The 107,597-nt window shown below is 46.3% G+C and overlaps 1 protein-coding gene across 1 annotated transcript; it reads right to left on the reverse strand.

Moving 5' to 3' along the window:
* Positions 1–4,388: 4,388 nt before the first annotated feature.
* On the reverse strand, positions 4,389–101,792 carry AOAH (acyloxyacyl hydrolase). The gene is made up of 22 exons (XM_074150457.1): positions 101,668–101,792; positions 101,095–101,249; positions 83,512–83,607; positions 78,295–78,355; positions 77,093–77,192; positions 66,975–67,034; positions 60,161–60,231; positions 57,852–57,912; positions 57,267–57,337; positions 54,988–55,036; positions 54,504–54,552; positions 53,076–53,170; positions 42,688–42,779; positions 40,204–40,286; positions 32,974–33,010; positions 31,875–31,949; positions 23,960–24,132; positions 19,695–19,753; positions 19,552–19,611; positions 17,874–17,970; positions 14,178–14,254; positions 4,389–4,783 (listed from the first exon to the last, which is right to left on the reverse strand). Exons 1-22 carry the CDS (start codon positions 101,790–101,792, stop codon positions 4,655–4,657), a joined length of 1,875 nt encoding a protein of 624 aa, XP_074006558.1. The 3' UTR covers positions 4,389–4,654.
* Positions 101,793–107,597: the final 5,805 nt, after the last annotated feature.

The raw sequence follows: 107,597 nt of genomic DNA on the forward strand, positions 1-107,597 counted from the left end.
GAGGTGTCCCTGCCCATGGCAGGGGGGTTGAAACTCGATGATCTTTAAGGTCCCTCCCAACCCAAACCATTCTATGATTCTCCTGCCCTTTTAAGGGTGAGCTGTGGAAAATTTTTCAAAATTGTTGGCAAACTTAGTTTTTCATGTTTCTCGTCGATCCTTTATTGAAGAGGCCGGACTGCGTGGATTCAGATAGCTTCAGGGTAGCTGTAGTTGTTCTGTGCCTCAAAAATAGTTCCTACTGCCCAATTTCAAGCAAGGCTTGAAGTTTGGTGAAAACAGTTTATGAACAGAACGACATCAAAAAAACCCCTTCCTGTTTCCTAGTTGGAGCCGGCCCATGATGTCATCCACCCCATATTCACGTGCTCTAACCCGCTCCCCAAAAAGACCTTGACCAGACCATTCCTTTCAGAAATCTGTGCTGCTGTAAAGTTTGGATTTCATGGAACTACACTTGGCTTTCCAAGAGAAACTCTTTTTATTTTTTCCTGTTTATTTCTCTCTTTCCCCATCCATTTGCCACCTTCAACCAAGTTAAACACCGGGAGACAGTTAAACTAAGGGAATGGACTCGGATTCATAGCTCGGTACTGCTTTAGAATAAGTAAGCTTTTTCAGAAGCGTTTCTTTAAATAGAGGGCATTTATTTTTGGGGTGGTCCCGGGAAGTGATTGATGGTTGGGGGGGTGGCTCTTCAGCTGTTTTTTTTTTTTTTTTTTTTTGCATTCTTTGGAAAGAACGGGGAGATGCAGTGGTTGTAAAAGCTGACAGCTTAACAGGCTCCGAATTCATCTGGATTTGCCGGTGGTTACTGCGGTAGTTACAAACCCTGTCTCTGCGTGCAGCCGGCTGCTGATTCCCAAGGGCAGAGCTCGCCTCCGAGGTGGGAGGACGTGGGGTCTGGTCGGTCCTCCTTCCGCCCATCGCGTGAAGTCCATCAGAGTGGACTTCGTCGCAGGGGGTCCCTCGGAGACCCCCCCATTCTATGATTTTATGAGCGTGGAGCAATTCTTCCTGGGCACATCCCAGAGCTTTGCTTTGGGACTCGGCTACGGGGGTTGGGGGTCGCCTTTGATTGAGAAGATGCTGTTCTAATTTTATTTTAATTTTTTTTTTTTCCCCTCGTGTTGTTCAGAAATCCAAGATGTTCACTAATAAGAAAGTCTATAAATGGAAAATGCTTTGCTCTGGGCAACGAAGCTTATTTTAGCTGAGGAGATCTCAGTTTTACCAGCTTGTAAAACTCCTAATTGGTGTTATTAAATTCCAACCTCAAATGAAATACAATAATTTGCAATGAGATCGCTTGAAACTGCGGGTTCCAAACACATACTTTTCCCTTCCCCCTTTTAATTGCTACGTTTCCCTATTTTGGTGTAGAGGAAATGATCTGATTTTCCATAATTATTGTCTGTGCTGTGCTTGGTCGATAGTAAAACCACGCGGGTGGGTTTGTTTCTGTCCCTCTGTGTTTTTAATGAAAGACGGGAAACCTGAACAGGGAATAAAAAACCCAGTTAGGTGGTGTTCTACCCGGCCGGGGGGCATGGGATGTTACGCTGCTCGGGGGAGAGAATTTGCAGAGGAAGCAGGTGGGTTTCCTCCTCCTTCTAGTGCTAAATAGTCTTCCTCAGGCACCTCTCCCGGGAGTTGAATCTGTTTCTTGGGAGACCGGGTATTTTGGTACCATCTAAACGCCTTGAATGAATTGGGGCCTTATTAGTAAGCATCGTTCAATTAAGGAACGTATTCCCTTTGCTTTCCTAAAGTAGGGGACTTGAATGTTTACTTAGATGTTAGCAGTTATCCCAAAGGAATTTCTGTATTAATAAAAGATGCGGCATTGAAAGAAAAAAAAAAAAAAAAAAGGAAGAGGCTCCATGGTGGCGATAACACCTGCTTCGGATAAATCGGTGTCAGCCAAGTGTTGTTGTTTCGGTCAAATTTAGCAGAAGCAGAATGACAGATGGCCCTCCCCCCCCCCCCCCCCCCCCCCCCCCCAAAAAAGAGAGGAGGGAAAGAGATAAGGAGTTTCATAGATTCATAGATTGGTCCAGGCCGGAAGGGACCTCCAAAGGTCACCTAGTCTGACCTCCCCGCAGTCAGCAGGGACACCCCCAACTAGACCAGGTTGCCCAGGGCCTCGTCGAGCTTCACCTTGAATATCTCAAGGGAAGGGGCCTCAACCACCTCCCTGGGCAACCCCTTCCAGTGTTCCACCACCCTCATGGTAAAGAACTTTTTCAGAAGTTTAGAATGAACTAAACTACTTTAATGAAGAATTAATATTAAAATAAAGAAGAAAATAATGAAATAGAGACAATATATACAAAACCGTGTCAAGCTCCCAGGATGACAGTCACGTCACCGGCAGGCACTGGGGAAGTCCCAGACTGGACTCAGTGACGGATGGGAGCTGGATTCCAGCTCTGGAGTCAGGAACACATGGATCGGGATCAAAGGCAGATGAACAGACAGAGTCCTCTCTGGACGTCGGCCATCGCAGGAAGGGGCTGACCCTTTGATCCCTCAGCTTTTATACTGAGCATGGGGCAGATGGGATGGAACACCCCAGTTGGTCAGGTTTGGGTCACCTCTCCTGTCCACTCCTCCCCACCGATGTGACCCCTCTACGTTTTTTCCGTTTCCGACCCTCTAAGGGGGCAAATAACGAAATGGGCTGCCCTTGGTTGTTACAGCAATAAGGATAAGCAAGGGCCTCCCTGCTCACCATCCCTTGGCATGGAGCACAAACATTGGGCTGATCATTCCGAGAAGGAGCCATTTTCTCCACAACCTGCTGTTAGTTCCAGAGTTAGCAGAGGCCGGGCTGAGATGGAAAATTATTCAACAGAGAGTTGGTTCGGTTTTACTTCAAACCGGGCCACCGAGTCATTCTCTGCCCATTCAAAACGTGGAGCAGAAGCATCTCCTGCAGCCGTGGCTGGTGCCCTGAGGTCCACGCGTGGCCAGGCCCTCTCCTTTAGTTCAGCCCACAGCCCAGGAGCTGGCGCCTGGTGGCAGCCTCAGGCGAGGGCTGTGTTCCCAGCAACGAGCAGAGCGAGGCTTTGGGTGGGTTTCAATCACGTCACCTTAACGCTTTCTATTTCCCAGACAATTTTTCCCCCCCCCCAACCTGTAATTAATGTTATTTTATGGCGTCTGAGCCCTTCATCACCGGCGAGGGGGTGAGTAGGGTAAAGCTGTCTCTAACTTTGTGGCATTTATTTATTTATTTTGCGAAGAGCGTTAGGTAAGCTGCTGAAAAAACTGCTAATAATAGAGCAGAGCAGAGAAGGGCTTGCCCAATTCCTTCAGGGATTCGTTCCCTGGGCCGTGCCTGTAAAAGATACGGGGCTGGGTGCATCCTATTCGTTGGGAAGCAAAAGAGTAAAGACGTGTGAAAGCTTGAGAAAAAAACCCACCTGTTTTAAACACATGGAGGGCTGTCGAGTTCCTGTCTTGTTAAGGGGGGGGAGAGACCCTGTGCTGAGTCAGCCCCCACTGATCATAGAATCACAGAATGGTTAGAGTTGGAAGGGACCTTCAAGATCATCCAGTTCCAACCCCCCTGCCATGGGCAGGGACACCTCCCACCAGACCAGGTTGCTCAAAGCCCCATCCAGCCTGGCCTTGAACCCCTCCAGGGATGGGGCAGCCACAGCTTCTCTGGGCAACCTGGACCAGTGTCTCACCACCCTCACAGGAAAGAATTTCCTCCTAATATCTAATCTAAATCTCCCCTCTTCCAATTTAAAACCATTACCCCTTGTCCTGTCACTACACTCCCTGACAAAGAGTCCCTCTCCGGCTCTCCCGTAGCTCCCTTCAGATACTGGAAGGCTGCTGTAAGGTCTCCCCGGAGCCTTCTCTTCTCCAGGCTGAACAACCCCAACTCTCTCAGCCTGTCCTCATAGGAGAGGTGCTCCAGCCCTCTGAGCATCTCCGTGACCCTCCGCTGGACCCGTTCCAACAGGTCCATGTCCTTCCTGTGCTGAGGGCTCCAAAGCTGGATGCAGTACTCCAGGTGGGGTCTCACCAGAGGAGAGCAGAGGGGTAATGCTGCCAGGCAAATCAAAATTCCAGCGGCGCCTTCTTCCTGGCACATTATAATAATCAAATCGCAGCTAAATGACATATTGATGGTCAGGGCGATTACATACACACAAGTTACAGGAAGACAATGAGTTTGGGGGTTCTTCCCCCCCCCCCACCTTATTCGTTGGGATTAGTTTAACAGCTGATGCGGTACAAACGGAAAACCCAGAAATAATGTTCGGGGGCAGGGGGGGAGGGGAGCGGGAAATATGAAATCGGGGTAGGGAAAAAAAATAGGGGAAAAAAAAAAAAAGTACAGTTTTGCAAACCAGTACAATAAACGGTCTAGCTGGCAGATATCCTTTGATTTTTATTTCAGTTGCTCCACAGAAAAAGCATAGCCTACTTGTGCAGGTGAGATACAAACTGAAAAGGATGCTGTTGAGTTATTTCCACTGCTACTGGCTCGGATAACTTGCCCCCCCCCCCCCCCCTTTTGTTTTTTTTTTTTTGAGTGCGTGTGTGTGTGTGCGTGTCTTTAATCATCTTGTTCCATGGAACGCACTGGGAAGCGTCACCGTAAACCATGCCAGGGCTCCGGCAGTTTGGGAAGTCAGTGTCCACCTTGATCTTTGAATATGGCTTCAATCTGGTGGTTGAACGGATTCTCCTTCCCGAGCACTTGAGGCCATTCCTGCAGCGCCTTCTCCCAGGTGATGCTTGTTCCGAGGGCTGCCGCGATCTGCAAACGCCACAAACGCCATCAATTTCTTGTGCCTCTCTAAGGAAGCTGTTTCATGCCAGCGCTTGGGACCCCGCCAGAAAGACACCCCCCACACCCCCCCCGTAAAGCCACGTGATGGACTGTCACCTCCAACCAGCGAAAATGCAGCTGCTTAAACAGGGGGAAAAAAATCCTTCTGAACAGTAAAAATAAAGTGAGGACCACGTATCTGCAACTTGAGGACCACGTATCTGCAACTCCCTGATCAGTCTCTCAGTCTAATAATAGTCTCCAACCACGCCTACGATGTTTGGCCCGTAAACTTCTATTCAAAAGCCTTAGAGTCTGACTTTTAAAATTTTTTTCCCCAAAAAACCCATTTTCGAGGTGTTTCAAAAGCCCTGCTTGGATATAATGCATAAAACTCTTGCAAACCCAAAGGAATTGAGAGAGTTGGGCAGAGAGGAACCTGATGAAATTCAACCAGGGCAAGTGTAGGGTGCTGCACCTGGGGAGGAATAACCCCCTGCACCAGGACAGGTTGGGGGTGACCTGCTGGAGAGCAGCTCTGAGGAGGAAGACCTGGGAGTCCTGGTGGACAACAGGATGACCATGAGCCAGCAATGGGCCCTTGTGGCCAAGAAGGCCAATGGCATCCTGGGGGGCATCAGGAAGAGTGTGACCAGCAGGTGGAGGGAGGTCATCTTCCCCCTCTGCTCTGCCCTGGGGAGGCCCCATCTGGAGCACTGGGTCCAGTTCTGGGCTCCCCAGTTCAAGAAGGACAGGGAACTGCTGGAGAGGGGACAGCACAGGGCTACAAAGATGATTAGGGGCCTGGAGCCTCTTAGGAGGAAAGGCTGAGGGACTTGGGGCTTTTTAGTCTGGAGAAGAGAAGACTGAGGGGGGATCTGATCAGTGCCTGATGGGGCCAGTCTTTTTTCAGTGGTGCCCAGGGACAGGACAAGAGGGAACGGGCACAAACTTGAACATAAGAAGTTCCATCTGAACATGAGGAGGAACTTCTTCACTTTGAGGGTGGCAGAGCCCTGGAAGAGGCTGCCCAGAGAGGTGGTGGAGTCTCCGTCTCTGGAGACATTCTCAAACCCTGCCTGGACACATTGCTGTGCGACCTGCTCTGGGTGGACCTGCTTTGGCAGGGGGTTGGACTAGATGATCTCCAGAAGTCCCTTCCAACCCCATAGAATTCTGTGATTCTTTTAATTCATGCTTCTAAATGCCTCTGACACAATCAATATTCTCTCTGCTATACTGTAAGGAAACTGTGGGTGTTGAGGGACAAGAGGTCCAATCATATCTAGGTTCAAAACTGCCCATCAGAATACTCTAAGGCCGTGCCTGCTGCTGGTTGTCTTCAGAGCTTTTTTTTTCCATGAGGCCTGCAGAAGTGATAAAGTAGCTTCTCTCCTCGATAGCAAAACTGCTCCAGCTTTCATAGGGGTTTCTGCCCCACAAGTTAGACACCAAAGAGAAATTGTATCATCTGCTGTATCGCCTGGGTGAAGAAGACGGAGGGTAGCAGGAAGGGGAAGAGAGGACAGTCCGGTTCCCCTTTAACCAAGTTTTCTCACCCTGCTAATGCATTTTTATTTTAACTTATGACCTACAACAATATTTTGCTTATGTGGTAACTTTACTTTCAATCCTAAAACGCACTCTGACGTTGGTTGGAATTACGAGGCTAACAAAGCCTTTTTTTTTAAGGGCCAAGATGGATTTATGGAATCTATGAACGCTGTTGTTTTGGGGTTTGGGAACAGACTGGAGCCTTTGGGGAATTTGATTCACTTCCTTCTAAATCCTGTCCTTTTGAAAGCAGTCGTAATGATGAGCCAGGAGACAAAAAAAAAAAACCAACCCACACCTTTCTTTTATTCAGAGTTTGTGAGAGAGAGAGACGTGTTTGTGGGGTGGGAGCTCTTAGACTCTGGTCGCTCGAGGTCTCATTAAGCTAATGGAGCAATTTGGGGAGGGGAGAGGGATGGGGGGACTGTGCAATAGGGTGTTTTCTCCTGGTCAAAACTTCTAATGTGACCAAACATGGTTCTCCTGGGACACCCTATGGCTGCCAGAGGGTGGAGACCCATCTCTTGTCAGAGTGGTCCATTCTGGCATGGTCATCATCAGACCTTCACAAGTCCGTAAGCCTTCCATATGTTTTTTTAGCAGAGTGAGTTTGTTTAAAAACCCTACTGTCTTTGCACGGTGTGCTGGCTGCAAAAGCATCAGTGTTTAAGGCCAGGCTGGATGGGGCTTTGAGCAACCTGGTCTGGTGGGAGGTGTCCGGGCCCATGGCGGGGGGGTTGGAACTCGATGATCTTTAAGGTCCCCTCCAACCCAAACCATTCTATGATTCTATGATTCCATGATCACCACTATCTACCAGTGCTCAGACTACTGTTGACTGAAATTTAAGGCATATGTACTTTGACTTACCTAGGTCCTGCTCAGAAATCCTTTTATGTGGTCCTAATGGTATTGGGAATTTGCTCTGGACGAGCAGCGTGGCACAGAGAAGGGTTCAGAATTCCAGCCATCACTTTTCTTGTAGGTCTTTTCTAAATCCCAAAGCTCTTGCGCCTTGAGACCTGCTACAATTCGTACCCTTTTTTTTTTTTTGCAATTAATTTTTTTTTGAGGGTACAGCTACCCCTAAGCAATATTTTCACTGAATTTTTTTTTTTTCACTGAATATTTTTTTTTAGAGTTGGAAGGGACCTCTAGAGACCATCCAGTCCAACTCCCCTGCTGAAGCAGGGTTGCCCAGAGCACATCACTCAGGGCTGCATCCAGGCGGGTCTTGAAGATCTCCAGAGAAGGGGACTCCACACCCTCCCTGGGCAGCCTCTTCCAGGGCTCTGCCACCCTCACCGGAAAGAAGTTTCTCCTCAGATTCGAATGGAACTTCCCATGTTCCAGCTTGTGCCCGTTGCCCCCCATCCTGTCACTGGGAACCGCTGAAAAGAGTCCGGCTCCATCCTCCTTCAACCCACCCTTTAGATAACCCTTTAGATTTTAATTGCAATATTACCTAGTCCTCACAGAGCCCTGGGTGGCTGGGAGGTGGCTGTGACATTTCAGCAGCTCTTGGCTCTCGCCCTCTCCTCCTCCTGCACCAAACTGGCGATGGGCTTGCCTCTCTGCAAAGTGTAAATACCCAACTCATCTGCTGTGCGGCACTTCAGCTTTTTGTCTTCCTTTTTTTTTTTTTTTTTTTTTTTCCGCCTGGAATGTGCTTTGCTACGTCTTAAGGAACGAGAAAATGGAGAATCTAATCGTGCTCAAGCTGTGCTTTCCTGGCTGTACATAACCATTAAGAATCTTCCAAGCGGCTCCGTTTCCAGTTTGTGACGCTCGGGGCTTTCGCGTTCTCCCCGGTAACTTCATAAAAGCGAGAAACGGAATCCGTTTGTGGGGGGGGGGATCACGTTGAAATGCATGGCCCTGTCATCCCAACAAAGCAATCAGCTGTTCCAGAGAGAAGCAATGTCCTTGAAGCCATCTGGCGCTCCGAGCAGTTTGCAGCGAGATTTCACAGGAAGGGAGAGAGGCTGGGAAAAAAAGTCCCTGGGCTTCCGCTGTATAGTCAACGGGAAGAGAAAAGTCAGATTTCTTCCAAGGATAACCGAGCCAGGCTTTGGGACAGGGTGTCCCAGAGACAGCTCTAGAGGCAACTGAGGAGGACTGAGAGATGCATTTTTCTTCCAGGTATCAAAAGTAAACGGTGTGAATTTCCTCCACCTACGGGCTGCGCTGGGTGTTTTGGGAAAAAAAAACCAACTCGTCAAATCCTATGAAGAGCGGTTGAAGGAGCTGGGACTGTTTAGTCTGAGGAAGAGGAGGCTGAGGGGAGACCTCATCACTCTCTACAACTACTTGAAAGGACACTGTAGAGAGGTTGGTGCTGGTCTCTTCGCACAGGTAATTAATGACAGAACGAGAGGGAACGGCTTCAAGCTCCAACAGGGTAGGTTTAGACTGAACATTAGGAAAGAATTTTTCACAGAAAGAGTGGTCGGGCATTGGAACAGGCTGCCCAGGGAGGTGGTTGAGTCACCATCCCTGGATGTGTTTAAGAGTCGCTTAGATGTGGTGTTGGGGGATATGATATAGGGGAGAATTTTGTAGAGTACGGTAGATGGTTGGACTCGATGATCCCAAGGGTCTCTTCCAACCTGGATGATTCTATGATTCTATGATTCTCATGGAGCCCAATTTTAGCGTTGAAACTTCAGAGGAATGCACTTATGCTAACGAGTGTCCTGCCTGCAGCCTTCTGGTTTGCAGCTTAATAAAAGCAAGCAGGGACCCCCCCACACACACACCCACCCCTGAAGAAATTTGCGGTGAGGGTTCTGGGCATCACTAAACCAATGAGTTTAGGGTGTTTAGGTGTTTATCCCTTCTTTCAAGGATTTTAAAATATAAAATAAAATACTGCCTGGAGCGGGGACTATGGGAACTCGTTTTTCCTGCCTGGATGTCCTAAGCTGGCCTTTTTCCAATGCAGGAAAACCCTGAATAGCTCTAATGGGATAGGGGGAATGTTGCCTTTTTTTCTGTTTCTTTCTTTCCCTTCTCCTTGTGATGCTAAGTGCACAGCTCCCAGTTAGGGAGGTTCAATTCCCTTCCGCATCCTTCCTGCAGAGCTGGACTGCCGGACCACTGGATATTCATGCTGACACCTGCTTCTGCCATGTTTATACCAGCAAGTCATTTTTTTTTAATTAAAGAGACAGCAGATAAGTAGCATGTGAAATCCAGGGGCAGACATCAAATACCAGCTTATCCTGCCCACTGCTATATCATAATCATAGAATCATAGAATGGTTAGAGTTGGAAGGGACCTTAAAGATCATCCAGTTCCAACCCCCCTGCCATGGGCAGGGACACCTCCCACCAGACCAGGTTGCTCAAAGCCCCATCCAGCCTGGCCTTGAACCCCTCCAGGGATGGGGCAGCCACAGCTTCTCTGGGCAACCTGGGCCAGGCTCTCACCACCCTCACAGCAAAGAATTTCTTTCTGTTATCTCATCTAAATCTCCCCTCTTTCAGTTTGAAACCATTACCCCTTGTCCTACTGCTACACTCCCTGATAAAGAGTCCCTCCCCATCTCTCCTGTAGCCCCTTCAGATATTGGAAGGCTGCTATGAGGTCTCCCCGGAGCCTTCTCTTCTCCAGGCTGAACAACCCCAACTCTCTCAGCCTGTCCTCATAGGAGAGATGCTCCAGCCCTCTGAGCATCTTCGTGGCCCTCCTCTGGACCCGTTCCAAGGTCCATGTCCTTCCTGTGCTGGGGACTCCAACGCTGGACACAGTACTCCAGGTGGGGTCTCACCAGAGCAGAGTAGAGGGGCAGAATCACTTTCCTTGACCTGCTGGCCACACTTCTCTTGATGCAGCCCAGGATGCGGTTGGCTTTCTGGGCTGCCAGCATGCACTGCCAGGTGATGTTGATCTTCTTATCCACGAGCACTTCCCAGTCCTTCTCCTCAGGGCTGCTCTCCAGCCATTCTCTGCCCAACCTGTATTTGTGCCTGGGATTGCCACGTCCCAGGAGCAGGACCCTGCACTTGGCTTAGTTGAACTTCATGCGATTTGCCTGAGCCCACCTCTCCATCCTGTCCAGGTCCCTCTGGATGGCATCCCTTCCCTCCAGCCTGTCGACCGCACCACCGAGCTTGGTGTCATTGGCAAACTTGCTGAGGGTGCTCTCAATCCCACTGTCTGTGTCTCCAACAAAGATGTTGAACAGCACTGGTCCCAGTACCGACCCCTGAGGAACACCACTTGTCACTGGCTTCCACTTGGACATCGAGATGTTGACCAAGTGGCATAATGACTAGGGATTGCCATACCCTTCCAGGGAGAGGCACTGCAGGCCTTGTATCCCAAACTCCAAATGTTCTCTGCATCTGAAGGCAAGAGCTAAAATGTTTATGCTTTCCTTGGAGTGCTGCTCAATTCAAAAATTTGTGAATGTTTGTCAAGTGCTTTGAGATCTTCAAAGAGAAAATTCAGTAGAAGTGCCCAGGCCGGGTCTTATCCGTCGTGTTTATTAGTCAAGCCGTATGCGAGGCGTGGGGAATAGCTGCAGAGATTGAAGTAAGAGCCCCCGTTCATTTGACGGGCTGCACAGCATCAATCCTCTCCCGCCAGGCAGCTCTGTATGGTATAAAAGCCGTACCTGGCCAGAGGCATTCACGTCGGTAGAAAGTAAAACTTTAAATAAAACTCGTATGAGGAGCGAGTGAATTGTTTATCACCTCTCTCAAGTGTCCTCTGAAACAGCACTCTCTGCTCAGACATCCCCTTCTTTTTATTGAGAGCCACTCTTTCAGAGCAGAGTGCTGCGTCTCAGTCCAAATAGTGGCGTGTTGATAACGGATTCTGTACACTAGCAGGAAAAGAAAGATGGATTTAAAGCAGTGGACGTTTGGATAAGACTAATTAATAAATCCTCGAAGGGCAATAACTCACTTGAAGTGAGGCATATCTACAGCTGGCACCTTGACTGTAAGGGAAAATGTACCTATAAAAGCATTAACGTCATCCCAACAGCAGGAGGGGGAGACGGTAACTGCTGCAGGATGCTGTGTCCCCAGGGAGGGAAACACGGCAGCGCTCTGCCGGATCCCGCAGCTCAGCACTCTGGGGGCTGCGTGAAGGTTTGCAGCCGCCCTTCAACGCCCTTTTGTCATGTTCTTCTGGCTTAAGCAGGATCCCTTCAAGACAAATACTTGCTGCCTTTCAGCTGCTGGGGGGATGTGGGATGCGGGCAGGAGCCCGGATGAAGAGCTGTGATCTGGCGAGCCTGGCTCCCTTGGCGGCCTGATGCTGGGGGTTATGAGAAGCCTCGGGGTAAGGCGTAGAAATAACGCAAAGACCTTCTCTTCTTCACTTCAGGCTCTTCATATTGCCCAGCCTCCCCAGACGGCAGGGTTGGGAACAGGGTTCATTTCATCACTGTTTTCACTCTTGTTCCGTTTGCCAAGTTTTCTCTAATTGCTTCCTTGCGGAAGGCCTGCAGCAAAAAAAATCCAGACGTGCTTTTCTCCACGTCCCCAGGCTGCGAGCTCCTGCTTTCATGCCGCTGTCTCCTGGTACCGCATGGCAGCCAGGTAGGAATTTCTGCTCTGAAGGAGTTCCCTCTTCAAACAGGAGCCTCTTTTGACTTGACAAGTCCCCATATTGCTTCAGCTGACCAGCACGGATGTAAAAGATAGGAACTATCTTGGCTTTGGACTTCCCCCCCCCATTCCCCACTGGCTGAACTGGCAGCAGTCGATGGGGAAGCTGCTGAAATGTTGGGATCCATCAATGCTTGGAACATGCTCCTGTTGAAGTGCTTCTCCACGGACCGCTCTTTCCCCGCATGCAAGAAAGTATCGCATCGGGTTATTTGGTTGGGGGGATGAATATATACAGGGTGGTAGCTCATGTCATAAAACTGGTCCAGAAATTCAGCTCATGCTTTTGAACAGTGCCAAGCGGCACTTCTGGCTGGGTGACACGTTTTGCTCACAAGGCTTGGTCATGCCGGGGTGGAAGAGGGTATGCAGCCAGGAACGTGGTGCCCTGGACAACAGCTTTCTCCAAACTCCTCTTGTCGTGGCACATGGCATCATGCACCAGAAAAACATCACCAAGGATCGTCACTTCTCCTCCCAGCCACCACCCACACCTGTGCCCCTAGGCAGGGCAGGGACGTTGGGAGTGGAGCTGGCCACTTTGAGGGCACATTTCTCTCACGGCAATGGATAGCAAGAAACTTCTGGACCCATTGCTAAGCATAGGGGATGGAGAGCAGCTGCTGCTGCTGCCGGGCGAAGCCCTCTGGCAGAAAGGGGAAAATCAGGTCTGCTCTTGCTGTCCATCTCGCCCACCTCCCGCAATTTGTCCCTTAGTAATTTAGCCCAGCTTAGTTCTTCATGTGAAGAGCCAAGATTGCAAAGCATGGGAAAACAGAGTGGCCTTTATTTTTGGGACCTGCCCACTGGCCTGTGACTTAGTGGCTGGGGGTGGCCATGCTGTGGCCACCAGGAGAGTCCCAGCCAGGCTGTGCCCTGTGGTTCCTGCATGTAGGAGTTGAGCTCATGCACAGTTTTTCTCATGGTGGTATGGGGAAGACTGCTTTCCTTTGCAAACATATTTGAAACCTGAAGCTAGTGCGTAGAAAACCAGCTGGCTTTGTAGCTGACTGCAGAACATGCTCTCTCCATGTGCTTTACAGAGTCAGAAGTAACTACTTTGAAGGGAATATGGTGGGAACCAGGTGACCTCACTCTGGGTTATTGAACCTAAGCAAGGAGGTACAGTGGAGCAGCTCCTTCTCCTTCCCTTTCATTTATTTCTGGCTGTAAAACTTCCCCTGCCACCCATCCTTGGATGTCAAGCAAGGGGGAGAAAACTTCTTCATAATGTGTGATTTAGTGATGGTTTTTTGTCAGTGTTAGGTTGATGGTTGGACTCGATGATCTGAAAAGGTCTCTTCCAACCTGGACAATTCTATGATTCTACGTACCTGCAGAGCATAAAGCAATTTAAATGTATAGCTTCAAAAGAAAAGCTTTGCTCCAGGCTGTGACAGGGAAACCCATGGCTTTAGGGGCTGCAGGGCAGGGACAGAGCTGGAGGTCCCTCGGGATTTCCCAGTGCTGCATTGCTGCCCTGATCCCACAAAACTCCCGCAGATGTTTGAGCAGGCCAGTGGCCAGCCTACATGGCAAGGGTATGGTTTTGTGGTGTAAGACCTGGTCAACGAGAGAAAAAATGCAGCAGAAGACTTTGAAGGAATTAGAACAGAGTGCAGCCGGCTGAAAGGGGGACTTCTTCGCTGGGGCTAAAGCCATCACCTCTTTTAAAAGAGAAATCTCCCACGTAGAATCACAGAATGGTTAGAGTTAGAAGGGACCTTGAAGATCATCCAGTTCCAACCCCCCCTGCCATGGGCAGGGACACCTCCCACCAGACCAGGTTGCTCAAAGCCCCATCCAGCCTCGCCTTGAACCCCTCCAGGGATGGGGCAGCCACAGCTTCTCTGGGCAACCTGGGCCAGGGTCTCACCACCCTCACAGCAAAGAATTTCTTTCTGGTATCTCATCTAAATCTCCCCTCTTTCAGTTTAAAACCATTACCCCTTGTCCTACTGCTACACTCCCTGATAAAGAGTCCCTCCCCATCTCTCCTGTAGCCCCTTCAGATATTGGAAGGCTGCTGTAAGGTCTCCCTGGAGCCTTCTCTTCTCCAGGCTGAACAATCCCAGCTCTCTCAGCCTGTCCTCATAGGAGAGGTGCTCCAGCCCTCTGAGCATCTTCGTGGCCCTCCGCTGGACCATCCCTGTGGTGGTCCAACTAGGTGCATCCCACCCGTCTCCCGGGGCTGGGCTTTTACCTGGCTGGGGTGGAAACCATCGACCGGTTCGATCAGCTGCCAGGGCTCGCCCCCCATCTTGCGCCACTCCTCGGCCGCTGCCAAGAAGAACATAAGCGGAGGGGTTATCACAGGGGAGCACGTAGGCACCCACCCAGAGATGTACCCCCCCCTCTTCCTCACAGCGCCGCCGGTATTTTTAAGCACGCGGCGGCTCCGCATGAAGATTATGATAATTCATATAAAGTTGTCAGAGCCAATATTGTGTACAATCCCCTCTCCTCGGGGCAGTATTTAAGCCTTTACTCTTAATTTTTTTTTCTCTGCGATACTTATGCAAGGAAGCGCTTTGAACATAAATGATCGTAAAACAATGCACTTTCCCTCCCAACTAAGATGGATGCTGTAGCAAGTAAGGCTGTAAATTATTTAATACTGATCTAATACTTTTGCAATTCCCATTTTAGTTGCGTCTTCAGCAGCCCAAAAAAATAGAAAGGAAAAAAAAAAAAAAGAGATAAAGAAAACTAGTACTTTCTAGAGAAAAAGATGGTAAAACAATATTCGCATGGGCTAATGTCTGCAGGACTAGACTGTCATTTTCAGTTACTTCTCTTCTGAGTGGTATTTTTCAACCCCAACAAAATAACCTTTTGAATTACATAAGCATGACATTCAGTGCAAATGATGCTGTGCTGCAAGCCCCAGAGCCATTAGAGAAGTAAAAAGCTTTCTCTCTTCAAAAGGGCTGCGGAGTGATCAAACATGGGACCAGTGGATACGGCATTAACAGACTGTAAATTCAATAATTTCTTTTATAATGACAGCTTACGAATTCTTAATAGCCTTATGCAAGCATCCTATCAGGAGGAAAATGTTATCCATTCAGGCACCACGGTTTCGATCTAGACTCACTGCTGTTTGTTGGACCCTGGCTTTTGTGTCAAAACAGCGATGTCTGGGTCCTCAAACTAACTCTGAATTCGCAGAAGGGCAATATTCCCGCTTCGACTGTAGAAACCTACTTGAGGTGCTTCAGTCAACACCTGAAGGAACCTGTTTCAAGATGCTGGAGCTTTCTTTCAGATTTGCAATATGTTGGGCACAACACATATTCCCCATAGATTACACCACGAGCGCGCCTATAGAGTGACCTTGCCTAACTCCTTATATATGATGTTATCCATTGACGGCGTGTCGTGTTTTACTTTGTAGAGGGACTACTCCTCCACTGTCAGAAACAGCAGAGGAGTAAGTAAAATAAGTAAGGTTTGTATGTAACTATTCTTTGTATGTATAAAGTTTGAGTAAAATAGGTGAATTTAGACCATTATGCTTGACCTCCAAAAATCCTAGAGGAGTTGAACAAATACCCATCAACTGAGTATGTCCAGAGTTTGTCTTAAAAGTGCCTACTGCCCTGCCTAGACTAGACTCCTCTCCACACCAAGGAAAAGCCAAAACGATCAATCCCTATCCCTCTATTCATTGCACTGCTTCTCACAGGAACCACTAAGTTCTTCAGCCAAAGGCAACATCCGAGCTCGAATGGCCATCTAAATCTAGGATAAATGTTGGCATACCCAAATTTTACTCCAAGAGAGCTGGGAGTAAACGTACATATATGTGCCCAGGCCAGCCTGGAATCAACGTACTCATCACAGCGTGCAATCACAGCTAAATATTTGATGTCTGGAGAGTTTAGGGGAGGATTTTCGCTTGCTTCAGAAAGGGGCCAGAAAAAGTAGGTCAGCAGCCTTGGCTGGCTTTCGAGCACACTCACGAACTGACAGCTTTCCCGACGGCAAGCTCGAGTCGTTGGCTCCAGGGCCGCAGGAAACTTTGCAAAGTGTCTTTCAGAGCCGATGTTTTGTGTGTGCATGCATGATTTTGTTTACCTCATTTATTTAATGCGCTGTAATCAAGAACAGCAAATTATATTAAGATGTTTCTTCTGGTGAAAGCAAATAAATTACCTAAAGTTAGTCATTTAACTTATTAAAGTAATTTGCCTACCCAGTAGGTAGTTTGTTCCAAATCCAAATGACTTGTTAAATATTAAATAGCTGAGGCAAAGGCCATAAAGAGACATGGACATCCTGAACCTCTGTGCCACAAGGCTGAACTTGGCAGTGGAGCCCACCTCTCTGAGATAGTTTTGGCCAGAAAGGCTCCTTTTCCCATCTTTCCTTCTTTACCTCCTCCATATGGTCTGCGTGAGACCCAGAACCAGCTTCCTGAATGGGGTCAGGGAGGATAAAATAAGTTTGTGGTTTTTTGATAGGATTTGGCTGCAAAATGAGGTGGTTCTTTTGCAATAATCTTAGGTGCCTCAGCAGCTTCGTGCTTCCAAGGACGAAGGCACTGATGGGGAGAGGTGCTAGAGATGCACACTTTGAAGTATTGCCAGGGTGCTTCTGTCCCTCCATGGTTCTCGGATTTAAAATATAGTCCCCAGGCAAAATTTTCGAGGAAGGACCGACATGGAACTATCTCTCTATGCGAATATAAAAACACAGAAATGCAGATCAGTGGGTTTTTTTCCAATTATATACTATTTTTGGAATAGAAAAATTCATGCTATCGGGGAGGGTCCCCAGGTGGCCAGGGCTGGAGCTCCTGCCCCAAGAATGGAAGCTGAGGGACAGGAATGGTCCACCCTGGGGAATAGCCTACAGGAAGATGATGAGGAGGGGGCCAGCCTCTTCACAGCAGTTCATAGCGGGAGGGGGAGAGACAGGGGCATAAGTCGAAACGTGGGAGGGTCAGGCCGGATACAGTGAAAAAGCTGTATTCCTACTTCCCCATCACTATCTAACTACTTGAATATGTTGCCCACAATCCTTCACCTCATGCTGACCTTTTTTTTTAAAAAGGAAGAGCCGAGTGTGTTTCTCTTTGCGAAGGAGCTAGGCTTACCTAATGTCACTTAAGATCACAGAAGGATGAGTTCTGTAAGCTTTTCAAGTCAAGAGTTACAGTAGTATGTAGGTGCTTAAGGAAGCATAGGAAAGAAGCCCGTTCTTCCTGGGAGAGGCGCTTCTGCTTTTGAAAACTGTGAGTTAGGAGAGGGTGGCTGTGTTATTCAGGCAGGAAAACTAGCTGAGAAAAGTTCTCCTTCCTGAGGCACTGCTCATCCCAGAGGCGGCAACAGGAAGCCCGGTCAGTGATGTAGTACGCTACAGCTCATGAAGACCACCTTCACCATTGCAGACAGGCCATCTCCAGCCTAGATGACCAGCTATAAAAGCAATAATCAAAAATAAACCCGAATCTTATGGACCGAGGTAAGTTTGAGATTTCTCTTTTTCCTCATCAGCCCGAGAAGCTGCCGTGCACAAGCAGGGGGCATTTTTAGCAGATGCTTGTCTGCTGTCCCTCTTGCCTTGCCAGCAACACCCCCTGCCATTTAAGCGCAAACGGCCAGTGTGCTGCACACATGGGTTGTGGGAAGCCAGGAGCAGCAGGGGGGTGGTGGCCACCAGGCTGGTTGGTGGTGGGACTTGTCTCAGCAGAAGTTCATGGTTACCCAAACCAGGGAAGCCAGGAGATGGCATTAAGGGTCCTCCCCTTGGCCCCAGCCCTGCCAGCAGGGTCACCTGGGCTGGCTGCCTACGCTGCCCTTCTCCCGGTACAGAGCTAAAATAGGAGGAGCATATTATCAGCCCGGCACTTGACTAAATGCTTTGTGAGAAAGACAGGAAAAAAACAACTTACTTTGTCTCAGTGGGAAATCCATGTAGAAAATATCAAAGTTGGCAAATTTCTCAGATGAGGCTATCTCTTTCAGCACGTTGGAAAGTTGTAAAGCCCTCTGCAAAAATTAAGCGATTTAATGACAATGCATTGCTACTCATGCCGCTTTGCGGGATTCAGCTTCTGTCACTGCTGCGCGGTCAGGAATTTGAAAGCTAATGCTGCCCTTTTAACTGGGGGAAAGGAGGCGAAATGGGATTCTTCATCACACGTAGACCTGCGTGAGCACCACCAGCCCTTGGGCTCCCCAGCTCACCATGCAATAAATACATCATTGCAGGTTCTACTGAGGCTTCAAATGATGTACTAACTTTAATACAGCATATAGTTATTTTACTGGAGACCTCTTTTAGCAGTGTCTCTAGGCCTATGCAAATATTCTGAATTTCTCCGTTTTGGAGGCCTCTTGATGAGTGGCAGCCTGCTCATTTCCATTCCTCTTAAAGAAAACTCAAACTTTTAGTACAGGACAAATGTTCTCTTTTCCCGTTAGCCTTCCCACTACGTGTTGTGAGTGCTAATGCTTATCTAGCCAGACCAAATTCTGCTCTTACTTTCAGCAGAGTAAATTACCTCCATCGAGCATCTACCTAACCGATACATCCAGTGCGATTTCCACAGCCGGGACAGAGATCAGGAGCTCCTAAATATTTAAACTGCACGGTTTGGATAATAACATAGACAATTAGTTTCAGACAGGGGCTCAGAAAGAAGATGAATTCGTACCCTGCAGATATATGAATTGTTCATGGACAGAAGTTACACGTACTCTATGCTCTGTATTGTTGGTACAAATATATAAGCTGCAAAGATTTAAGGATGTGCTTAATTGCCTTCTCTGAAGTCAAGCAGGACAGGGCATAAAATGAAACACGTATGTAAGCCTTGGTGAAATTAAGGCCATATTTTGTGTTTAGTGAATGCAAACAATAATTCAACTAAACACAGAGATGAAACCTTTGATGATATTTGGCTATGGGCTCTTTTACATGGCTGCGGGGGGGGGGATTAAAAATCGCCTTGTAAGTGGCTGATATTACGTGATATTCACTTCTGCAGCCAGATTTTTAGGGTGAGTTTTAAGACATCTCTGTTCTGTCTGTTCCAATTCCTGCGCTGAGCCTGGATGCTCCTCGCTCACACCATCTGGTGATTAAGTCCACGGAAATGTGTCTGAGGAAGATTAGCACAAATCCCAAATGAAGACAGGGTAAGGCTCTTGCTCTCGGGGCCCTGCTCCCGCTGCCAGCGAAATCCATGCAGTTGGCTTTTCATGCTCAGAGCTACTTGATCCACAAGCCATCTCCTTTTCTCGGGTATATTTTCCCCTTAAAGAACGGGAACCTGAACAGTTTTGTCTCGGGCAGATCGCACCCCTTGAGAATAAGTTTGGGCAGCTGAGAGATTGGAAAGAGAATACATTAACAAATGCCTTAACTTAACCATGCTGCCTCCCAGAGCCTGAGAGGAATTTAAAGGATGGATACAGATGTTTCCACATCTTCTCCCCACCTTTGGAAGAAAAAAAGTGTGCTGACGTCTTGCCTTTGAGGTATTAGGCTTATATCCTCAGGGACAGGGCAAACTGGAAGAGGGTCTATGCAAGAGGAGGGTCTCACGCAGCCTCGTGGAGACTCACCTCCGAGGTCAAATTCCTGAGGGTCTCGTTGGGAGTCAGCCAGCCGCTGCAAGGGCTCACCTGGGCAGGAACAGGGAGCAGAGCGTTAGCAGCGGGCCGAGAGGAAAGGGGGGGGGCTCCTAAGCTACAGCCAGAGACCTTACCTGGAGGCAGTCGAGGAAAGAATAAAGTTGACTGTACGTGACGTCCCTGTTCAGCTGCCCTGCAACGCACAGAGAGGGAACCTTCATGTGCCTGGTGACCAAATGTACCTTCATTCTGCAGGTCTGCGAGTTCCTGTTCATTAGACCCCTCGGTGGGGAGAGGCACCCCAGGAGACCCAACCCACCCCCAGGTTATCCTCCCACCACCAGAGCCGGGGTGCACCGGAGGTGGCACCGATGCATCCTTCCTTCTAAGGTGCCTATGTCCCCACAGCCCGCAGAGCCGCTTTTAATTCTCTCCAGCCTTTCGTGGGTGATTTGTATTCTTGCACGCGGGGTTAGTCATCGCAGCCTGCACCGACGTCCCGAGTGCGTGACTAATATTTTATCCATTAACGTCTCTCTCACCCACCAAACAAATGCAGGGATCGCAAAGCTGAAGGGAAGATTGAAGGTGCCTGTATTTACTCCGACTCTCGCATTTATCTCGGAGAGGTTAGCCTTAAGAGGGAGGACCAATTTTGCTGTCACGGAGGGAAGTGGGTATTGCTTGTGGGGGAGAGCAAATTCAAGCACCGAGTCAAACACTCAGCTGACGTTCCTTAAAATTCACTGTGCTACGCAATAGCCTGGCTTGCTGAGAAAATTACCCATTTTCTCGACTTTTTTGCTTCTTCGGTAGCTATAATCAAGTTGGAAATTAAATGGCCACTCAGTTCTCTGAGTTTGTAGCGCACTGATCATCCCATCAGGCTTCGTTATGTTTTCAGCAGTGAAATAAGCAATTTTTGTTGTTGCCGCCTCAGAAACTGCAAAATATAATCTCTCCCAAGTGAAACGGGCTCCTCAGGTTGCTTTGCAGCAGCTCTGGGATATGGATGCAATTCCTGCCGACCTCATGGCTGCCCATCACTCAGCAGCAGGATCAGCTGCCCGAGGAGCGAAAGATGGGGAGCTCAAAGATCTAGCATCACTCTTGGATATTGGGGATGTCTGTCCTGGTTTGAGCGACACAGGACTGATTTCTCTTCTACTGCTGGGGAAAACCGCACTTTTAGAAGACTCTAGTGTCTGAATTCCTGAAAATATTTGCTTTATAGCCAGCTTTGGTATCTGGGATTCAAGGTCTCAATGTTTCTGAGCCTTGCCAGATGCAGGGATGAGGAGGAGTGAGACTCGGGTAGTTGACCCAGGCTGGCCAGCAGGATTATTTCATACCGTGAACGTCATATTGAATATAAATTAGAAAGTTTGCTGCATGGTGCTCTCTCTCCCTTGATGGCTGCCATCCTAAGAATTCCTTGCCCTGGTGCTGGACCCCTGAGCCCTTCCCTTCCTCCCGAAGCTGTAGTGCTCCCAGTGTCCCACATTTGCCGTCCCTGCAGGGAGCGCACAGCTTCCTGCTGACAGAATGGGCTGAGTATCATTCCTGTATATTTTATAATGGTATTGGGATCAATATTGGTTCTTTAGTATTATCCTATTAAATCTGTTTATATTTCAACCTTCACGTTTCCTTGTTTTCCCCGATTTCCCTTTTCGAGTGGGGAGGGGTCATCAGATGATAGAATAATTGTCTGAACGCCAATAAATTGTTAGGGGTTCCTCAAACCATAACAAGGTCCCAGACCCATGTAGCCTGGGAACATCAGGCCCTGGGATGTGCTGTCAGGGGGACCAGGGATTCGGCAGAAAGCCAGACCAACATCTGGTCACACCTGACCGCCAGCCAAGCGGGGAAACCTGCTCACAACCCATAGGAGGATCTGACAGAAGGGATCTCTTGCTGCAAAATGTGTCGCTTAGGATTAATTGGGTCCCTCCAAGGCAAATGTGACCCTCTAAAAAATTTCCAACTGGTCCTATAGCTAATCCCCCCTGGCTCGTGCCAAAAAATGCCACGTGTTGCCTCTGATAATTAGATATCCAGTAGAGGAACCGTGCCCTCTACTACACACACTCAAGGAAATAAATGTGTTTATGTATGTGACTAAAAAATAATTATCACAGGCTGCCCCTGCCCTTAAAGGGACAAGATTTTTCTTTTCTTTTTTTTTTCCTGTTTTCATCATTAGTAGTATAGTGCTTATTAGAGAAAAAGGGAACAAGCTACCAGGAACAGAACTGGAGACCTCGGCCTTCCTGAGAAGAGGCAAGTACTTTTAAGGGACAAAATAACCCGTAGTAGATAACACAGAAGCTGTGGGGCCACTAGAAAAGATTGGAGAACCTTGGGGAAAACCACAGCACAGAGTCTGCTGAAAGCTCTGCTACCCAGTGGTTGCCAAAATCATCTGAAGATGTAATCTGCTGCTTTAATGATGTGATTTAGCTTCTCTCTCTCTCTTTACCCAAATACAAATGGAACATGCTTTCAGTCTAAAATTTGGCAGCAGAATGTCCACAATGGTTCCTCGTACACGCTCTTAGGTGGAGAACAAGGGAGTGACTTTAGCTGTTTGCATAAAAACTTTCTTTGCTACTTGCATAAAGTATTTCACATTTTTTACCCACTGCAGGGTGGTATGAACTTGTAGAGAGGGGGTTCTGCAAGCAACTTCCAAGCTTCCTCACCCCACAACTTCCCACATCCCCAAAGAAATCATAGAATCATAGGTTAGAGTTGGAAGGGACCTTAAAGATCATCCAGTTCCAACCCCCCTGCCATGGGCAGGGACACCTCCCACCAGACCAGGTTGCTCAAAGCCCCATCCAGCCTGGCCTTGAACCCCTCCAGGGATGGGGCAGCCACAGCTTCTCTGGGCAACCTGGGCCAGGGTCTCACCACCCTCAAGGTAAAGAATTTCTTTCTGGTATCTAATCTAAATCTCCCCTCTTTCAGTTTAAAACCATTACCCCTCGTCCTATGGCTCCACTCCCTGACAAAGAGTCCCTCCCCATCTCTCCTGTAGCCCCTTCAGGTACTGGAAGGCTGGTATAAGGCCTCCCTGGAGCCTTCTCTTCCCCAGGCTCAACAACCCCAGCTCTCTCAGCCTCTCTTCATAGGAGAGGTGCTCCAGCCCTCTGATCATTCTCCTGGCCCTCTGCTGGACCCGTTCCAACAGGTCCATGTCCTTCCTGTGCTGAGGACTCCAAAGGTGGACACAGTACTCCAGGTGAGGTCCCACCAGACCAGAGTAGAGGGGCAGAATCACTCCCTCGCCCTGCTGGCCACGCTTCTCTTGATGCAGCCCAGGATGCGGTTGCAATATTTCCACACTGACTCCAGAGGCAAAGCTGTCAGCCAAACCAAGGATGGATGTCACATGTCATTGAATATGAATGCAGCCTGCTGTGATGACCTTCCTCCTTGCTGTTTGGCGCAGGATGAAGTCCTGTGGTCAGAGGTACAGTTTCATGCACGCTCTGAGATGACAGGTTCCCAAAGACAGCCTCCAAATCTCTGAAAACACTGTCCCAAAGCACCTTACGGCAACTGCACTCTGAGGAAATGCCCCAAAACGTGCCTGCACATGGTGTGAGGTTTCCACCATCACACCTGTAGGTAGGGTAGGAGGTGGCAGGCACCCAGCACTTGTGAAAAATTTATTTCTCTAATATCTAAACCAGTCTTTCACAACCCCCTGACTTAATCTTCTGTCCTGGCCCACATCCAGTTTTACCAAGACGTCCACTAGTCAGTGAGTGGAGATGTTCACCAAATGTCCAGCTCCACCTTTAAAAAGAGCCAGGATGAAGTGCAGGCAGGCCAGCCACAATTTTGGGCCAAGGCTGAGGCAGAATGGCTTGTTTCCAGGTCCACAGCATGTATTGAGCCTGATTTGGAGCTGAGGGGGTCTGACTTGGGGCAGGACCAGGCAGGTTAAGGGTCTGCTCTCTAGCTGCCTTGTCCTGCACTGGGGATGGTAAGCTGGCTCTCCTCCTTGTACTGCACAGCCAATATGAGCCATCTAAACATGAGGAGGAACTTCACTTTGAGGGTGGCAGAGTCCTGGAAGAGGGTGCCTAGAGAGATGGTGGAGTCTCCTTCTCTTGGAGACATTCCAAACCCGCCTGGACACGTTCCTGTGCAACCTACTCTGGGTGGACCTGCTTTGGCAGGGGGTTGGACTAGATGATCTCCAGAGGTCCCTTCCAACCCCATAGCATTCTGTGATTCTGTAACATCTGCCTCATATTCCTCAAATCTCCTTCGCTCTGTCACGTTTGCTTGAAATTGTCATTGGATTCATACATTATTCAGGGAGACAAGGTAAGATGAGCAGGCAGATAACCAGGAGGACCCCACAACGTCTCATATTTACCTAGAGGATGGTATCTGTCATGCAGGTTATCCCAGAGAAAGCGGCCATCTACCAAGCCTGTTAAAATCACGTGGCTGCCGTTTGGGAGACGGGTGTCCAGGTATCGCAGAGCTTGCACCACGTTGGAGAGCATTTGTTTGGGTGTAGTCATGTGAGCCAGCGTGTCACGGTTCCTGCAGAAGAAGAGGACGCCAACAGGACATTGTGTCAGGTAATACCGTGCCCCCCAAAAAGCACCTGAAACAGCAGAATTTTCTTCTTTGCCATTCTTCCACATTAAGTTAGCTAAGTAAAACCTTATAAAAATGATGTTATGTGTTTTAGTCTGTCATTGTTGTGCCAAAATCAGAACAGATGCAGAAACCTCCCTTGGTGTAACCCTCCTCCCTGCTAAAAACAGACGGACAGACAGATGCACCCCTTTTTTATAGGGTGGCCTCCTGTTGTGGGTTAACAGCTACGCATCACACAGCCTCTCGCTCGCTTCCTCCTGTTCCCAGTGAGACAGGAAGAGTAAAAGCAAGAAAACTTGGGGGTCAAGATAAAAAAACCAACCAAACAACAAACTATTGTTCAATAAGAGAAGGAGGAGTAGAAGAGAGAAGGCAAGGAAAAGAAGTGATGCAAGGGCAGTCACTCATCACCTCCCACGGGCAGACAGATGCCCAGCCAGCTCCTGAGATGGCTAACCCCTAAAATCCCCTTCTCTCCCTTTTTACTGCTGAGCTTGGACTATCCCTTTGATCAGTTTGGATCATCTGCCCAGATGTGTCCCCTCCCAACCTCTTGCCCACCCCGAATCTATTCACTCGGGGGCAGAGTGACAAACAGAGAAGGTCCCAGTGCTGTGCAAACACTGCTCAGCAACAGCTGAAGAAGTGTGTTAGCAGCATTATTTTGGTCAAAAATCTAAAACAGAGCACCACAAGAGCTGCCACGAAGAAATTTAATTCCATCCTACCCAGGCCCAGCACACCTCCATTAAAAAAGAAAAAGCCTTGGCTCCCCTGTTGGTTTTGTTCCATGGGCTGCAAATGAGTTAGTCTTTATTTACAGAGCAGAGAGGCGAATCAGAACCATGAAGCAGTCTGTGACCACATTGGGTTCCTGTGTTGTTAAAAATTCATGTAAATCTACTCCGGTAACCCTGGGACCTGGCTCTTTGTAGCTGTTGAAGAGCATCTCAAACCATTTGATGTAAACCCAGGAACTTGCTGAGTTGTAGTCCTTATAAGTCTGTGCTGCTTTTGGGTGACTACAAAGTCACTGCCCCTGGTCTCCAGTCTGCAACCGGCATTGGACTGATCTAATGCCTACCTCAAGTTTCAGCAGGAAAAGAATCCCTTGCCCTAAAGGGATGTAGCTTATCTTCAACACGCTCTTTGATTACGCCAGACAGAAATATCTAAGGTAGCTTTGTCTCTCACGTGTGGTACTGCTCTTACCACAGTTCTGCATGAGGGCAGGAGAGTAGTGAGGGGTCTGGACAAATGTAGGGGACTGGAAAGAGGAGGAGGAGGCTGGAGGGAGGAGGTGTTTAAGATCAAATAGTCCTCAAAAATGTCCATTAGGATACGGGAGCTATGTTAGTTTCCCACATGGATCAAACACGCATGTTTTGTGGCTCACTAGCAGGCCTGAACCTCTGCAAGGCTTGGCAATCCCAAGCACAAATATAGGTTGGGAGAAGAATGGCTGGAGAGCAGCCCTGAGGAGGACTTGGGAGTGCTCATGGATGAGAAGCTCAACATGAGCCAGCAATGTGTGCTGGTAGCTCAGAAAGCCAACTGCATCCTGGGCTGCATCAAGAGAAGTGTGGTCAGCAGGGCTAGGGACCTTCTGCCCCTCTGCTCTGGTGAGACCCCACCTGGAGTACTGTGTCCACCTTTGGAGTCCTCAGCACAGGAAGGACATGGACCTGTTGGAACGGGTCCAGCGGAGGGCCAGGAAAATGATCAGAGGGCTGGAGCACCTCTCCTATGAGGACAGGCTGAGAGAGCTGGGGTTGTTCAGCCTGGGGAAGAGAAGGCTCCAGGGAGACCTTATATTGGCCTTCTAGTACCTGAAGGGGCTACAGGAGAGATGGGGAGGGACTTTTTATCAGGGAGTGGTGCCATAGGACGAGGGGTAATGGTTTTAAACTGAAAGAGGGGAGATTTAGATGAGATAACAGAAAGAAATCCTTTGCAGTGAGGGAGGTGAGACCCTGGCCCAGGTTGCCCAGAGAAGCTGTGGCTGCCCCATCCCTGGAGGGGTTCAAGGCCAGGCTGGATGGGGCTTTGAGCAACCTGGTCTGGTGGGAGGTGTCCCTGCCCATGGCAGGGGGGTTGGAACTGGATGATCTTGAAGGTCACTTCCAACCCAAACCATTCTATGATTCCGTGATTCAAGCCAGAGCCAGGTTCAGGTTTATCCTTCCCCTCTTGCACTTAGCTATAAATGCCTCAGGGCAGGGAAAATTAAAATCCTGAAGTTGAAATAAATTTCAACTTATATAAGGAAAACAAACAAGCAATACCACCCCAGGCTGCCTGCAGAACACCGCTTTAGTTATGTTATTAAAACAGCCACTTTATTCCAGAGAAAGCGTTCACCCGCTCTCCCCCCGAGAGCTATTGCTGCTCTCTCGTGACGCACGTGTCTGTAACAGGGGCTATGAGCAAGTGGGTGAATGCTGCCCCGAGGATGCTGTCCCCGCCTAGCAAGAGAGGATCCACAGGTCTCTGGCATGGGGGAGACCCCAGCTCTGCAGGGCCCTGCTCTGGCAGCACCTGGGAGACAGAGCAGAATCAGCTCTGGGGAAAAGCCTCCCGTTGTCCCGAGATGTCCCATTGCCCTCTCTCAGAGCAAAGAGTCAGTGGGATGGAAAGAAGGACGACATCGCAAGCTTCCACAAACACCGGGCGGCTCCAGGGTGGCCTGGACCCCCTTGGAGCACATGGAGCAGAGTGTGTAAAACCAGAAGTTGCCTTTTTTGAATTGAAAAAGACAATAAAGACATGGGTTTGCAACATAAGCTCTTAAAAGAGCCCCCAGAAATAGCAGCAAGGGCACCATAGACAGAATTTGGAGCACATCAACATGTGTGGCCATGCACGGCATGAACTATGCACCTTAGGAAACAGGTTGTCGTGACAGTTTTTGTCCTGCCTTGGTGGTGCAGCTCAGCTGGACCAAGGCTTTCAGAGAGAAAGCCTCAACACCCGCTGAGGACCTGATCCCGTTGCTCAAGAAGAACGACAGGGGGCGTCCTTCCAAGTAGAGCAGAAGGTTGCACTGATGTCCATCCTTACTGTGTTAGCGGTTCCCACATTTTCTCCCCGTGGGCTTGTAGGGAAGCAATCAGCTTGGCAAGCCAGGAGGCTCCATCCAGGTCCTTTCCCTGGGAAGGTCCTTTAATCTCTTTAGTGCCTTCCCAGGGGTAAGAGAAGGGTGAACTTGATGCCTCGCAGTGCCGAGTGAGCTGCTGGGGAATCAGACAGGATTTCCCGTCAGCGAACACCATAGAAGCAGGAGCTTCCAAAAGCGTTGTTGTTCTGTTTTGAGGCATTAGAAATATTTCTGCTTGGGGGGGAGGAGGAGGCCGGTGCTGAGTCCCATGTGTGAGAACCGTGTTCACTAGCGAGGATTTGGAATTCTTCAGCGGGCTGCGTTTTGCATACAAAATAATAATTAGACAAGTTCCCTGGGCCCAGAAATTTATCTTAACACAGTATGTGCTGCTGAAGCATTTGAGACTTTCTGGTTAGGGAGAACCAGAAAAAATAGCATTAAGATTCAGGCTTATCCTTGTGACAGCCACCCAAGCAAGGTACTTTTGAGATAAGACTGTGGTTTTGCTCTTAAATTACTTCATTTCGCCTACAGGGGTTGCAGCACTTGATTTCAAAATACCGCTCTGATGTAAGGCCTCTACCGCAAGTAAACACATCAGTATGAGCTGAAATTAATAGGACATTCATAACTCCGCTTTCTCTTGTCATCCTCTGCTGAAGTCATGCAGCTATTTCAGCGCATTTCTTCACATTTCCTTTCTGTGCCAGGCTATGAAATTAAAACCAACCTAGAAGCAAGCCATCTCGTAGGCACATTCCTTTTGGGTTCTGCCATAAGGACTTAAAGGTGCCTGGGTGAGCCCCGGGGATGTTGTGGTACCCTCACAAGGTCCCCTTGGGAGGCAGCAGCCAGTGAGAGCCCCTGCCCACCTGGGATGTCTGGAAGCTGATGTTGGCCGCAGACCAAAACAAGTGGATGTTAATGTTAGGATTCTTGCTGCATCGGATCTGGGTATTTTAGGGAGCACTCCCTGCCCCCCTGTAATACACAAATACACAGTAATATCCTTGGATGTGCACACAGATCTTGTGTCCTCAGGATGTCCTGACACCACGGGTACCATAGCAGTGCACACACATAACACAGAGGGACCAGACAGCATCATGCAATCTGTGCAAAGCTTTTCCAGATCTCCTCCGCCACAGAGACCTCCTCCAGTCCCTTACAGCAGGGGCTGGCACAGTCCAAACACAGCTCACCATCATTCTTCTGCAGAGGGTTGGTGGGTCTGGCCTGCCACCTCCTGCAGGGCAGCGCTTCACCCCTCCTCATGACCCTAATCCAAATAAATATTCCCCCAGCCCATGTTTCAGATATACATCTCTTTTCCAGCCACATGCTGTTCCATGCCCAAGGTTTGGGCCATGCGTGTTGCATGGTGTCGCATGCTCACATACTGGTTTTAGGGATGAAGAGGTGCAGTAGCACTTTGGTGACAGTAGCTTGACTATAAGGGAGTGTTATGCTCTCGCTGGTGCTCGTGACAGCTGGTGCTTGTGCTTTACACAAGTTCCCGTCCCAGCTTTGCTGCTGTCACCTTTCTGTTTGTTGCAGATGCCATAACTGCAAAGCTGGGAAAGAGAGGCTGGAGAAATGTTGTCTTACCCCAAACGCAACTAATACGTGCAATTAATTGTACAGCATTTGAGACTGCTGGTGCTCATTATTTTCTTGTCTGGTTTTTTTTTTTTTTCCTTTTTGTTCCAGGTCTGTGTGTCCCACATTGTGTCCCACATTTACACCTCAGTGGGCTGAGAGATACTATTGCCATCTGTCTTTATTTTTCTAACTCCCCTGTTTGGACATTGCAGTGTGGAGACTACTGGGAACGTGTAACACAAGCTGCCAATTCCATTATCCTTCTCCTCTACAAACATCCGCATTACTCATTGCCCTGCTCTTCACACGGGGTGAAATACTGGCATTTTAACAACGTTTTGGCGAAGAGCTGTGTCTCCGGTGTGCTCAGCACACTGCTCTCTTTTGAAGGTAAAACACGGGGTAAGGCCAGAAAGGCTCTACTACTGCAGTTTAAAGCTGTCCTTGAAGAGGTCTTCATTTGTCAAGCCCTGGGTTTGAAGTCAAGCCCATTGGATGCTTCACATCCTCTGTAACCTCTGTGGGTACATCAGAGCCCGGGCAGCTACACACAGTGACCGGACACCGAAAAAACCCTCTCTTGGCTGTACATCCCACTCGATGGAAACAGCGTGTTGCTACAGAAGCTGCAGCATCTTTCCTTGCTGGAGTCACGGGGATCACTACAGCCTGATAGCCTCTTTTGATGCTGCAAATATTTTGGAAGAAAACAGACAGCAGAGAGAATTTGAGCAGACAAAAGTGCCTCTGCGAGGTAATCGATGCTGGGATAAAAAGACAGCCGAGTTTCAAGTAATAAATACTGGTTTGGAACACACAAATGGCTGAGGCAAGGGCAAAATGGTTTAAATTTGTGGGCAATTTCTTTTTACTTCAGGCAAGAATAGAAAGCGGTGTTAGAGACAGGGGAAGTGAAAGGAATAACGTGCAGAATGAGAAATAAAACAAAGGAAAAAGTGGTGCTTTCAGCAAAGCCAGTGGAACAGCAGAATTGAAACATGTACACAACAGAGCCTGTGCCAAGCCTGGGAGAAGACACCTCGAAAGTCTCGGCAGCAGGAGCCACAGACTTCAGCGAAGGCACTATTTGGGAGGGGCTCATCATCCTGGGGGTGGTTGTAATGATACCTACATAAACTGCTGGAGAGGGTCCAGCAGAGGGCTACAAAGATGATGAGGGGCCTGGAGCATCTCTCTTAGGAGGAAAGGCTGAGGGACTTGGGGCTTTTTAGTCTGGAGAAGAGAAGGCTGAGGGGGGAGCTGACCAACGCCTATAAATACTTAAAGGGTGGGTGTCAGGAGGATGGGGCCAGTCTTTTTTCAGTGGTGCCCAGGGACAGGACAAGAGGGAACGGGCACAAACTTGAACATAAGAAGTTCCACCTGAACATGAGGAACTTCTTCACTTTGAGGGTGGCAGAGCCCTGGAAGAGGCTGCTTAGAGAGGTGGTGGAGTCTCCATCTCTGGAGACATTCCAAACCCACCTGGACACGTTCCTGTGCAACCTGCTCTGGGTGGACCTACTTTGGCAGGGAGGTTGGACTAGATGATCTCCAGAGGTCCCTTCCAACCCCATAGCATTCTGTGATTCTCAATAAACAGATGCCCAGGACAGTCTTGTCAGCAAGTAGCGGGAGGTCTGTCACTGCTTTTCCCACTCAGTTGAAGGGTGGTGGGATTACTTTTGAGGATTTGTGCATCCTTCCCATAGCAGGAGGGTGGTGCTGAGAGCAGGGATGGCAGTTCTGGGCAGGGGTGCAGAGAGAGAGAGTACGAGCACCAGAGGGAGATGCCAAAGGTGAAGGTTTCATGGGAGGCTATTTCTGTGTGCTGCCAGGGAAGGACCTACAAGGTGCCCCCTGTGGTCCCACTTCTGCCCTGGCTGAGGGCTTCCAGGCGCTGCAGTGGCAGGAAAAGCCCTGCCTGGCCTTTGGCTGTCCCCGTCCGCAGCACAACACTTGACGTGCAAAGCTTCAACCCAAGCACTTGCTGTTAAGGCAAGGGTTAGGATACCAAAACTAAGATGTTTTAATGGCAAAGTCTGACAGCCTGCAAAATAGCTCCCGCTTCATTATACAACCCGCAGATGAGACTTCTCAAAAGCTTCAGAAGGGGACTTAGCTGAGCGTGTGTCATTTGTTAAAACGACTGCTTTGAAAGTCTCAGCGTAAGTCAAATTTCTTTCTTCCCTCCACTTAAAAGAAAATTTGAGGAGTCACCATGGTAAAAATAATGTTACTCTAACAACAGCACTTGGATCACGGGCAAAACCAAAACTGTGGTGTGTACGTGCAAGGTATTTTCTGCCTTCCCACTACCAGGAGGAGGGGAAGCATCCAACTAGTGACCTCTTGGCGTCCCTGCAAGCATTGCTAATGGATAGTGCCAGGACTATTAGTTTTGAAAGCTTCAGTTCATTCTCCTGCTGGGTTTATGACGCGAGTAAAGCCAGAAAGACAAAACTCCTCATCAGGAGAGCACAGCAAAGACTGCAGGCAGTGTGCAGCAGAGGCAGGGTGAAAATAAACCTCAACAGGGGACTACGTTGTCATTCTTCAGAAAAGGTAAACCAGTCACGCTTCTCCTCCTGACAGGAGGTGACACACTGGGTAAGACGGATATACATGTTTTTAAACTCTTTTTTTCTCCTCCTGTTGTTGTTATACCTCATTTCACCTGCTAAGTTAGAAATATTTTACTTCAGACATGCCGTTGGTGACTCCATCACCAGCTTGTAATAAAAAGAAAGAAAGACAAGCTCCGAATGAGGACTGGCTATGATAAATACAGGTAAGACTGTATTTGAAAATATCAGTATTTTCAGAAGAAAAATAATAATGAAGGACAGACCAATAGCAAAGAAAAATGCCATCATGGGGAAAAGCAACAAGACATAAAGGTCCAAGCAGCCAGCAGTAGTCTAAAGAAGTTAAATTTATGATAATGTTATATGATATGTTAATTCGGTTTACACCTTACCCATTGCAGACATCATTCCCAATTGTAGCGTAGATGACTATGGCTGGATAGTCCAACAGCTGGTTTCTGGCCAAGCTAAAAGATAAATAAGCAGCTATATTAATGGGGAGATACGTTCCCAGTGTCTGAATCACCCACCGCGCTTGTGTGAGATCGCATTTGGAATTAGCTCGTTTAGATTGGGCCAATGGTCAAACGACTACGCTTCTATGTTTGGGAGAGTTGGTGGGGGTTTTTTCTTGGCGGGGAGGAGGGGGTATCTCTATAGTTTTATATTTTATTAAAATTTCTTAAATAGAGTTTTTTTCACTTCTCCCTTTTGCCCCTCCCTGGACTTGTCTTTTTCACTGTTTTTCCTGCTGGCTTTCTGTTTCCTTTGTATTATTCGGAAGCCAAATCAGGTAGTTTCATTTCAGGGCAAAGACATAAATCAAGATGGGAAGTTTTTAATCAGAGATGTGAGAAGGCGGCTATGGCTGACAACTAACTTTATGTGTAGGACTGGGCTCATGATCAAGTCAGGATGTGGTTTGAAGTTCAGTGCTAGAGGGCAAGGATTCATTGCTACTTTTTCTGGAGGAAAGAAAAATAAATCCCTCAGGATGTGAACTACGTCAGCATCGAGCAAACTAAATCAAACCCAATTGCCCCACAGCCCACCCAAATTCATCTGAAAAGGAGAGTTGCTACCTCTCACTGTCCAGGAGTTACTCAATCATATCCACATGGAGATAACACTGTGGATCTGCCCATGTCTATCTACATTGCTACACATCAGGAGTAATACAGTTAGAGGGACACAGCTTTAGAGAAAGACTTAGTCTTTTCTCTAAAATCACTGGAAATGCTCCTTTGGCTTAACTGGGCCAAGGTCACGACAGCCACACTTCAAAACAATTTTTCTTCTGTTGGTAAATGTTTATACCAGAGCAGAAACAGCCAGCACTTCAGAGCACAGTGGCCAAGGGAAGCGGTGCTTTTTAGGACACTGGTGGATGCTACACTCCTTACAGTGCTTTACTTGTCTCTTTTGAAGAAGTAGGACTCCAGCAACACTTCTGTACCCTCAATCGGTGTTCGAATCCTATTAAAGACTCACCTTTTTATTAAATAGAGGAGGTTTCCTGAAGAACCACCTGATCACATGCAGCGGGAATAAAAGAAACAGTACAACATCATTACAGTGACAGATGAAATGAAGTGCAAAACCCAACTTCATTGCATATTTCAAAGAATGCAGGAGCATTAAAAATAAAAAATGGAACAGTAACTCATCTCTGTAACCTTTTTGGGCGCCGGCATTAAGAAGTAAAGCTAAATCCAGGGACCTGCTGCCTCTTGCCTGAGTCCCACACTTCAGACTGTAGAAAATCAAATACTTTTAAGTGCTAGGTTGTTTGGATCTGGCTTTTTATCCGGATCTGGCAGCTTCTTCCCATCTGTTGAACATAGTAGTCTCTTGTAAACCAGCCAACCTGACTTGTCAACAGTTGGTCTACTTTTAACTTTCCCTATAAATTGCAAAGGGAACTGTTCTCACTCTTCTGAGAGAGTAAGCGTCTCACAGCTACACCACATTGGGACTGATTCAGGTCCTAAACATAGGCACCAAGTGCCATTTTTGACATCCCAGGGTATGCAAGACACCTGCAGCGGGGCTGGCAGATACAACACAGGATGCCTGCGAGATTGTGCACTTCTGGAGAGGCAGCTGGAGGTGGGAAAGATACCCATAAAAACCAGTAAAACATCTTGAATAGCACCAGTCACCGGCGTTCGGGTGTCTGCATTGATCTCCCCACGAGCGGCAGACTTACGAAAAATACTATTAGGCCAGATGCAGCCCTCCCGAGCAGCTCTGCATTTCAATGGCAACTCACCCAAATGGTTAGATGCAAATCTTTCCTCCTGCAGGAAAAGAGCCAGCTAAGCCTAAGTATCTCTGAACATCTCTAATCTTTCATTTATGTCTTGAATGAGAAAAGCATTCCCAACTAGGAAAGCTTTTAGGCAGTTCTCTCTTCTCTCTCCTCTTTTCTGCATCGTGCCTCTGAAACTTGCTTTGAGGAGCAAATCCTGTCCTCCCCGCAGCTCGTGGGGGGAAACTTGTGGACAGAACATTATTAAATCCTTGCTGGATTGGTACAGGGGACAGATCTAAGAGATAAACCCCTAAGGTAGCAATAATACACTTTGCATTTTAATAGTGGTGCCTTTGTTATTATCACTCAGAGTGATGCCAACTGCATATATCAAGGAATCCTTTATGTTTTAAATAATCCAGTTTTTTTCCGAGCTAAAAATGAATGTATCTGTTTGCTGCTTCCCTCCTGAGGGTCACGAGTCCATTCAAAATCCAGCCCTTATGTCGAGAAGCTCTTTTCAGCAGAATAAGAGCCCCACAAAATCCTTAGAAAATATGGCTTGGAAAACTACTGCCAACTGATTTTTTTTTTTTTTTTTCTGTTTAATAGCCCTTCTTTCAGCTTGAGTTCAGAACCCCTCTGTTAAGCCATTCTGCCACACGGCTCCCTGGACCAGGGCTGCAGTTCCAGCACAAATAAACTACTGGGATGGCTAGAAATTAAAACTGTATTTACAAAAAAGCAAGAAGCTGTTCTTGAGTATTTAGTACCTCCACAAGTGTAGGCAGGTAGTTATAAGCAGCTCTGTGGAAAGCATCAGCACAGTTAAAAATCAAGTAAAAACATCAAGAAAATGAAGGGGGTTTTTAGAGAACCGTTTTCACGGATAAATAGAGTCTTCAAGGAATTTTTTACGATACAGGATGCAATCTGTGATTAAAACATTCGAGAGAGAAAAAGAGATGAGACAGAACTGTTCCCCTTACATTGTTGAATGTCCTGGCAGCTGTTCCTGGATCCCCCCCCCCCCCCCCTTCTCTGTTGCTTCCCAAATATTTTCAGACCAGTGGGGGGGGTGGGTGGGTGGGTTTAGTTTTGGTTGAGGAGTCAGTGTTGGGTCTGCTTCTGCTTGTGAGCAACCCCAGAGTTCATAAACCTTGGAATACCTGAGCCGCACTTCTTGATTTTCTTGCTGTTAGACCTCATGTGGCTGACAAGGAGCAGCACCAACGGGCACTGAAAGAGCCTGGGTCCAGAGAGCACCGAAGGTGCAGGGTGGACAAGAATGGTTTATTGACTTCTAATCTTTTGCTCCCTTATAGAATCATAGAATTGTCCAGGTTGGAAGGGACCTTTCAGATCATCGAGTCCAACCATCAACCTAACTCTGATCAAAACCATCACTAAACCATGTCTCTAAGCACTATGTCAACCTGGCTTTTAAATACCTCCAGGGATGGGGCCTCAACCATTGCCCTGGGCAGCCCAGTCCAATGTGCAATAACCCTTTCCGTGGAAACATTTCTCCTAATATCCAATCTGAACCTCCCCTGGTGCAACTTGAGGCCATTTCCTCTTGTCCCATGGCCTGTTCCTTGGGAGCAGAGACCGACCCCCCCTGGCTACTCCCTCCTTTCCGGGAGTTGGAGAGAGCGGGAAGGTCTCCCCTCAGCCTCCTTGTCTCCAGGCTGAAAAATGTATGCTGTAAAATGCAATTGGAAATGTAACAGTGCAAAGAAAAAAGTCTCTGGTTTTCCCCAAATGAACTCCAGGTGGACTAGAACTTCTAAGACAGATGAAGAAAAAAAAAAAAAATTATTATTTCTTAACTGGCTTTGAAGCTTATGTGAGATACCTGATGCTTGATGGCCCAGGGAGCCACAGGGTCTGTTAATAAGACCTAATTTTTCTGGTCAGAAGCAAGATTCCCAAAGAGACAGATCAGACTACAAATGGCAAAGGAATATACAATACCTGTGTTTTGAAATAGCAGACATTATCCAAGTATCTCATGCAAAACACGGATGACAATCACAAGATTGTTCTGTAATTAGGGTATTCACTTTTCCTGTGTTTATCTAATGATTTTTTGGAATATTTTAGCAACTGATTTTACTATCAGGATGCTTTTATCAAAACTAAGGATCTCTAACAAGTGCTGAAGAATATTTAAAAGAACTTTCTGACGCCACACCTGAGCATTCTTGCCCAGCCGTCACAGCTGAAGATCTCACTCAGCCAGCGAAAAATCACAAAAAACACATGACCTACAAACCTGTGTGAAGCTGCTGGAGGGAAAGACACCAAAACCACACTGAAAACAATGAAACGATAATAACTATCTGTTGAAAACTGCTCAGCAATCCATTTTGATGGAAAACATTGATTAGGACTGTGAGCTGCTTGTTGAGCAACCACAAGCTGAAGGCAGTAGTAGTGGCAGAGAACAGATTTGTTACGAATTATTAACCTATATCTGGATGTGGGGGGTTGGACTAGATGATCTCCAGAGGTCCCTTCCAACCCCATAGCATTCTGTGATTCTGTGATATACCAAGCCTCTTGTGCGGTGCCCAAAGTGAGCAAAGTGACCCAAAATGAACATCACCAGTTCTGATGTGACTCTCTCCCGGGACCCTGCCTGCGTAACCTGCCCTGCAGGAGGGAAAGATCCACTATCTCCAGGGGATAATGGGAATTTTGAAGAAAGGGAAGGCAGAAATCCCACCAGCATGGCTCTCGGTCTGCGGCTTGGCTTGCCATCCCTGGGCCGTGGCTCTCGGCTGCACGCCTCCCCTATCAGATCCGCATCTTTAGCATCTCTTCTTCTCATTGTATATATGTGGGGCTGTGAAGCATCATTTTCAGAAGCAGCAGCTGTCTCAGGTGGGACTAGGTCAGGTTGGTGGCCAGCTTTGTGCTTTACTGACAAAGTGGCCATTTAAATCCTCCCATTCAGGGAAAGTATTACGCCAAACGAGGCAATAAAAGCAAACCTTTACAACGTGGTGTCAGCGCGATGATTAAGAGAAGACACTGAGGGAAGATATCCTGGGATTTTTCTACCACTTGTAATTTTTCCTTTTTTTAAATTCCCCTCTCAATTTTCTTCAGAGTCATTTGCCCTGACACAGGCTCACCTCCTTTGATATCCTGCAGGTGTCTGTAGCGTAAGTGGAAAGGAGATACACGAAGGGGAGAGAAAAAGGAACGATGAAGACAGAGAGAGATTTTTTAACAAAAAAAAGTCTATGAGGGACTTGGGAAAAAGGAAGAGCGGAAGGTAAGCCTCCATTAACATAAAGAAAGCAGAACAAGGTACCGAGATGAACTGGATATAAATGAGAAGAACCACTGACACCTAGTCATCCATTGACCATCTAGTTCGGCCTCTGTTTTATTCTTTCACCAGAAAGCACGTTTGGGGGACTGCAATAACAGGAGTCACCAACTCTAGTGCCCTGTGGCTTACAGACAAAAAAGTCAGAAGCTCCCGACCCATGGCACCAAACACATCGTAAAACACCTGTGTAAAATACCTGAAACCTCAGGAGTACCACATGTGCAATAGGAAGAAGGAAGGCGTATGAGAGGCATTACCAGTGGCATCCTTGCTGGCACCAGAAAGCAATTTTTAGGTGAAAATGCCCACCTGAGCGTGGAAGTGATCCTTGCATCACCCTACCTCTTCATGCCACCTCTTCTGCATGGTAAGATCTCCGTCTGTCGGAGGTGAGGGGCTGGGGCAGACCCTTCCTGATCCTAAATCTTGCAGGAAATCCCAAGCATTTAAAAAATTTCTAAGTGGCACTAGGGGCAGCAGCGCTCCTCACTTGCAGCCGGCATGACTCATCTGCTGGAGAGGGAGTAGGCATCCCATAAAGCCAAATTATCTACCCGAGGAGAATAAATTTTCCCAAGCTTGTGCAGCCAGTTTTCTGAAGCAGGAAAATTAATTAAATACAATAGAAACACAATGTGATAATCACAGAATAATCAAGCATCTTTTAAACCTGCTGTTGGGGACATCACCTAATCCAACACACAAAAGCTAACATCGTAAACATTAATTGCTAAGGGAGATTACTGTCATCCCTTCACACAACCCCTTTGACAAATAGAATCAAACTCTGTCTTGAAACAACTCAGGGTTTCTTTTTTTGCCCCCACTCCTCTGTTTTTAGGGTTATTCTAGGTTTTCACTCCTTGATAGTAACCTTTTCTTTTTTTTTTAATTTCCCCTCCAAACAGAAGTAGGATTAATGAAAACCCATGTTCTTGTACTGGAACTATCCTTCAGTTTAAACCTTTCTCCCCACTCTGTGGTGTTTATGCCTCAGAAGGATTCAAAACCGTAATCCTTTTTAATTTTTGCTTTGCTCAGTTGCCAAGGTGTCTTAACATCCAGAACAACAGAAGACTCCATTGCCCTGATCTTCCCCAAAGCCCTTCTCTGTATCTATTCTCACCAAAGCGGGTCCTCCCTAGGCAAAAGGGACCAAATTCTACACAAGCTGGAACATGGGAAGTTCCATTCAAATCTGAGGAAGAACTTCTTTCCGGTGAGGGTGGCAGAGCCCTGGAAGAGGCTGCCCAGGGAGGTCATGGAGTCCCCTTCTCTGGAGATCTTCAAGACCCACCTGGATGCAGTCCTGAGTGATGTGCTCTGGGCAACCCTGCTTTAGCAGGGGAGTTGGACTGGATGGTCTCTAGAGGTCCCTTCCAACTCTGACAATCCCGTGATTCCGTGATTCCCAGTGGCTTATATGAGGTAGGACTGTCTCCCTGACTCTAGAGCAAATGCTGTGCGTGATGCATCTTGCAACCTCCTTAGTCTCTTTACAGCTCTATCCTGCACTCCCGGCTGTTCCTTGAAATTCCCCTTTGCACCCCGATGCCTCTCTCCGACCACCACCTCCAGCCGACGAGCCACTAGTTTACAGACAAGGGTCTTATCATTAGCATGCCTTATTCAGTTGTACAAACATTTCCTGTAGAGGTACCTTGCAAGACACTTTCCTTAATTCTAGTTAGATTAGATCTCCTGCAAATACCTTTGGGAACACAGAATGTTATTTCATAGAAAGAAGATATTAAGCCAGCCTCACAAAATTAATTTATTAATTAAAACTTAACAGAGTTAAGTTTTGTCCCAATTTTGGTTTACCTGTGTATGTCCTTGATTCCTCCTTTAAGAGTTCCAAGAGCACGTTGAGATGCTTGCACCATTGACCTCCCCAGTTTTGCAAGAGAGTTTCTATTTGCTGGTCTCCAGCTCCAAAGGATGTCACAGGACATCACGGACACCCTTGCTGTGAGACTGACGACTGGCTTGTGCCCGCTCTGCAGCCCCGTGAGCCCCCTGTGCTTCTGTGGGGTGCAGCATCCCTCATGGGAGTGCAGAGCTAGGGTCTGCAAGTGGGGGACCATGCCCCAGCCTCCAGAGGAGATGGAGGGCAGACCTCTTAGCTCCATCACTACTCGTGACATCCCTCTAAATCCCCACTTTTGGCCATGGCCAAAAAAACCCACCATGTCCTGGGTTGAGAGACACAGGACTAACTTTTCTTCTAATGCTGGGGAAAATGGCACTTTTAGAAGACTCTAGTGTCTGAATTTGTGAAAATATTTACTTTATAGCCAGCCAGGCTCTGTGGGATTCAAGGTTCGTGTTTTCGAGCCTTGCCAGGGGCAGGGACAAGGAGGAGCAAGGCCTGGGCATTTGACCCGGGCTGGCCAACAGGATTATTTCATACCATGAACATCACATCCAATATAAATTAGAAAAGTTTGCTGCGTAGGGGGCTCTCTCCCTTGATGGCGGCGGGTCCAGACAACTCCTTGCCCCGGTGCCGGAGCCCTGAGCCCTTCCCTTCCTCCTGAAGCCATTGCGCTCCCAGTGTCCGCCATTTGCTGTCCCTGCTGGGAGTGCACAGCTTCCTACTGATATAGATGGCTGAGTATCATCTCTGTATATCTTATATCAGTATTGGGATTAATACTGGTTCTTTAGTATTATTGTTAATTATTTAGTCTTAGTCTATTAAATCTATTTATATTTCAACCCTTGTGTTTCTTCGTGTTCCCCGATTCCCCTTTCCGGGTGGGGAGGGGGTCATCGGGTGATAGAATAATTGTCTAATGACAACAGATTGTTAGGGGTTCTCTCAAACCATAACAAAACCCCATAAAATTACAGTGGGGTACACAGTTTTTTAGCCCAGTGGAAGTTCTTAGTCAGTGCATGGATAAAAGCGATCAAGCCACACAGCTGCCTGCTCGGAACCAGAAGAAAAGACAATGAACTAAATAAGTGCTGTTCTCTATTTTCCCATGCGTGCAATTAGGAAGGGGTTTCTCTCTCTTTCTTTTTTTTTTTTCTGTAATAGGTTTATTAATACAGCAACAAGTATCAGACTTGTAAGATTTTTAAAAAAAAAAAAAAGTGAAAAAGCTCAACGTACCATTTTGGGAAATGTTCTGTAAGTCTCTGTGATTACAGCGATTTCTCCGGCGCAAACGTAGATATAGAGAATCTGTCCAGCCTCTGAAACAAATTGAGAAAATGCAAGCTCTAAACTCATAAGATACCGACAAAAGCAGAGCTGATATTAAAAATGAAATATGTTCTCGCCTCTGAACAACTCTGTGCCTCAGTTAGGTATATACTTTTATTTCACCAACTCTTTTTTGTGGTCATAAATCTTTTTCACCTTGAACGGGGTGCCCTAAAACGGAAGCCAAGATATCCTCCCAGAAACGATAAATTGATGGAGACTTTCTTTGAAATTGCTGCATCCAGGATGCTTTTATCCCAGCTTTTCACATAAGGTGTTTAAAAACCTTTTTGTTAAACATCATTTATCAAAACAATGCTGTTGATTGCTCACTAATTGACTCTTCAATTGGTTGTTACGGAACAGTAAATAAAAGAGAAGAAATATTGGCAGGGCATTCATTTCCCAATGCCATAAATCTTGGATAGATTGATCTGAAAACAGGTTACGCTTGATTGCGATTAGTTCTCTCCCTTACTTTGCAGTGTTGAGAAAAAAAGAAAATGCAAATGAAAAGGATAACAGCCCAGAGGGAAGCTGATGAGAAGGTCCCGCTCCCGGCCACAGGTACATGGTCATCTTTATAGGGGCTGCTGATTTTGTGTTTGAACTTAGACACCGAAGGAATCAGGTGACTTAAATACCAGGGCTTAAGAACAGCAAACTCGGGTGAATGCAGAGAAAGAAAAGACAACGATTCGTTTTGAAACCAGCAATAAAAAGTAACTATCCACATGATAACATCAACCAGGCACCGTGCAATGAGCTACACAAGAAACGCCCGGGCTCTTTGGTTTTCAGCACAGCAGGTGGGAGGACCAGAAACGGCAAACAGACCTTCATGGTTAGAGGGTATCAGTTAATCAGCGGTGTCCCTGCTCACCCATCAGGGCAAAGGAAAGATGGGCATGGACTGCATCACTTTGTGTCTCTATTTCTGCAGGCTCAGAGTAAATGGGAGCTTCCCACTGCACATCGCCTGCCAGTCTCCACCACTCTTAGTCATCGTGGTGGGAGATTCGGAGCTACTTCTCTTAAAAAATGCTTTGAAGTCCCACAGTCCTTCTTTTTTATTCCTTCCAGATGTGGAAGAGATTAAAAAACAGAACCAAGGCCTATCACTGACAACTTCAAGGTCAATACTAAGCTTTGATCACTTGTGAACTTGAGATTCTTTGGAGCTCAGTTAAATACTGTGCATTGAGTAGTTGGACACTCTAATAGATTTTTAAAGGTCAGTTTTGTTGCCGACTCTGAAAGAGGAGGCTGAATAGATCTTCTCCATTGACTTGTCAAGCAGTTATACCTCCTTAAAGCACACACTGTGTGAATGTAGCTGAGGCTGGGAGCCTGGTTTTTGCCCAGGGAGGAAAAAGAAAAGCAAAAAGTCCAAGTGTATGGTGCAACAGATATTTTTCCTGGAAAGGAATATATTCTGCCAACTTTTTAATTCTGTGGGTAGAGAGCCTCTTTAGGCTTTGCTCACGCTTAATTTGGCATTTCACTGTATTCATGACCTATCTTAGACGTATAAAATACAAATTATCTGAAACTCAGGCCAGACCAGGCACTGTTGATAACTGTATCTTTCAGTTCTGGCAGGAGCCAAGGGCCTCTTAGTGCTGGCCAGAAAGATGATTAACAAAATTATGATTTTTTTTGTTTTTTAACTTCACATTTAAAACTGCAGGCATTCCAAGGTGGGGTTTTTTTTGTGTTTGGACTTTTATTTTCCTTCCCTTCTGGCAGAGAGTTCTTTTTTCCATCTATCCCTGCATCCTTCCCAATGAGCCAATGTAAAACACAAAATTAGCTCACGGGAGTTTCCAAATTCTTCTTTTGCTACTTCCCTCTAAATGTGAAAAAAAAAAAGAGGAGGGAAGAAAGGTTGCCGCAAAAAAAAGGGCACACCATGAAATAACCCTGGGGTTACCATTTATTCCATTGTTTCAGCAGCAAAAAGGAAACAGAAGGAAGAGGGAAAGAGGAAAAAAAAAATAAGAAAAGGAAAACGCTGATTTTTGTTAGTTTAAGCAATGTTCCCCTTCTCCCTGCCCCAGAATTTTGAAAAAAAAAAAAAAGTGAGTTTGTTTTCTTATTTCATTTCTTTGGGTTTTTTTTCTCCTTTTAAATTACAATTTGACCAGCTCTAAAACCTACGCTGAATTGCAGGATGACTGGGCTAGAGTATTGGGCATTGTCTATATATTTAAAAGATTTTTAAAAATCCCTATACCCAGCGTCGGTCTGGATTTTAAAAAGAATAGCAGAGCTGACTATCATTTTTAGCTTTCCTTTCAAATATTGGTTTTTGGGTTTGTTTTTTTTCTTGCTGTGTTTTGAGGAACCTTGCGACTTGCTACGACTTGGCCACCCCTCCTGTTGGCTTACCCAATGGTGGAGTTCAGAAACCCAGTGATCTCTGAGAACTGGGGCCAATCAAGTTCGTCCGTGAAAGCCATTGGGAGATTAGCAAATGATTTCTGAAAGAGAAATTTTTCAATCAGCATGATTTCACCCTCACAGACAAAAAAAACCAACCACCTTTTCAGCAAACTCAAGCACTTCTTAACTGGAGCATTACTGGGACAACAGCAATTGTAATTATAGCTGTAATAGTAATAATTTATGCATATACGTTAAAAGCCAACTCTTGTAAAATAGGCATATCAACGGATGGAGGAAAGAAAAGCAGAAGAGATATTGCATCTCTTGGCACCTTTTAATTTTGAAAGACCATCCGTCCTGTCCAAAGGTGGACCTCCTTGGGCACACGGAGAGACGACAATGTATTGTCCCCAGTACATACAGCAGAGGGATAGTATCAAATTCACTCAAAGCTCCCTTGCCTTCTCCAGCAGGATGAACCGCGAGCATCCGAGCCCCTAAAAACCTCAGCCTGGTCCTCACTACAAATTTTGAGGATGGCTCCAAAGCAACAGTCAGAAAGGCCCCTGAGGACAGCAGGGACCACAGAGAAAAACACATGGTCTGCCACAATCTTCCCACGCAAACAGATGCAACCTTTACCCTTCTCTGCTTTTGCCGGTATTAGTCCCTAACGTTTTTTTTAAGCAACTGCCTCTGTGAAAGCCTCTATGCAGATGCAAGCCAAGTCGCAGTTTCAAAACACAGTGCCCTGTTTGTTTCCACGTTGATTTGTGAAGGTGTCAAAAATCATAAAAGGCGAGAAAAATGGCCTCAAGACATTGCGCCACCTCAGAAGGACGACAACACGGAGTAAATTTTCAGTTTCTTGGACGCTCGCAAAGACAAATGCATAAATCCGGTGTGCTCCTACTGAAAAACTGGTGATGAGAAAGGGTTTTTTTTTTTAATGTTTTGACCAAAAGAAGGTCAAAACATAAAATCAGAGAACTTACAGGATGGTTTAATCCATGTGATTTACTAACTTCATTTTCTTTTCAAGCAATTGTAGGGTTTCCTTTAACCCTTGCTGCTATAAACAGCAAGCAGGTGGATAATTCTCCAGGAGGGTCAGAGGTAACCGAGGAGCTACAGAAGAGCTAAATCCTCACCTGGTCCCCACCAAGTCCTCATTCCCAGAAAATTATCATTCGGGTGAATGGGAGCTACGCTCGAGTATATGCCTATGGGGTTTGACTGTAAGAGGATGAGGGGAGACACAGTGAAAGGGGAGGAAAGAGGAGAAAAGGAGGGCTGTTGGGGGGAAAGAAATCCTGAAGCCGAGCTCTGAGCAGCCTAATGCAGAGTAGATGTCAGTTTAAAGCATGTAACAGCGTATTTGACCTACTTACATCTGCATCGGTTATCAAAGTGAAAATGCGTTTGGCTTAATTATCTCTCAGTTGGTCCTCTCTTTCTCTCACATATATATATATATGTGTGTCCTTGTGTATATCTGTATGTACATATATATATAAAAAAAATATTTTTTTAGGACTGCAGCGAACTTCCAAATCTGTCTTCTTCATAGAATCACAGAATGGTTAGAGTTGGAAGGGACCTTCAAGATCATCAAGTTCCAACCCCCTTGCCATGGGCAGGGACACCTCCCACCAGACCAGGTTGCTCAAAGCCCCATCCAGCCTGGCCTTGAACCCCTCCAGGAATGGGGCATCCATATCTGGGCAACCTATTCCAGAGCTTCACCACCCTCACAGCAAAGGATTTCTTTCTAGTATCTCATCTAAATCTCCCCTCTTTCAGTTTAAAACCATTACCCCTCATCCTATGGCTCCACTCCCTGATAAAAAGTCCCTCCCCATCTCTCCTGTAGCCCCTTCAGGTACTAGAAGGCCAATATAAGGTCTCCCTGGAGCCTTCTCTTCCCCAGGCTGAACAACCCCAGCTCTCTCAGCCTGTCCTCATAGGAGAGGTGCTCCAGCCCTCTGAGCATCTTCGTGGCCTCCTCTGGACCCGTTCCAACAGGTCCATGTCCTTCCTGTGTTGAGGACTCCAGAGCTGGACACAGTACCCCAGGTGGGGTCTCACCAGAGCAGAGTAGAGGAGTACTTCAAATCTGATAATTTTGTCTGCAAACAAGGACTTAATCCAAGGGCACAGCTATGAGCAGAACTGGAGGGGTATGATATGGCTTGGCCATTTACAATATTTGCCTCCTTGTAGCTTTGCATTAAAGGTGACAGAAACATATAGCAAACTATAGATATGATCTCTGATAAGTCACCGAATGGAAGAATATAAAAAGAGCCCCAAAATGATTAAACATTTTTAAAACAAATCTTTCTATGACCAATTCTCTCATTATTTCCCACTGGCACTCCAAAACAATATTTTCATTGGACAAGTCCCAATAATTTTAACTAGGTTTGGTTTTTTTTTTTCCCCTCAAACTTAGCTTAAATATGAATTAGCCAGAACCTAATTGAGTTGCAAATTGGTTTGGAAAGGAACATTTGAGCCCAGAATTATAGCTGCATTTAAAAAACTGTATATACGTTTAGCATTGACACTGTTCCAGCAAAGCACTTAAAGCAAGAATTTTGAAGATATTTCAGGACCAAAGGGTGAAGTTGAGTAGTTAATGGAAATTTCAGAAGAATGTTAGACCTTGAACTCTGCAGTGAGGTAGTTTGGAAAGCAAGGTCTAACAGACTGCGTTTCGCTTAGTCTCAGATGCAAATATGTCCCACTCGAGGTGGGTCTATGTTGACTTTTAGCTTAAAACTCTTCTGAGCACAGCCTTGTTTAAATACCATTCTCTAGACTATTTTGGCTGAGAAACCATGCTTCAGCCTACGTGCCAGATTTTAGCAGAGAATGATTAGGAAGTTATTCCAGCCTAGCTTCAAATGCCATATTTTAGCCTCAAATGCTCTGGAGAGGTCTCATTTTGAAGGTCGGTCTCTTCTCCCAAGTCCCAGGCGATGGGACAAGAGGAAACGGCCTCAAGTTGCACCAGGGGAGGTTCAGGTTGGATATTAGGAGAAATGTTTCCACGGAAAGGGTTATTGCACATTGGACTGGGCTGCCCAGGGCAGTGGTTGAGACCCCATCCCTGGAGGTATTTAAAAGCCGGGTTGACATAGTGCTTAGAGACATGGTTTAGTGATGGTTTTGATCAGAGTTCGGTTGATGGTTGGACTAGATGATCTGAAAGGTCCCTTCCAACCTGGACGGTTCTATGACTCTATGGTTCTATGTGTCCTACCTTGAAATATAGGGCAGCGAAAGCCATGGCTGATGTTAAACGCACACATGCCAAGCTATGCTTAAAGGGAAGAAGGTTCAGGGTTGCTATGGCAAGAGATTTTCAAAATCAGAACACAAAAGAGCATCGGAAACCTAACATTCATATGAGCCTCTAAGAAATTCCAGTCCCAGAAATCCTGAAAATTGGGCTCCCCAATTCAAGAAGGACAGGGAACTACTGGAAAGAGTCCAGTGAAGGGCAACGAGGATGATTCAAGGATTGGAGCATCTCCCTTATGAAGAAAGGCTGAGAGAGCTGGGACTCTTTAGCCTGGAGAAGAGAAGGCTGAGGGGAGACCTTATCAATGCTTATAAGTATCTAAAGGGTGGGTTGAAGGAGGATGGAGCCGGACTCTTTTTAGTGGTTGCCAGTGACAGGACGAGGGGCAACGGGCACAAGCTGGAACATGGGAAGTTCCATTCAAATATGAGAAGAAACTTCTTTCCGGTGAGGGTGGCAGAGCCCTGGAAGAGGCTGCCCAGGGAGGGTGTGGAGTCCCCTTCTCTGGAGATCTTCAGGACCCGCCTGGATGCAGCCCTGAGTGATGTGCTCTGACATGCTCTGGGCAATCCTGCTTCGGCAGGGGAGTTGGACTAGATGATCTTTATGGTCCCTTCCAACTCTAAAAATTCAGTGAAATTCAGTGAAAGCATTGAAGTATCCCTTCATTTGAAGAGGAATTGGATATTTGTTTTTATACTGACTTCAGCGCTGTTCAAATCCTCGTGATGGATTAAGTACCACAGACACCTTTCTTATTCTTTCTTATTCTAAGTATACAAACAAGCAAGCCTTAGAGCTCTTGAAGAAAGCGCAGTCTATCTTTTCAAAAAGCATGTCCAGCATTTCTACTCTGTAAAGCTGCAAGGGACATCACAGGTTTGAAATTAGCAAAATTATCACCTTATTTCCCCCAAAATGTAGCCCCTTAGTCACCACAATACTAGCTGGGAGAAACCTGTATGCGATTCACTGGATTTAGAGGGAAGCTAGAGAACGTTTTTAATAAGATTTTCACAGGTCAAACTCCTCTTTTTTGTGGATGCAAAAAAGTGGGGTGCAAAAAAAAAGAAGAGATGGGGATAAGTATTCTGGACATTCTGAACCTGCACTTAAAGAAATACTAAATATATTACTATATAAATATATATATTACATATATAAATATATGTATATATATTATTATATTATATTATTATATATATTTATATATAAAAATATATATTACATATATAAATATATATAAATAAACATATAGTATGAAAGTTACTTTCATGAAACCTGAGAACCCCTTGAATTTGTGGGTAAATAGATATTTTCTGGATTACAGATGGGATTTATCTTTTCTCTTTATTCAGCCTGAAATAGAGATCCAAGAGTTTTAAAATGTATCTTCCTGGAAAGGGTATTATTTCCAGCACATTTATAAATACAGGGCTTTTATCTCCAGATAAAATTGTCTCTAAAATGAGATTTAAAAGTAAGCTTCTATCCCAGACATATAACAGAAAAATGCTGCATTTAGTAGCTATTTGGAAGTCAATTGTAAGCAGATGGACAGAGCAGCAGGAGCACAATATCCATCGTGAGACACACCAGTGTTTTCAACATTAGCTTGCTGCAAAAACCATCCACCTCAAAAAAAAAAAAAAAAAACCAAAAAAACCCCGTAAAACCCAGTATTTCTTTGGCTTTGCTAAACCTCCCAAAGCGCACGCCTTCATTTGTGGCGTCCAACTTTTCAGGTCAAGGGAATGAGAGTTCGGCTCAGTTCTTGCTGAACCTTTTAAAAGTAGAAAAGCCTGGCAAACCCCAAACCCATTGACAAGCAGAAAGTCAAACTAAAGTTGACTCATCCCCTTTTTACAGCTGCATGTTTCTCTTCCTGTAATCGCCCTCTGGCTGGGTGGGGGTTTACTGGAGTGATGGCAGGTTAAGCACAGAGCCACGTGCTCAGCTGCCTCTGCGGGGACATGGAGGCAGGTATCCTCAGTAATGGTCCCGACATCATTCCCTCTGTGTTTCTGTACCTCAGCTAGATCCCCGTAGGGTAGACTTTGGGACTCACTCAGAAGTATCAGAATGGTCAAAAACTTCAAAATCAACGTACCTGCGACTTCCCCTAGCGCTACATGGGGTGGGTTGCTTTTTTTTGTTGTTGTTTTGGGGATTTTTTAACTGGAGAAATAACATGCCTGAGCTATAGCTTTTAGCTATAGCTGTAGTGACTTCTTTTTTTTTTGCACCGCTGGAAAAAAGAGGAGTTTGACCTGTGAAAAGCTTTCAAAGATGTGTCCACCTTGTGATGGACATTTTCCACACCAAGCAGTGCCTCTGTATGCTCTCTGTGGAAAGGACATACTCTAAGAGGGATGATAATTGCATTTGTGACCGGCTCCTAGGCAAAGGCTTTGGAAATAGCACTCGAAAACATGAGTCCCCACTCTAATGTCATGCACATCTCAAGCTCAGGGCCAGACAAAATGGGCAGGGAGTGCCTGCAGCTGCATCAGCGTGGGCAGGCTGGTACTCAGGTGCTTGCAAGTTCACCACCATCAACAACAACCCCCCACCCCCACCCCAAAACCAGCCTCCTTGACAAACGCATGAACGTGATTCAGGTCTCTGCGTTTGGTTCTTTAAGAAAACAGGCAGTCCAGGAAGGCGCTATGGGACTCAATATAGGACAAGTGATTGATGCCACTGGATGTATTCCTTGACATGGGATGCAAGGCAGGAGCATGTCCCCGTGCAGAGAGCATTATTACACAGGGAGGGGAGGGATATCACCCTGTGAGGGGCCAATGCTAAGAGGGCAGTAAGTTCCCAATTAGACTGGGAAATCCAAAATCTAGTATATAACAGCTTCCCAACAGCGGTCTTCGAGACAATGGCACGGGCTTCTGAATTCCAAAGCTGTTCAGCCCAAATACCCATCTGGTCACCCCTGTGCTAATCGTCGGTCACCCAAACGACATCCTGAGCCTGCTTCAGGGAGGAAATTTCTCCTTCGCATCATCGTTACAGCTCCTTTGCGTGGTTGGCTATGTGCAGCATAATCAGGGAAAACAACCATTCTGCAGAGCCTCTTAACTAAATTCTCAGCACCTCTCCTAAAAAATTATTTCCCCACCTAATTAGCTTTCAAACAGGAATTAACAGCTGCCACTGATGTGGTGCTGATTAACAGAAGGGCCCGCAGCATTGTTATCAATTCTACTTTACACTTGCATATGTAAACACTTGTATATGTGAACATGTGCAAGAAATTTATTAAATATATCAAGTATATAAAATAGATATGTAAAAATACAGAAAAACATTAATATAATAAAATAATACGTTTAATAAACCTGAATTAACAGGCACACGACTATTTCTTGTACACGTGATAAAAATCCTGGACAAGGGGAGTGGGGAGCCTATTTGGAATTCCATGTAAAGTGTTGAGAGTCCATTGAAATGGAAATTAAAGCTTTGAACTGTCTCTAGTATTGACTGCAGAATAAACCATTTGATAAGCTAATTTTTCTCTGTGTACTATTAAAGAAATTTTGGCAAAATCAAAGCCGAGTGCCTTGAGTTTGACAGCACAATGGAACAGTAGGTACACAAGGCTAATGCCTTATCCTTCCCCTCTCAGAGCCCTAACTTCAAATTCTTGCTGTGGTCCCTCAAATTAAGGATGTATTCTGTGAGATTAGGACATAGACTCTCTGCATTCTCTCCCTGGAGAAAACCATCCCTGGATGTGCTTAGAAATTCTCCTCGAGGAAGGCCTTGCACTGAAAAAGTATTGAAGCCAGTTAATTTGTTCATTAAACCTAAAGATGAAGGATATTTGCCAGTGGCATTTAATACTACGCATCAAGAGACAAAAGTATTGCACCTTCACAACCCCGAGGCAGCTAAGTTGCTGCTATTGCAGTAGAAAGCAAGACGTCCAGGATGAGCAAGAGGAAGAGGCAGTCACAAAGTCTGAATTAGCTCCAAATTTTTTTTGGTAGCACTTTTGCGCTCAGGTGATAAAGGCTGAGGGACTTGGGTCTTTTTAGTCTGGAGAAGAGAAGGCTGAGGGGGGAGCTGATCAACGCCTATAAATACTTAAAGGGTGGGTGTCAGGAGGATGGGGCCAGTCTTTTTTCAGTGGTGCCCAGGGACAGGACAAGGGGGAACGGGCACAAACTGGAACATAAGAAGTTCCATCTAAACATGAGGAGGAACTTCTTCACTTTGAGGGTGGCAGAGCCCTGGAAGAGGCTGCCCAGAGAGGTGGTGGAGTCTCCTTCTCTGGAGACATTCAAACCCACCTGGACACGTTCCTGTGCAACCTGCTCTGGGTGGACCTGCTTTGGCAGGGGGGGTTGGACTAGATGATCTCCAAAGGTCCCTTCCAACCCCATAGCATTCTGTGATTCTGTGATAACTTTCTTACTTAAGGTGAGCTGCAAATTAAACAACTTTTTACTGTTGCTATAGTTTAAACTCAGATACTAGTTTTATTATATGGCTGAACTCTCTGTATCTTTGCATTAATATTTAACTGCTACATTTTTGCCAGGTTGGTAGGAAAGTTTGCAGATAGTCCTGGAAAAGAATCTGTTCTTTCCTATCCCAAATCTCACGTAACCCAGACACCCGGGTGGCTGTGCAGTGCACTACTGTAGACCTCAGCTACCTGCAGGAGGGCTGCGTGTCCTGCAAAGTAATTAGCCCAGCCCTGCTCTGGCCTGGGTAGCTATAACTGACTTTTCCAAGTTCCTCTACATGACCAACATACCATGCTATACCCGTCTCAGAGGTCTGTCTGATGCTGCCCAACTTGGGGTGCCCAGCATCTGAAGGGACATAAGGTTATCTATATCTATATCTATATCTATATCTATATCTATATCTATATATCTCTTTTAACATCTTCTACTAGTTCCAATAAGCAGTATTTTAAGCAATACCTTAATGCATCTCTTTCTTACTGAACAGATGCCAGCCCTGGTGCCTTGTACTGGTGCAGGAGAGACGTCTCTCCCAAGACTGCCTTTGAGGCAGCTCTGAATCTGCGTGGGGAGTCCAGGCTTCATATATTGTATTCACTTTCTCCAATTCCAGTGATGTCTTAACTCCTTTTAGTTTCTATACCGTGAGTGGAGTGAGTACAAAAGGCCAGAGAGTGAACCCATCTCTCTTTGCCTTCCTTGCACCACTGCAGGTGCAAGGAACTAGCAGGTTATCAGCTGTAACCTGGGGTCACCCTTTCTGCAAAGGAAAGAAGCTCACTTCTCCTTTTCTAACCAGTCCTTGATCTTCCCCACGTGCTGGCCAGATGGCGTTGACCACTGAGAGCATGCATTTGTTGGGTCATACACAAAGAGCACCGGTTCCTTTTCCGTGCAAGTTGCTCTGTACCCATCAGACACTAACAAAGTGCCATCGAAACTCACGTTATAATCTGCACTCCGGCTCCTGACCTTGAAGCTTCTGCCTCTGCATTGCCATTACTAGCCCTTGATCCATCCAACTAGTGGACCAGCAAGCTTCAAGCAAGAGAAATTCTTCCTAAACCTTCATTACAGTGATAATAAAATGCTGACATAGTCTAAAACTATTCTTGCCTACATGGCTCTGCTACCAGCGTTGCTGCCAGAATCATCATCACCATCAGCATTATTACCATCTTTATTAGACAAGATAATCTCAGTTATCATTAGTGCTAATTTATTATGCTCATCATCAGCTCTGTCATCAGTGTCATTGGTCTAATCGTTGCTCATAAACGTTTAACAAAGAAAAACAACTGCTAATCTGCAACATTTAAATCAGCTCAGCTCTGGGGGCAAAAGTGGGAAAATACACAAAACTCTCAGACCTCCAACAGCACTGCAACTACTGACATTTTGGAATAAGTATTGTTCTCCAGAAAATGTCCATATCCTTTTTCCACAAAGGCCAGTGAACGAGCAGCATGTTTTCACCAGAGAAAGTGGGCAATGCCGATCTGTCCGCTCCCTGCTGTGCCGAGAAGGACAACGCACAGTCCTCCCGGGCTATGGAATGACACCATCTCGGGATAGGAGACAACAGCAAAGAACAGGAGCGTACCTGAGCATTTACCTCCACCCACCCCCAGCTGCAGTTTGCTGGAATGATCTTTTTCCCCTCAATTATTTCATTCCACACCAGTGAACTGCAACAGCTGAGGCTCAGCATAATTCACAGTCAGGCGCGTTTTGTTGTTGTATGAAAATGGGAAACGCTGGGATGCTGCCCAAAGACAGACATCCATGTGTTGGGGGTATTTTATGGTCGCTACAGAAACTCATCCCTTTAGGACAAGTCCGTTATAAACCTTTGGATGACCCCCAAACACCTGCAGATGTATTTGTGCAATGAGCCTCAAAGCCTGAACACTGGAGTTACTAGACCTACTTCGCATATGCCATAGATGAGGGAAAACAAAGAGGTTGCCCAGGGAAGCTCTGGATGCCTCATCTCCCAATGCGTTCAAGGTCGGGTTGGACGGGGCTTTGAGCAACCTGGTCTAATGGGAGATATCCCTGCCCATGGAACTCGATGATTTTTAAGGTCCCTTCCAACCCAAACCATTCTATGATTCTATGACTCTATCACTTGTAATTTTCAAAGCCAGATGCCTAAATCAGAAGTTCCTGGACTTCTGCAGTGTCGCTTCTGCCACACCAGCACACCAAGGAGCCATACCAACAGGCCCGCTAATGACAGGACAGATCCCACAGGCAGCATGGGTCTCCTTGAACCGCAGGCACGTGTGCTGCCAGCCAGATGTCCTGGTTTGTGTCTCTGGCACAGCGCTGGGCCACCGAAGCCAAACTTTTCCCTGACCCAATTGCACAGATGTCGGGGGAGCAGCAGTAGCGCAGGGCTGTGCCTTTTTATCTTCAGAAGAGCAGCTGCGGGAGGGCACTGGCACACGTGAGACCACGGCTATAAATTCCAGTGCAATGAGGCATTCTGCACTTGTTCCCCTTCAGTAGCCCGCGGCACATGGGAGAATGCAAACGGCAACCCCCGGCGGAGCGGTTTTGGCCACCCGAGCACGGTTTCTCACCGCTGACATCTCCGTGACGGTCATCCACTCGGGAGGGATGTGGAAGTGAGCGCCGGCTGAGTCTCCCAACAGCACGACCCCTTGTGAGTCCGCACCTAATTGAGGCATTTTATTAGTCACGTGAGCAGAAAGAGCAAACCGAAACAGAAGGTGGAGAGCAACCCTGACAGGGCAACAGCAACGGCAGCTGATGGAGTCACGGGGTGACTGGCTACACCACCCGTCACGTGGCTGAAGTGTTCAGACCCTGTGATGGGATTTTCGCTCCATCTGCAGCAAAAACTGCCTAACAGGCATGTGCCAACAAGCCTGGAGAAACAGCTGGGGACTGGGCATGAAAAAGAGGGAGAGGTCTTGCTAGTCAGAAAAAATCCTGGTTGTATGCAAGGATGGATGCGTTATTTCAGCAGAGTCTCTGCTGTGCAGGCAACATTTATTTTTTACTACCCACAGAATATGCATTAAAAAGTACTTAAACATTTAGGGAAAACAGATTACTCAGGAAATTGCTCAAAGCTCCTTAGAACAGAACTAGGTGGTGGATGTGCTACTCATATAAGTACTTCTGCTGGAACAATCTGGCTGGTTTATAATTAATGTTACTTAGCATTTGTAGATCGCCTTTCATCTGTAAACGTTGAAATGTCTTGCCAGGTAATCCCCAGGTTCATCCCCAGGCTGCTGATTTAAATGTAAGGCAAGTTGAGCAGCAACTGTAGTCTCGGCTGTTTAGTGAGGGTGTTATTTGTCCATGTGTCCATACACAGGCACCCACATCGCTGTCAGGGAGACCAGCGGATGCCATCGCTTCACCTCTTTAAGGCCTTCTCCGGAAAAGTATCAGCATGATTGCAGTTATTTACAGCAGTGGGACAAACTGGACAAATGCAGGTGTTAAATTGCTCTCCTGAATCCCAAGGCCACCCCTCTGGGTTGGGCTTCAGGCACCACAGAAGACGCAGAGGTGACAGCTCTGTTTGCTGCTGTCCCTGATCTATGTATTTAAACTTAATAACCGAGCTGGCTTTTAACATGAAATTACCAGCAGCGTGTGTTTTTCAACTTCATCTTTGCCCATCCTCAAGGTAAAAGAAGAATAAAATTGTTTTGCTGTTTTGCATTTCTCATGAAGTTCAAGTTCCCTGGGCTGCCCAGGGCAGTGGTTGAGGCCCCATCCCTGGAGGTATTCAAAAGCCGGGTTGACATAGTGCTTAGAGACATGGTTTAGTGATGGTTTTGATCAGAGTTCAGTTGATGGTTGGACTAGATGATCTGAAAGGTCCCTTCCAGCCTGGACAATTCTATGATTCTATGATTCTGAAGCCTGTTGTCTTTCCCCTACGTTGGAAATGACTGTGAAAATACTAAAATATTTATGAAATAAATAGGAAAGACACACTGTTTCTTGTATTGACTGTAAATAGTTACCTTTGCAGAACTTCTCCTCGTAGGGAATTCCATCTTTTGGATCCACGCCCTGTTGGAGGAGAGAAGGGGCAGATGACAGTATCTGTGTAGTGCCTGAGGAATGGCAGTGCAAAAAAAAGGCTGAGAATTCAGTTCTTCTTGAATGTTTCCCTGCAGGAAGCACTGCATCATGATAATGATGTTTTCCATTACATTAATAAGTATATGTACATTTAAATTAATTATAATAGCTATAATTTAAATAATCATAAGCATCAATAAACAAACTTCACTCATAACTGTTTCCCCTATGTTTGCTTACTTTTTAATAAATACAGGTTTATTACTTGGGATATCAAAGGCAGTAAATAAATAGGAGGAATCCAAATCAGTTAATAAACCAGAATAAGTACAAAAGAAACATTTGGAGACTAATTTAAAAGGAGGAAAAACAAGAGAAGAAGCAATCTGGAAGGAAGTATAAGATGTAACATCATTTACTTACCCATATGCCATTGCAGTTAGAGTCACTTTTCACATCCCAGTTATCAGGACTAAAACAGAGTTACAAAAGAATATATAGTATTACAGAAAAAGAAAGCAAAATGAGTTTTTGAGGAAATCGGATCCTTTCTGCTACTTTTCATTAAGAATATAAAATAATTAGGAATTCCTTTCTGCACATAACAGAGGGCTGCTCCCCCTTTGAATCTAGGAAAGGCAATTTTGCCTAGCAAAATGCAATATTAATTTAAAGTTAATACTGGAAGCTGATGAATGAAGCTTACTTTTTAGTCTTCGTGTTCACTTCTAGGAAGTGAATGGGCACGATTTTTGGAGAACACAGATCCTTTTTCCCCACCCTTTTCCTTGTTTTTAAGTGTTCACTGAAATCCAGCAAGCCCCTCACTCCAAATTCAGTGCGAGGTAACGAGGATTTCCTCTGGTCCATAACACAGTGTAATTAGCTCAAGTCTCTTTTCCAGGGAGACTCCGTCTGTTCAGTCTGGCACTCTGGAAACCCATTTCTCCTAATGCAGGTGTCCTGCCCGGGCTGGTGGCCCATAATTCTCCCAAGTAAACTAATTCTCCCACATCCTTAAACTCAGCTTAGCTAGTCACAAGATGGTTAATGCCTAGGCTTTAAAAGCAGTCCCAGTCAGTAACTTCTTAACAAACTCATGGTAAAGGGGAGCTCTATTTTCAAAAGAGTAAAATAGGAAGAGCAGGGAACATGTTCAAGGCCACGCTGTTACGACTGGCTGTGCTCTCTGTTTCAGACGTGCGTGGAAGTCCCCGCTCAGGCAGCTGAGAAGTATTCACCTAAATGATATTCACTTAGAAGGGCACATATTTAGCTCTACATTTCCACCAACAGATGGAGGATTGCATGCTGGAGCTCAGCAGCCAACCACTGTTTTGCCCTCTCACCCTGCTGCTCCCTAAAGCAGGCACAGCCCACAGAAACAAAGAATCACAGAATGCTACGGGGTTGGAAGGGACCTCTGGAGATCATCTAGTCCAACCCCCTGCCAAAGCAGGTCCACCCAGAGCAGGTCGCACAGGAATGTGTCCAGGTGGGTTTGGAATGTCTCCAGAGAAGGAGACTCCACCACCTCTCTGGGCAGCCTCTTCCAGGGCTCTGCCACCCTCACAGCAAAGAAGTTCCTCCTCATGTTTAGATGGAACTTCTTGTGTTCAAGTTTGTGCCTGTCACTGGGCACCACTGAAAAAAGACTGGCCCCATCCTCCTGACACCCACCCTTTAAGTATTTATAGGCATTGATCAGATCCCCCCCTCAGTCTTCTCTTCTCCAGACTAAAAAGACCCAAGTCCCTCAGCCTTTCCTCTTAAGGGAGATGCTCCAGGCCCCTCATCATCTTTGTAGCCCCCTGCTGTACCCTGTCCAGCAGTTCCCTGTTCTTCTTGAACTGGGGAGCCCAAAACTGGACACAGTGCTCCAGATGGGGCCTCCCCAGGGCACAGTAGAGGGGCAGGATGACCTCCCTCCACCTGCTGGTCACACTCTTCCTGATGCACCTCAGGATGCCATTGGCTTTCTTGGCCACAAGGGCCCATTGCTGGCTCATGGTCATCCTGTTGTCCACCAGGACTCCCAGGTCTTTTTCCACAGAGCTGCTCTGCAGCAGGTCAGCCCCCAGCCTGTCCTGGTGCAGGGGGTTATTCCTCCCCAGGTGCAGCACCCTACACTTGCTCTTGTTGAATTTCATCAGGTTCCTCTCTGCCCAACTCTCCAGCCTGTCCAGGTCTCAGTGTGTGGTGGCACAGCCTTTTGGTGTGTCAGCCACCCCTCCCAGTGTTGTGTCATCAGCAAACCTGCTGAGAGTACACTCCATCCCTTCATCCAGGTCATTGATGAATATATTGAAGAGGACTGGACCCAGTACTGACTCCTGGGGAACACCACTAGTTACGGATCTCCAACTAGATTCTGTGCCACTAATCATGACCCTCTGAGCTCTGCCCCTATTTAGCTCAAGTGGCATAAGGCTTGTAGCCTCAGTGGCTTGTTTTCCCTCCCCACCTTTGGTCTCTCTGACCAAATTTGGGTGCAGACACCTCAGAGAAAGGAGAGAAACCTCTGGACCACCCCTCATGCTAATGTGCCCCATCCCTGGTCTCAATCATCCCCTCTCATCTCCATCACAGTGAAATCAAGCAACGAGCAGTGACTCTGAGAGTACGGCCAAAACCAAATGTGGAGTTCGTTCTTCAAGAAGCCACAATTACTAGGAAGACTTTAAAATAATTAAAACCTTTACCGTCTGCCAGGGTACACGGTGGTATTTTTGTCGTTGCAGTCTCTGCCTCGCCAGTGATAGCCCCTCAATGTCTGAAAGCCAGGAGAAGCACACAGCATGTTCATTGTTACTCTTGCACTTTTAATTTAAAATATCTAAAATGAGAATCTAACTCAAGGTGTAAGAATAAAACCCAGTAAATGGGTTGTATTCCAGAGTCCCTTTGCTAAGCTTTAATAAATGACACCTTGCACACATTGGTGCAGAAACAAGACAAGCTGGCAATTTAATTTGTTTGGTTTTTTTTTTTTTTTATATGACTTTACTTCACCTCTTATTAATTCAGGAAACAGACCACTCCGCAGCAGAGCAATTTGCTTCTGCAGGGAGCACAGCTTTATGTGTGCATCCCCTCAGGTGGCAGAAATGAATGATTGTTTTTTCGTCCAGCAAAAAACCCTACCTTTGATGACAAAAAAAATATCTTCCATTCCCTCCTATACCTGCTTTCACATGAATGACTAAGGCTTTGCAGAAAGTAAGAGGAATCCCATAGACTTTCTCGTTATCAAGGGATTACTGTAGCAAAGGAAAGGCTCTGCTTACCGGGAAAGTACTAAATTTATCTCCATCAAAATCTTCAAAAGGCAGTTTATTTCTTATAACACTGTAAAAAACAAACCCAACAAAGTCAGTGTTAATGTATGGAAGGAAACCTATTCAGAAAGAAAAAAAACCACAGTGAAGCATGCAGAATAGATAACAGCTGGCATGTCGTTTGCAGCTCCATATTCAGTTCAAATCTGTTATAATAATTCTGTTCAAAGGAGCAAATTCTGGTTTCTTTCATTCTCTGATGACAGAGCTCTGGAGATGAGGCCGATGGACTCGTGTATGGCTGTGATGTCGAACCTTCAGTCTCTAAAACAAACCAGGACATTAAATCTGTGGTAAAAGTAACTATCATTTTTGGAAATAAATACTACACTCAGCCTGGCAGAAGTCCTTCTACCTGGGAAAGAGCTGCAGAACGGGGCCTCATGCTGATGGAGACTAACCTCCCTCTTCTGTTAAAAACAAATGGCTAATACCCTTTCTGAAATCCATCCCTCAAGTCTTACACTGTCTCCCTCCTGGTGTGGCCAGTCTAGAATACTTGCAGTTTGTGTATCAGTCTGCAGCTACTCACATACACCCCAAAAAATGCTTATTTTATAGGGTAAAAGTGGATTTAATATGGAGAAGGGTCATACGCGCTGAATTCACAGGTGGCCTTATGCTTTAACTGAGATTCAGAGTTTCACCTTGCAATTTCCGTGTCTAGCCATGCCCAAACATTTGAGAAAAGTATTTTACCTTGATTTGAGCAACGGAGACCCGAGCGCTCGGAGATCCTCTACAGTGCTTAATTACATTAACATTTGAAAATTACACCTTATTTTTCCATTGTGACTTTTCTTTCCGGCAACCAGTACCTTAAGCAGGTGTTAAGATGATGATGTCAGCTCTGTGCCCTTTCCTTTTCAGCTTGGACCTGGGCTAGCTTTCACACGGTGCTGCCCAAACTTTGCACCTCTCTGGCTACCAGGCAGAGCTTAGCTCACTCGCATTGAGCAGCCTGTTCTATTTGTCCCAGCGGGCAGCACTCTTTGAATGATATGCTAACCAGCCTTTCCATGGAAAGTTTTCTTTCTGAGTTTTCCCAACCTCTTGAACTCATAAGAGATGTTGAACCTGGCTGAGAGAGCAAATGGGTGCAATGAGGGTGGATTCCTCAGACCGCATGAGCATCAGGATAAGAGAAAATACGGCAAAGACAGGTGACATGCACTCCTGGTGAGGCTTGTAACACTTATTCTGTCTGTAATCAATAATTTTCACTTGCTGCTTTGGGCTACTTCTGCTCTGCAGTGAGGTTCAGTTGCAACGAACTGGCACAGACCCAGACCAGCTAAAAAAGTCCAGCTGCCAAACATGTTTTTTGTAGCTACAGAAAGAAGAAAGGAAAAAAACCCAAAGAGAGTGAGAGACAAGAGTGCATGAGAGAGAGAGAGATCAGAAGAGTCGAACACATTTGATCCAACATATGATACACAATTTGATTCCTGCTTCCACTGCCTGAACTCACGGGGCTCAAACTCAAGATTATTTGTCCTGACTTACATTTCAAAGGCACTTAAGAGATGTTTCATGTTAATCAATCCATTCCCAATAAACTCCCGATACTTGCAGTTTCAATTAAATGAGCAGAAATAGGAGAGCAAGTTAGTTTTGGCAGGTGAATAATACTGATTTATTCTTAGATTTGCTTGACTCCTCCTCCAACTCATTGGAGTATGTTGGCAAATACGCTTTAGGAGTAATAGCCCAGCTAATGTCCTCAGCCTTTCTCAGAAAGTCAGCACTGCCATAAGCTGCTTCTCCTGTCCACCATCCTCCCAGCTTTCTTAAATATCTTGAGATTCTCCTACACTTTGCAACTGCCACTCAATTCATGTTCCTCACAGAGTTATATAGGTGCTGGTGGCCTTCCTGCACTGAGCCCATGGGCACCACAACTGGGTGAATAAATGAAATGGAGAAGTCTCTTGGGCTCAGGAAATCTCAGGAGAACATTGGCTCCCTCTTGGAGGTGTCATATCTTTGAGTGTGTCATATCTTTGAGTATGTCATATATTTGACCTTTGGGACCTGCTAAAATTACGCAAATATTTTAAGTATTATACAAGCACCGAGATCCCTCTGAGAAATCTTGCTTACCTTGCAATGTCCCTCTATGCTACCTGGACAGTGGTTTTATGAAGGAAACCAACAGAATTAGAGTATAGGAAGCTTTGTTAACTGAGGATGACTTTTGAAAGAAACAAATGTACCATATTCTGTTTGTGGTTAAGGACTGAAAGCTTTATACATACTATTTAATCTTCTCACACAGGTTAGCCAGAAGAGGAAATGCACATACACTTGAGAACCCCGTGAAGATCTTCTGGAGAGGAAGAAAATAAAAGAAGACAGATGCATTAGTTCATAGAGTTGGCGTGGCTTGGGATATTCAATGTCAGTAAAGTCTGGACCTAAATAATGTATTTTCTGCCTAAAAAAAATAAACTGAAAACTCCAACGACTCCATTAAAGATGCTGCATGCCAGAGGATATAGACCTGACACACCAGTCAACTCAAGGATTTTGACTGAACATTTTACAAACCACCTGCTCTTGCTTTCAAAGAGCTGTAAAATTAGAAAGGAAGGAAGAAGTTCCTGTGAAACTGTCTCCTCTCACGTCCCCAAGTTACTTTTTACATTCTTTGTAAAAATTACTGCTCTCCTATTTGATAAACACGATGGCGTCTGGCACTTAGTGTGAAACTAGTGAAAACAATACATTGTGGGCCATGAGGCTTGTTTCTGCACGCTCAGGGAGGGGTGGATAAGCCAAAGGTGAGGAACACCCTGTCCTGGGTTGAGAGACACAGGACTAACTTTTCTTCTAATGCTGGGGAAAATTACACTTTTAGAAGACTCTAGTGTCTGAATTTGTGAAAATATTTACTTTATAGCCAGCCAGGCTCTGTGGGATTCAAGGTTCGTGTTTTCGAGCCTTGCCAGGGGCAGGGACAAGGAGGAGCAAGGCCTGGGCATTTGACCCGGGCTGGCCAACAGGAGTATTTCATACCATGAACATCACATCCAATATAAATTAGAAAAGTTTGCTGCGTAGGGGGCTCTCTCCCTTGATGGCGGCGGGTCCAGACAACTCCTTGCCCCGGTGCCGGAGCCCTGAGCCCTTCCCTTCCTCCTGAAGCCATTGCGCTCCCAGTGTCCGATACTTGCTATCCACTGCTGGGAGTGCACAGCTTCCTGCTGATATAGATGGCTGAGTATAATTTCTGTATATCTTCTATCAGTATTGGTACTTTAGTATTATTGGTTCTTTAGTATTATTGTTAATTATTTAGTCTTAGTCTATTAAATCTATTTATACTTCAACCCTTGTGTTTCTTTGTGTTCCCCGATTCCCCTTTCCGGGTGGGGAGGGGTCATCGGGTGATAGAATAATTGTCTAACGACAACAGATTGTTATGGGTTCTCTCAAACCATAACACACCCCCAAAGAAAGAAGAAATGGGAGGATCTGGCATGTGCATAGAAATGCCCTTGATTTTTTAATTAGATTTTTACCTGGAAATCTCATAACTAGATTTTATCTTGGCCAGACCTGTAAGATGTAAAAGACCGCTGCTGCTGGATAAACTCTTTCAACATTAGTAGACCATAGCCATGGGGCAATCCAGTTGAGGTTCCAGGTAGCCAGGAGGCTTCAGAAGCTAAACCAGACCTTCCTCATGAATGCTCAAGCTGCGCTGCATCAACCATCAAGCCCACAAATATGCTGCTCGTGCAGCTGCACTGTAAGTTGGGGTGGTCATTAGATGCTGAGGGCATTCAAGTGGTCTATAAATACAGAGGGCTAGTCGGCACGCACGCTAATTAACTGTATTCACTAAGGCTGCATTCAGCATGTAAATATGGACCAGAGGAGCCGATGGGCTTACTCATAATTTTATGCAAAGAGGGCTAATTATTTATATGGTGAGAGCACTTAGGAGCTCTGTCCTCGGACCAACTTCCTTTTGTTACACGCTTTATGTACACCAAGAAAAAAAAGATGGTTCTTGCCCTAATGAGATTATATCCCAAATCTAACATAAAATGGAAGACAAAGGTTGGATACAGCTCAGGAGAGGACAACAAAAGGTTATTAATCATCATGAAGGGCAGTAACCCCAGTGTATAAAGCTCTGAGTGACAAAGGAGGACTTTGAGGCAGCACTGCAGGGCAGTGAAGCAGTGGGGCCACAATGCACAGGCCAGTGCCCTGCAGCTCCAGGGAAGGCAGGAAGGAGCTTGCTTGGACAGCTAACAAGGAGTGATGGAGACGAGGGTCTCCCACTGCCCAGTGCAGGAGGTCAACCACAGATCTCAATGTGGAGAGGAGGGCTGGGGTGGTGAAGAGAGGATAGAGCCCCAAGTACAAAGATGGTAGCCAACATGTGCCCTGGTGGCTGAAGTGACCGAGCAGCAAGGTGGAGATGAAAAAGAGTGGTACCTTGTGGGGGAGACCTGCAGTGGAGGTAACAGTGCACTTTCTGAAGGATGCAATAGAGAAATCAAAGGAGAGGAACAAGGAGGAAAGTAGGGGAAGCAAGAGATGAGACAGCAGCAAAAACCCCACCAATTAACTCTCTTCAGCTCTATCCAACTCATTCAAATGACAAGGCTGGAGTCACACCATCTTGGAGGAGGCTATGAGGTGGAGGGGGTGTCTGTGGAATCAAAGGAGAAACCAGAATACAACCACAGAAGTGGATAGAAATGGCCAAAAGCAGCCAGGTAGTGGGGCTTTTCCTTGAGCCGAAAGACCAACCTGCTCCCACTCCTCTGGCTCCTGCTGCCCTGTGCTCTTCCCCATCCCTCCGTACCTCTGAATTTAAGCTCTCTGCCAGCCCGGCTGCTGCGGGGCTCCGTCCTGCAGCACGGCAGGGACACAGACCTCCTCTTTGCTCCCTGTGTGTGCTCATACATGCTCTCACGCATGTATGGCCAGGTAGGTAGAGAGCACCAGAGGTGCGCAAGCAGGATGCCAGCTTTTCTCGGAGAGCTTTGCAAACCTATGTACGCCTCTCCTGAAAAGAGGAAAGAAACCACTTCCCCCACCTCCTCCACGTAGGACTAATCCCAGTGCTGCCTGCAAAAGCGCTAGAGGCTCTTAAAGCTTTCCATCCAGCTAAGATTTGCAGTGTCTCCGTTTGAGCTGTCGGCTTTTCACTTCAGCCTAAGTCACAGCGTGCAAAGCTTTTGAAGTTAAGGCATCTGGAGCTGAAGTTGCACCAGGAAGACAAACTACAGGACTTGCAATAAATGAAAAAAATAAATGAAAGCTCCTTTCATTCTGCTCACAGGCTGCATTTAAAGTCTACTTACAGTTTCCTGTCTTTTTTCTCAGCTTGCAATTGGAAAATTGTTGCTGACTGGATCTCCATTAGTTTCAAAGGAAGACTATCCTGCAGCCCAAGAGACAGCCTAACTTTGCGGGGAACGGTTGGCACAATGGCACCCTGGAAGCGGTATGGGCCATGTCGACTTGGGCTTTGAGGACCAGCTGCAGCAGCATCCCGGAGCACAGAAGCCTCTGGCTACCCAGCCTAGGCGCCCCCACGGCACATGGGACAGTGACGTCCAGACGTAATGCTCCAGCTTTGCTTGGGGATGTGCGGGAGAGCAGCTCATCTGCTCTTTGAGGGTGTCTCGGGCTACTCTTAAAAGTCAGCAAGGATCACGGGGTTAAAAAAGGGGATAATTTTTACAAGTGCATGTGTAAGCAAGAGAGTGGGAGAGCACAGGTGAGAGCAGGTACCACAGGGCCCTTCCCAGCAGAGCCAGGCTACAAGGGCAGTATGTGGCTTTAGGAGGAGATGGGTTACTTGCCCCTGCATAACATGACCTGGGTGGGCAGGAGACTGCTTTATACACCCTTCCCACTTTTCCTGCTGCTGGGCTGTGAGCTGCAGGCACCACGTAGTCACGACAGGATTGCACGTGTGGTGCTTGCTCTCATTAAATGCTACAGTCATGACTCTATTTGTCATTCTTTTACTGCTACTGCTCAAAGATGCCTCTTAGTATCTTTTCCACCCATGAGAAAAGTTAGCACTAGAGGTGCTCACAGTGATTGATCACAGCAATATTTTATTCATTGCCTGTTAACATTCTCTAATGACGTTTCCGTAATTATTTTAATTGGCTTTACAAAAAAGAATAATAATGAGCCCCTAATGCTTGTTGGTGTTTGGTTTAAGCCAGTCGCTCACAGATGGCTCAGTACTTTTAATGAACGGAGACATTTATTAGATTTTTTTGCATTGTAGCCACTTTCACTGCATCTCTACATCTGGAAAACACCTTTTCTTTTTCCCATATCCACAATGATCCTAAGAAATGCCCAGTAAATACAACCCCCCTGGAAGCCAGACAGACCTCCCTTTCTCATTACCAACAGCCATAATCACGTCTCTCTTTTACGCAGTCACACACAGCTGCCAAGCAAAGATGGGGACAGCTAACTTGCAAGAACCTCTTCAGAAGGCTTTCAGGTTGGTCTCTTCTCCCAAGTCCCAGGCGATAGGACAAGAGGAAATGGCCTCAAGTTGCGCCAGGGGAGGTTCAGGTTGGATATTAGGAGAAATGTTTCCACGGAAAGGGTTATTGCACATTGGACTGGGCTGCCCAGGGCAGTGGTTGAGGCACCATCCCTGGAGGTATTTCAAAGACGGGTTGACATAGTGCTTAGAGACATGGTTTAGTGATGGTTTTGATCAGAGTTAGGTTGATGGTTGGACTAGATGATCTTAAAGGTCCCTTCCAACCTGGACAATTCTATGATTCTATGCAGCAGGGCAAAGGCAACCAAAATTGCAGAAATGGGAAGAATGAGCAGATATAATTTGACATTTCTGTCCAGCATGAGCCAGAGCATAAAAGAGGCCAGGTGAATGCTTTTCTCTCTCCATCAGTGTGGACGCAGAGATGTCCAGCCACAGCCAGGGCATTTCTGGATCCTCACCCACACCTTCGGCCAGACAACCCTCTCCCTGAGCGGTGAGAGCACCTCAGCTGCTTTGGCCCTTGCTTGTGTATGTGCCTGAGCGGGTGAACCATGATTTGGTAGCGTTCAGTTTGTGCAGGTGGTTTTCATACCATTTCATCACATGCTGCCACTCCAGGATATGGGGATTATGTGGGTGTGATACACACTGTGCTCACTGCTGGAGATCTTTTCTTGTGTTTCTTACTACGCTGTTTTTCTGGATTTGAAGTTAAATTAACCACAACTCAGCTTAAGGGGAAGTTGCGAGAAACCATAATGCTTCTAGAAATGTTGTTATTTTTAATTTTCTGGTTTTAAAATTACTTTCAACAAGGATCATTAAAGGGACATGCTAGCAATAACTGCAGGAGAGGGCCAACCAACTACATGATACTTGTTTTAATTTAAACTGACCTTATGTTATGGGTTTGGAAAGACATTGACTGGAGAAACCCAACTATAACCAAGGCTTCTAGCTGAGGTACAGTCTGCTCATCCCTCCTGCTCCTAAATAGGCAAGTAGGAGCAGAAAGAGGCCAAGGGCATTGCGGTACAGAGCAAGGGAGATAGAGGCGCACCAGGGCATCGAGCAGCTTTGAGGATACAGGAGAGTAGAGGCAAGCGGGAAGGAGACCCCGTTGATGCCAACTGTGCCACCCTACCCAGGAGAGACCGAAGGATGTGGCATGCATGGCCGCAGAGACCAGATGGGGAGGGATGCAGCCCGATGTGCCAAGGGTAGAATCACGAATGAAGAGAGCCCTGTGTCCTGGGAGGCAGCACCAACATCTCTTCATCCCTGCACCTGGGCTCAGGCTAACAGAGAGGACCTCCTTGAACTCAGAGCATCTCGCTGCAGGTGTTAACATTGGGACTTGCACCCGGGGAAAGAGGATTAGAAATTTCATGTAATTTGAGCGGAAATCTCAGGCCATCAGTAGCACAGCCCTGAAGAGGAAGGAAAATGAATAAGATCCTGCTGGTTGCTGTTCTGCTGGAGCTGAAAGCCGTCTCTCCAGCGCATTGTTTATTTCCCTGGCTTGGCAATTTGGCAATTGCCCAAAGGCTAATTAGGCACCTCAATTTTCACTTTTGTGACTAGCATCACAGTGAGGATTCAGGAAGAAGCAATATCAATAATTTCTTCCCAAACAGCAAAAACATTTGCTCTGCATTAAGTGCCTGAAGACAACTGGAGCAAACTCTATGGATGAGCTGACTCATACAAGTGAACCCAGCAGAATAAAAGCTACCCTTCCCTTCTCTGCTACCCTTTAGACATCCTCCATGAATCTTAAAACTGGAGGAGGTGGAAAGATTTCAGATCCCAGTTTTCAAGTTTAGAGGGAAAAGCAACCTCTCAAAAATAAAGGAAAAAATACACAGAGCTTGCATTCAGGCCACTGCTTGAGTTTCAGACAACCCCAAAGTGCAGTAAGTCACCACGCTCCGAGGCAGTGGCTCGGTTCAAGTGGCTCCCACTTACACATGGCTACAAGGGCAAGGCAGGGATGACAAAGGACAAGGGAGAAGCATGAAACAAGGAGGAGCAATAATAAACGCTGCAAGAAGTTGGAAGGCAGGAAGGAAGCTTCTCTGGATGGAAAAGTACTGAGTGGGAAATTCCCGCTTCTCGTAAAACACTCTAAATAAAATCTATGTCTGCTTGTATTTTGTTTTAAGGCTGGCTGCCTGAAAGGTGAGTTGGGGTAGTACAAGCAAGTGTCTCAACATGGAGCTGTACTACGGAGCTCACGGATTATATCCTCAGCTGCTGCATGAATTTCAGACACAAATTTATGTCTTGGATGGATACAGATGGTTATCGCTACTCTACAAGCAGTCTGCATTTTTCATGAGGCTTTTTCTGCTCTCCCCACACTCTCATATTTCCTCTCTGTTATCTCCCTCTCCTTCTTCCCAGTGTCACCTGACAGAGCAGATCCTATACCGGGTAGGAGTGAGTCAGCATTCAATTCAATGATGATTAGGCGGGTTTACAATTAGGCAAAATAAACGAGGACTCGCTCCTGATAAAATGCAGGTACAGTGTAAAACACCCTAACGCCACTGATTTCTTACCAGATCCTTGGAACTCTTCATCATTCTTTTTGCTTTCCTTATTGCAGTACTCAGCCCCACCTAGGAGAACGAGAACAAAACAAAACAAAAAAAATAAACAGAACAGATCAGCCTCACAGTAATCTACCAATTTTTCTCCCTATTTTCTACCTTTTTTTTTTAATATATCAGTCCCAGCACAAAAATGATGTATGAGTCCACAAACTCTTCATCAGTTACTTTTTATTGGATCAATTATCTGATCACCCCCTATGAAACTCCAATTGTGAGGGTTCATTTATTTTGCTTCAGGGCATCATTTATTTCCTAAGGAAAAGTCCAGATTGCTGAAAAAACTGAGATTCATCTCCTGCCTGCACCGCACGAGCTGCAGAGGACGGACTTCTTCAGTGACTCCTAACAAAGAACTCGTCCATTAGATGGTCAAAAGAGGGTTATGCGCGCGATGCTGGTCTGACTTGCTGCAGAAGGGCATAGAGGGAACATCTGGTCTTGCATGCATAAAGGGTGATTCTCAGCTAAGGTTCCCCTCAGCAGGGGAACAGCTGGTGCGTGAGAAGGTACAAAGCAGGGAATAGAGTTTGGAAGGCAAACCTTCTGCTGAGGATCTAGAAAGGTTCATAGAATCACAGAATCATAGAATGGTTAGAGTTGGAAGGGACCTTAAAGATCATCCAGTTCCAACCCCCCCTGCCATGGGCAGGGACACCTCCCACCAGACCAGGTTGCTCAAAGCCCCATCCAGCCTGGCCTTGAACACCTCCAGGGATGGGACAGCCACAGCTTCTCTGGGCAACCTGTTCCAGTGCTTCACCACCCTCACAGGAAAGAATTTCCTCCTAATATCTAACCTAAATCTCCCCTCTTCCAATTTAAAACCATTACCCCTTGTCCTGTCACTACACTTCCTGACAAAGAGTCCCTCTCCGGCTCTCCTGTAGGCTCCCTTCAGATACTGGAAGGCTGCTATGAGGTCTCCCTGGAGCCTTCCCTTCTCCAGGCTGAACAACCCCAGCTCTCTCAGCCTGTCTTCATAGGAGAGGTGCTCCAGCCCTCTGATCATCTTTGTGGCCCTCCACTGGACCCGTTCCAACAGGTCCGTGTCCTTCCTGTGCTGGGGACTCCAAAGCTGGACACAGTACTCCAGGTGGGGTCTCACCAGACCAGAGTAGAGGGGTAGAATCACCTCCCGTGACCTGCTGGCCACGCTTCTCTTGCTGCAGCCCAGGATGCGGTTGGCTTTCTGGGCTGCCAGCACACACTGCCGGCTCATGTTGAGCTTAGCTTAGCAATGTTGAGGTTAGGTTTTTATTCTGGAAATACCTGCCCTGGAGGGCAAGTTCTCACAGACAGGGGCAAGATCGTTTTTCTATTGGGTTCATGCAAATTTGTGTTGAAAAAGCATTTTGAGATTCTTCCAAAGTGAGATATACCTATACTTAATTAGAAAGGAAGAGTAGGAGAACCACTGCAAGAAAAGACCTTGGAAAGGCATCTTTATCAAAGGGAAACAGGTTGTCCACTGTAAGGCCATCGGTTACAACCGGTAACACCCTAAGAATTCCCCAAATGCCTTCCCCTTTACATGCATGCTCCTCAAAGGAGGAGAGGAAATTTTGTGCAAGGGGCACCAGCTGTGAATGTGAGTGACAGCCAGGGACCAGCGCTGCTGGCAGCAGGACAGACGTGCCATGCGTGGTGCAGCAGGGCTGTGGTCAAACGCACAGCGACCGCTGCTTACCACGACCAAGAACTGCTAAGGACTGCTGAGGTCCTGCTCTCAGCCCTGCCTTTAGGCTCTGCCATTGCAAAAACCTCAACGGGTACATTTTACAGGTCCACAGCCCTGGGTTCTGCCTGGCTGAATGCTGAGGCAGGGGGAAAAAGCAGGGACTGTATCTACACCCTGCTGTTAAGCGTTTATTCTGGCCTTAAGAAACGTGGCCCGGACCACAGCATAGAAGGACCACACTGATTTTCCTCCTACAAGGACTCTACCCAGTCATGGAGGTGAGGAGATGTCCCAGATATGCTCATGCAATCCAAAATGTTTAACAACCCTGATGAACGGCACTTTCTAAATTCAGCCACATCTTCCCGTAGGAAAAGAAGATCCCACAATGTCAATGAAAAAAAAAAAAAAAGCTAGTCACAGGAGTCTGGGAGGGTGGTTTAAGTTTTTTTTAAGGTTTAAGGTGCTATGGGATGGGTGCCCTGCTCACGAGACAGCCAGTTCTGAGTGCCCCTGAGACGAGATCAGCTTGCAGACTTGGGTGCAAACTTCAGGCAAGAGTATTTGGTTTTGACAGCTTAACACCAGCGTCCTCCCTTCTGCTGCTCCATTTTCGCTTTTGGAGGATATTTTTCCATTTCAGTGATGAAGATTCCCCTATGGTATCCTGCTTTTGTTAGGCTACCTTTGCAAACATCTGGGAGGCAGTATGTGTGTGATGGCCTCTCCTTCCCCTCAACATTCAGCATGAAGAAGGCTGACAATACTGCCCATTTCAGAAGGAATAACTACTTTTGTTCTGTAGGCTTTGAGGATTTTTTAAAAAAAAATAAATAAAAAAAAAGGAGATAAAAATCAATTATTTTATAAAATGTTTCAAATGGAAAGAAAATTCTGGTCAGCACTTTGTTTCTGATCAAAAATGGTTCGCAAGGACAAACTGTTCTGTCTGACGATGACCTTCCATCAGTCTCTCCTACAGCCCAGCCTAAGGACAGAACTCCTAGCTTCACACAAACTGGGTCCGAGGGCTCCGAGGTAAAGTTCAGCACAAGTTTATATTTATCTGGCAGGAACTACAGGAATTCAACACGGGGAAAAAAAAAGTATGCTTCGCCAAGTGGTAGTATTAAAGCATTTGGAAAAAATATCCCTCAAGTGATGGCACCTTACTGAACAGCGGGCACGCCAGCTTGGAATATTAAAGCAGCACATATTTGCATTTAAAGCAACCATTACCACCATTTTTTAATCGGAGATAAAATTTAGCATGTCATTGTAATTGATTTAGGCAGTGATCAAAGCAAATTAATTAACTGTGATATTCAAGGGTCAGAAATTTATAAGCAACAACATAAAGGGATAAGGAAGAATAAGAATAAGCAGCAAGGAACACAGACTTCTAAGTTATTATTATTATTGTTAATATATGTGTCACATTAATATATGTGTTTAATATATGTTTAATTCACTGTGTCAATAGTCTTATAAAAATCTGGATATATCTCGCAAATAGATGCGAGATGCTGGGAAGGAGCCAAGACGCTGTTTCCTATTTTCTTCCCCCTGGGCAACTGCTGTCCCCGAAACCAAACACGCATCTTGCATTTGCCACAGTTATGTTGTACCTTACCAGCTGCTGTCCTTTCTGCTATAAAATAAGTCAAGACTCAGATGAGGAAAATGGGTTAAAATGGAGTATGACGCATGAAAAATTCCCAGAGAGGTAAGATTCATCCATCTCCCTTTCTGCTGGGCAGGAGAGGAGAAAACCTTTCTCCCTCTCGGCAGCGGTGCGGGAGATGCACACACTTCAGACAGCTACAGCAACAGCACACCCAGAAAGCAGAAAAGAAGGGAGGAAAGGCTGAATTGCCCCTGTGTGTTGCAAATGCTCTCTCTGAAATGCAAAGGATGAGATCTCCTCCCATTGCAGAAGTTACTTCAGCCAGGCCTCCAGGGCGGGTTGTGGAGGACCGGCAGCTGGAACGCCCATCCGGGAGAGAAAAAACTCTTGGTTTTGTGGGTCACCTGTAATCCCTGGTTGATACCAGCACGTCAAGCCCGCTGCCAAAGGCCATACAGACCATACGACCCCTTTTGCTCTATCTTGGCCAGCAGGCAGCCTCTTCTCTTTCCCATGGAATGAAAGCCCCACATGGAAGGGGCTCCCTAGGCTCCATCAGCAGATGGACAGATGGAGATCTTGGGGAGCAGCCAGCCCCATTCGCCTGAATCCATGCAGCCCTGCTCTCCGGCAGTACACAAGATATCCATGCCATGGATGGGGTCGGGGCGGGGGGGTCACTGGGATTTCATTCACTGCCACCTTTCAATGCTCTCCACAGAGCCCATGTGTTCCCAGTAATGAATTTTTCACAAACAGATCTATTTCTCATCATAAAAAAAAATGCACAAACCAACTTTAATTGTCTCTCATTTATCATCCTTGTTAGCCAGCGCTTTCCCAGGAGAGCAGATATTTAGAAAACACTTTAACAGCTTTCCTTCTACCTCATTTTCGTCATCCTTTTACCAGGAGTATGCATACCAAGGTACCGAAACGATGCAGAGCTTGTTACACAGCACTGACAAAACTGGGATCTGTTCTACAACTCCCACCTTTCATCCTATCGAGGCTGTAAGGGGAATCTTTACGATTGCATGGGACTGCCAAACCAAACGTTATGAGCTCTGGGTCCAAAACAGGGACCTTCCTTGCAAGCCCAGATCTGAAATACACAAGGCCTGACTCAGTCCTTTCTCCTCCCAGGGCAATTACTCCGACTTCTTCTTGTTTTATGCTACTTGTTTCTTTTGGACTTGGACTCTGTGCTTTGGATGAAACGTTTTGATTCACTTTTTCTAGCTTGCCTCTGCAAAACACAGTCAGCATCCCCGACAAGTCCTCAGGCTTTTGTCTGCCAGCCTCCCACCCCAAATGCCGCTGTGTCCCTGGGTGGCCCCAGACTTGTTCTCAGAAGTCCTGCCTGGGGCATGTTCTGCATCAGTAGGACACCCTGCGAACCTTTCCACACTACTCTGTTTTCTTTGGGTTTATTTGGTGGGAGCTTGGGGTTGTGTGCTTTGGTTTTTTGGTAGGGGTTTTTTTTTTGCCTTTTATTTTCTGCCAATGAAAAGGAGAAGGGAAAATTGTGAGAAACAGGTGAAAGAGGAAGAACTAGTGCTAAAACTGTCCCTTCTGCTATCGCTCATCTACAGGTTGTTTCTCCAGTTCTGACTGCGGCAGGAACAGCTCTTATTTCAGTAGATTTTACCTATTTCCAAAAAGAAAGGCTAAAAGGAGGGCATCTTGCTCCCCAGGACCTAGCCTGCCTCCCAGATGTTTGCTTTACGGTCTGTGGTCTCAAAAGAAGGAAACGAGTCCCAGCCAGAAGGTCTACCTTTGGCTGGCAGCCTGCTCTCACTGCAGAAGTACTCCCGCCCCAGAGTTTGGTTCTGCCTCACCTCCCCGGGAAGAAGTTCACATTCTCACTGAAAAAGAGAGAGGAAAGGGAGAAAATAACGGGAGTACTTTTATTTTATGAAACCCCAAAAGGTTGCTTTTTTCCCAGCCAGAATTGGTTGGCTCCTACTTTGTCAAAGAGCAGGCTGGCAGCAGGAATGTCCATGAGGGATTTGGCTTTTGCTTTTTACAAAGTCAGTGAAAAGACTTGATAGAGGGGCCAGGAACCAGCATGACTGCTTGTGGCAGTGAAGCTTATTTTGGCAAGATAAAATGACATTAGCATAAATACGTATATTTTTGCTGACGTAAAATGCCTCCCAGCAAAATCCTACTACTGGAGATTAAGCTAAAGTCTGCAGCCACAAGGTCTCTAATAATCTGGAGCAGAAGAGTGATGGGGAGCAGAAGAGGCACTCTGAAAGGCAGAAAGAAGAGGACAAGCTCTTTCCAACACAGACCATTTAAGGTTGCCGGCAGCAGGACTCCAGCGCTGAAGTCGAGCTCTTATTCTGGCCCCAACAAAATCAATTAAAGTGTTGCCATTTAACTGAAGAGGCCAGCTGGCTTAAACAACCTAGAGACAAGCAGAGAAGAGTCTCCTGCAAACCTGCTTGCTCCTGGGCCCAGAAGGGGAGCTTGGTGGGCAGTGCCTAAACCCCCTCACCTTAGCCCTCCTCGCTTGCTGGGGGAATGTCCCTGTATCACAGAGCCTGGTGCAGAAAGCTCTCTGCCATGTGAGCTGCTGATGATCTTTTTTTGGCTAAAAAATATTCAGTCATTCTAAACCAGCTACCTTGGATACTTGTACCCACTGCCAGCATTTTGGAGCGGCTCTGCAGGCAACGTTGGAGTATCTGCTGTTGACGTAGGTTAAACCATGAAGCATATCACAGCAGGTCTAGATACTGCCGAGTTTATAGCTACCTGTGGTAAGCCTACACTTCTCACATGTCATATTATTTTCTTTCCTGATTGAAGGCAGTGTTGCTACCCTCATACTAAGGGTAGAGGAGAACCTCTTGTTGGGCAAGAAACATGTGGCGGGAGAGCCTACACATGCCCATCTACCTGCACTTCCAGTCCTGACCCCAGCTCTGCTCTGCGGGCCACTGGTGGCAATTAGGGGCTCCCAGGACCCCATCATGAGTGACAGCTGCTCACACAGCCGTGCCAATGATCCCAGGAGCAGCGAGTGCCCCTTCCACGCTTCCCCACCAACATCAGAGGTCCGTTCCTGAAACTGCCCACCAGCAGGACAGCCCAAGCCCCCACCACGGAGCCGCCCTCACCCGGGTTAGATGCTCTCCCCCTCCAGCTCCGTGCTGACAGCACTGCACTCCGTACGCACGCAGCAATATTTTTTATTCATAATAAGAGCCAAGTCCCCTATAATAATCACAGAGCACTAATGGCTCCAGGCAGGTTGGCGAAAAAAATTAATTTGGGCTAATTTGTCAGAGACCAGGGAAGTATGTGATAGAACACACGTATCGTTTACTCAGCTTGCAGCGTCTCCGTTATACAGATAGTTTGCAAGGTGTCTGGAGCAGGGGCTCTTTCTTCCTCGAGACACACAATCTCACTAGAGAGACGTCACAGAAACAGAACAAAATAAACTATTGACTAAAAAAGCGGCTACGTGTTGGTATCTGCCACCTTAAAGGCAATTAAAACGTGAACATTATACTGCCTTATAAGGGCAAGTAACTCTATATTTATTTTACTCCCTTCGCCAGTACCAATATGATACTAATTCTGAGAAAATGGGCATCCAAAAGTCTAAACGAATAAACAAAGTACCTGAAAATCAATAAAGTTGAACAAAACACTCATTAGTATTGAAGTCTTGTTCAAACACTTGGCAGGGGACTGAGCCAACATTTGCAGACTCATATAACTCAAGTGATCAATCAAATTACAAACCAAAGAAGCAAATGTGAGGTAAACTGCATTCTATGCATCTGTGTCTCTGACTGTATATTATTCTTTTTCACCCATAATTCATCTTCACTCGGTCTGACTTGTCACAGAGTTACCGTGGGCAATTTATCAACCACTTGAGCATGAAGTCTAAGTGCTGCTCTTCTCCCATCTCCCCCAGCCTCCTCACGCTGTCTCAGGGCACAAGACAAGCTAAAAAGGAGGGCACAGTTAGGGTAGAAAAACTGTTTTCTTGGCAGAGTTCCTTTATTCCCGGTAAGAAATAAATACACCTCGACAGAAAGGGATTTAACTACCACTTAGAAGGGAGAGGATTTGCTTGAGCTACTCACTCAGAGGGACAGTCTCCAGGCCATGTAAATGAGAGTCCAAATTTTGTTTAAAAAACAAAACCAAAAAAGCCCCATCTTCAGTTGTTTTCCTGGCAGAAAGTGCAGTCATTGGAACTGACGCTGGAGGCAGGAGTCAACAGCTTAGTCCCACACCTCCTCTGAGAGATGGGAAGAGCTAACCAAAGATTTAACCGCAACCCCATGAGTGGCAGCCTGTCCTCTCTAGTTGATAGGCCAAGCGTTTCACCACAGATCTAATTTCTGCAGGGAAGCCACCTCAGTTTAAATAGTCCCTCTCTCCAGACTCGTTAGCCTCACTCACTGTGCAGCCACGGAGAGTCCATCCCGCTCTTCAAGTGTAGGTCGCTGCCTGCATCCTCTTTCACTCCAAGAGGCACCTTGCACTTCTGCCACCAGCAGAAGTCAGGGTGCAGGGTGGTTTCTACTTCTTTTTATTCCCCCACAAAAGGAAGTAAGTCCATATGAAAATCTAACTCTCAGGCTGGCAGCGCGGTGGATGTGCAGCCACCATTGCTACAGCTCCTGCTGTCCTCCTGGGTGACCTGCTGCACTGGGGGATGGTGGAGCCTGACAGCCTTTGCTGTACTCTCACCTTTGCCTTCAGGACTCCTAACTTAGGAAAAAAAAAAGAAAAAATTAAAAAGAAAGGCCCCAAAGTCACTGACAGGGTCTCTGCCGCTCTTAAAAGTGCAGAGGAGGGAAAAAAACCATTCAATTTCCAGGGCAGAATGTCCTAGAGACTCACAAATGTTTGTGGGGTGAGTAAAGACCTGGCAATCATTAAGCGAGCTTGCAGTAGGGTAGCTCTGATGTACCTCGGGGAAGGATGGAAGGACCCATGGACTGTTTTACCAGACGGTTTTTTATCAGAGTTAGGTTGATGGTTGGACTAGATGATCTTAAAGGTCCCTTCCAACCTAGACGATTCTATGATTCTATGATTCAGATGCAGAATTTCTGAAGAAACTTGTTTGATGTTTAGGCAAAATCCTGGTTGAGTTGAGTTAGAGTGGGCCCTCTCTGCTGCCTGCCCTCATTCTCTTTCACCCCTGCCTGGCTGCACGCCCACGTATCTCTATGTTGGCATAGCATGGAACATAGTAGTCATAGGGGACACACACCTGCCATTAAACAAATGTTACTGCCACCTGTGGAAGGCAAGTGTTTCTCTGGGTCTTAGTATTGGCAGAACTAAATCCATCTTGGAGATGGGCTCGGCAAAGCCCATAAAAGGGCTCCAACTGATTTCAACGGCTGTTGGATGAGGCCCTATGTAAAACATCTTTTGCAAACCTTTAGAAATCAACCGTGTCTTTATCCATCTAGTGCAGGGAAAAAGATTTCCAAAACCATATGCCTGAGCAAATCACTTGCTTTTCAACACTGCCAACCAACCACCATCGCTCACAGGTTTTAGTGTGACTCGGGGATGAACGATGACGGCCAAAAAAACCCCAAATAACTGTACATCACAAAAGCAGTGGTAACTAAATATGTTTCCAGCCTGTGGCAAAAGATACTTGTATTAGAAATAGCGTGACCAGCAGAAGCAGGGAGGTGATTGTGCCCCTGTGCTCAGCACTGGTGAGGACACACCTGGAGTATTGTGTCCAGTTTTGGGCACCTCAATCCAAGAGAGATATCGAGGTGCTGGAGCGGGTACAGAGGAGGGCAACGAAGCTGGTGAAGGGCCTGGAGAATAAATCCTATGAAGAGCGGTTGAAGGAGCTGGGACTGTTTAGTCTGAGGAAGAGGAGGCTGAGGGGAGACCTCATCACTCTCTACAACTACTTGAAGGGACATTGTAGAGAGGTTGGTGCTGGTCTCTTCGCACAGGTAACTAATGACAGAACGAGAGGGAATGGCTTCAAGCTCCAACAGGGTAGGTTTAGACTGGACATTAGGAAAGAATTTTTCACAGAAAGAGTGGTCGGGCATTGGAACAGGCTGCCCAGGGAGGGGGTTGAGTCACCATCCCTGGATGTGTTTAAGAGCCGTTTAGATGTGGTGTTGGGGGATATGGTGTAGGGAAGAACTTTGTAGTGTAGGGTAGATGGTTGGACTCGATGATCCCAAGGGTCTCTTCCAACCTGGATGATTCTATGATTCTATGATTCTATGATTATGCATGTTAGCTTAAAACCTCTTGCACTGCAGACTAATCCAAGTCAAATAGCCCTGCAGTTGCAGCGGGTAACTAGCGCCAAACAGGCTGCCGCAGCAGACGAGGCAACGTGGGGATAACTTGTCATGCCATGGTAACGAGGTGGTGTAGGTGAACCTCAGCTGAGTATCCACTTCGGGGTTACGGTACCGCTTAACAATAAAGTCTGGGGACAGATTTTATTTTCCCTGCTCTTCTTCTCTGAGCCAGACTGGTACAAGAGGATTTGGCCCTGTAATTCCCACTCTCCCACAACCGTCTTGTTGGTGCTCCACTCAGCTAAGGCATGCCATGTACCTTTCATTCAAACAGACATTTTCTAGAAGTGCCCATGCACAAAATGTTGAAGTTTATTTCCCAGATAATGCGTGTACACTGGAAGCGTCTGTACTGTTCAGTTCCAGCTTAAAGGACCTTCCACAATCTGTAGCTTTGAAAAAAAATGGAAAACCAACTCACCTTTGGAGGAGGGTAGAGATGACAAAGTGGTTGTCCTGGATCCTGTTTACACAGCTTCAAGGAATGGCAGACCACATCGGCATTCATTTCTCTGTCTATGCTGAAGGAAATGGTGCGAAAACAAAGACTATCACGTTCTTCTGGGTGCTTGAAAGTGGAACCTATTTCCATGAGAAGCTAAATCTCCCCAACGCCAAACAATAGCCTCAGCTCGCTTCACTGTGGTCCGCAATTGCTGCTCAGTACAGTGTTGGGTCCTAACGATTTTCTGCCACGGCATCCTATTCAGCACTTAAAATTGCATCCCAGGATGATGAAAAAGCACCATGCTTTCTATGCAGCACCTGAATCAAATACATTATGACTGTTCTGTTTTTTAATCAGTCATAAGGCTGACAAAGATTTAAAGGTTAAAGTTAATGCATATGCAATTTGGCAGATATGAATGTTCAATCATTAACTCTAGAAAATAACCAGAAATCCTTCAAAGATCCTTAACCTTTAATCACCAAGCACAAGTGCTAGGATTGCTTTTTTCTTTTTTGGGACACACCTCTGAGCTAATCAGGAATTAAATTAAAATGTTTGATTATAGCACTTCTTAGTCCTGTAAGCACTTTGCAGTCCCTTGGCTAGTTTTAAAAATAAAAATAAAGACCCCGGGGAGGAAGAAGGTCTAGCAAAATCTCTGTTAATTAAACAAAGATCTTTCAAAGAGGAATAAAATGACCTACATTTTATTTTATTAATCACTTACATTACTTGGTAGGCTTCCCCAAGAGTCTGTATTAAGGTTGGGGCTGAGAGCATGTAGGGGCTGACAATTAAAAAGCCTGATTAAAGGTAGAAGGGAAAGCAAGAGCCAAGTATTACAGCAGCGTGACTCTGTAGAACCTGTCTCGCACACACGGGTTATTCAAATTCCTCCCTCAGCCAAACGAGCTGAATTTCAAAAGGTAATTACATCAGGTGGGCCTGATCTGAGATTCAAATGGAGTATGAAAATGGTTACCAGTGGCAGCCTGTATTTATTCACTCAAGAATAGCTATGCCAAATGCCAAACTAGAATCACTCTCAAGCATCTCCGCTTTAATAACAACATGATTTTAAGAATGAAACCCCTGCACTTCAACCTGACAGCACATTCAGACGCGTAAAGAACAAACTAAGCAAAGTGGTGAGAGGACACAGCAATACTTACAGCTCAGCTATGTGTGGTCCGTAAAGTTCAGCAAGTACATAACAGAAACCTTGCAGCTTTTCTAGAAAACATACAATTTTTTAAAGTAACTGAGCACAGTAAAACTGGTTTTGCAACAGTCAAAACACAGCAGGAGTTTGTTCATTAAGGTGAACGCTGATTTATCTTAGGGGAAGGCATGTGAATCTATCACCTCGCTATAGCTCCAGAGAAGGGGAAACCCCAAATTTCTAACCTTGCCTAAAGCCCTTCCCTGGCTTTAGGCAAGCCATGTGATAAGGACTAAAAAGGATAACTAGCATTTGTTAAACGTTCTGAGTAAGGCATCATGGAAAAGTCGAAAGAAATCATACACGCCGCAGCATTTTCTAAGCCCTTTGAGCAAACAGCTCAGTAGGTTTGCAAGGAGGAAGAAAACAAATACATAAATCAAAGCGCAGAAAGTGATGTAGGACTTGACGCTACTGCTAGAGCTGCCTCGGAGCTTCTGGGGGGTTTGTATGAGTTAAGAGAATCTGTTTTGTGCAGAGCAGGAGTTGCGCAGGAGTAATTGCATTCCAACAAGTATTTGACACTTTTTGTTTGGCTTCCTTTCACAATCTACAGCCGTGTGCCTTTTCAGGATGCTGGCTCAGGTGGCTTTCTTTACTCTGGGTGAAATACACTGTCCGTGTCCTCTGGAAGACAGCCCATCAGAGGTTCCTTTAAGGTACTGTTATAAAAAACAAAGTGGTCCCCACACCATTTCGTAACCACCAAGCTAAGACACTTGTGGGGTTGGAATACAGGTAGGGCATGATGGTAGCGCTGGTCTGATAGTTCCCATGGAGGAAAGTTGACTGTTTCTTGGCCTGAACACGTGAGAGCTCATTAATCCCACACGTATCCTGCAAAGGAGGTGTTAGACCTTGTTTCGGCAGGGATGGTGTTGTGAAAAGTCCCGAAGAGGCAGGTTCACACAAGTGCAGCGACGACAAACTTGCAGCTCCTGAAATTCCTGAGAGATGTCCTTTTCTCTTGCACTTCCATTCCCCAGACAGATAACTATCTGTCCTTGGGGAAGAAAACATAGAGAACCCTCATGTTTACCAAAGAAGAGCCTTAGAAACTCCCAAAGCATCCGCTTCCCTCCAACTCTGGGCTGAATATTCAATTTTAAGCAGCATCAGGCTGGACACGCAAAGGGCAGAGGATCTGCTGCATCCAGGGCAGGTAGTTTTGCCCTGGGGAGGGTACAAATCACCGCAGCACGGACTCCATCTGCAGCCATGGGTGTGCTCTCCCTTCCCCAGCTGCTCTCCTGCCAGGGCTGCAGACACCCTGGCTGGTACCCTGTGCCCAAGAAAGGAGGACTGGCAGCAGAGAGGCACAGCAGTGAATGGAAAGATAATTTCTCCAACACCCTCCTACTCGTATGGTGTTGCAGGCAGCTTCTGTAACCACGACAGCTGATTTTTCTTATCCCATGCCAGGTGTTTTATTTCAATCAAGTTATTAGCTTCATTTCTTTGCCTCCTTTGCCACATAACTCCTCTCTACTGGCTCTTTAGAAGTAATCTGCAAGTTAAAAATTGGTCTCTTGGCTAGAATTAGATTTTATTCTTGTTCTCCTAAAAGGAAAGACATTGCAGACATCAATAACCCTATGTTTGGTATCATCGCTGATTAAAACACCCTCTGATGATGCTTGCCCGTGGGGCATCTGGCTCCCTATAGTAGCCCACAGGAGAAGGTGGCTGGCTTCCCCAACGCCGCCCTGGTGCATCACAGGCGATGGTCTCCTTATGAGTTTCCCAAACCAGCTAGTTTCCATAATGTTTCTGGCCCTGGAGGAGCCAGCTGGCTGCTGTAACCTGTTCTGGTGGCTGCAGGGAAGGGAGGGTTTGGCTGGCCGGCAGCTCTGGGGACCTGATGTTGGGGGTCTGCTGATTCACACTGGTTTCTAGGTGCTGATTTCCTTATGCATATAGGAAGACTGACAGGTAATTACTCTATGGCATAAGAAATGATGGGTGGTAAAAAGAACAGCAATAACATAAAGTTATCATTTGAGCACATAGAATCCTCTTGGAAGATACAGACGCCATCCAGGCTTTGGCTTCCAGCAAAACAGACCCAAGCCATGGGCAGTGTTTACAGGACTTGCCCTCTGAGCCAGCCTGCACTCGTGCTTTCAGAAATCTCTGACATCTTCTCACACAAGGAGAAGATATTGCAGAGAGAAAGCTCTGTTGGAAGAAGCTGCATGAGTTGGAAAGGAGGGGGAGAGACAGAGAGAGAAAATTACGATTAACTTTGAGTGTTCAGGGGCAAGAGAAGAAGAATTAAACCAAACTAAACGCTGGGAAATTTATAAAAAAATTAAGAGTACATGTGGTTTTGCCCTGCTTAGAGATCCCCTAAACTGCCCTGTTCTTATGTGATAAAAGTCCAGAAGGTTTTCCTCTATAGCTTGATAGTCCTAGAAACACAAATTCTGGCTGAAACCCAGAGGATAAATATTTGCAACAAAGATGGTATTAATCATGTTGCCATTACCACTTGAGCTCTAAGGTGTTTACACAGCAGTGGCTGACACAGAAGCAGAGCATGACTCAGAGGCAACACTGGAGGCAGACAGTCTGAAAGCACATTTCGGGTATCAGACACCTCTGTTTCATCAGGCAGACAGCCAGTATCCAGGTAAACATACATTCTTGCTAAAAACATTTTTTTACACTGTAAATACTGCCCCACTCCCCCAGACCTGGCCTTTCTGTCTGCTCAAGAGCTTTCTTCACTCATGGTGTTACTGTTCCAGTTTTCATAGGTTTATTGGCCATGTCTCTTGAATCACACACATTGCAAATATTTCCATATAAATAAGGACGTGATTGTGTTTTCTACATAGCCTGTGGGACTGAGTGGGATTGATGGGTACTGATTTTTTTCTCTCTTTTTCTCTAAACATTTTTTGTTCTCGAACATCGTATAACTTCAGTGAATGCTTGATCCAACTGCAACCTGACTGTAATTGAAAGTGTAGGAGGCCCTTAAAAAACCCACACAAGCTCTTATTCCCCTTTCTGGCCCTAGGGAAAGCCCCGTTGCCATTAATTTGTTGCTCCTATTCTTGCACTCTATTGCAGGCACAGGTATAATAATGAAATTGTTCCTTCAGGTGAAATGGCTTGGCCTGCTTTAGTAGGTTTTCTTCACGAGCATCCGAAACTTTTCTATTGTTTCAAGCAGCAAGGGGAAGCTGTTGATTCCTGTCGGGCTGCAGCATTCACCTCCTGGGAGAGGATAAATCGCGTTACACTGTAGCTCCCACGCAATCCATAGGATTTTTCACTCCTTTCAAGCTCAGGGTCAGTTTCTTTCTATTAGGTGTATCCATGCATCTCATACAAAGTAACTGGATTATATAGATTTAACTAAAGGGATAATAGGATTTTATGGGTGTAAAGAATGGCAGCTGAAAAGAAATATCTTGACATGTCAGCGGAACAAGGTCCACTGAATGAATCATGAACATAGAGCTAGCATGTCGTATTTTAAAGAGGAAAATTGTATTTTAATAGCAGGATCAGCACTTCTAATTGTAACTTCATGGTTATGTGCCTGTAATTTAAAACACTGAGGATATGACTTATGGAATAGAAATCAGATAAGCGTCGTTCCATCAATGAATGAATCCCAGCAATTACCTCCCTGCCCCATCCTGCATCGGGAAATCCTCTCTTGGAAAGGAGGGAATTAATATTCTACACGCATCTCCTGTGAAACTAGGGTCTATGGAGCAAGATGGTTTCCCAGAGATACAATTCGTGAAGTCCTATATAAAGGACTTTTTAATGAAAAATCCTAAGCCATCTTTTTACATTCATAATGTTAAAAAGATATCATGAATGTGAGATCTAGTTACTTAAACAGTTACAGGATTGGTCTGTGAGGCACAAAGCTATTCCGGCATTCAAACTGTTCTCTATTTAGGGGTGTGCATTTGGACAGCTAAGCTCCTTTGGGTAGATAAAATCAGGGGCAGAAAAAGGGGAGTCTACATATATTCATATGGAATAGCTATCGCTTTTGAAATTTGTATCATCAGTTACGTTTCAATAGCTTTTCTGCACAGACCAAATGCTCACATCTAACACCTGCCAACCTCAGCTCATTTTTGAGATTTTTACAATAGTGGCTTCCTATACGTGCTGAAAACATTTTCATCTTCGCAGTTGCTATAAAGACCCATATCAACAAGAAAGAGGAGTATTGCCTTGTTGCCAAGAGGGCCAATGGGATCCTGGGCTGCGTAGGGAAGAGTGTGGCCAGTAGGTGGAGGGAGGTCATTCTCCCCCTCTGCTCTGCACTGGTGAGGCCACAACTGGAATACTGCATCCAGTTCTGGGCTCCCCAGTTCAAGAGAGACAGGGAACTACTGGAGAGAGTCCAGCATAGGGCAACAAAGATGATGGAGGGATTGGAGCATCTCCCTGATGAGGAAAGGCTGAGAGAGCTGGGACTCTCTAGCCTGGAGAAGAGAAGGCTGAGGGGAGACCTTATCTATGTTTACAAGTACCTAAAGGGTGGGCTGAAGGAGGATGGAGCCGGACTCTTTCCAGTGGTTCCCAGTGACAGGACGAGGGGCAACGGGCACAAGTTGGAACATGGGAAGTTCCATTGAAATCTGAGGAGAAACTTCTTTCCGGTGAGGGTGGCAGAGCCCTGGAAGAGGCTGCCCAGGGAGGGTGTGGAGTCCCCTTCTCTGGAGATCTTCAAGACCCGCCTGGATGCAGTCCTGAGTGATGTGCTCTGGGCAACCCTGCTTCAGTAGGGGAGTTGGACTGGATGGTCTCTAGAGGTCCCTTCCAACTCTGACAATCCCCTGATTCCGTGAGTGGTTGGGCATACAGTGAATCTGTTCCTAAGCTGCTAACAAAGAGACAAAGTGGAGAAAAATGGAGGGAAGGGGTCTAAATGTGTTAGTGCTCACACACGTAGGGTGAATCCAACCCCATTCACTCCAACTTTGGGACAAAATCCCAGCTCTGAAGCCAAGTGAGCCACGCCATTGACTTCCCCACAAATAGCACCTTGCTGTCTTCCAGCTACATTAATTTGAGATGCTGCACGAGAAGTGGATGAAGCTTTTTTCAGACTCCACGTGTGAATGTTTAATTAACAGAGAAATACTGCAGTACCAGCAGAACATATGGCGTATTATTGGGTACTTACCAGGTATGTAGTTGCACAGTCTCTCCATGGCTGCCTTTACGGTACTGTTGTGCCACTGTGCAAGCTGTTCAACCACAGACACCACAAGCACGCACCCTTCAAACAAACAAACAAAAAAAGGGACTGTGGTTATCTGCGAAGTGTGATGAAGCATCCTGCGCTACAGAAGTATTGCAGACATTGTTGGACATTTCATTTCTTGAGGTGCTCCACGGCGGATGAGTACTCAAGGAGAAAAAATATCTGTGAATTTCTGTCTTTATTCAAAACCTGAGAATTATCTCACAGAGAATGGCGATGCCAGAGGAGCCCGCAGAACAGCCTGGCTTTTACGGCACTGGATGTTGCTCCTGAAAAAAATGATTTTCCATCCTTTCAAGGATGAAAATCCAGGACCCGAGGGGACAGCCAGAATTACAACTGCCTTCTTGGCCACCTGCTCTCTCATCATTCTCACAAGAAAAAAGGCACAAATCTGCACTTGACAGGACTTCTACACCTCTCCACACAAACCACACAGAGAGCTACCGAAACTGAAAAACAAATGGGTGTGACTGCCTGCAGAAGAGACATCACGAGGCAGATGTATGTGCTGACCACCACAAAGCATCCATGGCATCCTTTCTTCACAGACTGTCCTCTGAAGCCTGGTGGTGCTTGGCAGGCACGGGGCTCCTGGGCCCAGCTGCGCTTCCGCTAAAGCCAAAATGTCTTCAGAGTTCATTCTGTTCTCCTTCTGTTGGTGAATTCTCATCACTAATGTGAGTGCGAGCAGGGCTAAAGGCTAGTTGCTCCTTGGACTAGCTGTGTGGCTGAGACCCAAGAGGTCGCACACTGTAGTGAGACATTTCTTGAGATGCGCAGCACCTTGGGACAAAGTAGGTTCCATGTGATTCCCACACAGCACTCGTTCAAAATCCACATGATCATAGAAACATAGAATTGTCCAGGTTGGAAGGGACCCTTAAGATCATCTAGTCCAACCATCAACCTAACTCTGATCAAAACCATCACTAAACCATGTCTCTAAGCGCTATGTCAACCCGGCTTTTAAATACCTCCAGGGATGGGGCCTCAACCACTGCCCTGGGCAGCCCAGTCCAAGGCTTAAGAACCCTTTCTGTGGGAACATTTTTCCTAATATCCAATCTGAACCTCCCCTGGCACAACATGAGGCCGTTTCCTCTTGTCCCATCGCCTGGGACTTGGGAGAAGAAACCGACCCCCACCTCTCTACAACCTCTCTCTCCCTCCAGTCAGTGATGGCCATAAGTAGTTCCCTTCAAGTTGATTTTAAGTTGCTATAGGCCAGCACTGTGCTCTCTCTTTCTGCAGTGGCTTCACCATTTTATAAAGAAGCCACATTTGGTGATGCAAAGTCTAATCAATATTGTCAGACCTGGCAGCCAGAGTGAGGTCCCTGCCTGGCCTCAGGGCCTGGGTAACAGAGGTGGGTATCCCAGGCAGCCAGGAGACAAGGACTCAGGATGCTAGTTTTCCAGCAGCCTGAATAAAGATTTCTCTTTGAAATCCCCGGAGCCAAACCCTCTTTCTTGCCCTCTGCAAAAAATCTCAGCTCTCAGAACTTGCTCTGACACAGTCTAGAAATGGAGGTGAGCTGCAGCATCAGGATGGGCCTGCAGATTCACCTTTTTCCAAAGCTCAAGAGCGTTCAAGTTTTCAGACTGGCACAGCTTTTCAAAGTGAGCTTTTAAATTCCTCCCAAGTACGCCTGCCTATGTGCTATTAAATCAAAGTGCCGGTTTTCAACATAAATAACTTTGATGCTCCTATGGATCAAGTAGCAAATCAAAGAGGAGGCAATACAATTGGAACTTGCTGTAAGACCAATATCTCTGAGTCTTCTATTACTTCTTCTACCCCAAATACAGTAATCCAGTAGAAATCAGAGTGAACTTGCCACCTATTTTGCAGGGATAAAAGCCCACTTCTCCATACTTATTAAATAAAACGCTCACTCAAGGTCCTCTGCAGAATGATTTATAAAGCTTGCTAAGAGCCATTACCTCCAGTCAGCCTAAAAGAATAGGAGAATAAATGGAGACAGATACAACCAAGAAAAAACCCTGAAGGAAGTTATTTCTTCTCCCCTCCTCCCCGCCCCCTCCTCCAATAGCCACAGGCTAGCCCAAGGAATTAACAGTTAATTAAAACACAATAGCTCATAAAGAAAAAAAAAAAGTAAAATAATAAAGACGCAAACTAAAACCAAAGGGGATATCCAAGCTGGAGAGCAAAGCATGCTCAGGACTTGGGCTAGAAGAACAGCCCAGGGCCATCTGGTCCCTGTTTAACCCCTAGCAGGTGCCTTACCCCAGCCTCATCCCATGCTATATGGCCCTGGCAATGCTTGTGCTTGTGCCGGGGACCGGTCCCCAGAGCACATGTGGATGAGGACATACAGTCAAGGGAGAAGGAGTTGAGGGGTGCAAAAGACTTCAGCCGTCTGGGTGCAAGCCATGCCCTTCACTGGCCCCAGAGACAGAAAAGAGACCTGGCTTATTTTCAAGGGTAGCATGGACCCGACTCCATTGCTTAGTGCTGAGATGGCAGCGCACATCCTTAAAACACACTGGGAACACACCTGAAAGGCATTTCATAACTTGGTTCTCACAAGGCCGTATTATTAACACACACGAGCAACCTACAGACAACCAAAACTATCTTTTCCCTGCCTTCTGTGTCTGTTTTATTCATGAGGATGGAGGCTCAGATAAATTAAATGACCAAAATGATGCTTTAACCACAAAACCACATATTTTTTATGTGCCCTCCTTTCTTCTCTACGCAAGGTCAGGCCTTCATCTAAAAATCTTGCTGTCCAGAAGTCAGAAAGACAAAAAGGACTCCAAGCAGAAAGACAGAAAGGAGCTAGTCCTTTGATATTTTCTCAAGGAGACAGCTTTTGTTGTTTTACCTCTCATTCCTTTGCGCCAGGAGCTTGAGGAAGCTATGAATGAGGAGGTGACAGCGCTTAGCAGACATGGGTCCAGGAGTCCATGAGGGGTGAAGATAAGGAGGAGAGAAGGAAACTCAGAAGATACTGAGGTTAGCAACATTAGCAGAGGAAAATGCTTCATTGGGCAGAGGAGCTGGGAGAGCAGACAGTCCCCAAAGCACAAGCTGTAGCAGAACTGAGCATGGGGGCAAGTGGGCAACAGCAATGGAGCAGATACCAGGGTGGTTGGAGGAGTAGGACAGCCTGACCAGATTGTGAAATTGCAAGCCTGGATGAAAAGTGAGGGAAGAAGCCCTGTTGTGAGCACAGGCATGAGCTCAGACACAGGGCCACAAGGTGAAAACCGGGATGTCATGTCCCTGAGGCCCAGTAACCCGTCACACCAGGGAGCTGACAGTGTCACTGACTGCAGCGGAGAGAATTAATGCTCATTTTGCCTGTGCTGTATAACTTAACGCTCCTCCATCTTCATCTGGGGCTTGCCAGCACTCTTTGCAGAGAGGACAGAAGCCTTCTCTCTTGGTCCCCAGCTCCCCCGTCCCCTTCACCCCTGCTACTGGGCATCCCTGCCAAGCGACATGGGAACAGGGGGACCCAGCTGGGTCTGGCTTTCTAAGAGTTTGTCTCTTGCCGGCACCCCCTCATCCTCTGTGGGAACAGGGGGTGCCATGCACCACCACAACGAAACTTCCAAAAGTGCTGCTGGTGGGAGCAGGATGCTGCCCTCCTCACCCCACCACCAGCACCATGGCTGGTGCTTCCTGTGTCGTGCTGGATCTGCTCCAGCTGTGAGCGGAAATCAACCTCCACGACATCTCTGCTTTCAGTTACGGCATCCTTGGTCACCCAAATGTTGGCTCCAGTGCTGCAAGGAGAGGTTTTATTTCAATGTACAAGTTTGCCTGATATGAACATCGGCGCAACAAGTTGACCCTCCTGCTTACACCAGGAGAGACCAGTTCACGACACAGCCTCACACCTTCCCCAGCAGATGAGGAAAGAGCTTGCCGGCAGCACCTCAGTGCACCACTCTTACTCTGAAACCGAGTCTTTCACCCCAAGGGCAGGCTCAGCAGCTTGCCGAATGATTCGTCTCGAGATGGGGGTGCAAAGAGGCTCCTCTCTTTCTGACTCAGATGTCGCCCACATGACACTCATTTTCCTTATCACAGTGAGGTCTTCTCGCCTCCAGTAGTGGCGGTGCAGAGAAAGGGGCTTACAGACAAACAGCCCGAATGCTCCAAATCCAAGCAGTTAGGGATAAAAATACCCCTGGTGTTTCCATTTTTTCTGTTGTACAAGAAGACAGTCTCCACTGAAGGTGTGAGTTTCTCGCTCATGTTTGTCAAAGTACCACAGAAAAAAACCATAGCTATTATGGTTCAGCTCTGCCAAACAGAAACAGAATTCTTACTCACAAACACAATCATGCAGGTAACCCTGCTCAGGGAGTGGTGTCCCAGCAAATAAATGGAAAATTTTCATGTTGATTAAGTCAGACAATTTTGTATCTATCGAGCCAGGCCCAAAGGGAGCTTTGCTTTGCGTGAGAATTAACAGAGCCGTCGTCACTGAGTTTGTGCAGTACTTAATGTAGTACCTTGGGCTACTAGATGCTATACGAATATAAATAACAATAATAATAGCCTGACTACCTGGGAAAAGCCCACAGAGCTGAACTTCAAAGTGTTTGCTCTCATAAACTAGTCTTTTTGCTGTTGATATTGTATACCTGGACTTTCGAAAAGCATTCGATACTGTCCCCCATACAATTCTAGTGGAAAAACTGGCTTCACACGGCCTGGATGAGCATACGATCCGCTGGATCAATCACTGGCTGACTGGAAGGTCCCAAAGAGTGGTGCTCAATGGATTTAAATCCAGCTGGCGGCCGGTCACAAGTGGTGTGCCTCAGGGCTCAGTGTTAGGACCATTTCTGTTTAATGTCTTTATTGATGATCTCGACAAGGACATAAGGTGTATCATCAGCAAGTTTGCAGATGACACCAAGCTAAGCAGGAGTGTTGATTCCCAGGAGGATAGGGAAGCTCTACAGAGAGACCTAGATAGATTGGATCATTGGGCCAAAATCAATGGCATGAGTTTCAACAAGGGCAAGTGCCAGGTTCTGCACTTGGGCCACAACAACCCCGTGCATTGCTACAGGCTTGGGGAAGTGTGGCTGGAAAGCTGCCTGGAAGAAAGACCTGGGGGTTCTAATTGACAAGCAGCTGAATATGAGCCGGCAGTGTGCCCAGGTGGCCAAGAAAGCCAACGGCATCCTGGCTTGTATTAGAAATAGCGTGACCAGCAGAAGTCGGGAGGTGATTGTGCCCCTGTACTCAGCACTGGTGAGGACACACCTGGAGTGTTGTGTCCAGTTTTGGGCACCTCAATACAAGAGAGATATCGAGGTGCTGGAGCGAGTGCAGAGGAGGGCAATGAAGCTGGGGAAGGGCCTGGAAAACAAATCCTATGAAGAGCGGTTGAAGGAGCTGGGACTCTTTAGTCTGAGGAAGAGGAGGCTGAGGGGAGACCTCATCACTCTCCACAACTACTTGAAAGGACACTGTAGAGAGGTTGGTGCTGGTCTCTTCGCACAGGTAATTAATGACAGAACGAGAGGGAATGGCTTCAAGCTCCAACAGGGTAGGTTTAGACTGGACATTAGGAAAGAATTTTTCACAGAAAGAGTGGTCGGGCATTGGAACAGGCTGCCCAGGGAGGTGGTTGAGTCACCATCCCTGGATGTGTTTAAGAGCCGTTTAGATGTGGTGTTGGGGGATATGGTGTAGGGAAGAACTTTGTAGTGTAGGGTAGATGGTTGGACTCGATGATCCCAAGGGTCTCTTCCAACCTGGATGATTCTACGATTCTATGGTTCTTTACTATCACAGAGAGGATGCTTCTGGTCATGCTATTATACCCTCCCCACCTTGGGCATCTGCAGACCACACGTTGGTTATTCAAATGCCCCCCCACAAATGCATTTATTCCAGACGAAACGTTATGTTTCATGGGACAAGCTGATAAAGAAAGTCTTGACTGATTTTCAAAGGGGTCTCCAGTTCCAATTGGGGCATCCTCAGCCCCAGTAACCACAGCTGAACTCTCTGGACCTGAATCTGGGGAGTCTTCCTAACCTCTGGTGGGAAAGCTGCTCCCCAGGAACGTGTGCCAGCAACATGTGCCACCAGTTGATCTGCTTTCTGTTTCCCTCATCTACTGGAGCTTTTATCAGGTGCCCTTGGTCCACTTCTCTTTACTCCTCGTGGTCTGCTGGCACCTCTTATTGCTCTGCCATGGGCCATGCCCCAGGGGACGCCTGTTTATGTTTGGGCTCTGCTGGCCTCAAAGCCTTTCCTTTAGACTGATGTAGTCAGGAGCAGTTTTTGGGCTGGAGATTGTAAATTACTCAGGAAAAGGGTGGAACCCCGGGAGGAGGGAGGAGAAATGTCTAAGGAAACTCACTGTAGCCCAGGGAGTCTAACCCACCCATGGTCCCCATTTTTTTGGATAAAAATATGCTCCCCCAAGTAATTCAGGTTTATCCTCCAGGAGAACCTATCTCCTGTGTTGGGCTATAGGTAAAACCTGAAGAGGTTAGCCTCTATAAATTAAAGATAACTCAGACTGTCCTGACGCCTACAAACCTGCTCTCTTTTTGAACATATATATCATCTTTCTCTGGATTTAGTGGCAGAAAAAGAATTCACTGTTGGCTGCAGCACAGGAAACCACTACCCCCTAACAAAATCAACAGAAATCTCCCTGCACACCAAATATCATAGATTCATAGAATGGTTAGAGTTGGAAGGGACCTTAAAGATCATCAAGTTCCAACCCCCCCTGCCATGGGCCCAGACACGTCCCACCAGACCAGGTTGCTCAAAGCCCCATCCAGCCTGGCCTTGAACACCTCCAGGGATGGGACAGTCACAACTTTTCCTGACAAGCTGTTCCAGTGTCTCACCACCCTCACAAGAAAGAATTTCTTTCTAGTATCTACTCTGAATCTCCCCTCTTTCAGTTTACAACTGTTACCCCTCGTCCTATGGCTCCAATCCCCCATAAAGAGTCCCTCCCCATCTCTCCTGTAGCCCCCTTCAGGTACTGGAAGGCCATTATAAGGTCTCCCCAGAGCCTTCTCTTCTCCAGGCTGAACAACCCCAACTCTCTCAGCCTGTCCTCATAGGGGAGGTGCTCCAGCCCTCTGATCATCTTCGTGGCCCTTCTCTGGACCCATTCCAACAGGTCCATGTCCTTCCTGTGTTGAGGACTCCAGGGCTGGACGCAGTACTCCAGGTGGGGTCACACGAGCGCAGAGCTGAGGGGAGAATCACCTCCCTGGACCTGCTGGCCACACTTCTCTTGATGCAGCCCAGGATGCTGTTGGCTTTCTGGGATGCCAGTGCACACTGCCAGGTGATGTTGATCTTCTCATCCACCAACGCCCCCAAGTCCTTCTCCTCAGTGCTGCATCATCAGAAATGCTAGCCAGTTATCCTAGCTTTTAATGGATCTTAATTCTGCTGGCTAAAAATGGAAAATAATTATTTAGCTAGAAAGGACAGGGGGAAATTAGCTGTCTTTGACAGTAATTAATATTGCTTTAATTACTTATGATGTGTGTGAGAATATAAACTTTTTGATACTCTGGCATCAGTAGAAAAGCACTTCCAGATCTGGACAGTCATTAGCAACTATTGCTTGCTTTTAATCTAGTCGATATTTAGATGCAATTTATTTCTCATCCTGAGCTGGGCACATATAAGGCAATGGAGAGAGGCTTCTCTCTACATAATTAAAGGTTAAAAAAGCTCTAACTTTTTCATAGTTGCGCATGATTTTCTTTAGAAACAAGTTTCAAGAAATTGACTCTACTGTCACCTTTCAATAACAGGTTTCGGTGCCTTGACAGGCTGAAGGATGTTTCCTCTGGAAGAAATCCATTGGTATTATAATGCCTACCAGCCATTAGAAACCAGACTCTGGTATTAATAAAATGCCTGTCTCTTTTAGCGATAGTTTGTCCCATCTGCTATTAATTTCTGAAGAGATAAGAGAAAACCATAACCATTTTGCTCAGCAGCAGTAATCTGAAAACTCACACGTCAGGAAGTACTTCTCTCGGTGTATTTGAAAAAAACGTGTAATAATAAAATGACATTTCCAATAAGCTCAGAAAAAAAAAAAATCGTACCCCAATAATAAAATCAGAGCTAGAGAAATTAATTTCTTAGCCATGAAGCCTCTGGCAGTTTGAGCAGACTATTTAACTTAATCCACTTCTGCCGCACACGTTTGAAAGGCTCTATAATTAGAATTATACCTAGGGATGTCAAGAAGTGTCTGGATAGTGAAACCTGCCTCTCTACATTTCAGATCTGTAGATATATTTGTCTGAGTAAAACTCTGACAAGCGGGATTTCTGGCACCTGGCGCATCCTCTGCTCACATTCTTGGGTGCTGGAGAACTTTCTCCCTCCTCCAGCCATATCGCTGTTTCCCAGCCATAAATTAAACATACCCCCTGAAGCGCGAGGAGGAAATAAGCCCTCCAAGAAGGTGGCCTTGGACACAAATAGCTCCTCTGCAAACCCTGCCGGCCGGGCTGCGTTCCCCCTGCTCGCTCCCGGTGGGACAGGAGCTGGAGCCTCACTTGGCGAAGTGGCAAACCTCCACCTCAAATATCTGCCTGCAGCAGGAAAGACCCTGTAAAAATGGACCCATCTACCGCGTTCCTGCTTCCATACAGAAGATGAAGGTTTTCCTAAAACACAGTCTTTGCTTCTTACATTTAGACAGTATTAGGCTGCAGTGCATCTCTTAAATCTCTGAAAGGTGAGGAGTCCCCAGAGACTGTCTACAAAGTGTACCAGAGGATACTGCAACTTCTCGAGCAGATGTTGTTGATTTGGAGTAAAAACACCTCTTTTTTTCCAACTTTGTCTAATCCGGTTCAACCTGGAACAAGACATTCCTGTTTGAAATAAGGGGGGGATCTGGTTTGAAATACGGGTTTGAAATATGGGGAATTAAGAAGAAACAAGGTTTTCTCCTCTGAAATGGGGACATGCAGGGTATTCTTCTTCTCCTCAGACCATGCATATACCATGTTACAGTATAGGAATGTATTCTTTTTCACTATATATTCCTTCTCAATACTCATTTTGCCTTCTTTCACTGCTGCTCAGCACCAAGCTGATACTTTTAAAGAGCAGCCCTTTATAACCTCAAGATTTCATTCCAGCATGGAAATACTCAGCTCAAATGATATATTTGTATATGCAAAGTTATGGTAGTTATTTTCCATATGCAGCCAGAGGATCTGTTGCTTTGAAAGCTAATTTAGAAAGGGATCTGGGTGTTAAAGTCTTTTTACTCAGACTTTGCTTCCTGTTCCCTTTACAGTGTTAATGTATTTCATGGAGATACTGAAGTGATGGAATATAATAAGTATCCATATTCAAATATGTTGGTATATACAAGACCTTTTCTCCCTCAATCTGCTAATTGTCCGAAAATATCTTGGAAATGCTAAATGGTACATTATTATCAAACCTGTGACTGGGCATAAAATTCCATGGAGTACATTGGCTAAAGAAATTTTTAAAATATTATCAGTACAGCAGTACTTTGAGCGCATTGTAGCTCTGCTACGAAAACAGAAAACCCTGGAATAACAGTTATCATTTTTGTTGCTCATGCCTCTGCAGTCCACAAAATAGCAGTGAGACACTTCAGACCCCTAACTTCAGAGCTGTATTTGTTCATTATTTTTTTCCTTAAGACACCCGATGAGGACTCTGGTAGAGTTATACCGGTACAGAAAATTCAGTTTCCATCTAGTGGAAGACTCTAGTATCCGTACCTGCCAGCCAAATCTATCCCTAGTGTTTTCTACATCACACTTTAAAGAACCCTATTTAACAAAACCTATAACCCCAGGCATTTCCAATGGAAATGCTTTCTGCATTAATTAATAGAAAAAACATGTGTGTACGTGTACCATTAACATATTTTTCTTTTCCAAATCAGGAAAGGATATTAAAAATTTACTGAAGCCTGAATGGTGGCAGGATGAGTTAATGCAACTGGGTAACTTCATCCTTGTCACAAAGGTTTGACTATTTTAAAATTCTGAATGCACTAAACCTGTTTCAGGTACATAGTTCCTAAAACCATTCAAAGCGATTGCCTTAAACATGAGCAGGTTTAGAGTGGGAGGCACACACGTTAAGGCAATCAGCAACCAAACAGACAATTAATACTAAACAAGTAAGATTGTGGAAGGAAACTACCAGCAAGCATCAGTAATGTAAAACGTCCAAGACTACCCACGTACACAAATGCACATACAAATATAGACGAGTGTGTGTTTAACACACATACCTGTATATTTGTAGGTATGCTAAGCATACCTTTTTATTGTGATCAGCATATATATTTGCATTTTGGAGCCACAAACTTTCAGTAAGACTTGAGGCGATCTTGAAAATGAAAATTTTACCATCAGTTGTTGAAAAATATGAGTCCCTGTAGAAGATATTCTCGTTTTAAGAATTGCTTTAGTATCTCTCCTGCACTAGTCGTAGAATCATAGAATCATACAATCATCCAGGTTGGAAGAGACCCTTGGGATCATCGAGTCCAACCATCTACCCTACACTACAAAGTCCTCCCCTATACCATATGCCCCAACACCACATCTAAACGGCTCTTAAACACATCCAGGGATGGTGACTCAACCCCCTCCCTGGGCAGCCTGTTCCAATGCCCGACGACTCTTTCTGTGAAAAATTCTTTCCTAATGTTCAGTCTAAACCTACCCTGTTGGAGCTTGAAGCCATTCCCTCTCGTTCTGTCATTAATTACCTGTGCGAAGAGACCAGCACCAACCTCTCTACAATGTCCTTTCAAGTAGTTGTAGAGAGTGATGAGGTCTCCCCTCAGCCTCCTCTTCCTCAGACTAAACAGTCCCAGCTCCTTCAACCGCTCTTCATAGGATTTGTTTTCCAGGCCCTTCCCCAGCTTCGTTGCCCTCCTCTGCACCCGCTCCAGCACCTCGATATCTCTCTTGTATTGAGGTGCCCAAAACTGGACACAACACTCCAGGTGTGTCCTCACCAGTGCTGAGTACAGGGGCACAATCACCTCCCTACTTCTGCTGGTCACGCTGTTTCTAATACAAGCCAGGATGCCGTTGGCTTTCTTGGCCACCTGGGCACACTGCCGGCTCATATTCAGCTGCTTGTCAATTAGAACCCCCAGGTCTCTTTCTTCCAGGCAGCTTTCCAGCCACACTTCCCCAAGCCTGTAGCAATGCACGGGGTTGTTGTGGCCCAAGTGCAGAACCTGGCACTTGCCCTTGTTGAAACTCATGCCATTGATTTTGGCCCAATGATCCAATCTATCTAGGTCTCTCTGTAGTCACATGCCTGTGGTTTTTCTCTCCAAAGTATAATCGTAGGAAAAAACGTTACGGTCAAATTTGGTCTTTACTACTGATCATCAGGCCAAATTTTGCCACTGAGTAAACTGAGCAACGTCGGTGAAGTGAACAGAAGGTGCTGTGGCTTGGCACTGGTTTAGCTGTAATCAAAGTTGATCCCAGCCTTTCAGAGTAAAACACATTGATATTGGGCATGGCCTTTTTACAGAACTCATTGAGCTGTAAATTATATCTTCTGTCATGGTGCCTCCCCAGACAATATGTGCACAGCCACTTTGTCTGAGTGCAGTTATTAAAAGCCTCCAGCCCCATTTGGCATGTTCCATTGTGTGAAGTTATTGGGAACTCCAAACGCCACCGGTCCTGCTGCCACTCCGCAGGGCATATTTCATCTCTGCACTCGCGCACAGCTAAACGGAGGCAAACTGTCAGGGAAGTTGACTATCACACAAATCAACACAGGTAGAGATCGGCGTTTTAGGCTGCTGGGAAGCTCAGAAACTCCCGTTCTTTAACGTAATCAGAGCTGAAAATACGTTTCAAAACCACGCTTCTTCATACGCTAGGAACAATGTGCTCATGGGTGAATGGAAGAGGTGACCCGCAAAGGTTGCTGAGAATGGCATTGTACTGAGGACAAAGATGGGGAAATTTTCTTCCCTGGCTGCTGACCCACAGGATCTCCACTCGCTAGAAAGGAAGATGGAAAGTGCTGCTGTCCATCTGTATTGAGCGCCCCCTGACTAATCGCCTCATTTCCAAAAGGGCAGCCAAAGTTAATCGCCAAAAGAGCAGGGCAGCCTGCTGCTGGGAGAAAATAAATAATCCCTGCTGTTTGCAAACAGTTCTCACGGTCACAGCATAGAACCCTCGAAAAGCTGGCCTGGGAGAAGTCATCTTACCCAAGCCTCTGGCCTAGCAGCTGATCCATGGCACCTATGCTGTGCCGAAGGGACAGAGTAGACACAGATCTGTTAAGATCTCTAATAAGGTCTTCTACGGCCTTCTCAGGAACTGATGACAGTGCTCACTTAACGCTACCATTAGAAAATTTTCTTCTTAACCTGAATGTCCCTACTGGTATCCATTTCTGTTATTTCTTGCCATAGCTCTTATGAACCTGGAGAACGGCTCACCACTTTAATGTTTTTGAGGACAGATATCATGTCTCTTCTCAAGTTTTTCTTCTCTAGACTAATTAACTCTAATTTATTCAGCCTCTCTTTATAGCTTATGTTTGTTTTTCTCCAAAGCCTCCTGTCACTCTCCATCATTCTTGATGCACAGCCCCAAAAGGGAAGGCAGAAATTCCTCTGAGGTTTTGCCAATGCTGAGAAAGGTAGCGGGTTACTTCACATGTCTTGTAAGCTAACTTCTGTTCACATCTCGGTGTATGCAGTATGTGCGTTCTTCGTGACAGCACACCATCATTGTGCCGCTACAAGCCCAGATGATCTTCCCCAGGGATGCTACGCAGCTGGTCATTCCTCATCTGCTACGCGGGTCATTGGCTATTTCTGCTGACGTGCCTTCAACATACCCATATTGAAATTATCTTTTCTGGGGGCAAGTACTCCAAATTTTCAAGATGGTTTTGAATTTAATCCTACTCTCCACTGTTCTTGCAAACCTTTTCAGCTTTGTATGAGCTGCCCAGAGAAGCTGTGGCTGCCCCATCCCTGGAGGGGTTCAAGGCCAGGCTGGACGGGGCTTTGAGCAACCTGGTCTAGTGGAGGTGTCCCTGCCCATGGCAGGGGGGTTGGAACTCGATGAACTTTAAGGTCCCTTCCAACTCTAACGATTCTATGATTCTATGATATGAGCTGCTAATCTAATAGCACACTATTTCATTATCCTGGCTAATAAATATATGGAATGATATTATGTTCAAAACACAGGTCCAAGAAAGACCTCATTTTGTACATCCTTCTGCCTAGGGAGTGAGCCACTCGTAATTATCCTCTGAACAAGGCCACCCACCAGTTTTGCCCTGCCCTGTAGAAGCTTAATCAATGTCACATATCTCTCAGCCATTACATTAGTGCTGAGGTGGTGCCAAAAGCCTTATTAAAGTCAAGCTGTAACATCTACTACTTCTTCTGTGTCTACATGCCATTATCCCATCAGCAAAGAAAACTAGATTGATCTGACACTGTTTCTCCTTGATAAATCCAGTGAGGCTCTTACTCATATATACTTTTGAAAGGTGCTCTTATAAAGTTTCATTAACTATTGCAGGATTTTTCTACAAAATGATGTGCAACTGACTGATCTGCAGTCAATTCCTCAAATTTCCTTTCTTCACCATGTTGAAGAGAGATGAATACAGCAGTTCCCTCCTGGCTTTCAGTGTCTCCCCTGCTTTCTGCATCCTCCAGGGCAGCTTCTGCCTTTCCTGAGGTTGTTTCAGATACTTCTGGATGAAGTCACCTTTGCTAGAGAACAGGAAAATTTGCAAAGACCCTTTAAGGGCTCTGTCATAATTCGGGGTGGTGGGAGGTGTGGTATAAAAGCTTTAAAAATGAATCAGAAATAGTAGAAAAATAAAGAACATGATCTTAGATATGATGAAACATTAACACCAGTGCCAAGTTACCAGTGTTACTGTACTGTCTTTGGGCACCTTAACTTTAGCTTAACTAAAACTTTGCTTGTCCTGTATTTTCCTCATTTAACAGATGGGGAAAGTCAAAGACCTGAGTATCTGAAGGGCTCGTTCATACTTTAATTTTTAAGAGAAATATACACAGCATCTTGTTCTCAGGATGCTCCACTGAAACTGTCAGGCTGCACCTAGCAAAAGGGTTTCTAGGTGTCATCCTGAAAAAAGCCCTTAAGCCATACTGCCAGTCAGCAACAAAGCCAGAAATGAAACCCAGACCCAGCATCCAGCTCCCAAACCAGTGCACTGAGCAAAACCTCACCGCCTTTACAGGAGGAGAAACAGTTTCACGGGCCTTTGCATGCAGGAAAACATCCTAAAGCCCTTTAGCTACCATAAGGAAAAAGCAGAAGAATATATGCAAAGTGTGCAAGAGGCCCAGAGGAAGGGCCTGAGCTAATTTCATGGTATGCAGAAAAAGGGGAATTTTTCCAGCCTGGGGACACAGGAAACACTGATGGAGCAAAGAGACTGTCAGGTGTTGGGAAAACTCTTTTAGTGACAGGGCCAAAAAAAGACCATGTATCTATTTAAGAACAGGTTGGAGATGGTTAGAATTGCATAGATTATCATCAGGTCCTTTCCCCCTCTTTTCCTTAATTATAAAAGACAACAGTATTTCATCCCTTTTTAGGTGGTAACACTTTCCAGATGCTTTATTTTTACACCAAGTCAATTATGAAAAGACTTTCTCTGAATGAAGCAGCCAAATTTTTCAAGAAAATGCAGCAAAAATGATGTGACTTCTTCTATAGTTACCGAGGCTGATTAAAACTTCTGTCTAAATGTTTTCTAACACAATTAAGTTTGCCATTAAAGAGTCATCTTCTTTTTTCAGACAAGTAACAACCTGAGATCAGAAATCCTCCTCCAGCCCTATCCCATATCACCATATAGATACCAACCCAGGATATGTTAAGGGCATGGCAGTCCCTTGAAGCATCCAGCCGCTTTCCCAGTACAACCAGAATATACTGGGGGAGGTGGTGCCTACCCAGGAAGCGCAGAAGAACAGAAGAAGGAAGCAACCAAGTTGCATTGCATTCAGCGGAGGTACCAGAGCTGCATTTCGCTCTCCTGTCATATAGTTTTATACATATTTCTTCAAGAAGTGCAATGCTTTCGGTGGAAAAGCTTAATGGAAAATATTTTCTTGTTTTTTTTACTGAAAGAACATCCATTTTCTGACTGGCATTGGCTACTAACTTCACAATCTCAGTCATGCAGGCGGTACATGCACAGGGGTGATCAGAAATGACCATTCAATGTGCAGCCACCTCATTTCCCTCAGAAAAGAGAGGCAAATAACTTTGAAAGATTAGACATCTGACCACATATTTATCTTGCATGGAAAAGCCCACTTCTCCAAGAAAATCTCCTATACATTTGGCAGCAGGCCTTTCTCACATTAAGAATGCTGCCTTGATCTATAAGGCCAAGAAGACACGGAGGAAGTTCCCGAGGCTCTCTCCCAGTGCCTTCCCATATAGCAAACTGAGCTAGCGGGGTCTGGGCTCAAGCTGTTGAAAGGAAATCACACTCTTCCTCCTACGGATGAAGCTGATCTCGGCTTAATTTCTGCTCCTAAGAGGGCTAGTCACCAGATCAGCCGCAAGAGCTAATGTTACCCCTGCTCCATGCCACGGCAAGCAGAACCACCAGCTCCTCCATGCTTTCCCTTTCCCGCTTGGGGAAAAGGAAGAGACACAGATGGCTTGTCAGTGTTTTCAAGAGTTAGTCGCAAGAGCGGCTAATCAGTGAAACCCCAGAGGCAGCCATCTGGGCTAGCAGGCAGCAGCCTGCCTGCGTGCTGCCACCAGCCCTCCTCGTGCAGTTTTAACACTCTGCACCCTTCATTTTTAGCTTGTGGTTTGCTGAGGTGTGGACTCTCTGCTTTGGTCCTGAGTCGAGCTCATGTGAGCACTCGGAGCTGAAGCTCAGAGACAGTAACTGGCGTGGCAGGCAGGTTTTTTGGTGTCCTCCCGCTGAACAAAGACACTGGGGAGGTGCTCAGTGGTCCCAGAAATGGGGCTGGTGCAGCTTTCCTCCCTTTGGGAGGGAAAAAAAAGCACAGTCGAGCTTATGCAAGACAACCTCAATTCAATGTGCAGTCACTGTAGGTATTTAGAGCCTTGCTGTGTCAATAGGATGAAAAGGGCAGACAATGCTCACACCTTTTTACTGGTGTAAAAATCTTACAGGCGGGCACACCCACCACCTTTCCTGTGCCGTCAAAACTGTAGCTGCCTAAAGATCTCGTCATTAAAAAAACCACCATCAACTTCCGTCTCGCTCTGGCAGCTGCTCGGTCACTGCGTGTGTGGCTGCTGGCCCGAACAAGGCCAGTCCCTGACAGCCATTTCTGCTTTTCACCACCTCGCTCTCATTTTCCAGCTGGTGGCTGAGCCCTGGCAAGGTCTGCACGAGCCTCGCTGCCCCCGCTTCGCTTTCGCTTCACCCTGCCTCCCCGGTGCCGAAATCTGCAGAGGCAGCTCAGAAATGAGGCAAAACAGCCTGTTCTTATCAAGCTTAGGAGTATTATTTCTGATTGTGTTCTTTGAGCCACAATGAAAATCATTTTGGGCTGAAAGGAAATATTTCGGTCTGAGAGACAGAGAACTATGACAGAGTTTATATTTACAGCACAAAAGTGCCCTGAAAAGCTAAACGAAGACAAAATAAAGTGCTTGATGATAATACATAAGATATCCCTCATTTAATATTTGCTCACATAAAAAATACAAGCTACCGCATCCCTCTGGGTACACAGAGTCCCACGCCAAGGGCATTTCTGGTGCTGAGGTACCCTCAGCTCATGCTGACTTTGGTGTTACTGGTCTTGCTTTGGGAATCATTGAGTCAACTGAGGCTAAAGGAGACCCTCCAGCTATAGGTACTGCAGAGATCACCACGGTTACCAAAGTCACAGGAGAGGGAGGTTCCCAAAGCCCGCTTGCCCGACTTCAGTAGGGGACACAGAGACATGCGTGTTCATGGAAAGGGAAGGAAATGTGACGAAACAGCCCTCGTGACTTGGCTATCCAGAGATGACCATCCAGCCCACAGGGCTCTCTGGCCCAACTATTCTAAAGAATATTTTGCCAGACAATGAAATCAATGAGCAGGCCCCGGAGGAATCTGAAGGAAATTGTGTTTTTCCTGCAGTTAAGCAAAGCACACCACAAACCCCAACAAATACTAGGATCCCAGTACCTACGGGTGTTAAAGCCAGCTTTCTAGACGCCATTCCCCGCAGAGCAAAAACATGAACTTTGGGAAGCAGCCTCTCAAAAACAAAATCATAAAATAACTCCAGACCCCATGGCTGGCCTTGCAATATCTTCTGCGATTATTTCACCAAAGACTACGAGTATTTTGCACTCCAGCTGTTGAAATAGATAAAGGAGTGATTTATGATGGGCACAGCAATTCTCAGCTCACTGGTGGAGTAGCAAACGAGCAGACAAACAAAACCTGAATACATACCAACGCAGGTGTGTCCTTTGTACAGCCCAGAGGGGAGCTCGGGGGACGGTGGGTCGTTTCCAGGGGGGAGAGGGGAGGAAGAGGCAGCCTTCAGCAGAAGTGGGAGCCAGAGGATGCAGAATAAATTAAGGAACGTTTGCCTAGACCTCCTCATCCTAAGGAAGGAAAGAAAGGAAGAAATCAGGTGGGAAGGACGCACATGAACCTGTATCCCCTTAATGCTCAAGGAACATCCCGCATCCTTGTCTCAGTAGCAGCTTGAGGAGAAAGGAGGCTGGTGTGCCTGTGTAGCTATATGTGATGCAGGGGCTGCTCCCCAGGTGGGGACACACGTCTGCCCTCTCAAGGGGTGCACAGAGGATCTCACTTGTGCATCGCAGGAGCTCTCCCAGCCCCTGCCCTTTTCACACCCCACAACCCCATTCGGGGCGAATCTGCAGCCACCCACCACAACCCAGTGAGTCCCATATATGTGGCTACCCCATGACTGGGCTGGGAAGACATCCTCACGGCCCCAGGTTGCTCTCTGCACCCCCACGCGCCCCCGCTGCCCCATTTGCGGCTCTTCCCAACCTGCTGGCCTGGGAGGACCACGAGGGTTGCATGAACAGCTCTGGCTCGGCGTTCCCCTGTCTCCTGCTGTAGCAGCGGATGACTAACGACCTTAAACCACAGTAGTTGCTGGAGCCACTCAGCATTAATAACGCAAGACACTCCCCTGAACAACTAGTCTTGCAAAAACAAAAAAAAAACCTAAACCCAACCCTACAAACCCTTCCTCCCCGCCCCATCGCTCCGCTGCCCTCCTCTGCAGACAAGAAAAAAAAACCAAATCTATCTCCGGCTGCTTCTGTAAGATTTTTGACCAGGGTTTCCGTTCGGGAGCATGGGGCATGAAAAATAAAAGAAAGAGGCCACTCGGGCCAGAGCTGCAGGGGGTGGGAGAGACAGGGTTCCCACGCCAGGATTTTGCCAGAGTTGAGCCAGGGGGATGGGAGGCAGCTGCTGGCATAAGGGCAGGAGCCGGAGCTGAACCCCTCTTCTCATCAGCTCTGAGTGCGTCCGTTTGCAGCCTCCAGCTGCCTGTAAGGCTTGAAAAATCCTGAGCTTTTACTGCTTTGGCAGTCATGACGACTAAAGGTTTCCCTGCCTCTTTTTTTTCCAGCTCTCTCGCATAAGGCAGAAACCCGTCATTCCCCAGCCTGAAGCAAAAGCAGAGAGTAAAACCTATTTAAATGACATTGCTTCAGAGGTGGAACAAGCCCAAACAGCTAAATCCCAGACACTGTGGATGCAGGGATGGCTATAAAGATACGATGTAGGCAGTGGAGGGCCAAAGTTACATCCCGCCTCTGCCTTTTTGTATAACCCTGGGCAAGTCTCTTACCCCTCCAGCGGGCCACGAGGACTCGTCTTTCCACTCCTTGCCTGGCTTTTTCAGAAGTGGGCAGGGTGTCGTCATGGGTTGCTAAAGGGCAATGAGGAGCCTGTCTCATTTGGCATTCCTACATGCTTCCTGGGCATAATTAAAGGAGACTCGTAAATGGTGTTGTAAAAGGAAAAATAGAGAATATAATAAAATCAGTGATTGCCTGCCGAATCCTCAGACATTCCTGCAGATCAAGATGACTGTACAGTGATCAGGTCAGCCTTAGTATTTAATGTGGGTTTTTTTTGCAAACCACTTCTTTTTCTGTGGGAGCCTGACCTATGGCATTTTTAAAGTCAGCCCCAGAAAGTTTGCCTCAACTTTGATAAGCAGGATGTGCCTTGCGATAATGACAATATAATCCAGTGGCTCTGGGGGAAAAAAATAAAAAGAAATAAAAAAAAAGAAGAAGAAAAAAAAAGACAGTTAAAAGCTTCAATGTGAATACAAATCACTGCATATCTCCATTCTCTAAGCCAAGCCATTGGCTTCTGAATTTTTCTTCTAAAAAAGAAAAAAAAAATAAACACAAAATAGAGGTAATAGCTGTTGCCTGAGATTTGCAGACCCGCTCCTGCTTATCATTCTCCCTATAGCTAGCAATGCTAGTTTTCTTTTTTTTTTTTTAATAGCAGATAAACAAAAATGATAGTGCAAAGTACCTTATCCATATGCCAATCCTACTGAAATGTGCAGGATGTTTTTCTTAACGCTGTAAAAACTTGCTATAAAAAGACACTGTGCTACAGCGACTGCAGCTCCATTAAACCCTTTTTAACATACATATCACTTGGTTCCCAATGACACTTTGAAGTCCTTTAAAAACTCTGCATATTGGCTCATGAGCGCTTGCTGCAAAAGCAGAGTTCTAATAATAGGCAAGAAAAATCTTCCTAGCAGAGAGGTCTTTGGAATGGTTTCCGCTTTATATCTATAGCAAAATACAAATCTAAACAACAGCACTTATAAAGTATATAGATAGATCCCAAGCTGCTCCCAGGCATGTAAACCTGCAAAGCGTACAGCTCGAGCCCCATAATCGGCTGTCTTATTTTCTTTCATTTCAGGCTGTGGAAGGAGTGGTGAGATAACCCAGAATGGTGTGTAACACAGAGCTGGGTTTTGCTATACCTTATGCGTTTGCCAAGCTCTTAAACCAATTAAAGGAAACCCCAAAGCTTTTAAAATATGCAGTCTGGTCAGGCAAACGAGGGATTTGCATGTGTAGATTTAGAGGACAGCTGGGAAGGTGACACACACCCCTCCCCATCCCCCTTGGTGTTAAATCTTTCTCCTTCCCACTCAAATCAGATAGGAAGCCCTGCCTCTCGCCAAGTAGGTTTTTATATTACTTCCAAGTCCCTAAGACAGTAAGACCTAAAGCCGTCTTGGTACAACAGCGAAGGAGCGCATGAAGTTGTCTCTTAATAAGTGCATGAATGATGTTAATAGGAGGTAAAAACCACATTAGATCTGTCCCAAAGGAAGAGACTGGATCATATCTGCTTCCATTAGGCTTGTGTACAACATCTAAGCCAGAGAAGCAGACCTGGGACAAGGGTGACTTGGGAGATGGTGCCTACCTAAAAATAAAGACTCTGGCAGCAGAAGACCAGAGCTCTGCCCTCTGCAAAGCAACAGAACACAGGGGTGATGCCTGGGATGTCCCCCGCCCAGCAAAAGTCTGGTAGGGTCCCCCTGCAGCTTGCAAGCATCTTTGTCTCCTCAGCTCCCTTGATTTTTTTAATTTTATTCACGTAAATAGAACTGAAAACACCACCAACATTTTTTTTCCCCCTACAGGTGTCCATCCATCACTTCTGAAGAAGGGGCAAGCCTGTGCAGAGTCAGAGGTGTGGTGAGTACACCACCTCTTGCAGATAGGAACCTGTCAGTGCTCTGGCAATGACCCAGCCCCACAGACACCCAGGTGAGACTGTTAGACAGAAGATGTAAGGTCAACCGAATTTTTTCAAGGCTGAATTTGGACTAGTCATAATGAATACATGAATAAAAAAACACGTCCATACACATCATATACACCTCCACACACACACTGCTGTTTCCTGCCAAGGAAATGGGGGGAACCTGCAGCTGCCCCCATTCAGTACACAGACAAGGAGGGACATACGTTGCCTTCTCTGTAGCGTTTCAGTAAAACACTGCCCTGAAGGAAAGTCCTGCAGCTCTCTGCAATTCGCTCTCAGGATGCCTGAACACACCGAGGAGCTTGCTCCTCTCACCCTGCTTGATGGCCAAGACCGTTACGTCATAAAAACATAGAATCATAGAGGGGTTTCTGGAGGAGTTTTACGCACACAAGGGTCTGCAGAGCTAAATGCCGGGTAGCTTATTCCCACAGACAGGCCAGCAGTAAGTGTGATGCATGGGGGACATGCACATAAGAGAGAGCTTTGGCTGGGGGTCATCAGAGAGGGCTGCAGGGTCTATGGGACCATGATGTGCCCCACCTGGTAACCCCCAGCTCAAGCTCTCCAGCTGCACCCTCCAGCCTCTCTCGATTCAGGCAGAGCTGAGAGAAACCTGCACATGTGCGTGGCTGCCAAAAACTTGAAGCAAAGCACAACAAAGCCGAGCAAAACCTAACCTGAATTTCCAGGCAGATTCAAGGCAGAGCAGATGGTGGCAGGGCACGTGCACAGCTAGCAAAGAAATCCAGTCCCCATGGCTGACTTCCAGAGGAGTGTGGTTGCTGGGGTTTGAAGGACCTACAACACTCCTTCGTTTCATAGAATCATAGAATGGTTAGAGTTGGAAGGGACCTTAAAGATCATCGAGCTCCAACCCCCCTGCCATGGGCAGGGACACCTCCCACCAGACCAGGTTGCTCAAAGCCCCATCCAGCCTGGCCTTGAACACCTCCAGGGATGGGACAGCCACAGCTTCTCTGGGCAACCTGTTCCAGTGTCTCACCACCCTCACAGCAAAGAATTTCTTTCTAGTATCTACTCTAAATCTCCTCTCTTTCAGTTTAAAACCATTACCCCTCATCCTACTGCTACACTCCCTGACAAAGGGCCCCTCCCCATCTCTCCTGTAGCCCCCTTCAGGTACTGGAAGGCTGTTATAAGGTCTCCCTGGAGCCTTCTCTTCTCCAGGCTGAACAACCCCAGCTCTCTCAGCCTGTCTTCATAGGGGAGGTGCTCCAGCCCTCTGAGCATCTTTGTGGCCTCCTCTGGACCCGTTCCAACAGGTCCATGTCCTTCCTGTGCTGAGGACACCAAAGCTGGACACAGTACTCCAGGTGGGGTCTCACGAGCGCAGAGTAGAGGGGTAGAATCACCTCCCTGGACCTGCTGGCCACACTTCTCTTGATGCAGCCCGGGATGCGGTTGGCTTTCTGGGCTGCCAGCGTGCACTGCAGGCTCATGTTTAGTTCCTGACACCTAATGCACACTGGCTTGTGTAGTGGTGACAAATAAGCTGGGCGACAGGTAAGGTTTCAGCCTCCCCTGTTGCTGCCCCTGGTAAAAATGCTATGGAACCGAGTTGGGGTTTCTGATTTTCTGAATAAGGGCTCAAACACAATTTAAGACGCACCCTTTCCCCAAAAGAGACGCTTTCATGTGATTACCACTAGAAACGTGAAATAAGATGCGAGGCTGGAGTTATTCTCAACACTGCTTTCTATAATGGATCCCTAAAGATCTGTTTATGTATATAGCAAATACACTGAAAAAAAAAGCCTTCAAAAAGAAAAAAAAAAAGCAAATACTTGCATGAAGCCCCAAAACAGGACATGTAAGCATCGATATGTCATCTGTCAGGACTAAGGACCACTTGGCTGAAAAGGGGAGACAATCCCTTGAAATATGGAACAGTCATCTTAGGAAAGGCCATCAGTTGGCAGCGTACCTGTCCTATCCTGTCCAAGTCACTGCACACATTACTGCCTTTTTTTACTTTTCTTTTTTACTATTCAGTTAGATTTCTGTTACATATTTATTCTTAAGATGTATGCCTTTTCTTTTTTTTCCTTCTTTGTCACATTCATGCACGCATTTTTTGATGATTAAATGTTATCTTGGAAGGCTTTCTCTCCCCCTCTCTCCTCTTTGACATGTTGTTCAGTTCTTAAGGGAACAGACATAAGCCTTGTATTTTTGTGTCTGGAGAGATAAAACCTGCAGGAAGAAGCCTTTGGATCAAAGATCCTCTCAGTCCTTTTTCTTCCTTTTATTTTCAAAACGTCCTCCTTTGTGCCCTTTGACTCTGAAGTTCCCACTGGTTCGTTGCATTGGTTATTTTTCATTACTGCTCTCCGAATTTCTCCGACTGTCATAATCATCTCTGCGGTTGGTGCATTATCCCTGGCATGGATGAACATTTCCAAAGCCCCATGTGGATTTGCTACTGCACCGCAGCCAACTGAGTCATTCCCTCTGCCCCAGTTTCCTTATCACTTTCAATTCAAGTTATGCATCTATTTCAGATTCTCCCTCCATCTCATTGTTATTCAAAGCTGCAGGGAAAGCATTTAAACCAATATTTTCCTACACTCATATCTGAAAATTTTTTCCAAGCTATTGCCAAGCTGTAGCTGAGATGATTATCCTTTCTTCTGCAACCTTTAATAAAATTAAATGTCCCAGCTTGCAAGAGCTGTTGATATCTCCACTCTTGGAAATGTAAATCACTGACACGACTTACTTCAGTTTTGGGTATAACAAAATGTGGGAATAAGATTCTTGGGGCTTTCAAACAGGGAACCTGTGACAAATACAGCTGCATTATTGGTGACACAGTACATTTCCTTCCTTGGTCAGTTTTAGTGCGGTAAAACAAACCTGGCTGTTGTGTTCTTACTACATGCAGATGACACTATAAATTCAGAAGTAACCTCACCAACACAGATTTTGCAGTTAGAGCTGTGCGGGCACAATTGAGGGCCTTTTCACATCTAAAGAAGAACTAATTCTTGCAATTATCTAGACAAAAGAAACAACTCTGGCGATTAAGGAGCAGGAGGGTGTGGCAATATTACTGAGAAAGGACTAATTAGAAAGGGCTTAGTTAGAGCACTTAGATAACAGAGTCACTCAGAACCAGCTGT

Source organism: Numenius arquata, chromosome 7 (genome assembly GCF_964106895.1).
Source record: "Numenius arquata chromosome 7, bNumArq3.hap1.1, whole genome shotgun sequence".
Lineage (NCBI taxonomy): Eukaryota > Metazoa > Chordata > Aves > Charadriiformes > Scolopacidae > Numenius > Numenius arquata.

What these genes read in the sequence shown, in the direction of transcription:
- AOAH (XM_074150457.1), bottom strand. Translation starts at nt 101,792, where the DNA reads ATGCTGAGTGGCTCCAGCAACTACTGTGGTTTAAGGTCGTTAGTCATC. An exon ending in ACAGAACATTTCCCAAAATG is followed by an intron (nt 33,011 to 40,203) that starts GTACGTTGAGCT and finishes GCATGTGATCAG; the next exon opens with GTGGTTCTTCAGGAAACCTC. An exon ending in ATGGTTTCCACCCCAGCCAG is followed by an intron (nt 4,784 to 14,177) that starts GTAAAAGCCCAG and finishes TGGCGTTTGCAG; the next exon opens with ATCGCGGCAGCCCTCGGAAC.